The sequence below is a fragment of the Morchella sextelata genome, assembly GCF_020137385.1.
Source record: "Morchella sextelata strain SCLS chromosome Unknown scls_15, whole genome shotgun sequence".
Lineage (NCBI taxonomy): Eukaryota > Fungi > Ascomycota > Pezizomycetes > Pezizales > Morchellaceae > Morchella > Morchella sextelata.
In genome coordinates this window covers 1328154-1456360 of record NW_025408630.1, presented here as the reverse complement: position 1 = coordinate 1456360, position 128207 = coordinate 1328154, and the positions used below count along the sequence as shown (strand labels likewise).

Sequence of the window (128207 nt, the reverse complement as noted above, 5' to 3'; positions counted from 1 at the left end):
TGACCGCCTAGTCCCCAGAAACAAAAACTATTCAGTTCCTAATAGTTTCATTATTGACTATATCTCAACTCAACCCCTAAATGAATATTGCGCCCAAAAAAAGGCAAAAATGAGGTGTTGAGTTCGGTACTCAGGATTCCCGCATGGTTACCCACTGCAGTACTAATTGAGCGATACGACGGTTGAGTATGGCAGAGCGGACGGGATGCCCTATTTTCGTCGTTCTATGACCGAACACGTGGGGATAAGGCGGGCGGCGGTCGAAATTTTTGACATTGTCTTGGCGGTGAGCTACTAACCAACTTAGGACTCATTAAAGCCTATAATCCTGGATGACGAGCTGGGCGGGACGGGGATCTATTAGTACTGGGGATAGGTGTGGGGTTGGTGTTGATATTGGTTTGGGGGGTGGTTTGTCGGTGAGCGGATTGAGGAACGATGACCCTCGGTGACTTGGATGGTGCGGATGTGGGCTCTACTTCTTAATTAAGAGCGGGACGGAGGTGGTGTTCGCTAGACCCAGCTCGTTGCTTGAAACCAGTGTGGTTACGAGGTGGAAGCATCGAGTGATGGCTTATGACCTGTATTAAGGTCTTGATTTGTCCTAAACTTTTACAATTACAACACTATAAATAGCACATAGCGTGTAGTCCAACCACATCCCCATACTCCGCAGAGAATAAACCAAAACACCTCTTATAACCCCTACTAGGCAGCAGTTCCTTCGCCCCGCAGCCTTAGTAAACCCTACCGGCACAGTGCTAAAAAATATCAAGCGGGCCAACCGCTCAGAACTTGCTCCCCGCCGCATCCATTCCCAAGTTCGTAGAGGACCGAGTGATGAGTTATAATCTACGGACAAAACCGCCGCAACTCTCCTAGCTGGCTTTGGGTGCGAAAAGTGTCGGATTATAGATCGCTGCGTAGTACAACGTTACAGATGGAAAGTTAGCTATTCGCGCTCACTAGCCCACCGGATATCCCCTTATAATTAATCCTTGCGGTTCCGCACCCCTACGCCTGGAGATACATGTATTACTTCGGCGTATACCGTGCAGATACCCGGCGGTCTGTCTATATTTCGTCCTATCTATATAGAATCTTTATACCCTATGGAAAGAAGAAAACTAAATACCAATCGCGTAAGCCCAGGCCCATTCTATCTCATCGCGCCCTTCTCCTCATGCAAACCGCACCCCAGTTCATCCGCGAATATCAACGGACAGCCTGTATATACGGTGCATTAATGGGATGTAGTAAAATACGAGGCCCAGGCCCATGAGAGTTAGAGGAACATTCCAGGTGTTTACGGACACCAAGAAAATGGTAGGTAGTGTTGCGGATGTTGATTAGGTAGGTGTGCCAACCCGTTAGTGAACTCGTTAGCTTTGTGGATGACTGGATGCTCACTAGGGAGATGTATATAAGGAGGTCTTAGTAACCATGTCCGCAGCAACATATAGACTAGATTAACTTGACGTGTAATTTATATGACGTATAAGTAGATTAGTAGGCTCTTATCCTCTTTCGCCCAGCTTATTACAAGCTATTGAGCCTTGCTACACAGCTAGCAGAGCAAATCCCCACCTGCGAACGGGTCCGGGACTCATGCACATTTCTACGCCGGGTGCTTCGCAATTCTACTCCATCCCCTGTATACGTTACCGCATAGGTTCATCTCCCATCCGGATACCACGACGCAGGTAGATCGATCGAGCAAACTTCATTATCCAGTTCTTGTTCACTCAACGCACTCAAACTCCCTTTCTGTCTTCAACGGAATCTCTTCCAGTCTGTGGTTGTCGGCCAGTCTGGATGGGATAAGGAGGCGGGTGGACCAGAACACCCCGACCCCATGACCTATCCTGGTCACAAGCAATACAACACCCAGCTCGAGTGGGTGGTGATAGCACCGGAGTGGTAATATTGTGGATTATTGACTCTATTTCTTTCATCTTGTGACTCAGCGCGCGACTCTACTGGCCGGTGCGGTGCGGTCGAGCAGCTACCTCAGTATATATATATCGCAACACTACTTACCAACCCTATAGCTAGCCGACCCTAACGACTGTGAGTATCCTTCTCCATCATTATCACATAAAAGGAAATAAATGGTTGTGCTACTAAGCTATAGCTAACGTGAAATTCTCCGGACATCACCTACAGCCCCCGAAACAATACCGAGTGATGGCTCATGATCCAGCCATCACCCATATCCCACATCGATACCTAAGCAGTCCGTACAAGAGCAACCCTGCCTCCCCCTAACCCTCCGAAAGAGGGCGGGTTCCAGAACACGACTTTAGCCAACTTATGCCCGGACGTTGCGTGGGGATTTCATGTTGTGGTCCGTTGGCGAAAACGGACCAGTCGTCATTATCAGGCCATTCGTAAACTAGCTCTGACGGGGTTTGGGCCTGCATGTTGAAGATTTGACGGGCCGATGGTGTGGATGTGGAGATTTTGATATTTATGTACCTGCAGGACGTGGAAGAAGAACTGAGAGCGAGTGACTGGGACCCAGAGGCATGTGGTGGTCGAGGTGTCACTTGTGATTGGCGGGGATCGGGGGCTGCATTTGTGATGGATGATACCTATCTACAGATCAGTAACTGAGAGAGGATGAACTAGATGTGGATATACCGGTACGTACGATCTACTAGCCATATTCCATCATACGTCTTGATAATATGAAGTGGGTAGGTATCGACGGAAGCACCATCGAATCTACCCCTATCTGGGGAATCCCGGTACCGATTGCAAAATCAACCAGCAGCTTACACCACAACTTACCTTACAACACAACGACTGCAAGATATTGCATTTCAGTAATTCCTCCATGCTTTGATCATCTTAACCTCCGATATAGAACTAAACATTGCTAACTTCAAAATTCGGTTCGATGTGGCCAAGGCGTCTGGTTACTGGCAGTTACGAGTGATGGCCTATGAGCCCTACCAGATCCACTCCTCAAATTTACCAGCTAGTCGGGGCAAACGACTTGACATCGGAAAACACCGGAAAGCATCGGTCTCCCCATAGTGGCCCCTGGTAGAGTAGGCATTCCCCATGATCTAATAATTTCCCGCTTCCCCGAAGACAATTTTCTGTGTACCTATCCGGGATACCGCTGCTCCCGGTCCCGGGTCAAACCCTGTATATACCATAGCATCGGGCCGCCCGACACCGTACCATCGTCGTATTCATTTCCTCAACTCCATGAAACCCTACTAGCCTTTTACTTGCCTGCTTTCTTAACCCCAGATTCACACACGCCCCCATAGCCTAACCTAACCAACCTATCTAGCTACATTACCTGTCAGCTGTCACGCCCACGTTTACCCCCTTCCCTAGGCGTCTGCCACGTTTCCCCCGGATTACAATCACCCTATTTCCAAAAATAGCCCCCCCCCCCCCCCGACCGGCAGGATGAACCCGGGGTAATTCTCTGTCTGTTTTAGAACCGGCCCGACCGACCGACCGATCGCGGGGTAGGAGGTTCGGTGGTTTGAGTTGGAGGGTACGGATGTTGAATCCGTCCGAGACGTTGCTTTTGCGATGGGTGCGATCGCGGGCATCGGGATGGCGGCCTGGGCTCGGTTGGCCTGGGCTGGGCTGTGTTGAGTGGTTGTTGTGCGGTGGTGGATCGCTTTACGGGGTTAGTTAACACACCACGACCTCACTCGTGACAGGGACGTCCGGAGCTCCTCCATCGCGCGCGGGGTGTGTCTCTGTGTGTGTCTCTGAGTGTGTGTGTCTCTGGTAGGTGTGTGTCTATGGCAGGTGAGAGTGGGTATGGAAAGGCAGAGGCAGAGGCAGAAGCAGGAGGAGGGGTAAATCGGTGGTGGTGGTGGTGCGTGGGCGATCAGATGAAGCTTATTTGCAGGTTCCAGGCCGGTTTGGAATGGCGACACCGTGCTGTGCGCGAATGTGCACTAGAGGAGAGCAGATATGATAGATACTCACTTACCGGCAGGGAGGCTTTCTGTCCTGCGTTGCCGGTCGGAGAGTGACAGGTAGGTAGACAGGTAGAGGTGATTACACCGAGAGAAGTTGAGAGAGAATGGATAGAGGAGAGAGGAGGTGGATAGATAGAGCGATGTTTCTCCCCTTCACGCTCCCCTTGATCTTTCCCCTTCTTTACTCCCCTGTCCACCCGCTGACGTCACAGGCTCCTACCTAACTCACTACTGTATCTACCCCACACCACGATTCGAATCCCGACCAGCCCTAGTGCCACTAGGAATGTTCTATCGTGAGCTTAACTAGCTGGCTTGTTAGGGCCGGTACTTGTTTGCGCAGGTACAGCTTTTTTGGTTGTGCACAAACCACAAGCTGTCTGTCTCTGCAAGTTCGCGTATCGTGACCAACTCTTAATTCCACTCACGCCGGCCCTTTTTTTTATCTTTTTTTTTGCTGTTGCAGGCGAGCTATTAAATTAAATACCTCCTTTCTCAACGTCATGTCACTTGGAACTAGCAAGAATACTTGATTTTTGAATTTTTGATTTCTTTTGTATTTCCTAGGCTAGGTAGGGGAGGTGGGAGAACGCCAAAAAAGGCCCTCCCCGAGATATCCCTACATCCCGACTCCTCCTCCGCCTATGTATGTGTGCTATGACATGCTACCTTTTTCTCTGCTGGCTCCTGTGGTGGTAGTGGTGGGTAAATTCACCCCCCTCCCACACATGCTGCAACCCACAAACACCCGGTCTCACCCGAGATAAAAAAGCTCCCGGGAAAAAAGATAAATGATAAAAAAAGGAAGAAAGATAAAAAAAGGAAAAACCAACGCCCGCCAGATAGATTTGGAAAAAGTAAATGAAAAAATAAAAAATAAAAAACCCCGAACCGAGTAACCCGAAAAAAAATAGTAAAGAAAAGAAAAAACTCCCACATGATGTTTGGAAAATGTAGAAGTGAAGGTCGAAGGGGGGAAAGGGGGTAAAGGACATGAAAAGTAAAAATGGACATAAGAAAAAAATAAAAACCCAAACCCAAAAGCCAACCAGCCCAAGCATTACAAAAACAGGCAAAATGTTGAACAAAAAGAATGTGTGGTTTAAAGGAGCGACAGGAATATAATCAATATCAAGATAATATGAATAAAAAGATCTATGGCATCCCAAGTAAAAAAGAAACCTCAACGTGAAAAAGAAGTTTTAAAATAAAAGAAAACAGAAAAGAAAAAAGAAGCCCAGCTCCTTCTATATTTCCCAAAAAAGAAAAGAAAAGAACAGAAAAAAGCAGGAGAGGCCGGGCATCGAATCTAATCCGACACATGCCCACTGCTGCTGCTACTCCCACTACACCGTCTCCAATTGACGCTCACGACGGCGCCCCTCCTCGCTCTCTTCTTTCCTGCTGCCGTAGCCCCAATTCCTAGTCCCTTTAGTCCCTTCGCCTTCGTCGCGGACCCTCTCTTGACCGCAACCGGCTTCTTGATGCCACTGCCTCTTGACACGACCGACGGCAGCGAGTTACGTCTCCTCCGCGAGGCCGTCGGCGAGCTGCACGCACCATGATGTAGTGGTGGCGCCGCAGATACACTGCAGTTGTCGCGTGACGAGATCATTTCCTCGACGAGCGACGACAGACACCGCAGCTGTGAGTCGGTGGTTTGTAGGCGGGCGAGGATCTGGCGTTGGAAGCGGACGCAGGTGCGGGGAGCGAGGTAGGCGGGCTGGTGTTGTGGCTGTTGCGGCTGTTGCGGGGGCGATGGTGGGAGCGGGTTTGTGGGTGTTGTTACGGGTGTAGTTGTGGGGTCGGCGAGGGAGAGGGTGGAGAGGGAGGTTGATAGTGTGCGTTTGAAGGGGTCCTCTTCGGGGTCGAGGGGTGAGAGAGGAGGTGTGGAGAGAGAGTAGGAGGGGTTGAAGAAGAAGGTGGGGGGTTGGTCGAGGTCTGAGGAGTCTGGTGCGATCGGGGGCGACATGAGGGCCGGTCTCCGCATGGATGAGACGCTGGGGGCGTCGAAGGAGAAGTTCTCGAACATGGCTGTGGTTGGGTGTGGAGATAGGACTGTTATCTAGGTATGTTTCTTAATCTTGTATCTCTCTCTCTATCTCTTATCGTCTGTTATAGTCCGTTTTGTTTTTGATATATATGTTTTTGATAAGCTAAAAACGAGGCTGACGAGATTGTTATATGTCCGAATCGTTCGGTGTTATGTGTGTCTTGTGTGTTATGTGTTATGTATAACCTTGTTGATATTGCACCCAAAAATAAGTCCGAAGGGCAGTTGAGCTTTTTTGTAGATTCGCGAGGCGGCGGCAGCAGGGCGGGGGATGCGTAACCTTAAGTACCTGAAGATGCTGCGCTCCGACCCCGTTAAGCCTTCCCAGTTTTTTCTCACACACCCACACCCACCACAACCTTCCCTACCACCCACACCTCGAAATTCTCTTCTTCTTCGATTCTTCTCTCCGAACACACACCCTGCAAGTGCTACTGAGTCCACTCTCCACTTACCACCACTCCACTCCACTCTTCCTAGGTTCATAGGTACTCCCCCCAACCCTGCCCTACCTACCCACTCAATCCCCTCCAACCCTGTGCCTCTCCCGCTGGTTGTCACCGTCGTGTCCACATGCTGACATGTCTGCAGCCGTATGCCAGATGGACCCTTGCAGGGCTGCCACACACACACTCACTCACAACCACACACACCACACCTCCAATGGAAGCCTAACAACGCACTTTTAGCAGCCCTGGGGTGAGTGAGTAATTGCCACCACTCCCACCGTCGTGGCGCAGGCCGGTGTTACGCTCCCGATGGGGGAAATGGCCCATTCACCCTGCACGGACTACCAAGCCTGTTCCCAACGCGGTTGCAGAAGGGGGGAAAAAAGGAATTCTGGTTTCTCTCCTACTCAGAATCTCTCTGTAAAGCAGTTAGTATGTCCATAGTTTCTCTCAGGCAACAGCGGACAGAAGAAGCACTGGCACTGGCACGGACTGAGAATTGTGCTCGAACGGGTTTCTACCAACCTCACCTCACCTCACCTCACCTGAACTGAACTGAAGTGGATGGTGAGTGAGATAAGATAGGTACTACGCAGGCTGGGGTCAGCCAGTCAGTCAGTCATTCAGTCAGTGCTAGGCTTGATTTGCCGATTCCACCCCCTCTAATGCACCTTCCCTCAGCCAACGTAACGTAAGGCGAACAAACCCAACCCCGTCGGTAAAACATTCTGAGATGAACACGCCTCGAATCGAAATCGATTCAGGTTTCCAGTTCGTTGGCACCTCTCCCCTCCCTCATCTTATCCTTATCGCCTGTCGGACCAAATATGGTTAGTTCGTGCCCCCACCCTCTTCTTCCCCTATTTTCCACCCACCCCCAAGCCAGCGAGCGAACGTGTCAGCTTTTCTCGAAGCCTGCCTTTCTGGGTTGAACTATGTGTTTCGAACAGAACAGAGCCGTGCAGTCGGTGTCGCGCGCCAGCCAACAGAAAATATAAATTCACCTCCTTTTGCTGTGATGATGATGATGACGCTGGTGACGATAAGTTCCCGGTGGCATTTCATCCCAACGTGTGTATTAAAATAGCTTCATTGGGGTGTGTTGCCTCTGTTCCTGAGTGTTGATACCCACCCCCTCCCGACAGAGGCACTCTACCATGGATTTCAATACCCAATGACGGCATTTCCCTGGCTAGCAAATTACAGTCCCCAAAAGCGCACCTGGTATCGTTTCAAGAACCGTTGAAAGCTCCCACCCCCCAGTATTCCTCCCGGAAATTAAAAACAAAACATAGAGCACATACCCTACCCACTCTACCTATCTTATCATAGGACCCGACAAGAAGAATAAGTCCGGGGGTGGACAGATGGTATTTCTAGAACAAGAAGAAGGGGGGGCGTTCTTTTCGTTTGTTCACGGGCCTTTTGTCGCCCTGCCCCCCTACCTCCCCTTTAAAATTTCTTGGGGGAGTCATGGTTTTCTTTTTTGACGTTTCCGAACCAACGAAATTGTGATCCATCCCATACCTTCCCTCGACAGCAGGTACTCGGGCCGTAGAATTAGTACTTCAAGAAGCTAGCTAGATGCCGGTACTCTCCACGCTTGAACCTTACGGGGCTCCGTGGTGATGATAGTTAACGGCCGTTGACCAAGAGGACGGTGAGACCCGTCCCGTTCCCGAGCCAGTGTAGAGTAGGTAAGTATTTTACCCATTTATTTCTGCGAGTTTGATTGCTTATTTACGACGGTAAATACCTACATACACCCTGAGGGTGTGTTTTCAAGAGAAGCAGGAGTCAGGGTGAGTGTAGTACCTACCGGTAGTTATGCACGCCCTTCATACCCGAGATGAAGTCGTCATATACGGTAAAAATGTTCCTGGATATTACATATTGTGCATGGAAATTTGCATCATCTGCGGCGGGGGGGTTTGAGTAAAGTAGAGTACCAGGAGGTATGGGTATTTCTAGAGTGATAGATAGACTTTGCTAGAACTTGAATGTGAGTTCCCGGGGAAGCCTTCTAGTTCGGTCTAGGGTGGAAAAGAGACACCCGGTAGCTCATCCAGCGCACTGGGACATGGGCACTTTAGCTAGGCTAGGCACTCTACGGTACTTCAGGCCGTAAATTGTGTTTCCTCGCGTATGCAACAGCAACCAGTTAGATGCGTGACATCGGGGGGGGCCACGGTTTCGGAAAAAAAATAGAGAAGAGAACTTGCAGCGTCTATCAAACATCAGAAAACCAAGATTTTTTTTAGAGACGGCTTGGTTCATTTTCAACCCTTTCCGCTTAGGGTTTTGGTGGCATGGAGCATCTGGGGTTCAACATGCCACACCGGTTACCGCAACCCCCCCACGCATGGGAGGATCTGCGATGGGGGCATTGTGCAACGTTCCCATCTTTTTTGCTCTCGCTCGTGTGGTGTGTGAGGGTTTTTTTGAACCTTCGTCTGTCTTGAAGACAAAAAGCCGGTTTTCGCAGCTCGCGATTCGTCATTCGCAATTGTAGCTGCCTTACTGGGCTTGTTTATTTTATTCTTCATTCTCAGCTCGTGTGGCTTGGCTGTGCAGGTATGGAGGCTCAACGTCTGGAGCTGCACACCACCATTCTCTGTCTCGCCTCTCAAGGCTGCATCGCATTATCTGGTAGAAGGGTGGGTTGCAATCTGCCTATCACGTGACCTTGATTGCAAATTCAAGGAGGCGGTGATGGCGGCGGCGTGGTGGTGGCTGAGTTTTTCTATGTTTAAGGAAAAATTTTTCTGGAAGGCGTTCTTTTTTCGTTAGATGGCACTGCAGGGTCTTTCTTGTACAAGATGTTCAGGGTCCTGCCCGACCATCACTCTTAGAGCCATATGGGGTGATATGACGTCTTGATCGGACAGGTCATGGGGCGTCACTCGGTATCCTCATTGGGACAGTACAGGGTTTCAAAAGTTCCATGGAAGGCCTCAGTAGATAGAAGGCTATTTAGATTCAGCCGTTGCGTGAGATCGTTCGGTAAATGGACGGACACTGAGAAGACATACTGAAGTCGGCGGTAAACGATGAAGTAAATCTGGTGATGCTGGCCAGAACAGGGTCCAGGATGTAGTTCATCGCGACCGTGTTTCCGGGTCATCGCAAACAAGGTGCTGATATTAGTAAGACAAGGCTGAAGCTTATTGACAGGGGCATATCGTGGAAGATCGTACTTGATGCCATTATCTGCTATCATCCTATAAAGTAACCCACTTGGGATTAGGACTGTCGTCATCCTTTGCTTATTCTTTTCAGTTCATCTAGCCATAGATCTCTGCTGTGCGCAATGACTGCGTCATCTTAGAGAGCAGTAGCTTTTGCAGGCCTGGGTACGTGAGTGGCTGATAACTTAGCACCGTAGGAGAACTAAGCGCCGGGAATTATACTGCGGAAGTACAGTGAAACCTGCCTTTGGACGGAGACCGGGGGTACATGTATCAGCAGAAAAGGCGCGCAGGAGGCTTTGAGTGCGATATGGTAGCCGCCTTGGTATTTCTGTTAACTTCGATTAGTCTTCTTATTGTCAAAGCATGAGAGCGCTTCTGTGGTGAAATCTTCGGGGTGGTTTTACTGTGTAAGAAACCAGCTGATGGAAGCTTTGGTACGGTAAAGAAGACGTGAATGTTTGTTAGTACTTGGTGTAAGAGCTTGTAAGACTACATGTAGTGAAGGAAGGAATCGTCACCAGAATAGGATGTTCTTGGCTCCTTGGCCCAGGATCTGAATCTAGTGCTAGCTGTCCTTACTCAGGGCCGTTGTTCAAGTTGGTGGCCGGTTGTACGTTCGTCAATCCTCAAACCAGCCAATAGAAAGTTTTTCTTTTTTTTGTTTAATTCATTAATTGAGCCGATAGAAAGTGAGCATCGCTCAAGGTGTTTGGGAAGTGAACGTAGATGCCTAGATGAAGAGATAGACTGGCCTAGATATTCTTCAATAAGACTTCGCGTTTTTCCGCCCCGGCCCAAGAGAGGACGACTGAGTCGCGTCGTTTAAAAAAAAGAACAAACTCTTATTCCATACACATAGACCGGTGACACGCGGCCGTGCGACCAGATTTTGAAAACACGGCACCGGTTTGCGGTTTACGCTAATCACAGCCCATCACTCGAGCGGAGGTTCCCTCCACAGTGGCTAGGCTAGGCGTGTGGCTGATGACATCATCTTTCACCACCTCTTTCACCACCTCTCACAACGACAGCTACGACAATTACTGTACCTGATTGCGAAGGTAGGTAAGATTCCCACCGGCTCTATGATGATTGTGCTGGCAGTGCTAATACTATTCTATAACTGGCGGTTAACCCGCGGGTTGTAGTTCGAGATATCATATCATTATTATCCATTTGATTAAGTTAAGAGGGAATTCAACGGTCAACTGTGAGGCCTAGATAAGCCGGGAGCTTGGATATAAGATCTTTCAAGAGCTCAAGACTACCTCCAATACCTAGATTGGCTTGAGAGTAACCACCTAACAGCAAGCATATATGGGTTCGGACTTTGGCTACTAAGTCTATTCGAGGTGATCAGAGACGTCCACCTATTTTACGAAATCACACAACTCTCAATACATACACTAAGGCCTTGTAATCAAACCCATCTCAATGTCCCAACCCCCGGACACCACCTCAGCTCCCACCACGGCCGAACCCCCTCCCCCCCTCGCCCCGGCTCGCACCAGCACCTCACCCCACCTTCCCCACCGCCCCTGCCCCAAAGGCAACACGCACGCCAGCCGCGGGCAAGGCTACATCTCCAAACACTACGCGCTCCCCATGCGGCGGCTGACACCGGGCAACCACGTCCTTGTGCATTCGACGAAGCACCAGCGCTCCCAGCTGTGTGTGTTCTGCCGGTACATCCGTCTGCACAAGGAGCGGCATGCAGAGCTGTTTGAGAGGTGGAAGATCTCGCATCCGAGGGGGAGGGTGCAGAGGACGTCGTTTGAGTGTAAGTTTTGCGGGGAGAGTCTGTGTAAGGAGTTTTGTTTTCGGGAGTTTCATGTGGAGTATTGAGTGTAGCTTGGGGTGAGAATATTGGGTTCAGTATTACTTGAAAAGAGTACTCTATGTCTTATCGTTTGCGTATATATGTTTAACAAATATGGAATAATGTGTTTATTTGATAACCCAGCAAAAGAGATATTAAAACTCCCACGCCTTCTCATGCCCCTCCCACGCCCTCTTCCCCAACCAAGTCCTGATCCAATACCCCCCCTTCCCGTCCTTCAACGTAACCCCAAACGGCCTCATCTCAATCCCCCCCGGAAATCCACAATACGCATGCGTAAACTCGACCCTCCCCTCCTCCCCCTCCTCGCATGCCCCTGAGAAGTCCAACCTATTATACTCAAAGGTCGTCCAACTACTCAAAAACGGCAAGAAGTCCGGCCTGCCGCCGGGCACCCCCGGCGAAAGCACCTTATCCACAGTGTCCTCCATGAACTGTAGTGTTTTGCGCACGGCAGAGGGCTGCTTGTTGCGCAGCACGCAGAGACGGATTTCGAGGGCGAGGCGGGAAAGTGGCAGCTTTTGGAACGCGGAAAGAGAGGGGAAGTTGGCGCGGATGTTGTAGTAGCTGTTGTGCAGGTAGGTGGTTCCCGCTTCCGCGGGGCGGAGGTGCGGGCGGTAGTTGAGGTTGTACATGAGGTCTATCGGGCCGTTGTCGGGCTTGAAGGCGGCGTGGTTTGCCTGTTATGATGTATCGGTATCGAGTAAGTCACGGTTACATACTATACTTCTATCACACCGGGCGAAAACACCGAAAACGATATAGAAGGGAAAATAATATCTACCTTCAACCAATACGCCGAGAGCACATCATTCTTCGTCAGCTGGAGCCCTGATCCCTCCTCCAGCTCCCCCCTCTCCGCAGCCTTATCGAGCTCCGCCTGACACCTCTTCATCCAGTCCTCTATACACACCCCCGACACATGCACATACCTACCCTCCCCCTTCTCCCCCAACCCCACCGCGGGCCCCAGCACCTGCTTCACCAGCAAGCGTCCAATAAACATCAACAACGACCACAGCCCCAACGTGAAGTTCTCCCGCGGATCTACAAATCGCGCGCCCTCCTTCACTGTCTCTGGCAGATAATCCTTGCCCTCCACTAACCCGCTCAGCTTTACCCCGTCGCTGCCGTCCCCGCGGAGTACATGCACGTCGGGTGGCGGGACGAGCTGCGGGAGGCTTTGAACGCCCCGGGAAAGGGTAGTGGCATATGCATTCACGATTTCGAACATGCCTTTCCCGTCGACGAGGTGGTGTGGCGCACGGAAGCCGAGGAGGGTTGCATCTTGGAGGAGTGTTACGCGTAGGGCGAATAATGTGGTCGGGAGCTTGTTCATGGGTCGCATGCTGTCGAAGTGGAACACAGCGTCTTTAGGGTCGCCGCCGGCGTGGGTATGGAGGGTGGGCGATGGGGCGGAGGCGGTCAGCGGGGTGCGGAAGTCGAATGGTAGGGTGGCGGCGAGGGTAGTGGGGAGTGTGCGGGATTGGAAGTCAATGGTGGTGCCGGTGGTGAAGGAGTAGGGTTTGGTCTAGAGTTTTATTTGTGAGTCCGAGTCTACTTACTGTGAGAGAGGGATAATTGGGAGATGCATACTGAGGTGACCAATGTGCCCCCGAGAATGGGCCAGTGTTTGACTAGCTCCTCGTGTGCATTTTTGAGCTTTGAGATGTCGAGGACGCTGGGGATAACGAGGCCTATGAAGAGAGTAATATCCTTCGTAAGGGTATTATTCGTGAGGACTGTGTAGTGGTCTGGGTGCGTATTTTGTGCCATATTGAATTAATTAATTGATCGAGGTGCTAGTGTCGGAAGCTTGGGGGGGGGGGGGGGGGGGGTAGGGTTCCTTTTTAAAGATTTTACGTGATGTTGATCATTACCCGAGAGCTAGCTTGCATGGCTTGATACGAGCTCTGGAACATACATATCTGACAGGTCCCAGAAACAGGTAGGTGGTTTCGGCATATTGAGAGTGGGCTGTGACTAGGCTCAACCAGAAGCAGTAATCGAGTTGCAATTGTGTCTTAACGCTTGCCAAACACGTTGATATCGAAGATTCCCGAAGCTCTGCTTTAATTTAAGAGGCAATTTTTAAAGTTAATTGATATCATGAAAAGCTTCAAATCGTGGATTTAGACTTTTACCTGATTTGATGAAACTAGATCAATCCCCTCTATAGATCTAATAGAACCCTAGAAGCACTAACACCATTTCATCCGGCGAAGGCCACACTCCACTGCAACCCCGCCAATGTGAATAAGCTGGAGCCAAGCTGGATGAGTTGTCGCTCCTGATCCCGGCCATGCCGGCCCACCTCCCATATTAAATCTAGTTCGAAACTCCAATACATACATGTACCTTCACAGATATACACTAGTGGTTAATTGTGGTTGGAATGGAAGCTGTCCCCATTTAGGATAAGTGGGCTGGCAGGCTTACCGGAGACCCCGATGTCATGGCCATGGGCCCGGGTGGAGAACATGCAGCCCTATGATACGCTACGAGTTTGATAAAACGGTATGGTGGTGTGTGTTGTGCCGCATCCTTGCGTGTGTAGTCGGCTCGGCGAGCACGTGGCCTGTTGGGCGAGTGACTGGCTGTGACTAACGATCGGCACATCAAGAGAGCAAAAAAAAACAGCGAAACCAACAGTCGAGATGTATGTCGAGTCCAGGCCTAGAAGAGCGGAACTCAGTTTAGGTTTATCTCATAGAGTAATGTACATGTAGTATTTGAGGATGATGCAAACAAGGACGGAAATGGGCCGGCCTTCAACTACCTCTGACCTGGCCCGGCCCGAGTATGAAAAGCCGAGCCCGGGCCCAACAAGAAAGGCCCGGGACGGACCTGGGCCTCCTTGGATACGGGTATGGGAAGAAAATATCAATTAAATGAGTATACAATTTCGCTAACGATCCCTTTTTTCATTACCCGGTCCCATGATATTAAACACTGAGTTGCTGCTGTTCTATCTGCGCGCGCCCTTACTGCCCCTCAAGTCTTCTTTACCTAGCCGGCCCGGGCCTCAAACGTTCCGAGACCTGACCGGGCCCGGGTGCAAAAATAAGAGGTCCAAGGAGAGGGCCGGGCATACAGGCCCAATGCAAGGCCTATTTTAATCCTTAGATATCGATGCAAATACTCATAAGCCCTGGCCTCTATGTAAAACTACATCAACACTATGAAGGTTAACAGAAGAGCGCTAGAGCTAATACCTGGTTTACATTTCGAAGATTTGAAAAGTTGAATAGTTATAATATTTCTTTGAAACTCCACTCAGACCCGCAGCTTCCGGTGGGTGTTGAGATAGGCAATGATCATATGCTGTTGGAAGCGGGCTTTAGGCATCTGTCGCTGTACACCATTTGTTGCTGAATGCTATTTGTTGTAAGTCATTGATGTTAAGATTCTTAAGAAGTAAAGAAGGCGAGACACAAGAAATACATATAGTCGTAGGCAAATCTAATTACATGTAGCGAGGACACCGTGACCACTGTGACCTGTCCTTCGTCATAAGCACCATGGCCACCTGTCCGCATTCCCCACAACTACATGTATCCCCACCTGTCCTCGCATTCCCCACAACTATCCTAGTCTGTCCACCTGCACCACAACGCAACTTTCCCGGAGCCGTTTTAATTCTTTCTTCGATCCCAAGGCACGAATCTTCCAGCTCTTTCCTCCACGGGAGAAAAAAAAAAGGGTCAAGACTTTCTATATAATCGAAAGGCGCGCGGGACCACTCTCGGTTTGATATGTCACACCTAGCAAGCCGTCAATAAGAATTGGTTCCAAATAAGATTGTGTTATTGATAAGAACGCTACTCCTCCTCGCGGCACAACCAGGTTGAAATCACAGGCAATCACTCGATCACGTGCCGGTAATGTAAATATAAACTAATTAACTAAACCATCCACCGTCCCTTCATGGTTTCGTTACCAGGAGGCCGGTGTCCAGTTGAGAAGGGCGGCTTCTGTCCGGTTAGCTGCGGAGAGGTTTGCAATCGTGGGTTGGGGTAAAGGCGTTGGTTGGGAACAGCTTTATAATAGTCTTCGATCTAGCGGTATCCGGCATCGGGGGGATGTACACGGTGGGTTGCGTCCATCAAAGCTACGTACACATTATTATGTCTAGGGGAAGGGACGACCTAGTAGCCGACTCCCAAAAATCTTCAACTATACTTACTTGGACGTTATATCAGATGAAGGATATGACGATAGACATGAAAGTACGTCTATAAGTGTACAGTTCAGAGCTTCCTCTCTGTCGAGGACTTTATATCATGCATGAGAACGTGCCAAAGGAGAAAAATCAAAACACAAACGCAAACAAAGACGAAACAGGAAAGAGACATCCATTAATACCCACCAATTTATACCACAGCCAAAGCCAAAGCCAAAGTCAAAAAAAAAAAACGAGACAAGAAATCTACTCATCCCCCCTACTCGATCTCCTCCTCCTCGTCCTCCTGCATCTCCTCCGCACTCATCGCCTTCTCAATGATCCTCAGCGTGCCCCTCAGCGGCAGCCCCACCACATTATCAAACGTGCCCTCAATCCTCTTGACCAAGATGCTGCCCGTGCCCTGTATCGCATACCCGCCGGCCTTGTCCGCGCCCTCCCGCGTCTTCACATACGCCTCCAACAGGTCGTCCGTCACCATCTTGTCAAACTCCACCACCGTCTCCTCCACATGGCTCTCCTGGCAATACCCCGGGTGCACCACCGTCTCGAGCGGCACCATCGCCACGACCGCCGTATATCTGCCATTCTTATCAGCACAATCCTCCCCCCCCCCCCCCCTTTCCTCTTCAAAGATCACTTACACTTTATGCGGCATCCCGTCCCGCAGCGTCTTCAGCATCGCCAGGTGCCCCTCCTCGCTCCGCGGCTTCTCCATGATCTCGCCATCATACGTGACAATGACCGTATCCGCCGCAATGACGATCGCCGGCTCGCCCAGCACCTCGTTGTCGATCTCGGTCTTGTACACGTCGGCACACTTGTTCGTTGCCGTGGCGAGCACGTACTCGAAGGGCGTGTAGTGCGCCTTGTCCAGGTTCTCGGCGAACTTGGAGGGCACCACCTCGATGTCTGTTAGGCCGATCTGTGGTCTGTTAGTTTGTGCAGGTGGGTTGGATAGGGGGAGATTTTTGGGGGGGGGGGGGAGCGGTACTTGGGAGAGGAGCTGCTTGCGGCGCGGGCTGGCGGAGGCGAGGATGACGCGCTTGCCGCGGAGGGCGTCGAGAGCGGGGAGGGAGAGGGGCGCGCGCGGCCGCGGCGACTTGGTGCGTGTGTAGGGTGGGGGGGCGGTGCTGCTTGGGGCGGAGGCGCTGTCGGGGAGGCGGATGGCGCCCGGGGTCGGGTTGTCGCCGCCGAGGAGGGTGTTGTAGAGCCACGATGCCATTGTTGTTTGTGTGGTGGGTTTGGGTTTGGATTTTGGGTTTGGGGGTGCTGGCGAGGGTGATAGGGGTGAGTGATGTGTGTGAGGTGTGAGCTTGGGGTTGTGGGAGACGGAGCTGTTGTTGTTGCTGTGGTGATGGGGTGTGTTGGCTGGGCGCCGGCAGGGGTCGGAGGAGAGGCGTTTAGTAAACTACGGTTGGGAGGCTGATGGGGATTATTATTTAGTTGGAAAAAGGAATATAGGGGCCTGTAGGACCCGGATCGGGTGGTTGACGACGTTGCTGCTACTGCGACTGCTGGACGGGGTTGTGGTACCTGAGTACATGTAGGGGTGGTGGTGTCATTGCCGGTGGGAAATGCTTGGTAAGACGTCGATGCGAGTGGAATCGGTTTCGTCATTTCTCTACGGTAGAGAGACAGAGCACTGATTGTTGCTCGAGATCGCGCCATTGTAATGTCAATGGCGGGAGTCTATTTTGAGGCGCTGCCCCTGCGCCATGGAAAGTGCACGGCTGCGATCTTTGGCTATTTGGGGCCTTTAATAATGATGTATAGAGTACATGTATGGTTACATATCACAGCTGTCCTCAGCATACTGACGGAGTGTCCTCAGCATACTGACGGAGTGTCCTCTCAAAGATGTTTTGGAAGGGTCATCTGAGCTTATCATAACTTTAAAAGCCTCATCTTAGAGATGCGCATGCACCTATGGCTGGCCGATAAATATATTCTCCTGGAACCTTCTTTTTTACCCCACTGGATCATGTTTTAGAGGAAGGACCGCGGTTAATTTCGAGAGCGAGTGATAACAGGTGTCTCGCTAGTAATGCTGCCTCTGAGAGACTAGAATAGTAAACTTTTGCATCTTCACTCTCGATCAGAATTCATCCGCAGCGCCGCCCCCTGTTGCCTCGGATCTACACCCTATCAATCTGCTTACAAACGTGCAACACCAAGATGCCATCGTGTGTGCAATTCACAGGCCATTCATTCCCACTGCCTCAATGATTCCAAGTAGGCGTTCGTACGTAAGACCACGAGGAAGACTCAAGAGGTGAAGCAGGAGGCGGAGGCGGAGGAGGAGGAGGAGGAGATTGCTGCATTTCGGCCAACCCTTGCCAAAAGAACCCTTCAGGATCTCAGCTCCACTGCGGGTCTTCCGTCAATCGGACGCGTTCCGGCAACAACTAGCGTCACAAGCGCTCAGTATGCCGAGGCGCCAAGGTCTCCCCACCACTGCACTTCTCCCCTAACCCTTCCTTGGTTTAATTCGTTCCTGATTTCTAATGTTGGTGCCAGAACACCGCAGAACGAAATCCCTCCCAGCTGGGAAAGGTGTGACGTTACCAGGATTCTGCTCAATTCCAAGCTCCCAGGTGGGTTTCGTTGCAAATCCACAACCTTCGGGGATTGAGGGTAGCTGGCATCCCATCCCACCCCCGCCATGGAATTAGCTTGTCACTGCTGAAGGTGGACGGAGCATCTATCTTTCCGAGCCTTACAAATTGAAAGTACTTCGAATTCTTCATGGGCCGATAGATATATAAAGCATCCCCCTCCTCTGTCCTCATCGATATCCTACATACAATTCCATCCCACACACCAATTCATTCAATTACCTCCAATCAACAACCCCCCAAAACACCCAACCAACACTCACAATGGTCGAGAACAAAGCCATCGTCTTCAAGTCCTGCCCCCACGGGTACCCCAACTCCGACAACCTCCGCCTCGAGACCCTCTCTGTCGACCTCGACGCCGTCCCCGCCGGCGGCGTGATCCTCAAGAACGGAGTCGTCTCCTTCGACCCGTACCTGCGCGGCCGCATGCGCCCCGCCGAGATCAATTCCTACTCCCCGGCCTTCACCCTCAACTCCCCGATCGACAGCGCCGGCGTCTCAAAGGTCGTCAAGTCAGACTCCCCGGACTTCAAGGAGGGCGACATCGTCACTGGCCATGTCGGGATGGAGGAGTACACCGTTGTGCCGAAGGAGAGGCTCGGCGGTCTGAGGGTCCTCGATAATAAGGAGGGATTCCCGCTCAGCTACTTCTTGGGTATCTTGGGTATGCCCGGATTGACCGCCTAGTGAGTATTTCCCGCTCCCCCGCACGATGCATGCCGTATATCCCGAATTAAGTCAATGGTTAACTAACATCTATCTCTCACCCAGCTCCTCATTCTACGAGATCGGTAAGCCTAAGAAGGGCGAAACCATCTTCGTCACTGCCGCCTCCGGCGCCGTCGGCTCCATCGTCGGCCAGCTCGCCAAGCGCGAGGGCCTCCGCGTCGTCGGCTCCGCCGGCTCCGACGAGAAGGTAGCCTTCCTCAAGTCTGAGCTTGGCTTCGACGCCGCCTTCAACTACAAGACGGAGTCACCCTCTGCGGCGCTCAAGAAGTATGCCCCCGAGGGCATCGACATCTACTATGACAACGTTGGCGGCGAGACGCTCGACGCGGCGCTGAACGCCGCGAAGGACTTTGCGCGCTTCATCGAGTGCGGCATGATCTCGCAGTATAATGTGAAGAGCAGCGATGAGATTTATGGGTTGAAGAATACCATGAATATTGTGGCAAAGAGGCTGACGATTAGGGGTTTCATTGTGGGGGATCCGAATATGGGACCGAAGTATACGAAGGAGCATCAGGAGAATATTAGGAAGTGGTTGGTGAACAAGGAGTTTGTGTACCGGGAGACGGTGACGGAGGGGTTGGAGAACGCGGTTGATGGGTTTGTGGGTATGCTGAAGGGGGAGAACTTTGGAAAGGCTTGTTTGAAGGTATGCACCATCCCCCCGTATCAATTACTATAGATGAATCGAATAGTACACTGACTGCGTAATATAGATCGCCGATCTCGAGTAGGTTGCATCATTTCGTTAAATCCCGCCATTGTATAGTACAAGGAATTATTTATTGGGGGGGGGGGGGTGGTCTTGCTTTTTGGGGACTGTTGTTTCTAACCGTGGGTTGTTGTTGTTCTCTAGCCACACCGGCGAGAGTAAGCTGTAAGATGGAAGTTGTAGTTCTGTATTATTATGAAAAAAAAAGGGGGGCCTGCTGGATAGGGAGCGGCGGAGAGGAGAGGAGGGGGAGGAGGGGATTACGATACGGTCGATACCTGGGAATTGAAATAAATGACAAGCGAATTGAAACTTCTGATGATTATTTTGTGGGACCAATGATCACTGCGTTGGTAAACCGATAAAGCCATACCACCACCCCGATTAGTAACCCTTGGCAAACCTTCACGTCGTACCAGAGCTTACCTACCCCGCACACAGCCAATAAAGATGTACAAACAAAGAGGATGAGCAAGCGTACTTGGTCTAACGGTTATGATTTTCGCTTCCCAAGCGGGAGAACGGGGTTCGACTCCCCGAGTACGCATCCATCAGCCTCCCCACCCTCTACGGCGTGGGGAGGCGATGACTCTTGGAGTTTGGTTTTCGGTTGATTGCGGGCGAGGTACTTGGGATGATAATATGGAAGGGAGGAGAGAGAGGGCTCTTGGTGATTTATTGTTCGTCTTGGGTAGCGATTAGGCAAGGGGACGTATCTATAGGTGCCGCCTGGCTCGTTTGTTGTGGATGAAATGCATATAATTGTGATAAATGTTGGGGGCTGGTCTATCCTGTGGACAGATAAAAATATCCGTGCTGGTTTCCAGGGTATATACATATCTAGCTAGGCTGGGACATACAACGTGCATGGAAACAATCACTTATGGTCAGTTTGCGGCTTTATATAGGGGTACGAAAATGACTGACTTTTTTACGCTGGACTGGACTGGACGGGAGATAGATGCATGTAGCATCAATGGCTTGACTTTAGGTAGCGTGGTCCACGAGCGAGGACGACGAGCGTCCTGTGTCATTGCCTGTAGGGAGGACGGTTGTCTAGAAGAACAAGTACCTGTCCTTGCCTGTCCTTGTCTCGAGGAATGGTCACCATCATTGCTGTTGTGTGTGTTTCGGATCAATAGGCGCTACAGTTGCGTTTATTCTGTGCATGTGTTCTCGCTGGATATCTGCTGTAGGCAATCTAGTGAGTGCCTAGTGATTAATTGCTCGAACCTACTTGGTCTGACGCAGGTTACTACGCTCATCTAAAGTAGTTGACGAGACGAATGGGAAAGCACACAATCATCATATATGTTGCAACCGTAAATGCATTCCTTGCATGGTCGATACACATCACTACTGGGACTTAAAGAACTAAGCTAAGGTCCGCCGCGCATAGTATGCCGCCAATCTAAACATCAACCGCGTGGTCCTGCGCCGTTGGTGAATGGTTCATGGATGGCGGGCAAGCGGGCTAACGATAAACCATATTTTATTTTGGCCAATCGCAGAACGGGGTCTCATTCATGAAGGGTTGGTAATCTTGCGCGGAATTACATCATAGGCCTCTTTGAGTAGCTTTGTGCTTTTTCTCTTTTCACGGTATCACGATCATTGATAGAAACCGACGACTCATGTTACGACCACGTCCCTTAACTAGTGTCAATGATTAGAAGGTTGATAACGCCCATATGAGTGGGGCCAGCGGCCCTGTAAATACCACCCAGGCTCCGTATTAGAACTTGTGTAAGTAGATTATTGCGACTATAAGTCAACCCTTGCAGTATGTAAATACTACTTCCACAACCGGGTCAATTCGTTCTTTGCTTTTTTGCAACATCCGAAAAGGGATATTCGGTACAGGCCTGCCAATGATCGAACCACCACAGTCTTTACAATAGCAGAGGACCGGGAATATAAGTCCCCTTATTTATTAGGTATGATGATACAACCGGCTAGAGCGTACCATCGTACTCACCGCCCCCAAGACTCGACTTCTTCCGAGACTCTCTGCCTACTGTATGTTTAGCATATCTCCCTACATACGCACTGGGATAACGTTATCATCCAAGCGAATCCAAGTAGCCTGTTCCTGTCTGTTCGCTCCTCCACCTATCCCTTGGACGGATGAAACTCTCAAATTCGCAGCCTGGACCGTGCACGCACTTAGTCAGGTAACCTTCTTGCTTTTTGTGTGCGGTGATTATAATACAGCCAATCAAAAATCAGCACGAGTTACTGGATAGGGCTAGTATTAGCTGAAAGAGGGAAGCTGCGAATTTGAGAGTTTCATCCGTCCAAGGGATACTGTCTATTCACATCTTGGCACCTACTATTCCAATCAACCAGCAGATACGCACAATCCCAAAGGGGCCATCCCTACTAACCCACCAAACCTTGCCCCACATAGGGCTGTCTTCCCGACCGATCAGCCCATCCCTGTCCCACCACACCTTAGCACGGCACACCGCGGCCCCCTACCCTGGAGATCAAGTTGTCCATGCAGCGCATTGCATTGCAGCGACTCAGTACGAATGTGCAACATAACTACCTGCCTCAGGTACTTTTCCTCGGAGCCTACCGACCGCGCCCATGGCCCCGTAGGGAGGTACTGGGATGAGGCATAGGTAGAAATAGCCCCCTCCCCTCTAATCATTACCCCAACACACCCAACACCACCTCTCCCATCATTGACCGTGTAGAGTACCTACAATGGCACCACCACGCCCCACCGCCCGCCTCCTCACCCTCGCAGCACTCGCCGCCCTCACCGCGGCCACCAGCAGCACCCCCGACTGCCGCTGCTTCCCCACGGACCCCTGCTGGCCCTCCGCGGCCGACTGGGCCGCCCTCAACACCACCGTCTCGGGCCGCCTCATCGCCACCGTCCCCATCGGGTCCGTCTGCCACGCCCCGACCTACGACGCGGAGAAATGCAAGGCCCTGCAAGACACCTGGCACGACACGGCCGCCCACGACGAATCCTCGTCGTCCATCATGGCGCCCGTGTGGGCGGCGCAGAGCTGCGACCCCTTCACGGACCCGAGCACGCCGTGCGAGCTGGGCAACTATGTCAGGTACGCCATCAATGTGACGGAGCCCGCGGACATCGCGGCGGGAATTGCGTTCGCGAAGGAGCACAATGTCAGGCTGGTGGTGCGCAACACGGGGCACGACTATCTGGGCAAGTCGACGGGCGCGGGGGCCCTCGCGGTGTGGACACACCATCTGAAGGACATCACGTACATCCCGGCGTACAGTGGGGCGGCGAACTGGACGGGGGCGGCGATGAAGCTGGGCGCGGGCGTGCAGGGGTTTGAGGCGTATCGCGCGGCGGATCCGTATGGGGTGACCGTGGTGGGGGGCGAGTGCGATACGGTCGGCATTGCGGGGGGGTATACACAGGGGGGCGGGCACAGCGCGTTGATGTCGAGGTATGGGCTGGCGGCGGACCAGGTACTTGAGTGGGAGGTTGTGACGGCGGACGGGAAGCACCGCGTGGCGAATCGGAGGAAGAATAGTGATCTGTATTGGGCACTGAGCGGCGGTGGTGGAGGGACGTATGGGGTGGTGACGTCCATGACGGTGAAGGCGCATCCGGACGGGGTGACTTCGGCCGCGACACTGACGTTCACGCATGATGGGAGTGCGGAGATGGTGGAGAAGTGGTATGACGCCCTGGATTTCTTCCATCAGATGACGCTGTCGTATACAGACCGCGGGGCCTTCAGTGTCAATGCGTTTTTCACGGGGTCGTTCTCTCTGGGCCCGTGGTTTGGGCCCGGCCTCACAAAGACCGAGAGTGAGGAGCTTTTGGCACCGCTGGTCGCGAAGTTGGATGAGCTGGAGCTGCCATACACGTACAACATGACCGAGTTCTCGTCGTATCTGTCCGCGTTTAACGACATGTTTGACTATAACGTAGTTGGCATTGCGCAGTACGGTGGCCGCCTCATCCCCCGAAAGACTGTGCTGGAGAACCGCGAGGGACTGAACAAGGCGATTCGGGGGATCATTGATACCGGCTCATTGATCTTCGAGATCACCACCCATCCGACAATGGAGATTGCTGGGTATCCTGACAACGCGGTGCTCCCGGCGTGGAGAGACAATGAGCTGAGTATCGTTGTCACCATGTAAGCATTGATCCCATCCTGCAGAGCTAGATATACTAACAGCTGCGATAGTCCCTGGAACGACACGGCACCAATGTCGAAAGCCTATGCCGACCAAAAGATCATCACCAATGTGTGGGACGCCGCGCTCCGCGAGCTTGCCCCAGACTCGGGCGTGTACATGAACGAGGCCGACCCATACGAGCCAAACTTCCAGAAGGAGTTCTTTGGCGTGAACTATGACCGCCTGCTCAAGATCAAGGACAAGTATGATCCGGAGCACATCTTCTATGCGATCACTGCGGTGGGTAGCGACAGGTGGACGGTGGAGGATAGCGGTAGGCTGTGCAGAAGTGGGTGATTCTCTTTTCTTTCTTTCTCTGGGTTTGAACTGATAGATTAGGCGGGGTAGTGATGCATGATGAGTTGTAGGAGATAGGGGGTTCTCTTTGATAGTGGATTTTCTTGAAAGGTAGGAGGAGAAGTGGTGGGCGTTTAATGTCCGCGGTTAGTTGTAGTATAAGTAGATATATCATATTCAGACACTCACCCATAATAGAGAAAATATTCACCGAGGGGTTCGTTGCACATGCAGAGCTAGATGTAGCTAGCTCTGCCAATCACTCAGAAGCTTCTAAAGACTAAGTAGAGAATTATGCTCAAACGAGGTGGGCAATAACAGCCGCACATCAAAACATAGGGCGACTCGGTAGCAGGCTGGGTACAAGCCTTGGGCCGATTAGGCGTCTGTGTGGACAGGTAGCCGACCAGCGGTAAATGAGTACTTTAGCTGCACATAGATTATACCGCGTAGACGGAAAATAAGCATCGATCCATCTCAACAGTCAGCAATAAACAGCAGAAAACCGATCAATATTTAGGAATGCAAAGGTACATACCGTGAGTTGAGCTTAATATGCGGACGTGTCGTTGAGAAGTCTAGATGTTGTGCTAGTAAGGGGACATCTCCTCGCTTCTTATTCTCCACTCCAATGGGCACCTAAGCTATTGCTCGCAATGTGGCTCTCTGTCCTCTACCTAGCTGACTCTTCCCGCCGAGTTAGCCAAACATCCCGCTTGGAATGTTACACCTTGGTCGCCCCGTGCTGAGATATACACTCGAGTGACACCCCATGAACGTAACACAGCATACATGTCTCACCTCCCCACCCCACAGACAAACATGTGACGCAACCACTTGGTTGCCTTAAGAAGCGGGCAGCGCCCATTGGTTGCCTACGTGTGTGAGGGAGTCTTCTTTATCACCACCACCACCACCACCACCACCACCACCACCACCACCACCACCACCACCACCACCACCACCACCACCACCACGACCGCTCCACTACACGACGTACAACACAGATCCTAACGAGCTATACATATATCCCACGATCATACCAATAGACATATTCAAGATGGGGTAAGCTATCCCCGCCTGCGCCCGCACAGCACAAGAACCTATGTAACTAACACTAACGTACCTCACAGCAACGGCCAATTCAAGCTCCTCTTCCCCTCCCACGCCATGCCCTTCACCATCCCCGGCAACGAGATCCCCGTGTGTCCCCCCCCCCCCCCCCTCTCGCCACACCACCCCACTAACACCCCCACAGGACATCGTCTCAAAGATAAACGTCATTCTAGAGGACATGGAGCAAAAAGGCGTCACCAAAACCGGCGGCTTCACCATCCCCGCCTCCGACGGCTCCAGCGCCATAATCCAAATCGACATGCCCACCCCCAGCGACTGGATCCTCGTCGACGTCGACTCCTCAATCGTCATTCATAAGGCCTTTGTGAGGAATATGGTGAGGAGCAATGGCACGTACATGGTGCTGCCGATGAAGGCCGCGGGGCTCAACGCGGCTGATTTGAAGGCGGCGTGTGCGAGGGTGGCGGCTGGGCCAGCGGTGACTCCGGTGTCGTCGCCGCCGCCGGTCTATCAGGAGGCGGCAACGGGCGCGGCGAATTCGGCGACGACGCTGGGGGTGTGAGGTGAGTGGTGGGGTGTTGACGAGGTGGATGGATGGTGCTTGCCTTTTTGTTTTGGGTTTTGGGAATGGGGTTTGGGTTGGGTGATGTTTGATACTTTTGTTTCTTTATTGTTTCTTTGTTGACGGTTATCGTGTTATTCTTATTCTACCGTACACGACACATATATTTTTTCGCTCACAAACACTTCTCATATATCTACAAGTGCACTATTACCTGAAACCGCAATACGAAGTGTTACCAGGTGACGACCTGTCACAAAAGCACCCGATCCCCCCGCACCGCCATGTCAACGTCGTCGTCCACAGCCCCCATGCATGTGAAGTGCAGATAAGCCGTCGCTTAAGCCCAGCCCAACCAGTGATCTGCACTTCCGCTACACAGCCCCGGTTCCTGCCACTGTACTGTAGCACAACGTCGCGTTAGTGATCATTGACCTTGCTGGGTATCCGGCAGTACACTGCTGCCTTGCGCGTGCGCTGGGATCATGAATATCAGTTATGAGCAAATTGACGAGCGCAAGAAGAGCGATATAAACCCCCGACCCACTGTCCACACTATTCTCCCCAGAAGCAAGAAACAAGAACCAAGAACCAAGAACCAGCTCCGCGCCAGGAATCAATAATCACAGAAACATATAACCATGGGGTACACCCTTCCCTCCCCTCGCCATGACCCCCGTACATTCCAGCTAACACCTCCAGAAACGCACAAATTAAGCTCCTCTTCCCCGGGCACGACCTCCCCTTCGCCGTGCCCTATCAAAACTCCTCCGTACGCCTCCCCCCCCCCTCACCTCCCTGCACCTATACTAACAACCCTAGGATATCAAGAACAAGATCGACAAGATCCTCGCGGACCTCGGCCCCAGCACCAAGCTGAACAAGGGCGAATGGCTCCTGGTCGACGTGGCCGGCGCAGAGCTGCTGCACAATACGTGCTTGGCGAGGGTGAGGGCCGATAGGACGTACATGGTGGTTGATGTGAAGGAGGCGGGGAAGATGAAGGGGACGGGGGAGGCGCCGGCGGGGAAGGGGATAGGCCCGCCGCCGGGGTATGAGGGGTAGGGTGGGTGCGTGGGGGAAGGGAGGGGCCGGGGGGTTATGTGCATATATGATTCTGCTAGCTCTGCTGAAATTAATCGTTGTCCACGGCGTAACAGTTAGATGAGATAAAACTTGGCTTGTAATTGGGAGTAGATGGTTGAACTTAGATCGTGAGATATAACACGCTTTTCGGTGTCGTTGGCGAATATGGGTTGACAGGTCAGTAAGGCTCGACCTGGAGTGGCCGCTGGCGCGTTAGATTGATGTCTATAGAACATGGTTTCCGCCCGGAAGAGTACATGTGTAGAGCTGGTTCAATGTATAGACGTGGAACGGGCGGCTAGTACCCGAAAACATGCATGAGCTCAGGAGAGGTGGCTATGTTCTTCGAAGTGATGTTTCTCAAAGCTAATATATCGCTGGGAGCTCTAGAGGGTCCATTCGTTTGATAGGGTTGGTATATACTGCTAGGGTTAGGGCTCACTCTCGCTCATGCAAGAGCCAACTTGTCCTGTTAATGCTAAACACGGCCCTGGGCGAATAATTCCCCGGTTTAGGATAGCTAGATGGAGACGGCTGTGTCTCTCCCATCTCCATACCAACCATACCAGTAGCTGTCGGGGGTAGCACTGAGCGGGATTTTGATAACCTGGGTTAGCGTTCATTCAGTAGTTGGCCTACCCACTGGTCTCGACTCTTATACTAGTATGCTCTACCCCGCTAGTTGGAGGAGAGATAGAGTCTCTGGGTCGTTTACTTTCGCCGTATATAGGGTAAGGGACTGTGGGTTGTTGGTTTCGTTGATTCAGTCATGAGGTCTAACCGGTCTACAGTTATGTCCTAATATACGGCCCCAGATGCGTGAGCCCGGCAGCTTAGGAACATCGACGGGCCGCCGCTGCGCGGTTTTGGGCATCTGGCAGTTGTGTAGGCATCTCGTGAAGAGCCTATTGTGGGAATAAGCCATAGGGTGGTGGCCGAAGTATCGGGGGTCTGATGGTGTAGACTGTGTTCTGTAGTCTCAGTTACGGTGGTGCTGATATGACGGGCGTGTGCGTCCCTTGCATGGTCCGTTGGGGACCGGTGGTAAGTGTATATGGTGTAGGATACTGGGCGATGGGGCGATAAGAACTATCCCTCCATGGATTGGCCGGCCGTGGTGAGGTGGCCGCCGCAACGCGGGCCCACCGGCCCGGGGGGCGTTGGGCGAGTGCATCATTACCTATCACTCGGTCGATATCGCAGTTCGAAACGTCACTGCTTGTAGGTTTTACGACGATAGCGAGAGCTCTGACTTGATCTATGAGGGATGGGAGGTCGCTCCCGTCGTACTCAGCTGGCTGTGGGTGAGTCCATTGGGGGATCTTCTCTAGTGGGGTATTCGTGGGTGGGCTGGGTAAGCTGGCTGGCTAAGGCGCCGTTGATGGTTGGGCTGGGGCACACTGGTTGTTATGGCAACTGGTAAAGAAAACTCACGACGACTACACATGGCAAAGCTTTTGCTGGATTGGTTACTATTAAATCAACCATTGGAATACTAGTTAATGACTATAAGTTTAATTGAGACCTGTCGACTGCCAGACGGGACCGTTGACTATCTCATTAAAGAGAGCACGTTGGTTACCATGGCAATAAGGATAGTGAAACTCATATGGTAAGACCGTTGCTCGAATACTTGGAATCGGATCAACTATTCAGAAAACAATGCCTGACGTGCTATTTGAATATCCCACGTAAAGAGAACACGCGGATTACTATGGTATGGCGCACTGGTTGCTGGGGCGGTTACAGTTAGGGCAGCTATTCGATCGGCAACGACACAAGGCCTGCTGACTTGACAATAGATAGCCTCATCAGTAAACTAATCGCTAGATAGCAAGTAACTAATTTATAGACGAGGGATCACCGTTCTAGTAGTTCTACTACCGACTACAGCCAGACTACGGATGGACTATGGACTGCATTACCAAGCTTGAGATTCTTCTGGATGTCATGTCATTCGTTTTCTCATTAGGTTTAGATGACATTGTCTTAGCTCGTAGCCTAGAGTTTATAGATTATACTTATCCTAGGCGTTGCATAAAACTGGTGATTGCGGGTGACTGCAATTAAACAATCGACTACAATCGGACGGAGTGAGAGATTCAATAGCACATACAGTAAAGCTCAGAGAGGCTACAAATGGCGTAAGCACGTAGCTACAATGCCCTCAATTACGCCAGTTATTTAAATATCAACTTATGCTAAAGACTATGCTCGTCCCCAACCCCTCTACTTCCATGGTGAGCAGCTTGCTGCTAAGTAGACGATGGGTACCAGACTAGCTAAAGACTGCGGCCAAGCTAAGCCGATTTGGGGGTAGGTAACGTTACTTAAGCTATTTAATGATGCAATCGATGAACGGTGGAGCTTGGTCTTTCTCTTAAGACAGATATTTTTATAGAAACTAATTGTAATTTGCAGAGACGAAGGTACAAAAGTATGAATAAAGCTTTGAACGAACCGCGAATTAAGACCCTCCATATCCTCCAATCATTATAATAGAACTCATTTCTCTATTGGACTCTCCGCCCTACTGAAACCGCTGGCTTGCTGATAGAGCTCCCTACACCGTTGAATTCCTCCATTCCCTCTAACTAGACGTAATAATAAATGACTTTCCACTGGCGTACTCCGTCCTCCAAACTCGAGCACGCACTTTTCAAAAACTCTGTTGCTTTTCAAAAATATATGATTGTGACGCAGAGATCACAAAGACAGCTCGGAGGATGCGGTTCCTCGCGCGGAGTTCCGGTGATCGGTGTCTCGGTCGGCGAGGTTCGGGCATGGGTAGCTATTTTACATTGGTTGTTGGTACACATAGTGTAAATTCGATGTTTGAGACTGAGTAGTGAATCGTAGCAAATTTGGAGATCTAAACTGGCACAAAAACATTTATTTAAGCACTACTGCGAGCAGCTTATGGTATTAGGAATAGTATTAAGGCGCTTTCGATCGATGTGGTACAAAGTATTGGGCGAAGCATAGAATAGCGGTAAACAGAAAATGTTAATTATAGCGCTTTGGCGCACACTTATCGTCAGCTCATAGGTACATTTATGACGTAAATTCTATTCTTCAGCAATTGAATAGAGTAGTTAAAAACTCGGCGATATAAAGCTCTACCACGGCTGTTTATGCATCAATCGATACATTGCCTACGTGAGCACGGCAAGTAAATGCATCACAAGATACATAAACTGTCACGAGTTGTATGACCGATGTATTATCGATTCCTTTACTGATGATAATCCTTCTAGTAACCAATTATTGATTCCTTTGCTGATTGCTTTACTGATTCCTTTACTGATTGCTTTACTGATTCCTTTACTAATGGCATTTCCCTAGGAGTACATTTATCGATGCATTTGCTAATATATCCGCCCAATTATATGCTTTTCCCTATGACTTTCTGTTGACTTTGCTTGGGATAGTAACCGCCGATGAATCCCCGACAACTTTCTAGACAGGGTTCTGCACTTAATATTGGCTGTTCATAAAGCCTTCTGGTATCCGCTAATACAAATGGAATTCAATATACTAAAACAATTTGTGCAGAAAATTTGTATCGGGGTGAAACATGCCTAAACTATTTTTGTAAAAAATTTCCCAATGCGGGTTGGGACCTATCTTAGATATTATTTTTTGATTGTGCATATTATAATTATTTTAATTATTAAGTATTTTATAATTATATTGTATTATATATAACTAAGATAGGTGTGCAGTTACTGGTAGTATCAGAGAGCATACAGTGCTGCTGGACTACGAGTGGACGGGTAGACGAGCGGACGAGCGGGCGAGCGGACGAGTGTAAATTAGGCAGTTGACAGCGGACAGTGGACGTCAGATAGCACTGCTCGACTATGAGCAGTGTCACAAAATAAGTAATTAAAATAATTGAATAATTAAGTACATGTGTTTACTCAAGGTTCAATTGAAGTAACCCAATCACTATCCCCCCTGTATAACGAGGCTGCCCGAGTAATTACTGGCCTCCCGAGATGGACTAAACAAGAGAAACTTTTAAATGAAGCAGCACTCCCCCCACTTGAGCTCCTCCTCACTTACAGATAACGCAAATATAGAACGAGAATGCTTTGTTCCCCCGTGGACCACCCGAATAACGAAACTCTTACCTCCCTACTCCCCCCCAAAGAAGCCAACGTTAAAGGAACAGGCTTTAACAGAATAGCTTCACTCCTACTCCCCTTCCAGATACCAGGAGACAAGCGGGAGCAATGGATACAGAATGATATGCTTCGAAAACGATTATTAGACGAATGGAATACTCAACCTATTACCAATTACCACCATACAGAGGACTTTAAACCCCACAACAAACTCGCTAAACTTCCCCGCTCCAAAGCAAGACAGCTGTACCGCATCCGCTGCCAGACGCCCAGACTGGACAAACACGCTGCTTTTAATGTTTGAATGGTTATGGTTTTTCTTTTCTTTGGTTCATTGTTTTATTTGTTCTTTTATTTGTTTATTTGTTTGTGTTTTTCTTTGGCGGAATGTTTAGGCATGCGATAAGTCTTGTACTTCGAAGCAATATGAAAGTTCTTCTTCTTCTTCTTCGTTCCCTCTGTATTGTTAGCTTACAATACTATTTTCGCACTACATTACACCAGTTCGGATACCGTATTCAGATACGGATTCGCCTTTCGTGTATTTCTACAGTCAATAGTTCATAGCCATAGTCCCCTAGTATGACATACCAAGGGAGCTTACAGTATATCGCTTCGACCATCGTTCACATTCACGTCCTTTCTTAAGTTGTGTTCCTTGGCAACCATAGTCTATATCTTCATCCACGTCTGTAGCACCACATAACATTCGGTCTGCATTACTAATGTTATTCTCTCTTTAGGAAAATATTTCAATAAATTGTTGATACAGAACCTGTTCTTGGTCGTAGGCAGTGGTAGTCTAGTAAATACATGCTTGTTACTGAAGTCGGGGGAAAGAAATTGCAGTGATATCAATTTTGAACTAGTACAAACCGGCAAGGTTGTCAAATTGATTTGCAGTTCAATAGAATCTTCAACAAAGTGACAGAGTTTGTTGTTAAATTTTGATTGTTTATACTCCGTAACTTGACAATCGGGAAACATTATGTTAATTGGATCTAATTATACATATTAGTAAACAATGCAGTTATTGGGCATCATACTAGTTTCTACCGAGTTTCTTGTATTCTGAAGGCTTTTGTCCTTAATAACCAATAAATATATCTAAAATAATAAGTCTCTATGGTTTTACAGATGCCTCATAATCCCCGGCCTCAAATACTCCACTGTACTAATAGTTTACTGTACCAACATTATTCCCGTTCACTGCACGTTTCATAGTGGTAAAATTCACCGATCGGGCTTCTTTGATATATACTTCGTTCTCAAATAGAGACCGTTTGCTGGAACTAGGTTTTCTCGGGGTTTTCAAAGCTGCGTTGGAGACCTGTGATTGTATTGGGGATGATGGCTGATTTAAAGAGTCATCAGAATCAGAATCTAAAAGAGTCATTACCTGTAGTTTTTTTTCAGCTTTCAGTGATGCGTATGATAACTGAACTCCGCAGAAAGCAAAGCCTTTACTATTCAGTGTGTTGTGTTCTAACCTAGGCTTTTCAGCACAGAATCGGGTCGACATGATGAGTCTTTTTCTTGTAGTTCAAGTTGGAAACGTGGATTGAAAGGTTGTATGGTCTATGAGTCGGAAATCAATTCAAATAACGACATTATATTCATATTATATAGTAGCTGTTCACCGAAAAAAATTTCATTTTTGGCAAAAGATAGTGCAAAAACACACCTACTAGTGTTCCCAGCTAAAATTGAACTAATATCTTTATATTTACTAGCTTGCTCTACCCCTTGCCTAGTCACTATCGCTCCTGAAAATCAACATTTACGGAAAGCGTATTTGCCCTTTTGTAAGTATAGGCTGCCGTACGTTGCCAAATACCTTCTGACCGGCTTTTGTTGCTCAAAGGCCTCCCAGGACTCTGAACGGCTGGTCGAATACTGGCAACAGCCCCATTGATACCAAACGGAGCCTAACCGTCCGTCTGAGCACACTCAAATTCACTCTTGCTCTCATTGATCAATGGGTGAATGTCAAAGGAACAGGAGGCTGTACTCCTTGTCACCTGAACACACATCGTCGCAATAAGAATCATAAAAGTTTATCAATTGGCCGAACTGAGAAAGGCTGGTATTGGTCCCTACTACAGATATCGGCGTCTCGGAATGCAATTGTGAGTTTGGCCACGACTCATAGATGCGTCCATTTTCACGACACTCCATTGGAACTTGTTTGTTATTGCACATGACATCTTATCAATCCGCCAATAGTTTTCCTTATGGGCCGATAAGCAAACCCGTTATTACAAGGCGCGACCTGGTGACAGCTTTCCGTTGATAGATTAAGTAATAGACTCATGATGTCAATGCGCTGAAAGTCTGTTTGCTTCCTTCACTTGATATATAGGGTAGAGCTGGTGCTGATGTTCTCCTTATAGTCTGAATAAACATATTCCTCGGGAATATGCCCAAATTTCTTCATTCATTAATTCCACACGTGATTGCTTCTTCTCTGATTCCCTATTGAAGTCCACCGCTTCAACCCGCTGCAGGGTGATATCTTACGACTTTTCTATGGGCAAACCTTCTTGGGTTATTTTGGGCCTCAAAGTCCTGTCATTATCCGTGGGTTGAACCCGTGACATTCATTTAACCCTTTTTATAGGTCTAGATCGCAGCCATCAAGTACGATGTTGGTGAGCGACGAATGGTAGGAGTATCCATTTTGTTCCAGGCCTTCTGTAGGAGATATTTCTGGACAAAGGACCTCCTGCCCTGCTTTCTGTTGGGTACTACGAAGCTAAAAGCGTTTCAAATCTTGCGCGTTAGAATACTCGGATTCCACTGATTGGTCTCGTATTGAAGGGCGAAGCCAAAGCTCCGAATGGTAGATAAATTGTCTTAAACGGTTATATATCACTGCAACAAACGTTATATGAGAATCCTAGAACGTATCTGAGCAGCCGTGCTAGCTAGAGAAACTCTTTCCCTTCATTTAAGCATCTGGATTTTACCCCTCGGGGTAGTCCAGGTTTATCTTTCTCGCAGCGTACCACTCTGTTCCCACCATCTAAGCTCCTATAGTCAACTCCCTATCCTCCGGCATACAGTTCCCAAGCGCCTCTAGCCTACATGAGCAGCGAGAGTTACCCGGGACTCCTGTGAAGTCAATACCCTCCACCTCATCGAAGTACTAGTGCCATAAGTGTTACTGCTCCCTCATGAGTCGCCTTGCTTTGCAACTGATGGCAATGTGAGATACACACAGAGATAATGCAACAGCCCTCGACAGTCATTGATAGCCATTGACAGCCATTGACAGCCATTGACAGCCATTGAGATCCTTCCCGTCGGACCTCATCCAGACACATACTCTTCTATCCGGAGTATGTACGTTAGCTGCTATGAAGTGCCGATATTACTATTGCGCCGTTTTTCGCACACAGGGTGCTGGTTCTCCAACTGTTCGCCCCGTCCGCAGTGCACGGCCGAGTTATAACCATGATACACGCCTACGCATGGGGTAGCCTATTGATTTCCATATTCCTCACCACACACACACGCCCGCTAATGCTCGCGGTGGTCTTTATCGATGGTGGTGCCGGTGGTGATACTATTGATCCAGCGACGTTGCTTCATGACAGAGGTAGTGCTGAGGGGCGATAGCGGCGACGGTTTCGTTATCCGGGACGAGCCACCGTGCAAGCCACCAAGGGTGGTCGCCCGCTAGCGTGGAGTACTATCGTCCCGCCCCCGCTCCCGGCTTCTCAACACAGAGCCACCATCATGGGCGGGACAGATTATCGGACTATATGTTCAAACACGTTGCAAATATTACGTGGCTGTAAGTAGCTCAGCATATGTGTTAGCTTCGAGGCCCTATAAGTTGAGCTGTCACGACCGCTATTATAATCCCCATCATAAACCATCACTCCTTCCATCCTCCAATCAGCCGCCGAGCGATAGCGAAACAACATGAGCGATATTCTCGACACCAATCCGTCCTTCGGATATACAGATCCGGTCGTCATCATCCTGGAAACATCCTAGCTGTACGTTACCCCGGCCCCCGCCCACTCCGCCGATTTCAATAATGTGATGCCAAGCCCGTCACTGGGGGTCAATGATCATACGGGCATGTTTCCACGCGGGCGGCGAGTGATGGTTCATGATCCCGTTTCTAACTAATCAGACCAGCTAATTACATAGTAGACAGGATGTTTATTTTCCGCTTGCGCCATGTACACACTTTTACTGTTTTAGACACTTTTATAAACAAGACACCGGAAACCAAAGACCGAGGACCAAAAATAAAACCAACAAAATCGATAAAAGAAAACAATAAAAACACACGAAAGAAACAAAAACAGAGAAGATATCCCATCCCAGCCCAATAATAACAGCCCCAATTCCAACCCAGTCCAAGAAACAAGAGAAAAGGTCCCTCAAACCCCGAAAAAAAACACACCTCTTCTGAGAGCTCATCCGTCCAGCGCCTGTTCTATCCCAATGATACTCCCGGTATCCTTCGCTAACATTCTCTCTTGTTGCCTACACACCCACTATTAGCCAACCCCCTTTCCCACACCTCCACCTTTTCAGATATCCAGGACCCACTAACAGCAGACCCCCCAAAACGGTAAACCAGAAACACAAGAAAGGAAAGCCTACCTATCCGTCAACTCCTTCGCTCTCTCCATACTGCCCTTCAACCTGTCCACCCCCCTCCTAATCGTCTCCATCTGCACCTCCAACGGCAGCCCCTCCATCCCTGCCTCCGCCAGCACCCCCGGCCTCGCCATATGGTCTCTCAGATCCTCCAGGTCCAATTGCATCTTCTCCAGCCGCATTAACGACACGCGAACATGCGCCATTGCCTTTCCACGGTAGCCGGAGAGGTCGGTGAGGAGTGACAGCTGCGACTGGTAGCGGCCAATGACGCCGCGGTTACCGCCGAGGAGCGTCCAGAGGTGGGATAGCTGTTGTCTGTTAGTGCCCGGTACGGGGGTGAGGGGTGTGGGTGTTAAGGGAGACATACCACATCGTCATACGCTTCATTAACAGTATTCCCCTCCCTCGCCACAACCTCCTGTATGACTCTCAACTTTTCTTCCATCATCTCAAGATCATTCAACAACGCCTTGGCCCTCAACACCAACCCCCTGATGTTCTCCTCCATGATATTACCCGCCCTCACAAAGGTGTCCCTGACGGACGCCTCCGCGTCTGCCACTGCCGTGAAGCGCCGGAACGGTGCAAGCGCGTATGCGACCACGGGGTTGTGCGGGGCTGCGGAGAGCTCGATTGCGCGGGCGGCGGAGAGCGTGCGGAGAGCGTAGTTGTCGATGGAGATAATGGAGTCGACAACGCCGGAGACTTTGGAGCTGAACCGTGTAAGTTCTTTGGAGGTGCGTTTCGCGTCTGTGATAAAGGATTCGAGGCGGCTGGAGAGCTCATCTCTGTTTCTGTTAGCGGCGGGTTGCGAAGCGGGGGGAAGAGGGGCAAAACCGGCACTCGAGTGTTGAAGCGCGGACCAGCGAATTCAAGTCCGACACCGCGAACTCCGACTTCTTCAGGTCATTACCCAAGCCCGAGCCGCTGGCCGCTTTCTCAATGATGTCCTCGAAGGAAGTCTGTAGTTCGACCAGGGCTTTAAAGTCCGTTCTCGTGCGCGTCGGGGTCGCGGTATATACAGTGTTACACAGCGGTATATCCAGCAACGAGACCCCCGGGATGCTACATAGCGGGAGGAGCGCACGCGTAATAGGCGTCGACAGGGCGCGGTAGCAGTATGCGGCGGTGACGGCGACGAGGTACAGTCCGAGGAGGATGGACAGCGGCGTCCGCAGCAGACGCAGCGTGGTGGTTAGGGCGTCGCGAAGGAAGGTGATGAGGGAGAGGAAGAATTCACCAAAGGCGGCGAGGGCGCTGATTACGGCCTCTGTGAGGGGATCATAGCTACTATTGTTAGTACTAGTGGTGTGATGCTTGAGGGTGGGAGTGCTGGGCGCGGGGGTAGAGGCTGTTGAGGCGGTCGAGGCGGTCGAGCGGTTCCGAGGACGGCGCTTGCGCGACGGTTTAGGTGCCGTGGAAGCCCGACTGGCTGTTGAGCTCGTGTCCGTGGTGTCTGCTTTGATCTCTGGTGCGGGACCGCGCTGGGCGGGAGCACCGCTGGTGGTGGCGGCTCGGCGGGCCATTGTCTATGTTTCTGGGGGAATTGCGGGAGTGCGGGGAGGGGTCAAGGTGTGTGGCAGAGAAGAAGTGCTCGAATGGAGAGAGAGACAGCTTTTCTATGCATTGTTGGCTGCCTGATGTCTTGCTTGCTTGCTTGCTTGCTTGTCCTTTGGCCGCCGTACTTGCTGTGCTGGCGCATGTGGCGTTGCCAAGTTGGGTGGGGCTGCAGCGCCACATCCTGCATGCCTGTCATTGGCCAGGGGCGTTGCAGATCTTTAGAGATTGACGTTACTGACTTTAGTTGCTAGGAGCAGCGCTGTGAAGCTTGGTTTCTTGCTGATCGTGTTACAGCTCCTGCAGAAGGCTGGGTTCGAAATGCTTGGTTGATCTGTTGCGCTTATCCGCTTATCGATAGCCGAGAAACAAAGAAACTGATTCGACGAGGGGAACAGGAACACTATGGTTCGGTTAAGCACAACGAGGTACTTTACAGCTGGATGGATGCAGGCACTGGGTATCACTTCAATGTTATAATGCGTTCCGCGGGTGAAACGCGCAATCTATCGTTCATGGGATCTCACTCGATGTATGGTATCCTATATAAAGCTTCGACGTTACACTACCAAGGGCGCAGGTCCTCAGGGTAGTCAACGTTAACAAGAATCTCCCAAAACATCAGAATGATAACGCTCAACCCAATAATGAACCCTCTGCACTGTGTGGGCTCCAGGGGCGACGCCGAAAAAGACGCAGACGTATATCAGGGGGGTGCGGGAAAGTCTATACGCAGGTGGCGGTGCACTTTCCAAAGGATAGCAGGCGACCTGTATAAAGAGCTTCTCATGCCCCCGTGGAAATATATATGTCCCTACAGCTGTATTATGGCTTATATCTGTCTACAATGAAGCTCAGGCAACCTTGTTATCTGATATGTATACCTCACTACTAATATACTTATCTACCAAAGCACAAAAGATGCAACCCGAGAGGCCGCATTCTTCCCAAGAGTAGATCTTATACCGGTGATAATATATAAAGGCTTAATATGGCACCGTCAAGAGATGCCTAGCACCCCCGAAACGTCTTGGATTATGTGTCTAGTACTCTTCTCTGTCCACATTAGCCGTGACCTGGCTATTGAGTTTCTATTTATTGTGTTCCCTTTATTTTGTGAGCTCATGCATGAGGCCGACGAGAAACATGTCCCATTGTTTGGAATCGATACACAGTCGAAGAGGGCTTTTCTCGCCAGCTATCACTCGTTACTTACCCTACCGCAGGGCCCCACCCACCCCACAGCTGCGGCTCTGCCAGGCCCAGGTCCCACCCCAGCAAATATTAAAGATCCCCGACAAACCGAACCCATCTCCGGCGCTGCAACATCTACACACCCGCAATGCGCCCGCACCTCTCCTTCCTCCGGGCGGGTTCGCCCCTCCTCCGGTCCACCGCCAGAACCACCCTCCCCCTCCCCCTCCCCCTCCCCCTCCCCCTCCCCCGCCCTCACCTTCACCGATTCTGCGGCTCCTGCACCACACCCCCGGCGCCCACTGCAACCACCCCCTCTAGCACAACCACCACCACCACCGCCGCCGCCGCACGTCCCGACCACCGCGCCATCGCCACCTCCCAAGAGCTCCTCATTACCCATGGCGCATCCCCGGGCTCACCCCTCTTCCTGCCCAATGGCGCCCGCATCTTCAACCAGCTGCAATCCTTCCTGCGCGCGCAGTACGCCGTCTACGGCTACGAGGAGGTCATCACGCCCACCATCTACAAACGCTCACTGTGGGAGACCAGCGGCCACTGGGAGAACTACAAGGATGACATGTTTTCTGTTTCCGCGCGCGGGGAGAAGGACCCGGCGGAGGAGGTGGAGGAGGGAGAGGGGGAGTATGGGCTCAAGCCAATGAATTGCCCGGGGCATTGCTTGCTATTTAAACATGCGGGTGCTACGAGGAGCTTTAGGGATCTGCCGGTACGGTATGCGGACTTTGCGCCGCTACACAGGTATACCCTACCCACCACTACACATGCCGCGGGAGTAGAGACAGCGGTGGACTAACTCACCCACGCAGAAACGAGCTCTCCGGCGCCCTCAGCGGCCTCACCCGCGTGCGCAAATTCCACCAAGACGACGCCCACATCTTCTGCCGCCCCTCGCAAATCTCCACCGAGATCCTGGCCACCCTGCGCCTCATCAACACCGTCTACACCGTGCTGCACCTGCCCCAATACAAGCTCGTCCTCTCCACCCGCCCCGACCACCATATCGGCACCCCCGCCGAATGGAACCGCGCCGAAGACGCACTAACACAAGCCCTCAACGCCTCCGGCACCCCCTGGACCCTCTCCCCGGGCGACGGCGCCTTCTACGGCCCCAAGATCGACGTGCTCGTCACCGACTCGGACGGAAAGCAGCACCAGACGGCCACCATCCAGCTGGACTTCCAGCTGCCGCAGCGCTTCGGACTATCCTATCTCGCGCCCGCGCCGGAGGCCGAGGCGCGCGGCGAGGCCCCCACGGACCCCAAGGAGCTCGAGACGAGCGGGCTGGTGACGCCCGTCATTATTCACCGCGCGGTGCTGGGCAGCTTTGAGCGCTTCATGGCGCTGCTGATGGAGCACTATGGCGGGCGGTGGCCGTTCTGGCTGGCGCCGCGGCAGGCGGTGGTGCTGCCTGTGGCGGACAGTGAGGCGTTGCTGCGCTATGCGCGGGAGGTGCGGGGGGTTGTTGCTGGTGTTGGTGAGGGGGCCGGGGTGGGGGCGGCGCCGATGGGGAGGCGGACGTTTGCGGTGGATGTGGACGAGAGTGGGAATTCGCTGGCGAAGAAGGTGAAGGCGGCGAGGGTGAAGGGGTATAATTATATCATTGTTGTGGGGGAGAAGGATCGGGAGAGGGGAACGGCGGCGGTGGAGTGTGTGGTGGGTGAGAAGGGGAGGTGGGTGTTGAGCCCGGGGGAGGTGTATCAGAGGTTTGTGGGGCTGGAGGAGAGGTATGAATAGGTGGTGCGGGAGGTGTGTATATAGATTAAAATAGATGGAAATAAATAGTTGCTGGTGCGGGTGTCTTTGGTTTGTGGATTGTGGTTTGTGGGCATCATGATGTGATCAGGTAAGTATATATACGCCACTGTTCTAGCTGTGAAAATGGTGTTGATATACTAACCCACACTATTCTTCAATCCTGCCTCTGTATACAGACCAGAAAAGCGCCATCCCCAAGCTCCATGGAGCTCTTAACCCCCGAAAGCTAGAGGGGGAGACAGAAACCCGTAAAGCTAGAGCCATAAAGGCTGCGCTGAATTAACAAAATCCACGATACTATGATACATTCACTGAACTTATACGTCCTAAACTAACACCTATCCTACATGTAGTCTCGTTGAATTACGGTATTTTCCTAGTTGTGGGTAATCGTGGCTAGGTGCGCATGTGAGTTCTGTGGTCAACACCAGTAAGTAGGGTCTGGTGCAATAACCTTTTTTTGTAGTAGGGAGTGGTTGGTGGTGTGGCATAGCAACCAGGTAAGCACACCAGACCCTCTATGTGTAAAATAGAATGGCAGTCAATCACCACTACCGGGAGAGCTGCTGGGTGGATCTGAGGGCGGGACTACGCCTAGCCATTGAACAGCTGCAATTAGCGTAGACTAGTGATGGTTTTTTCTACGATGCTTCGAGATTGCTGGTACAGTAGACTCGCTATGGATACGGTCGATCGGGACCAAGTAGTGATGCACACAACACAAAACAAGACGAGACCTCCCTGAATATCGTCTTGTCTTGCATCAGAGAAGAGAAGGTCTTGTGGCTAAAGAGACTTGGGGTAGGTCTCGCACAAAATCTCGAGACCACAGCTCCACTTCATGAGAGCACGAGTTTCATGTTTCAACTACCCTCTAGGCCTTTACAATATACAGAATTAAAATTGCAATTAGGGCTAGGGTTTGTATGACGTCTCCGCCTGGAAAATGCTGCATTTTTCGAGATTTTTAAATGTTTCGAGACGTCTCGAGACTGCCTAAATTGGTCTCGAGATTAATTGTCTTGCCCATATACAGGTCTTTTGTTGTCTCCTATCGGCTAAGAAAACAAAGTCTCGAGACTTTTTGTATCTTGTGCATCACTAGGACCAAGAATATGTATCCTTACCGCCTGGTGGGCCGAAACATGCTCAGAATCTGATGCTCTGCAGCCTTGTCAGGTTTGGGCCAAAAGTCACTGTTTGTGGGAGTTTCTTGTTGAAATCTCAACCCTATATGGCAAAGAAAGCACCGGGTTTTGTAGGTACAATATGCAGAGCACCACATTCTGAGCATGCTTCGGTCCACCAGGCGATAGCTAATTATCCTTATAGAAAGTGGGGAATGCTAGCTAGTAAAACGGCGGTTGCGGACCGGCCGGCCAATGGTATCCTTATAGCGAGACGTATATCCTTATATCAAATATCCTTATATCAAATATTCTTATAGCGAGAGTCTACTATACATATATTTAAATGCTTTTTCTTCCTATTATGCCATAGTCTATGACTGCATGCAAAGTTTTGTACCTACCTCGAATTAATAAACTACTTGATATAAAAAAAAAAAAGAAAGAAAAAAAAAAAAAGAAAAAAAACCTATCGATCACACTCGCAACGTTTCGATACTGCATCTTCTATCAAGCATTGCTTTGCTTTTTTTCTTTTTCTTTGATCCTATTAATTACATAAGTAGACGATAGCGACGGAATCTTATCTTTCAAACCGAAACGAAGACGTCGACACTGGTAAACGTCGCGGAGATTACATGTACGGAACATAAAACCTGTCATGATTACTGTTTTGCGGGGTCCGATGAGAATGCGCATATTGTTCTTGTGCTATGCTGTCTTCTTTTTCTGGCCTGTAGGTACATCTCATGTAGTTGTACGGCATACTATTCTGTAGGTACCTTTTGCTGCATCCTCTGTAGCTGTAACGTATGTGCGACGGTTAGGCCCGATCAGACAGCCCACTACTACATGTACTTAAACTTGCTATGAGGCCGGTATATATAATATTTATATTTTGAACGGTAATATGAAATACATGTATATTCGCATACTACAACGGCTACTAAATTGGAGCAAGCAGCACCGAATACATTCATCCTCAGTGACCATGAAAGGATTTATACTTGGCGCACTACAACACAGGCCCCACGAGTGTTCGACCCCAGACCCAAATATCCTATGTAGTTAGACAATATGTATTCTTTCGTTACCTGGATACAACTGTGCAATTACGCGTTCATCACACAAAAGCAATTGCACACCGAAACACCATCTCCAAAAACCTTAATACCCGTCGCAACCTTAATTAACCCCACCATACTACGCCCCCCATCCCCATCCCCATCCCGCATCCCTCTCGTTTCGCAAGCCATCTACCACCAATTCCCCCAGACTTCCGTGTTCTAGAACATCCCAAACCCCCAAATATGTACCCCGCCCATAGTCACCGACACCAAGAAGTGTTCCAAAACACCTTCCCTCCCGTACCCGTACCCGTATCTATGGCCATCTACATACACATCCATCCCAAGCAGGCGCTCCCAACCCAAATCCAAATCCAAACCGCAGGGATCCCCTCACCCCGCCTCTCCAACCCCCAAAACAGGCTCTCGGAAGTAGAAGGTGAGCTTGTACATAAACACCCGTGCCCGGATGTATGTACCAGTGTACCACCACAGATAGCCCCAGGGTTAGGGTGCGGGAAGGGAATAGGAAGGGGGAAGGGTAAATCAAAAAAGCCCCCACCTGCCGCCGCCCAGAGCGGTAAGGACCAACCTAGTGAAACCGAGAAATTGTCATTTGCATGTGATACTCGATGAGCGCGGTGGAAAGGATTGATGTACATGTTTTTTTTCTCTCTCCCAATTCTATGGTGGACAAGGCGGTTGATCAGGTCACATTTTAAGCATTACGGGTAAGAAAGAAATCGAATAAAGCGGCATGGTCAAGCAGTTGTAGTTATTGTATGTAGTAGGTATGTAGTTACAGAACTGGAGCCACAACCACGCACGTAGGAATAATAATAATAAAAAGGTACACATACAACAACTGGTGATATTCAAAGCAAGAAGAAGAAAAAGGAAAAGCTTAAACAAAAAACACCTTCCCCCCAATACAAGTCCAATATCCAATCCGATCCAGTATTTTTTTAGAAAAATAGAAATAAAAAAAACTCCGTTTGCTCGCGAGCCAGTTAAAGCATAGATCTAAGGCAGAGAGCCCCCCCCATGTGTGTTTGGCCAATATACCAACAAGCACTCAGTTCACTGGAACTCTGGTGGGACTTCCCTGCCCAGCGCTTGGATTTGCTTTATCAGCTGCTGGCGCTCGTTCAACACATCGCGCATATGATCGACGGCTATTACTTATACATCAGCACAACAGTACACCTTCACACATCTCGACACAATAGACAAGACACTTACACTTCTTCAACACGATATTCTCGCTCCTCCCCTGTCCCTCCAACCCAGGCACGATCTCCGTCAAGCGATCAAACCCCTCCCTAATCGCCATACGCCTCTTCTGCTCCGACGCGATATGGTTGTTCTTCTTCTCTTGCTCACTCAGCCTTGGCCGCTCCGCGCTCGGCTCCATCTCTTCTGCTGATGCTGATGCTGCCGGCGCTTTCCTCCGCTGTCGCTTTGTGTTGTTTGCAGTGGTGTTTGTCGTGGTGGACGACGATGGTGATGACGATGACGAGCTGCGACGCTTCGACGGCGATGCTACTGTCGTGGTTGACGGCGGCGGTGGTGGTGGCGGTGGGGTCGTTGGTATTACGAGTTTTGGGGGTGCTTCTGCTGCTGGAAGAGGTATAGATGAGGGGCTGGCCATGGTCGTTATGTAGAGTATCTTTGGGCCTGGTACGTGCTACCCATGGGGTGGGTGGTGGACAGGTCCGCGGTGGTGAGGGTGGGCTGTTCGGGAGTGAGTGAGGAGGGCAAAGATGAGAACAGGAAGGCGAGAGTCGAGTGGAATCAATGCATTGACCTCCGCGGTATGCAATAAGCAGGAAGGAAGGCGGGTGGTAGATGTGGTTGGTTGCTTGAAACAGTATTGTAGGTATTAGGTGAGGTATGTACGGAAAGCTATCCCTCGGGACGAGACGATGAGACGATGAGAAATCCAGAACAAAACACAAAACACAAAACACAAAACACACGACAAAACACGATAAATTAATCTGTAATTTTAAAAAAATGAAGGAAAGGAAAAGAAAAAAGAAAAACCAGCCCTAACCTAACCTAACTAGCCAACTAGCTAACTGACCACCCCCACAAACTAACTAAACCCCGTTGACGAGAGATTCTCAGGTTTCCACGCCTTCGGATATCGGCGGCGGGCCGGGGGTAGTGGTTGGCTTCTGTAGCAACCCCAGGGGCAGCAGTAGGGAGGTGACTAGCTGTTTGCGCAACAAACACCAACGTGAGGAAGGTGAGATGAGATAAAGAAAAAAGAATATCAGGTAGAGTGAGAGGATGGATGAGATCAGGAGGATGAGGTTGAAGAGGCGGGGAAGGGAAGCTGACGGTGTCAAAAGACTCACAGAATGACAGATTGACGTGCGTGACTGACCACATATGATAGATCCGATGAACATAAACAAAAATAAACCATGCATGCACGCGACTCTTCACAGAGCGGGGTCCCGTGCATGCTGTGGAGTTGGAGGAGGGGTGAAAAAGGGTTAGGGGAGACACGGTAACTACATGCTACTACTACATACACAGATCCAACGATCGTGTCACAACGCTCGGCTTCTTGCCTCGATCCCGGGGAAATGTAGGTGAAATGGTCTCGGTACTGCGCGAAATTATCGATTGCAATCTGGATGGACTTTCACATGTCAGACAGAACCGTAGAGTCCCATGTATTTGATTTTCCCGGGGAAAATTAAGGAGGGGTGGTACATGTTTGTTCTACATCCTACTCGACTCTGTTTTCACTACACCCGTCGGCGGCCTCTCGTTTCAAAGGTACACAGCGCGCAGAGGACTGGAGTAATTCTTCCGATCCTTGTATGTGCATCACCGAGGAAACCTCCCATGTGACCTACTATACATACTCCGAATTCTGATGTGTAGATGGCAAGCCATCTCATGGTAGCTATTGAATAACCTATTCCCGTCCAGCACAAATTAAATATTCCCAGGTCACATATGCTATAATGGATTCATCCAAGTCTCCTTCCTTGTCAGCGGTTCCTTGCATATGAACAGGGGGGTATAACTACATGTACCTACTCGACCACCACGGTTGTGTACTGCATCCAAAGTACGTACATACCTACTCTCAGGCAATTGCTAAATATTGGTAGAAATCCGTGGGCCCTATAGCCTATAGATGTGGTCAGTAATGATGCATCATCGACGGTTAACTGATAGAGAAAAATAAACTTTGAGCACCAGATGAGTTTGACGGGTATTTAGAGTTTTTCCTCTCTACGACATTGTATATGCGCTATATCGTGCATACATACGCGATGTGTAATGCGACGTTCCATCCGTTATAAGGTACAAGGCCTCTTCAACACAGGCTTCCAAATCCATTCCCGACTATAGCTAAACGCACCGTAACAGGTCGTTGGGCTTAGTTGTGCCTGGAGATCGAAATCAAATTACTTCACATATTGGAAATCAATTAAGACTTCCATCGTGCATAAGTAGCCGCCTCAGCTAGATGCATCTGATACCGGCCGCAACATCTACCTACTCCACTTGCGCGGCCAGATTAAAGCCGCCCAGTCAACCAATAAAATTGATCCAAAGAATATAAAACGGTAAGCTAGACCTTACTTGCTAGCTACCAGATGCAGATCGCTCGCCATAGCTCTTTAGGTAGTTTGGTTCAAACGAGCCGCGTGAGTGCGAGTAGCTCCTGCAGTTATACGTTAGGTATACGTACATACTACTTATCAAGAAGGAAAGACTATGGCTGTTAGGATTCGCGTTTATTTGCGCCCAAGTAAAACACATATATCTAGCGCCGGCCGCGGTTATAGGGGACGTTACGCGACCACTAATTTAGGTTCAACCTTACGTGGTTGCTCTACGGCCATCGGTAAATTGGGCTAAGATCATGTATGTACATTTATTAACCTATAAGCCTAGCTAGGTGGTAGAGTAGATACATCCAATACCAATCGCAACTAAAGAAGACAGGTCATATCTGTAATGAAAATTTCTCGGCCAGTTAAACCACCGCAAGCTGCGCATTCTGTGGTGTACCCTAAGAACGGCACATAGCAGCGAAGTATTGTACACGTCGACATCGAGCTAGCATTACTAAAGATGAACAGACCTTCTGATATCGCAGATATATACCAACAGAACTTTACCAAAATCAAATCTTCTTTCTCCCAAACAATCACCAATGTTCTATTACTGGAACTGTCTGCTTCTACTCGTTTCTGGCTTGGTTTTACCTTTCGCGGGAAACCCGCAGCCTCGATTTCTAGCTACCGTACTATTGCTTACAGCGATATTGGGGCTGGCTCTGCTTCAGTACCATCTATGGACGGTGCCAGAAGCATGGTATATGCTTTCTGCAGTATATTTTTTGATGAACCTGGCAGTCATTGCAATGTCACCAGCACAAATTCTCCTGTTGTTCTTTATGGAACCTACGGAGAAGCCCGTGCCAGGTATTTCTGAGCTTTATAGGTGCTCTAAAGAGGATGAAATTGTCGCAGAGTAAGTGAGATTTCAACCCTTTATCATGTCAAACTTGCACTGCATACTAAGAGCACTGATCGATATTAGCATTGTGGCTGTACATGGCCTGGGCTCGAACCCCAAATGGGCCTGGAACTACGACTTAGGAGAAGGCAAAACGTGCATGTGGTTAAAGGATTTGCTACCAGAGGACCTACCGAATACGCGCATCATGGCCTTCAATCACAACTCAAAGTGGGACATTGATGCATCTGTCAAATCAATCGAGGCGCGCGGTCAAGAACTTTTGGACAACTTAAAGAGGTGCCGGCAAGTAAGTGCTTGATTGAAAATCCCAGCTGTAGTACTTGATTCTTATTAACCAACCATACGTACAGTCGCCAAAGGAAGAAGAGCGCAAAATAATTTTTGTTGGGCATAGTTTTGGGGGAATTATTATAAAACAGGTACGCATAATTATAAACTTCTCTAGACCCTGAATTTTCAATAATGACCTGTAATTGGTGATATTTAGGCGTTAGTTCTTGCTAGTAGATCAACTCTTGACGACGACAGATATAAACCTCTGAAAGATTCTACAGCTAGTATTATCTTCTTAGGGGTGCCTCATGATGGCTCAAGACTTACTCCGGCCGGGAAGTTGATGGCTTACGCTACTTATTGGCTGGGTTCCAGTACGGCACTTCTCGAACTTTTAGAGCCTAGGTCAGATGTTCTTCACAAGTTAAACGACTCGTTTCTCTCGGTGTTTGAAATGAAAAAACTAGTAAACTTTTACGAACGCCACAAAACAAAAAAATGGGGCATCCCTTTATTACTGGTAAGGATACCCAGAGCTTTAATTACATTACTAAAATTCATTTATTAATTAAATCTATAAATCCTCAGGCTGTAGACGAGAAGTCCGGTTCTTTGTCAGGAGCAACGAACATTGTGCTCGAGGCTGATCATGTGGGAATGAATAAGTTTAAATCTTCGGAAGATAATAATTATAAATATGTACTGTGTGAAATGGCGACTGCCGTGAAAGGATTGCGAGGTTAGCTAGCTACTTATGTTGAGTTAAATTGATTTTGCCAATTATTCAACATAGCTGACTGACGGATTGATTTCATTTATATTAGGATACTCCGAAGCAGATTCCCAAGGTGAACCATCAATTTACTGAATCCCTGAGTTTTATTGGTTATTTGTTTCTGACCATGGGTGGCCTGCAAATAGCACTTCTAAGATCATTGGCCTTCAAAGGAATGAATAATCGTATACACGTGATTGCCGAAAATCACAAGGAAACATTGAATTGGATTTGGTCCGAAGACAGCTTTCTTAGATGGAAGGAGAAGAACTCTGGTGTGTTCTGGGTGACTGGAAAACCTGGAAGCGGCAAATCGACCCTCTTGAAACATGTTTTTAATGAACAGAAAAAAGACTCCTCTGCTGTCTTTGCGGGGTTCTTCTTCAATGATCGTGGAGGAGGAGGGCTTGTAAACTCCTTCAAAGGTTTTCTCCAGGCCATTTTACACCAGATTCTTTCACAGATGCCGGTACCCAGTATATATCGATGTTTGATCCCCTTATACAAGAAGCAGCTGGAGGAAGAAAAATCTCAAGAAGGATTCGAATGGCCTATACCAACTCTCCGCAAATGCCTTCTTGAGATATTGGGTGGCACCACCGAATCACCAATTTATATCTTCATCGATGCCCTTGATGAATGTGAGGTAAATCCACGAGAAAGGCTTAGCGACGAATACTCGATGCTTGCATTTCTGGAGGATATTTGCCGTTTCAGGCACAGCAATGATCATGAACTCAGAATTTTTGTTACGAGTCGTTACGACGGACGCATAAATACGATGATGGAAAGGATAAATGGGGCCGGCAAGGGATATCTTGGCTCGATAAGGCTTGAAAAATTAAGTGGCAAAGACATGGAGACATACGTATCCGATCAAGTCTTAACACTTAAGCTTCCGGAGCGTTTCCAGGAGGTGGTTCGGGAGGAACTACTTTCTCGCGCACAAGGAGTCTTTCTTTGGGTTAGACTTGTTATCTATGATCTTCGGGGGTGCGCACAATACTTGGACAGTGCTGATGAGATTAAAAAGGTACTAGATTCGATACCTGATGAACTGGACGATCTTTATAGTCGTTTGTTGATGAAGGTCGGGAGTAATCTGCTCCATAAAACAGAAACCATGCTACGTTGGGTGCTTTTTGCAAAAAGACCATTAACTCTTGAAGAGTTTGGATATGCCATCGCAATCCGCAGCTTTGAGCGCCAGTTTTCATCAATTGAAGACATAGAAGCTTGGATACCACCCTCTCAATCGCAAGAGACAATTAAATCCACTATCCAAACCCTCTCAGGGGGACTGTTGGAAATAGTGTCCAGACATGAAAACCAGGGTGGCGGCTCTCTTGTTCAACTCATCCACCAGTCCGCAAGAGAATTTCTCATTAGCAGACCCAGGATGGTAAGCGGTGTTGAAATGCGGTTGGCCAAGTCCATAAGTAATGCACACATTACCGATGTTTGCATCTCATATCTCAAACTCTCTCGACCGTGCCAACAATCGAATGATAAGCACAGGGGGATCGATTCATTCATTTCATATGCGGGACAACACTGGCCGGCACATTTACATGATGCCTCTTCCAGCGGATATCTATCAACTTATAGCGACGCAGAGTCTAAAGAGGAGATGGAAATGGAGCCTAAGCGAACATTCCTAAACGCGCAGAATTTTATCTTCTCAAGGTCTGCAAGTTTCTGGATTAGCGCGTTTCAATACGGCCGCAATCCTGTAGAGATAGCCTACGAAGAAAAGTTTCATCGAATTATCAAAAATGGAATGGAGAGAAAGTTCAAGTTTGACCTGCCCGATTATGATGTGGAAGTTCTCGAGGGAGCTGTCGCCTTGGGCTACGAGGAAATAGTACGGGAAGTTTTGTTGAAGAGCGAGAAAGACCCTAATGTCCTCAAGCCGCATAGTGACAGATACTGGGCAGCTTTGTATACTGCGACTATCAAAGGCTACGAGGGGATAGTTCAACTGCTCATGCAACATAAAGCCAACGTCAAAGCCCATTGCGGAGAATGCGGAAATGCCCTGTACGATGCAAAGATTAAAGGCCTCGAGAGAATGACCCGCATACTTATCAAAAACGGTGCAAACTTCCATCCTCAGCCTAAAGGCACCGAATACCGTAGGGCTCTATATTCTACCAAGTATCTCCGCGATCTTTCCATGTTAAGGTTTCTAGTTGAGAACGGAGCCGATGTCAATCCCCAGTACCGCATATACCGTAATAGGACGTCAATTTCAAAATCACACAATATTCCGCCCCAGGAGCATCTGAGCTCACCTCAAATGGAATTAAGCGTATTGCAAAATGCAATATGGGAGAATTCGACAGTAGACGCCGTGAAAATCCTTATCGATGGCGGAGCTGATATCAATGCCCCAGATGGCATCTTGGGAAATGCTTTAACCATTGCAGTGAAAAAGTTAAATTTGGAAATAGTACAGCTTTTGGTAGAAAACGGTGTCAACATCGATGCACAAGGGGGAGAGTACGGTAATGCATTACAAGCCGCATCAACAAAGGGTATGGAGATTGTGAAATATCTTGTTGAGAATGGGGCCAACATCAAAGTCAAGGGTGGCAAATACGGAGGCGCCCTACAAGCCGCGGCATATCACCAAAACTGGGACGTAGTGAGGTTTTTAGTCCAAAATGGTGCCGATATCAACGCGAGCGGTCCTTATGGGAGCATTTTACAGATCGCTGCATACCGAAACGACAAGAAAACGTTCGAATTCTTAATGAAAAACGGTGTCGATATCAATGCTCAGGGCAGCGGTTATGGAAATGCCTTGCAAGCTGCAGCAACCGGAAGTCTAAATATTGTCGAGGTACTATACAAAGCAGGTCTCGATGTGAACACCCAAGGCGGATATTATGGAAATGCCTTGCAGGCTGCAGCACACCGGGGCGATGAGTCGATATTTCTGTTTCTAATTGATAAGAAAGCCAATGTACATGCCCAAGGAGGTAGATACGGCACCGCTCTGCAAGCTGCAGCGCAACGGGGTCGCAGTAGAATTGTAGACCTTCTTATCCACAAACTCAACGTCGATGTCAATGTTCAGGGCGGTTTTTATCATACTGCTTTGCAGGCCGCGTGCGCAGCGGTTCGAGATCGTGGGGTTGTGGATCTTCTTGTTCATAAGGGTGCTGAGGTCAATGCCCGGGGAGGGAAATACAACACTGCCTTACAAGCCGCCGCCCTTCGAAACCTCGCCAACGTTGAGCTTTTGATCGAGAACGGGGCAGACGTGAATGCCCAGGGTGGCTACTTTGGCAACGCCCTTCAGGCAGCCGCAACTCGAAACCTGGGTACCGTGGAATTTTTAATTCTCAATGGGGCAGACGTAAATGCCCAGGGCGGTCATCATGGCAATGCTTTACAAGCCGCCAAGGCCAATGGGAAGAGCTCCATCGTAAGGCTGCTTCTTCAACATGGCGCCAAGTGGGGGACTGAAAATAGCGATGCCAGCATAGCCACCTACATCCCTGCCACTCCAATTCAAGCTGAGGATAGAGGTAAGCACAAACGGGTTACTTCTCCCTACAACCCTTATATACGCTGACTGTGAATTCCTACGGCTCTAGCCCGCAGTTGCAGCAGCGAACCTTTGGATCATGTTTCGTCAATAAACTCATGAGTGCTAGCATAGAACATTGCGACCTTCTTTTTTTGATCAGAGTTATTTATGTATGCATATTTTTGGTGTCAATGATATTTTTTGTGGATCGAATTTTTTGTGGATCGAATTTTCCATCGATTTTCACATATCACTCGCTATCATTCAGAACCTTCTAGCCTTGATAAGTTTCCTATATTACTGTACTTCTCAGATAAAGGTGTTCCTCCCTTCCTTTCTTCTATCCTTCAACTTCTCTTTGATGTCTGTTTGTTCTCCCTGCAGATTCAACCAAACAGGCCTCGTATACTTTTTGCATTAGGTGCGCAAAGACCCCAGGGTGTCTTCAGATGGACAACAGTACTTCAGTAAATGAGGCGTCATCCTACCGCCCCCAGGCCCCCCACTCATCATCAAACTGGTTTTACCAACGGGTCAGAAACGTTCCTAGAGTCAATGATTATTTTACAGGTATATGTGATCATAATATATCACTCGTTAGACTTTATTTATTAGGACAGATATATTTAATTATAGTTAATTTGGTCAGCTACACTAGACTCTCCGCGAACATTGGAACATAATACTCGGACACTATCAATAGTACAGTTGTGATCTTGCTCTCAAAGCCTACATGTACTTATGTATATATCCCAATACCTTTTACATATTGCTCCGATCTGATCCTCGGTAATGTGTTACAAGTCCTCCCAGGGTCCATTCATAATCACAAGCAATTTAAAGAACTACGCAGGCCTCGATATATATATGGCGGTGGATTACGCTGGACAAGCTTTAACCTGTGCACGTGAAGCTACTATCTATCAAAAAAAAGCAATTCTTTGTGTGGCCTTACTAACAGATCCTGTTATCTCCTTTATCAAATAATAGATCTCCCATACAAAATCTAATTTATGTATTATAGGGTTGGCAGCATCGCCAGACCAAGGGATACTGTTTCTTTCTATATTCATCACCAGTGACACATGGGCACGAAATAAGATCCAGTATTTAAGATAATATATCACGCAGCTATATTCAGCAGAAACAGTAGGAACAAGCACAGAATTTGAAAATCCGGGAATTGCGAGTCAACCGCATTTAATATCTAGATAATCGTATCCCCGTTATCACTTATGGCAAGAATTCTCGTGAATCTGAAGATATGGCAAATTTTCAAGGTGTTATCATGTTATATTCATATCACGGTGCGGCAAGGGGCAAGACCTGGTGGCAATGAACGTACCTGGGCATTGAGCCCAAATTCCAACTTTTCGTAATCCCAACCCTACGTAGTGAAACCCAGCTGCGGTGTGTCTGAGCTCACTTATTCAGCGGACTGATGTGCTAATAGGGCCATTCTCTCTACTTGCAGTAGAGAAAAAAAGCAGGTAATTCGGAGAGGGATTTGATACATACTACTGATCAATCTACATATTTGAACGAGCAGTAGTAGTGATGGGCACGAGACAAGTCGAGACCAAATTTAGGCTGGTTTCGTCTCGTCTTGTGTTTAGGAGTGTCTTGTCTCGGCACTTTCCCCTAGTTTTTTTTTTTTTTTTGTTTAATTCATTAATTGTATGCAGACCGTAGTCTATGACAATATCACACTGCCCCAGAACTTCCCAATCACTTCCTCCGCCTCTCACGAAATAACATAAAACAAAACAAAACGCACACAAACAACACAAAAACAACATTTTCCCCTAGTGTGAGGCATGATTGCAATCGATTAGGTTTTCCGCCTCTAATCAAGTCAACTCACGCTTTCGGACCCATCAACTGATAGTTATGATTAACTAATGGCATAAACTCATATCTATTCGATTATTCTGATTGTTTACAGGATGATATTTCAGGCCTTAGAAACCGAATTTCTTCCCAAAATTGGTCTTTCTTTAAGATCATTGGAGGACAGATGATTATTTCCGCTGTTATTTTTCCTGGTTTTACTGTCTCTTTATACTCATGATTTAATCGATTTATTGCGAAAGACCAATCATGATTATGATTCGAAATGTCACCCCTAACCGAGTCTAATCAAATTATATACTTGATTTTTGTACTCGACTATAGTCGACTCATGCCGCACACTACTTTCCCAAAATCTCTCGAGACTTTGGGGAAAATCCCAAATATAGGAAAGAGTTGAAAATAATCGAACCTCTAAGCCATGTTTTTTTGGCTAATTATCATCTTGTAGAAGAACCTCTTTTTTCAAAGAGTATAATGCCTCAAAAATCTTTCCAAATGGCCCAAAATAGTCCCGCGGGACGTCTCGAGACCAACCCATAATAGTCTCGAGACAATCGCGAGACTATTTTTATTGATCTTGTCATGTCTCGTTCGAAAAGCTCGGGACCTAGTCTCGAGACCTCAAGTCTCGTGCCCATCACTAAGCAGTAGGCTCATGGCGCCTCATACAAAACAAGATTAAAATCACCAAAGCTGACGTTTCTAATAAACTGCTTCTTGAGATTCCGACGTCATAGGATTCAAAATCCAGAAAGCAACTTGATAAATTGAGCACTGAGTCGCTATCGAAACAATCTATGACTAAGACATAACTTCAAAAAGAGATCTATTAATGCATTGAGCTAATTATAAGCTGCCCTTCAAGGGTATATTGCAACCTGCTCAAGCTCCAGACTTACCTACAGAACGTTCTATGTTAACAAATAAGCTTTTCCGACGATAACTTTTTAAAACCGAAAGATCATGTATGTTACATCCCAAAGACTCCGTGTAATTAACGAGCATAATTTGCTCACTTCCCAAGCTTCAAGAGCTCCAGCTCTTTCTGCACCAACCGTTTCAACCGTTTTCTCTCGCTTCGCTCCTCTTTACTCTCCTCCTTCACCGTGCCAGTCTTCCGCTTTTTATCCCGCTTACTCTTTTTTTCCTTCTTTGCCCTCTTCTCTTTCTTTCTCTGAAGCTTCCTCTCTGCTTCACTGGCTGTTGAGATATCTTCCGGGATTTCCTCAACTTCCTTCACCATTTTCTCAACTTCTCCCTCCAGTATTCCACCCTTCACAAAGCGGATATAGTACTTCGCCATTTTCTCCATTCCAATTGCGGTTGAGATCGGCGCAGTCTGCTTTACCGTAACTTCGCCGGATGCGCCGCCGCCAGACACATCGAGGTTCTTGAGCTGGTTATCGAAGGCCTTCTCCCACCATTGATCCGACGAGTGTTCTTTCTTGCCTAACATTATCCGCCAACACAAATCAGCACCACACAATCTGACCGAAATTGCCCAACTAGCGACCAGAGGTGATCGAGGAGGTACAAGTACATACCCAATCCATATGTATTCTTTTTTTGTGAATACAGAATCGGTCGCTGTGAGAGACCGCGACCATTTGTCCATTTGAAATGTTCTTTTGTGAATTTGATCGGCATCTTTGGGTCAATTCGATGCGCTGGTCGGCGGACCTCAAGAGTTTCGGTTGTGGAGCGAAAAGCTTTACGCTCCGGGTAATCTTTAGCTCAAGATCACGTGCACGCCAATAATATTAGTGACTACGGCGCTACTACTGGGAATACATGGTTGTAAGCTACATGTAAGTCTATAATGCCCGTTGGCAAACTAATAGTGACGCGTTTGTATGTTAAGCCCACGTTGATTAATCTATACATCATGTACTTATGATGAACCAATTATCGAGCCAGATGTTGGGAACGGCTCTTGGAACCCATGACCAATATTGGGTGGCCCTAATTTCGAGGTCTATGAAAGTAATCAACCGATAACCTTGAGGAACAGTTAGACGTCACTAGAGCGTAACTAATTTTGAATTGTCGATATAAGAAACTTTCAGCTGATCAGCCCCCCCATTCTCGATAAATTGCACAGAGTTAAAGTACAGATTCGCTCCCAAAATCCCAACGCAACATTCGTAAGCCATGCCTCATCAAAAAAACAAATATACGATAAACCTCTGCTGTTTTTTTTTGTTTAAACGTACAAAAAAATACCTTGTCCCAAGTCTCAAAGCAAAAATAGAAAAAAAAGGAAAAGAGAAATATTATCTCTACCTTTAGCTTTTCTTGATATATCCCCCACGCGCGCCGCACACAAAGCCGCTTCATAATAATAGTAGAAGGCATAAAGTAATAAAAAAAAATGCTCTATCTCAATCTCGATTGCAGTAAGGGTGGTAAATTGCGTAGCGTAAATAAAATCCACTCGCCTTTGCCCCCAAAGCTCAGACTCATATAGTGAAGAAAAAAAAGGTTTCCCTTAACAAAAAGGCTCTCAAAGAAGAGAAAAACAAAACAAGAAAGAACCCGTTTACCCCGTTGATTTTTGCAATTTTAAACGACAAGAACAGAACACAAAACCACTACCACATTGAAGAAAAATGAAAATACAACTAAGAACACATGACCACTACGAAAAATTTATTCATTTTTTGGTGGGTCTCTGGGTGATCGGGGAGAGTATGATGGTCCAGGAGAAGTTCTGATAATTTTGATTAGCTTTGACTCCACAATGATAAAGGGGTGATAGTACTTACGGGGACCATCTCGGACTGCCCTGAGCTGGAGACTGGAACGACGGACTAGTAGGTGAATAATTATTTGGGCCATAATTGTTAGGACTTCCCGGGTTGTACATCGGACTAGTAGGGCTGTAGTTGGGGCTCGTCGGACTGGTGGGAGAATGGCTATTTCCCATGGGTCCACCAAACGCAGGACTAGCAGGACTATAATCTGGAGATGTAGGGGAATATGCCGGCGAAGTTGGGGAATTCGGAGAGAACGACGGCGAAGTTGGACTGTAATTAGGTGAAGTAGGACTGAAACTTGGGGAGGTTGGGGAGTATGTGGGAGAGGTAGGAGTACCACTCATACCACCAGGATAGCCTGGAGAAGTGGGGGAATATTGTGGTGAGGTTGGGGTATACGCAGGGCTGGCAGCCATCGGTGAAAACCTTGGAGATGCTGCGAAAAACCCAGGGCTGGTAACAGCCATGTTGGGGGACGTGGGTGAGTAGGCTGGCGATGCAGGAGAATATTGGTGAGATGTAGGGCTTGTCCCGAAGGGACTTGTAGGTGAATATGCCATAGGACTACGAGCTCCATACGGAGATAACCCTCCAAACCCAGGCGCTTGGTATTCTGTGAACCCGCCAGGTGTTTCTGCCCCGGTATGTTGCATTGGGGAGAACGCAGCACCAATATCTGGAGATCCAACGAAACCATCTGCATATGTAGGGGAAGCAGCGTATGGTGTAGCAGCACCGTCAGCCAAACCGCCTCTGTTCATTCCAGGAATGTCCCCGCCACCGTGGATAGTTGAATTATCCACAATGACCTCCATAAGCATCTTCTCATCGAGGAAGACGTCAAATTCTCCGGTGCCTAGAGGAGCCAATTGACCTAACATGACGTTCTCCGAGATACCCCTACAATCGTCCAACTCCCCTGAAGCCGCGGCTTCAAGCAAAATCTCCACCGTCTCCTCAAAAGAACACCTCATCAATGCACCAGTATCAGCCCTGTTAATACCATGACGAGTAATGGCCATCAGGTGACCACGTGCAGTCATGACATCGCAAAGGAGTGCAAGATGACGCTCGTTGACGTAGGAACCGTCGAAAGCCAACACCTGTCTAAGCTCCCTCAACAACGCAGCTCTGGTAGCCTCGATGCCGAAAACTTGCAAAATCTCCTCAAAGGTATTGGAGTATGTTCTGCTTGTATCGATTCCATCAACCTCGAGCACGGCCTTCAGCGCAGTACCAGTCGTATCAAGAACCCATTCCTTGCATTCCTCGTCTTCATTGTGCATGATCATGGATCCATCCTTACAGAATTTAATCCTCTCCTTGTCGTTCAAGAAAGCTCTTTGGATACCCTTAACACCATTCAGTGTAAGTTCATCCAAAATGTGGTTTTCAAGACGTTTCAGCATAGTATCCTCCTCCAGGTCAGTCTCCTCATCACCCTTTTGCCCTTCAGAATTCTTCATACGGCATCGAATATTAGGGATTTCTGCGTTATCATCACTCATGATGATAGACATATCGTTCCCATACTCCTGCATCAACTTCATACCGACCTTTTCGACCGTCAAGTCCTTGTCCAGCAACTTCTTACGATCAAAGACAATTCTGAGCAGCCACTTGGATTGCCTCTCTAAGTCTTCCTCGCCAGTATCGATCAGGAAATGCGACTGCACCGTCTCCTTATCTTCTTCAATGACTGTATCTCTCGGATCCGGATCATACCAAATTTCGGTGGTGTCAGTAACCGACCTCAAAGTAGTATGCTCGACCGCAGATCTGAGCTTCTTGGCTGTTTCTTTGACAAAGATATTCTCCGGCTGCTGATACACCATCATGGAGGGAGTCTTAATATTCTTGGCAACGTTGAGAATCTCTTTCAAACGCGGAACACCAAGAGTGACATTCTTGGAAGACACACCAGCGAAATGGAAAGTGTTCAACGTCATCTGAGTAGCGGGCTCTCCAATTGACTGCGCAGCCAACACGCCAACCATCTCACCGGGATTAACAGCAGCACGGGCGAACCGTGCCTCAATCTCACCAAGTACCCATTCGAAAGCGACCTTGTTCAAATTGGACTCAAGAACCAGTCTCTTAAATGCAAGACGAGATCGGAGGTGGCACATGAATAGTCTAGTAGCGTTTTCCTGTGCCTCGAGGGAAAGTGGGTCGTTACCGCGAACCACAATAAGTTTCGATTGTAGTTCTTTGACCTTCTGGCAGGTTTCGATTGGATGAAGGTTACTTCGCGCGCGCTGTTTGATCCGGAAGATAGTTCGCGCATTGTCCAAGATCCGAATGATATTGATGGGCAGTTGCAGCTTATCCTCGACAGACCCCTTCTGAAGTGATCGCAAGAATATACGGTCGGCTGTAAGTTGCTCGTACTCTTCATCTAAAACTCGCTGAACCTCTACATCTCCCTGGATCTCATGTGCGACCTCCAAGAACTCCAGTGGTATCGATTTAGACTTGTCCATAACATCGACCTTCACCTTTGCGTCGAAAGCAGCATCAGAGCATGCGATGACGTCGACGTGCTGGGGTTCTATGTGTCCTCCATCCAGACCATCCTCTCCGTAAACGAATTGGATGATATCTCCAAGAGAATTTCTAACAGTACCATCGTATTTTGCCATGACATCTTCCAACGCCTTGACCAATCTTCTCTGAATGTAACCAGTTTCGGCAGTCTTGACTGCAGTATCGATAAGACCCTCTCTACCAGCCATCGCATGGAAGAAAAACTCCTGAGGAGTGAGACCACGGAGATAAGAATTCTCAACGAACCCACGAGACTCGGGACTGTAATCATCCTTTGTGAAATGGGGCAAGGTACGGTATTTGAAACCAAAAGGAATACGTTTACCCTCGACAGACTGCTGACCTACAACAGCCGTCATCTGGGAGATGTTAATGTTAGAACCTTTGGAGCCAGAACGAGCCATCTGAATGGCGTTATTGAGATCTTTCAAGCTCTTCTCGGTATCTGAACCAGCAACGTCACGGGCCGAATTGAGAGATTTCAACACCAAACTCTCGAATGTATCACGGATATTCATTCCAGGAAGAGGTTCAAGCTGATTTGATTGCGCTTTCGCCGTGACATCTGCGACCTCTGCCTTTTTCGAAGCAACCGTTTCCGCAATCTTTCGAATCGTGGCTTTATCTGGAATGGTGTCGCCGATACCGATACTGAATCCGTTTTGAAGGAGCCAGTAATTGACAACAGTTTGACAGCCGTTAAAGAACTCGAGGCAACGGTAAGGACCCTTTTCGTTGAAAATGATGTGAATCAAGGAACTATGGGATTGACCGACAGCCTTTTTGTTAAGGAGCCCAAACATGAGCTCACCGCCGTGGACTAACAGACCCTCATCATTCAATGGGCAATATCCCTTTCCGCTGTCGTCCTTGTTGATACCCGGAGGAATCACAAGTGAGATAATCTGCTTTCCGGTCCAACGAGGGCGAGGCTTGAGAATGGAAGGTGTAGGGACGGTGCCATCCCAATTAGGAACCCACATGAGAATGTTCATGACCTGCTCACGGTTCAAGAAAACATCTCTTCGGCAAATCTTGTAGATACCACACAGTGTATCCTGGACGATACCCATGAGGGGACCGTTCTTTTGTGGAGATACAACTTGCAAGGGGACCATGCACAGTTGACTAACTTCTGCTCGGGTTTCTTCAGATTGCGGAACATGCAAGTTCATTTCATCACCGTCGAAATCTGCGTTATAAGGCGATGTGACAGACAAGTTCAATCGGAAGGTAGAATAAGGCATAACGCGGATACGATGACCTGTTTATCGTTAGATAAAGACGTGCGGTGAACCAATAAACGATTATATGCATACCCATCATAGACTCCTTGTGCAGAGAAGGCTGTCGATTGAAGATAATGTAATCACCATCGATGATATGCCTTTCAACTCTCCACCCGTATTGCAACGAGATCTCACCCGCTTTCTTGTGATGCCGGAGATCGATACGCTCACCAGTGTCACGGATGATGTACTTGGCACCTGGATGTTCATTCGGCCCATTTTCAACGAGCTTGTGCAGCTTGTGAATATTGTAGGGAGTAACAATTTCGGGATATGTCAGGGTCCTGGCTATACTTCTAGGAACACCAACTTCGTCGAGTGAAAGATTAGGGTCACCAGTAATGACCGTACGAGCTGAAAAATCAACACGCTTTCCCATCAAGTTTCCACGTAGACGACCCTCCTTTCCCTTGAGACGAGCACGGATTGACTTCACCGGTCTTCCTGATTTCTGCAGAGCCTGTGGTTGACCAGCAATATCGTTGTCCATGTAGGTAGCGACATGAAATTGTAAGAGGGCCTCAAATTCGTTGACAACGTGCGCTGGAGATCCGTTTTGTTCGGCATCGCGTACACTGGCATTTGCTCGGATAATCTCGGCCAGCTTGTATGTCAAATCGTCTTCTCCACGCATTCCTCCACCCATACCATCCACACAGATACTGGGCCTAACGGGTGGTGGTGGCACGGGCAGAACCGTAATCACCATCCACTCTGGTCGAGCATAATCTTCGCTCAGCCCCATCTTCCTTATCTCATCACTAGTGATGTGTTTGAAAATACTGAGAACTTCTGAAGGAAGAATTGGCTTCTTCTCTCCCTGACTAGCTTCCTCCTGTGCATCCTTGTCCGGTTTCCAAGTCCCGATCAGGCGGAGACCTTCACGCCGAATAGTAGGTTGCTTATTACCACAACCACCGTGGGACTTCTTCTTCTCCGGGTTGGTGCCTGCGTCATCGCCGAAATTGTTCTCTTCGTCGCCAGCGGTGTTGTCAGAGTCACAAGTGGATTTTGCTTTGCATAGACGCCATACAGCGTTGAAACGAGCTTTTGGCTCTCGAATCTTGCAAGCATCGGCAAATTGGGGGTTTGACTGAAAGGTAGGTCTCTGTTAGCCAAACGAAAGTCAAGACGTCACGCCACTTATTCAGTGTGTCTCACTTCATCTAACTTGATCTTTGAACAGTTGTAGCAAACTGTCTCAAGAACCTTTTTGATTTTATTGAGAAAGCCTAGGGAAGAAATGTTAGCGAAACTTAGAGCTTCTTTTAATGGAGCAGAGTGGATACATACCGACGTGATATACCGGTTTTGCAAGTTCAATATGACCAAAATGACCCGGACAAACCGACATGCCCTCATCACACTAGAGGTATACGATTAGCTAGTGGCGACTAGACTGTATATCAGGGAAAAACTTACAGTGGCACACTTGAATGAACGATCAATCGAACCTAGGTGAGGATCGTTTAAACCTTTTTCTCTAGGACGCAACTTCGCTTCGTCCTGCAAGAAAAAGAAACCATATTAGAGCCGCTCAACACTTCAAAAAATAATTCTGAGAAAGGATACGATTTAAACACACCATAGTTTCGGGGTATTCGATATGACACACGCTCATGCCTTTGATTTGCTCTGGCGACAGGAGACCAAATTGGATCTCCTTGATAGTGCGCAGAGGCGCGCTCGAGTGTTCGAAAATCAACGTCATGATTGCTGCTGTTGTTTTGATCTTCTACCTAGATGTAGCAGAAAACAGCGCGAATTTCCAGAAATAAAATTATTTGTCGAGTTTGTTTTTTCTCGAATCTATCAAGCCTTCTACTTTCTGCCCGTTTTCTGGATCTCACTTGTATAATTCGGAATACCCAGGTGAGAAAAAGCTACCTCCCCCTAACCTCTGCCCGTACTGTTCCAACCTTCAAATCCGATGCGATCGCGCGTCTATTTTTTTTTTTTATTAATTATGTCGTGGCCGGCTGCGCGTTTTTCGGGTAAAAGCCGGAGGTAACGAGAGAAAGGAGAGTTAGGTGATGTCGAAGGATGGGTGACGAGGCTCTATCTCCCCAGCGATGCTGCCAGCAAGCGACCCAAGGCCACAGGAGACCCAGAACAAAAGAAAGACTGCTTCTTCTTCTTCTCCTGTTCTTTAAGAATGAAAGTAATGGGCGTTAATCGTAAACACTTTGTTGGGGGTTAGTATGTCTTCCAGGGCGAGGAAGTAGATGGACCACGGGAGTGGTTGTAGATGAAGGGGGGAGAGAAGGGCGATGAAAGATGGGAGAGCGAACTTCAACCACCAGCAGAGCAGGCGCGCCAGACAACTTACAGGGTGAGTGTGGCGAATGCTGATGTGAGCCGCTCTTGGCAGTGACTGATTCGTGCAGCTATGAGTCTTGGCCACTCAACCTCACCTCGTGAAACAATACACAGGTAGCACATTGCAACGCGTTTCCATGATACGAATGAGTCTGGTCTGTTGGCTTTTTTTTCTGCTCAGATAGAGTCATTTCAAAATTCTGCAGCTCTACACAATATACAAAAACCACTATGAATCTTTCACTTCTCGACCCGTTTACTCTCGCGCAAGATTATCCCGAATCTCTCTCCTCCGAGCTCCGATCCGGCCACTCTACCTGCGTATCTCGCCCTTCCCTTCGCCCACAAACAAACCCATCCCCACTAACATCACTCCTCTAGGTCCGTTTTAACCGCAAGGGAGATCTGATCGCATCCGGCAGGGCACGGCACAATTCCCTCTTTCCCTCCCACGGAATAAAATAAAAACACTTACAACTCTCTGACACTTAATTACCACCACAGCTCGACGGCACCGTCGTCCTCTTCGATGTCGAAACAAACGGTTTAGCGCGCTATCTTCGTGGCCATGTACGGCAGATTCAATCACTCAGTTGGTCCCAAGATGGGCGGTATCTAGCCAGTGCTTCACAAGACTTCAAGGTCATCGTATGGGACCTCTCAAAAAACGGCGAAGCTTCTGCAAGGACTGTGCGGTTCAATGCGCCAGTATACTGCGCAGAACTACATCCCTTAAACCCGTAAGATAATTATCCCTATGCGCTTGTAGTCGTAAACTAAATAGCTCAGTAACCTGTTTGTCTGCGCCCTTTTCGAAGACACTCCATACCTTGTCGACATTACCGACCCGATTCCTAAAAAGTACCCATTCTCAAGCGCACCTAAACGGCCTACCATACCTGGCGCCGAAGAAGGTGAAATTGACGAAAAGCGAGCAGCTGCAGATGCGAAACACCTCACCACAGTAGCTGTATTCACCGTGTCCGGGGAACACATTATCACTGGTACGAACAAAGGATGGGCCAACATTGTCTCCACAAGAACCAGGGAAACGATCCACTCTACAAGAATCACGAGCGGCTGTATAACCTACATTCGACTCACGACTTCGGGAAGAAACATGGTCGTCAATTCCAACGACCGAGTTCTACGATCAATCCACATCCCAGACACTCTCAGAGAGGGGGTTAATGGGAACGAAATAAAGCTAGAGGTGGAGCATAAATTCCAAGATGTAGTAAATAGGCTACTATGGAATCATTGTACCTTCTCTGGAAACGGCGACTATCTTACCGCTAGCACATTCAAAAATCACGATATTTACATATGGGAACGGTCGATGGGTTCTCTAGTCAAGATCCTCGAGGGCCCCAAGGAGGAGCTCGGTACAGTAGAGGTTACTACGTCCCATGCCCTTCTCCCCCCCACTGCTTTACTAACACAATACACAGTGGCACCCTACGCGTCCTCTCGTCGCTGCTGCTGGTCTCGAGTCTGGCAAGATCTTCATCTGGGCCACTTCCAACCCTCAACGGTGGTCAGCACTCGCGCCTGATTTCCGCGAACTCGAAGAAAACATCGAGTATCAAGAGCGGGAAGATGAATTCGACATACATCCGAAGGAAGACGTGACGAAGCGGAGGTTACACCTAGAGAATGAGGAGGTGGATGTAAGAACTATCGAGCCAGTTAGGGGAGAACTGGAGGATAGTTGGACAATGCCTGTTGTGTTGGATTTGGAGGATACGGAGAGTGAGGAAGAAGTGACGGCAGCTGGAAGAAGAAAGAGCCCAGCAGTGGAGAAGGAGAAGAGAGGAGGGAGGGCAAGGAAACGGAAGGTTGACGGATAGGATAGAGGTGCGTAAGTTTGGGGAAGTGTACTAGTACTCTGCCTAGTCAAATTGTTTAAAAAAGTTCGCTTTAGTTAATTTATTATTCCATTTGTTTTTTCCTGTCATTGCTGGATACCCGCTCCCCTTACATTTAGGTAGACGCAAAAACATTTTTATGGGTCATAAATTGTCACTCGTCATGAAAATCCCAAAGCATTGGCCCACACAAATGTTAACGTTACAGTCCCTTGAGGTGACATCTTGAAGGCCGATGGCCCGTAAGAACTCTATTTTTCACACCGCAGTGTAGCTCCGGTGAAATTTCTTGATAGTTATTATAACCCTTTCTTCATGCCATCTTGCTTAAGAGTCTTCCCTAACTTCTCACCCTAGGTCCCACAAACCACCACTACGAGCCATGCCCTAAGCCACTAGACCCTTGAGTTACTAAACTTAATGCACTAAGAAGCTCTAGCCTACTTACTAGTGGAAAGGTCCCGTTCCGTGACTCATAGAAGATGACTGATAAAGAATTAATATCTCATTGAATTGGTTGATATGCACACCCCGCAGCTTCAATGGCTTTCCCAAGGGACCCAATACCCGAGAGGGTATGCTTGGTACCTTCTAGAACCTTTCCGGGAGCGGCTCCTCTGCACGTGCAAACGCTCTTAGGCCCACTGGAGCCTCTGGAGGTTACTATCACCCGGGGCCAGTGAGTAGCGAACGTCGAATACAACTGCAGAATGAGCACCAGCCAATTAATAGTATGTGCTTAACCCGTCCACCGGGGCTAATGTACGTATATTCCATACTATGGTGCGCCCAGTCTTGAAGGTATCCGAAAAATGACGGAAAAGTCGATGGGCTAATAACTTTTTGACGAAAAAAATGGTTAAAAGAAATCCGTACCAATGGAAATGTAGTACTATGTAGTTCTGAAGTTTAGTTCCATTGATTGTACAAATTTTTTTTGATATCTATTCTAGTTGTGAAGTTATTAGGGCTTGAAATCCGGCATTTTTTTTTTTTTGTATGTAAAAAAGCGCAAAGACTGAGCAAAGTGGAACAGTATTAATATACCCATTTATACCCCCTCAAAAAGTGAATTGCGGCAGGAATGCAGCAAAGTGGCCAGGAATAAGCCCTCTCATATTTTGCTTTGGAGTTCACCTTGCAGCCACGATTGTTCCACTTCCAGATACCGCCGTGTCACCTTCAAGAGTGTATTTATTTGAGCCATATATGCACTTCGCATACCAACACATACGAGCACCCAGGCCTGATATCTGAATTGGGTCCAAACCCCAAAGGATTAATTCGATATAGACCTAGATCAACAGGCAGGATCTACCACGGCGTCCCCCTGCTCAAGACTGCCCTAATCGGATAGCTTTTGTTGATAGAGTATGCCTTGCTGGTAGGGTGGGTGGCTTTCTAGGAATGTACATGTAGTGACCTTTTTTTTTAGTCTGTTGAGGGCTTATTACACGGAAGGGAAGCTAGCTTACTTGTCATGCTCGAGAAGAGCTGTAGACGGGCCAAGAAACACCGAGTGATAATCCATGACCACGCCACCCACCAGTTCCTGAATTTATAAATCCAACACCCATATATACAACCACACCATAAAACACAACTCCCCCGAAATAACTAAAGAACCCCTCATCACAGCACGTCATCCCAGTGCCCCACCCTTTCACCGTCGCCTGCTCCTTGTTGTCGGCGGCTAGATGGAAAGATAACGGCTTGCGCTGAGCAAAAACCCCTAACAACACTGTATTCGTAGCTATATAGAAAAGACACTAATCGCTGTACAAGTAGAACAGATACACCAGACCAGCTGGTATATCTTCGCAGTTGGGCGACTCTTCCCCTATCATCCATCAAATCATCTACTTTCCATTAAGCGTGGTTTTCATCGATCCCAACTATTTCCAACCGCGTTCAGAGTGCGCACTACATACCGCAGCCAGCCTAACAATGCGGCGTAGCCTTGGAGGCCCGGTTACCAGCCGGCCAGGCCTTACGAGAATGTAGTTCGTGAGACCGGATATTAGTAGTAGTAGTAGTAGTATATATTGCGAGTTATCAAAAAATGATCCGGGCGCTTAATTTGTTGTAATAAAACAACTAGCTTCAACATCATCACCTTTCTCCACAACCACGCGCGAGGCGAGAAAAGACAAGAGATTTTTTTTTTTCATTTTGTGATTCTTTTTATATATGCCTCTATTATCAGATCAGGCTTCAATATGAGCCCCCGCCCCCCGCCCCCCCCCCCCCCAATTGAAGTGGTTTTCAAAATTTGATTTTTATTGTAGCCAATTTACTTGGTTGTGACGCGATCGAGCGTCCGGATAATTTTGATAACCCATAATACTTTTTACCTATATGGGGATAGCTATCCAGCAGTCTCTCGCTATAAGGATATGTAGTGTCTATAAACATATATGCTCTATATAGAGTAGACAGCATTTCCCAGTCCCATTAACCGTCTTAACGCTTAATCCTTCATCTTTTATAACGATAATTCTCTATAAGGGTACAAAATCCCGGTCCGGATCGTATCTTTATAGCGAGAGATTTCCGCGCATCAATAGGGTAATTAAAGCTACATGTATTAGCTACCTGAAGATAGACTATGTGGTCACTTGCAGCTAGCTGTTTCTGGCTTGGTGCTCAAAGATAAGGAATTTTGAGTATGGTGATATTTGCTCATCTAGTGCAGTGTACTGGCAGGGTGGGGTAGGATCGCGGGGGGGGGGGGGGAATCACTATAAAATATATATACGGACGAATGCCACATTGTCAAGAGATAAGCCTACATATGCTCCCACGTCTAACTAGACTTTGTGACGTCCGGAGATTATGATCAGGAAAACCTCAAGTTTTTGAGCAATGTGAGACTACTACACATAGCACATCTAATTCACACCGGGCACATTAATCCGCTGGCGATACGGGATATCGGAGTTACGGCCCAATCACGAGCCATCACTCGCCCCAATGATCTCTGACCGGAGATGTATTGTCTACCTACCCCATCTCCAACTACAACCATTCACTACACGGTGTACCGGTATTGGCCTCACCCCTCATTAGTATTCCTGCCCACAATCTCCCTCGCAAACGCCGCAAAATCATCCTCACCAACCATCTCCCACAGATTCGGCTCTACAAACACCCAATATTAGCCCCCCCGCCACACACACACACACACACACCCCCCCAAGAAAAGGACCCCTACACAGGAAGACTCACGCGTAAACACCGCCAGCGTCCCCCTCGCCACCCCGCCCACCTCACACCCCCTCACGAAATGCGGCACAGCCCTAAACCTCCCCTGCGTAATGACCTCCAGCGCCTCGCCCGTCTGGAACGCCAAGCAGTCCCTCGGAATCGCCACCTGCACGGTGCTTCCGCCCCGGTCCTGTATGTACAGCCCCGCGCGCGGGTCCGGGCAGGGGATCTCCGTGCTGGGCGCGGCGGACGAGGTGTACATGGCGGAGGTGAGGCCGGTGAGGCAGCTGTGGTCGAGGTGGGTGCCGCACCAGGAGTCGGGTGCGGCGGGGGTGCTGGACGGCGGGAGCGGGAAGTAGTGGAGGAGGCGGGCTTTGGTCGTGGTGGAGGTGGCGACGACGTGTTCGAGGTAGCCGGGGGTGTAGTTGGGGATTTTGGCGACGGCTAGGAGAGAGAGGGGGGGGGGGGTTAGTGAATGCTGGATGTATAGACTTAGCTACATGTAATGATGGAGCAGAGGGATACCATAGCGGTCGCAAGCCTGTGGAGATCATTAGCATATCCAACTACACCAAGCTTATGCAATACAGAGAGAGACCACCCACCCTCGCGACCAAGCCCGCCGTATCAATAATCAGCGTACACTACATCCCGACACCAATCAGCCACCAACCCCAATCCCATCCCCACCACCCACGCCCACGCCCACAACTCACCAACTCCACAAACGTCTCCCTAAACCCCTCCAGCAGCTCCTCCCTCGGCCATATATTCCCCTCCGTATACTCCCTCAAACCCTCATACCTCTCGCCGCCCTCCGCGCCCTCCAGGCTCCTGTCCTTATAGAACGCACAGTTCACATAGTAGCTCCCCTTCGCCGTGTCCGGCCGATCGTTCGCCAGCTTCTCCTTCCCGCACGACCACCCCACCAGGTACTTTGCCTCGGGACACTCCAGCGCCGCGAGCTCCTGCGCCGGCAGGTTCCCCAGCAGCGACGCGAACGTGAGCAGGCGCAGGCGCAGCGCCGGGAACGTGGGGGGCAGGTGGGACACGAGGATGATCCCGAGCGAGGCGGGCCCGAAGGCGGTCTCGAGGGTGGTGAAGTCGACGGTGCCTGTGTGGGGCGGGGCGGGTTAGACAGGGGTAATGATTGCGGGGGTAGGTTATGTGGGGGCACGGTTGACTATACCGGACTGGAGGGAGTCGAGGGTGACGGTTACGGGGTCGGCCATTTTGAGAGCTGGCTGGGTGAGGAGCAGGAGCGGTGTAGGTGGGTATGGCTAGCTGGCTGGCTGGCTGGCTGGCTGGCTGGCTCTTGAGGCTGTTGGAGAGAGATTCGAGGAGGAGCTGTGCTGCGGGCGTTATATAGACATGTAATTTACAGCTCCAGCATGAATCCCATGCATCCATCCCACCTTCCCCCGGAGCAGCTGACCTTCCCGATAAGGCCTTATCGAGCACGCTCTTACCCGGCCATCGCGTCCATCCGTCGGCGAGCGCCGACAGCTCCACACGCGCCCAGTTACATGCAGACAGCTGCCGTCCGTCCGTCCATCCAGCCATCCGTCCATCTATCTATCTATCTATCTATCCATCCGTCCATCCATCTATCTATCCATCATCCATCCATCCATCCACGACCCGTCTGACGACTCACCCACACCCACACCCACACCCACACCCACAGCCACACCCACAACCCCCAACAATGGTCAAAGCCTTCCGCTTCAAAGGCGACAAAAAGGTCAAAAAGCGCAAGCGCACCACCACCGACGACGACGCCGCCGAAGACGCCTCGGGGCCCTCCGCCAAGAAACCCGCCCCGGCCCGCGAAGGCAACGACACCACCGCCAAAGACGACGACGACGACGACGAGGAAGGCTGGGTTGACGCCGACTGCCTAGGTCCGCTCCCCCCGCTCCCCCCGCTCCCTCTACCTCCACACAATTACTAACCCCCCCAAAAAACCCACAGAGGACATCAGCGGGCCACTAATGTTCACCATCACCGCGCCCACCCCCCTAGCCCTCAGCAGCGACCCCACCACCGGCCAAACCTTCACCTCGCCGCTCTCCGCCGCCTCCTCCTCCTCCTCCACCACACTATCCACCGCGGAGCCCACGGGCGTGCACCAGGTCTGGGTCGCCACCAAGATCCACGGCACCGCGAAGCACGCGTTCAAGTCCGCGCACGGAAAGTACCTCTCGTGCGACGCGGTCGGCGTGGTGAGCGCCACGCGCGAGGCCATCGGCGCCGAGGAGGAGTTCGAGGTGTTGCTGCTGGCCGGCGGGCGCTGGGCGCTGGGCACGGTGCGCGGCGGCTTTGTCGGCGTGCAGGAGACGGGCGGCGGGAAGGCGGTTGTGCGGGGCGATGGCGGGACGGTGGGCTTTGGCGAGGAGTGGGTGGTGAGGGTGCAGAGGAGGAATAAGAAGAGGGGGAGGAGGAGCGGCGACCAGGGGAGGGTTAAGGATCGGGTGTCGAGGAAGGAGCTGGAGGAGATGTGAGTTTTGATTTTTTGCGCCTGCGAATGCTTGGGGAGATTTGGGGGGGGGGGCTAATTGTGGCATTGCTAGGGCGGGAATCAAGCTTGACGACGACCAGGTCAAGGTGCTGAGGAAGGCGCGGAAAGGTATATCCAGAACCACCCCCCCCCCTTTCTCCGGTTTTTCAGATCAGCGCTAATGATGTGCGTGCAGAGGGCGGCTTCCACGAAGCCCTACTAGACATCAGGGTCAAGCATGGAAAGCACGATAAATTTGCATACTAACCGGCGTTCTCCCCTTCCTTTCTTTCTTTCTTTCTTTCTTTGTGCTTTTTTCTCGCGTTTTCAGCTCTTTTTTTTTTTTTTTTTTATGGGGCACAAATTGTATACTAGCATTGACTTTATAAATACTACAAGCCGATCGATTCCGTGGGGATCGTGTGCTATTATTGTCGTTAAGTGAGGCTTTGTGATGTGGGACTTGGTAGGCTAGGGTCTTCTTGGTGGTTGGTGGGTGTGTGTAGGTACATGTAGACCGTGTGGACCGTGTGGACCAGTTGGGAGGGAGGGTCTAGCAGGAATCAACTGTCGAGAGTACACCGCAGCTCTAGATAGTCTATTTAAGAGATCCCCCCCCAAAGAACGCCCATCTCTAGTTCAAAAAGGCCGGTAAACCACTTCCAGTACTCCAAGCTGGAAAACCGCTACGAAATCCCCCCGCTGGCGGTCCAGGTCTTTATCCAACAGCCCACTACGCTCAAACCCAAACCCTCACTCATACCACCCCCACTCCTTACCGCACACATGCCCAGTCTAAAACAAATATTGAAACACCGAGTGATAACGCATGCACCCCTTCGAAGGCTTCACTACCACTACTGCAGCCAACATCAAGGCTATGTAAGCTGGATATGAGATACCATAACGGTCTATTCTATCTGTACAAAACCTTTATCCAACCCAACCCTCTCCCATCCTCCGACCCCAACCCCAAACCACGACCATGGCCACTTTTATCTTTCTACACAACTCTAGCTAGCCATGCACGCAGCAGAACCCCCACCCCCTCCCCTCCCCAAAAATAGATAAAACAAAAGACAAGGAAAAAGCACAGGGAGATTTAAAAACGGAGAGGGGGAGGAGATAAAATACTACTAAAAATACCATGCCGATCGATCATCATTTTTACCACGAAAAGGAAACGGAAGGAAAAAAAAAATACAGGAAAAAAAGAGCATATAAAAAGACAGAGACCCCCGAGTATATATATGTATATCGTGAATCTAAACATGCACCCCCCCCCCCCCCCCCAACAGCCAGCAGCGCAACTACAGCTCCACTACCCTGCTCTCATCCCATCTCTCCATCTGCTTCAGCAAATACTGATACATGACCAGCATGGTGCCGCTCTGCACACTCGTCCATACGGCCCTTGGCCCCACGCCACGGAACCAGCCCTGTATGCCCTCCGTCTTGTACAGCAGCTTGAGGCCCTCGAGGATGCTGCTCGTGTTGAACTTCAGCGGGCCGGACTTGGGGGGCGATGTCGTTGATGGGGAGGAGGTTGATATGGGGCGTGATGACGCGGGGGGGTGAGGGGGCACGAGGGTTGTGAAGGGCCGGCGCTGTAGGGGCGCGGGATTGGTGGTAGCGGCGGAGGATTTGGGTGTGGTGGGGGTGCGGACTTGGGTTTGGATGCGGGTTTTGACAACGTCTGGCGTAAAGAGGTTAGCTTATCGTATCGAGGTTTATGAGTTTAGGGAGGAGGAAGGGTACTGACCTAGTGGGCAAGTGATAGTCCCCGCCAATCCACCTGCCATCGCACCTGTCGCAATCTCAAGCGGTAGGCCAATATCTCGACTATCGCACCACTGCTTCGCCCATTTCTGGAACTGTTCATAGAACGCAAACTGCAGCGCCGAGAACGGCAGGTCCCTCATGATTGTCGCCTTGTAGCCATAAAACAGCGCCGCCGGACCCTCGGTCTTGACGATCGTCCTCGTCGCATCTATGGTCCCGCGGTAATTGTACCCGCTCTTGAAGAACGGATTGTTGTACCTGCCCTGCAGTTGCAGTCTCGTCTTCAGCACCTCGCTCGGGACGTAGATTATCGACGCAAACAGGTCACCGACGAGCCCGCCTGTGAGATACGCAATGTGCGAGGGACAACCCATGTCGAGCAGGTGTCGCTTGGAATACTCGTAGGTGCCGAAGAATATTATCGTCCCGGGAAGGGAGCCCAAGAACGCTGGCGTGATTCCGCTGTAAAGACCCCGACGGAAGCCTTCCTCGCGGAAGATGGTCAGGTAGGCGTCGGTCATGGTGGCATATTTGAGGGTATTGGGTGCTCCCTGTTGTCGAGTTTTCACGGTATCTAGGGAGTGCATTAAAACATCGCCAGTACTACCACCTATACCGCCGGCGAGCATGCACTGGATTTGTTGATAAAAAATTCATTAGTGTGTTTTCTCTCACTCCCCGCTCTTTTTACGAAAAAAAAAATAGGGAGGTAACGAGTCACTGGTGGGGGGAAAGCTCACATGTAGATACGGCGGTCGTCTTGACTCATGGTCGTGGTGGTGGTCGTCAATCATGGGTTTTGCAACTGTTTCTATTATCGGGTTTGTCTTGAGCGTCGCAGGAGCATCGCTGATTGTACCAATCAGCGATCCGGCGGGGTTGTTGTTCTCCAATGGTGGGGTCTCGGGGGTGGTGCTGTTGGAGGCTGATCCGGAGAAGAAACTTGATATTCGTGAGCCCAGTGACATGGCAATCCCGCCGCTGCGGGCGTGGGGGTGGTTAAAGTGCGGTGATAGCGATGAAGCGAGCGATGAGGCGGCGGAGGGCGGATGAGGGGCGCAATTGGTTCGTGCGTGGTGGGGTTTTTTTGTGTTTGTGGGATGCGGCGAAAAAAGGTGCAGGTCGGGGTTTTGTGTGGTGTTGAGGCAACACGGAGGTCCGAACCGGATTTTTTGATCTTTTTTTTTTTCAGGACAAATGTGACTCTGATAACGCCGAAGATTTTCCCTAGGGGATGGAGGGGGTTGTGCAAATCACTCTAGATATATTAGATCCGAAAAGCCTTGATAATTCCAGAGGTTGCGGTGTTTTTGAAGTCTCATCAAAGTTTTTGGTTGTTCGCAGACTTCCTCTTTGAAATTGCTTGTACTTTCTTTTTCTACAGATTTTTTCCTTCAATTTCACGTGATCGCGGTCCTTCATAAACGATCACTCGAGTAGCAACCACTCACCAGCCATCTTTTGGGATGCAGCCATCTTTTGGGATGCAGCACATCTAGCCGGGTCCCTCTTTACTCAGGGGAAACATTCCCAAGCGTTTATGCCCGGGCCCTGGGCCCATGAGGTTTCGTTTTTAAGTACCTACACAGTCAATCGTCACAGAACAGTGCCAATTTGGCTATGTCGTGCATTGAGGAATGGTTCCCGGTGCCTACAACCCTTTTGTTGAAAGCTTCTGGTATTGGAAGCCTCCAAAAGCCGGTCTCATAGACACATCCACGCAAAATCTCTCAGCTGGCTTAGTTCTGTAAAGATGGGTAAGTTAGGGGGTGGCTGCCGTATTGTATCCGCCTCAAACTTGGTAAAGATACGTCTCTTTGTATGTTTCCGGCAGAGGACGTACCCAGTCGACTTTCGGCCGGACACATGTTTTCCCAGCACGAATCAAAGCATGTACGCGAAATATCCCCATTTCCCGCACGGTCGTCCTATCATACTGGCTGTATCAAGATAAAACTGAGACACGGACACCTGAGATTGTGCTGGTAGAACTAAGGGTGGAGTAGAAGAGAAGCCGAAGGAATGCTTGATACGCTAGAAGAGTTTGTGAACGACGGCACTCATTTATAGTCCCAACTCGTAATACCATCTGTTGTTCACTCTGGCCCGGGCCACCCCCCTCTACACAGTCAGGACTACCGTAGCATCTCTAAAGCCTTTTTACCGGCTAGCCTCACCACCCACCCACGGCATCCCGTGCTGCACTCGTACGGCAAAGCTCCACACATGTTGAAAATATGTGACTTCGGCAACGAACACCCCGCGGCGACGGGATACCATAGCTCTCGAGATCACCCAGCCTTAGAAACCACAGAACCCGATAGAACACGTTACTGTAGATAGAACCCTACCTACTTTCACAAACAGCACATGCAAGGGGTCCCGTCCGGCCATCCGTCGCGTCACGATTCAATTAACTCTGAAAGCATCTACATACGTACCTACTCTACCATGCGCACAACCAGTACCGGTCGATCTGCCTTGGTTTTCGCAAGGAACTGGAGTTGGAGTTGGTCGTGCAGCGTAGAGGTTGTAGTGACGTCTGTTGCGACAGGGATGTTGTGGGAGGCAGGATCGTGGAAGCTGGGTTGGGGTTCAAGAACAATGTATGGGCTGGTTTGGGATTCGATTGATGATGGGTTTTGTGATGGGGTAGGAGGTGAGAGGAGTGCTGTAAATGCGTTTTTTGATTGCAATTGGGCTGTTTGGTTTATAAAGACGCCTATTCTGGATAGCTAGAGAGGAGCTACAGTCTACTATTCTACTATTCTACTATCAGTAGCTATCACAGCATCTCACCAGCACCACCAAAACAGAAACAAAGCAAACCAATAAAACCAATACCTAATTGCAGAACCTCCTGCATCCCTTCGTCTGTTCCCGGTAATCACAACATGTTAGGCCCACAACGGCGTCGTGATAGACAAAATTTTAACGAGAGTATACTCCACTACCTTTTAGAGAAATTTTGTGTCCATCTTGCACCGCCAGCCGACATTTGCAGTTAGCTTCTACAATTTGTATGTCGTGAAAACGTACGAAGGGATACCACCCAGTATGTACAAGGAAACCCAGAACCAAGGCACGTGCCGGCAACATTTCAAGATTCCCTCCACTCCGCACATCGTCTTGGCCTCGCCGATGACATCATACCTACCAATCCACTCACCTACCCGACCACCACCGACCGCCTTGTCCGCACAGCTCAAATACCGCTCCATCTGCCCCTTTGAAGTCGAATTCCTCATTCACAACTTCACCATAACTCCCCAATCAAATCCACAAACCTAACCTCACCACCACAAACCAACCTCATCCACAACTTCCCAAACCAAACCACCACATAAACAATAACCAAACATGCCTCGTGGAAACGCCCAACAGACAAAGGTCGTCTACAAGGGCAAGAGCGACGACTTCGTCGTCTACGTTGACTCGATCGAGGACCTCCAGAAGTGGAAGAAGGACTCGTCTATTCCGCTTGCGCAGGTGGTCAATGGGTGGAAGGTGTTTTGTACACACAAGTACGCATTCCCTCCCTCTCTCCCCTTGCTATTCGTGCAGAAAGAAAAAGATAGAAAAAGAAGCGGAAAGCTAACGGATGGTATTGGGTATGATATAGACAAGGCGCGCAAGGCATCATGGACGAAGCGTCCAAGGCCAACCTATCTGACGAGTTTGGCACCGCCGATGAGGAGGAGGTCATGAAGAAGATATTGCAAAGCGGGTCACCGCAGGTCGGAGTAGTAAGTTCCCCTCCTATTACTAGTGTTAGTAGAGTGATGTTTGCTGACATGATGGGGTATTGTAGGCGAGCGAGCGCCAGGGAGACACCAACATCAGCAAGGGTGCTCAGGTCGCCCATTAAGGAAGGGGACCGATCCTAATAACTTCTTTTTCCTCGGGGTTTTTTCATTATAGGTTTTTAGTTTTTTTTTTCATTGGTATTTCATTTTTTTCTCTATTTCTTGCATGCATTGTGGTGGATGATGCAATTGATGCAATGGGCTATAACTAGGTGCTGCAATCGAGAGGTTGGCGGTGCTGTGGTTACATGTAGTGCCAGCTAGGAGGCTTGATATCGGATCGTGATCTTGCAGCTAGGTCTGGGGATTGGAAAGAAATTCAGAATAAGTCTCGAATCATATGCATTGTGTTCTGAAATCGGTTCTTGTGATGTCTAATAACTATCTATCTACAGCCTTGTGGGAGAACTAACTGGCGGTGCCAAGAATTAGTAACTCTAACCTTGCTTGCGGTTGTAGTAATATACGGAAGATACATAGGCAGGATATTTGGGCCATGAATAAGAGAAGAAATAAATACTTGGAAAATAACTAAATTGTATACGTATGAAAAGCAAAGGAAAAGAGGAAATGATAATGTTGACAAGAACAGATAAAAACAAGAAAAAGAGGAAAGGATAAGATTGAAAAGGACAGAAATTAAAAATAACAACAACGCCTTAGCAATGGGGGAACGGAAACCGGATATTCCAACCCAAACTTTCAACTCCGGCCAAGAAAAAACTCACTTGGCAGCCCGAAACTTGCAAAAAGCCCCCATCACTTAGGCAATATAGGTGGCTCTTTTTTCTGCGCCGTCAGAGGATCCATGATCCGCCGCCATCTCTCTCTCAACAAATTCGAAATCGGTACCCAAGATCTTTCCTCCCTCCCAAACATGTACCAAATCACCACAATCACTACCGTCAGCGGAATAGTGAGAGCCCAATAGATCCAGAAGGGATGGCTCGAGTTACAGTCGAAGAATGGTGTGCTGAATATGGACTATATAGGACGTAATATGAGTATATTGATATTTATTTTCAACTCAATTTGTCACAAGTCTGTGGAACCGACCACGGGATACCTACAGCTATTGCAGTTCCAGGGAGAAAAATTAACGTAACGACGGCTATCGATCTCATGGAGTTGCTGTCTGATTGTGTTGCTTTGGCAATCTGGACGGATAGTTTGGACTCCCTTTGGGCAACCACGTTGAAAGCCTATACTCGACCACTCATATATTAGCTGCTATAACTCTAGGATGAGGGAAGATCAATGGGCAGAACGAACAAAATTAATTAAATTCGTAAGCCGTTTCCCCAAAGCCTCATAACTCGCCAGCGTCCCCTTAAACAGCGTCAGCCTCTCATTTAACGTAGCTTCCACCCGACTGTAAACATCCTCGCTCTCCCCAAACAAATGGAAAAAACGTTCATGCTCGTGCACCAGCCGCTCCATCACAAAGATTGCGCTTTGCGAGACCTCTGCCATCTGTATGATATCCCTCGCAAGTTTATGCAATGTTGGGAAGCTCGGCTCAAACTCCGGCTCGAAGGACTCTAGGCGTGTACTAGTTGCCCTTCTTTCAATCCCCACCAATTGGCTCCGAAGCCTGAAATAAGCATCCAGATTCCAATCGTACCATTGGCTGCTGGTTAGACAATAGAGAGAGTAGGGGTCCTTTAGGATTAGTTGTGAATTTGTGTGCATTATTGCTTCTCCGAGACGCTCCTGGATGTGTGGGGAGGAATCGAGGCAAAACATAACAAGTTTGTACTTGTTCCTGGAGCCCAGCCCGCAGTATTGCCACTTGAAGGAAAAACATGGTCGGTACCAATAGATGCCATCGTTTTCAGGCACTGGCGTATCCTCGTGGGGAACTACTGGTTTGGTGAGGATTTCAAGCCATGTGACTTGAAGTTATGGTTAGAAGAATATACAATACTTACACCAAGGCGGGGCCGATTCAATTGCTTACTATATGTAATTTCGTCCAAACCAGACTTCAAGGTCCTATGGCCGAAGTCACCATTGCTATTGGAACCCCAGAATCTTGCCGGTATAGAGTAGTGATGGCCCAGTTCCCGGAGACCTTCAACGGTGATGGTATCGATTTCAACGAATCTAATTTTCCAGTACTGTTTAGTAAGTAGAGGGGGGTTAATTAATATGCACAGAATCCTTTTTTTACTCACATCATACGTATCAAAATATCCGTGTCCTATATTACGTCTCCAGATACGTTATATTTACTCTGCTGTAAAACAAAGAAGATAGTAACTACTAACATCGGATTTAATAAGATTTTCAATCTCCCAATTATCACAACTCGTACGCAGTCTACGTGGCTTGTTGGCAGTACTTTCTGATACTAGAATACAGTTAGAAACCATCTATATATAAGCTGCGCTGCATATCAACCGTCTAGTCAGAGCTCACCCGAGAGATCGTACACCAAAACTTTGTCTTTATGTTCGGGTCCGGGCACCTTCTTCAATGCGCAGACGTTTAGAAACATGTCGACCGTGGCCTTAACCTCGACGAAAATATCGAGCGCACTACTAGGGTATTTTTGAGCAAGTGATGTTGAGAGATTCCCCGAGTATTCGTAATTTATTGTTGCCGTGGATGTTCCATATTGTTCGTTTTCTTCTATAAGGTCCAGAGGGATAGTAGAGCAAACCATTTCTTTGAGGGGAATATCATCATGGCTTTCCATAGCTCCAGGTACGTACCCTTTTAAACCTTAGTAAAATGGCTGTGTATAATGTCTTTGTATATTAATATAACGAATGGTATATGTATAGTAATGCACGTATGTATGTACGTACTGAAAAAAGAAAGAAAACTTATGAGTAGGTGCTTAATTAAACTAATAAATGTTGATATTATCTTTAGAGATTCTAGTGTAAATGGAGAGGATATTAGTTAGAGCTTTATAGAAATTGAATTGGCTGGGCACGACCCTCCCATATGAAGCTTCTGTCAGATACCCTTGCGTCAACAGGGCGCCCAATAAGAACCAGCCTATGTCGCTTCTGCTTGGATGGACTTTTATTATATGCATATAGCTTTGCATACTTATGCATATGGGCCACTCCAAAATATTTCCTGGGGAGTTGTGCGCATTGAAGTCCAGTACGTAGGTTTTGTTAATTAAGCAGGTTAGCTCAGTTATTATATGGGGAACCTTTAAGCCTTATTAGCCTTGAAGTAATAATGGTATACGAACCGGGAATCATTACCGTCGGTGGGTGTGGGAGATATATCAACAGTTAAATCATCTAGATCTATCTCTGCCTCATGCAAGATGTATATAAAAGTAGGTGGTAATAGATGCTACTCTAAAGTGATCCTCAGAGTCTCGTGCGCCTTGATATATACATAGCTCAAATTCGACCAAGCGGTTTTTTCGACCATAGAGTTGCTCGGTGCATGCATGTGAGGCTGCGACGTTTGGCCAATTGGATTAGGAAGCTGATATCCTATTGGCCGACCAGCAGTCAGGGCATGGCCTTGCATGGGATCCGGGAACCTCTTAGAAAACGTACCTCCTAGAGAACGTCTTCGGATCGATCTCTTATTGTGAATATGTTATGTTTTAAACCTGATGGAGACGTGGTATCAGATGCTATGCATACATGTATACTTATAGAGACAATGTGCTTCCTCCAGTACACACTGCCACATGCTCAGCTGATCAGGGCGGTAGTTGCTCTTAGAAAGCCCATTCCGGCCGGTGGAGTTAATGAGTATTCAAAGCCTAGCGTTGTCAGAGATTCCTCATGAACGATATTCTGGCCCCAGGCTCCGGCTCTTTCAACATAAATAGCCCGAAGAACACAGTATACATCTTGGCCAATACGCAACGTAACGTAATTATCAATCTGAAAAAATCAGCTAACTCAGCCAGTGCCGAAAAAAGGACTACATGGTTATGCACCCCTGGGGGTTTGCCCGTCCAGATCACTTGTATTCAGGCGAGCCTATCGCCATTTTTGCTACATCACCATATCACCCCAAATACCCTAATCAAACAAAAAAAAAAGTTCAATGTGCAAGGCGGCTTCAGGCAATCAGTTGCAGTGCAAAGTCTCATCGATGAATGCGGAATGCCAAGTAAGTGAGTGACTCTAAGTGTTTTCATTTTCTGTGTTACACCCCTAGCACTACATGTAGCTAGTAATAACATTTGAAACACTGCGCACAACGATCAATAAGCGGCCGCATTTTATCCTTTTGCCACAATCGACAGAGCTGATTTCATGCCGACGAAAGCTCTGGCTTTTGAGTTGAACTCAGATTCCAGCCACTCTGATAATTACACCATACATATGTGTTATATGCACCAGTGTAAACGAGATATCTTGCGCGCTTCCTTGTATCAAACGCCTCGATAGATAGAGGCGGAGTTGCACTTTGAGTCTTGTGAGGTTGTGGGAGCAACATATCAGGTTGAAGCTGCTTGGTATCTTCCGGTGCCCAAATATTGTTAAATAAACCAGCTTACTATGTAGTACCAAGCAGGAGTGACCGACCAAACCCATACGACTCATATAGGTACCGTGTGCTTGTTTCCAGCCAGATAATCCCGTATCTATTTCCTTTCGGCCAATTATTGTTGATGCCGGTGCGCGACTGACTAGTATGCGCGAGTGAATGTTCTGTCGCGATACTATAAAGCTCTAAGGCTACCAATATTTATGATATCATCAGGTATTTAATACGCACATTGATTTGACGAGTAACACAATACCAATAGGTACCTAACTACGTCGTAATAGTGTGTTATACCTCACGTAGTGGTTGATGGGCTGGATAGATACTCGATACCTGCTTTCTATATATCGGCACCAAATAGATGGGCGTTACTGCTACACTAGGCTGCCATACTTTGCACCGTATGCTAAATTAATGCGCCAATCGGCTAGCACCAATATCATCCTTTCGTATCTACGCTTCTGGTATTACGTAGAGTACATACTGCACGTGTTGCACGTTGTACTTGCGTGATAGTCGAAACCACGATCCTCTATGCATTCAGGATCTCAGAATGAGTACTGCCTATAATAAGATCCCATAATAAGAGAGCGAGCTAGGCATAGGGGGAATAGGACAAGTATCTCTACTCACTGGCCCACCCAAAAAACCAGAAGATATAAGTACTCAATGTTCATGACAAGGATAATTTGTACGGAAGAGCGGCGCCCTCCATGAAGTGAATCCCTTCTCAATCCTGAGTACTGCATGTATTCCTAATTAATTCTTTTTATCGGCGAGCACAATCAACTATGCTAAATTATAAAACCATGGTGCTGTCAAAGGGGATGTCAATAGCCAACAAATCAAGTACAGTATGTAGCTGTACTATCAACTAAACCTAACCCAGTTTCTTTAACAAGATTTCGCGGTAACGTTAATCGAAATTATCGCAGCGCCTATGGCGATTGTAGGTCCCCAAAGGGACTCTTGAGCTTGAGACCTACAGTGTTGCGTGCATCACGAGAGTTAGTCATCAACCACATATTATGAAATTGATAAAAGCCTATGCACATCATTGGCCGATTATTTACGAATCGGATCATAACCAATAGATACAGCAGATGTTTAATCATAATTACATTTTTTTACAGTTGTGAGCAGATGTTCCGACCTCGAACCACATGTACCTCTACACATAAATACATAGCACCAACTACACTAAACCACCAGTCCATGATATCACTCTCTGTTCGAAGCTCAAAGTTGGTTGGTTTAAACACCCCCGGTTCCTGATCTCTTCACGTTCTAGTTTTGATTTCAACGGTTTTTCGATTTCTAGACACAACCCTGCGTTAATACTCCATCTTCACTCGCCAAAGCCACAAACCATTATCATACCATAATCTCTAGGTCTTTCAAAAGTCTCGACCCAATCGAACCTCATATCCCCGCAGCCGCCAAGTCTTTTCCCCATATCGTGCGGGAGTGTCATCCCAATTACGATTCGTGTGTCGACAACCGAGACACTACATGCAGCACCAGCACCAACCAGCAAGCTTGTCAGATGCCTCACAAAATCCTCGTCATGCATTCTTAGCGCTGGTGGAATCTGATCCGTGTAAAGTTGCAGAACACCCTTTGAATCTAGATTCTGGAGAATCCGAAGCTGCTCTTGAAGGTATTCTAAAGCGTCGGATGCAGCCGAGCTGAACCAGAAGAGGGCTTCTTGGGGTAGGGACGGTTGGAAGCGCGTGCAGAATAAAGTTATCGCTTCTTTAAATGGTTGGACGGGAGGTGGGGCAGCATTCCCAGGCTGGGTGGGGTGTGTTACTGAGGCAGAATATTGGATGAACATGCTGGATGGTAAGATTCTTGTCAAGTTGTGGGCAGGATGAGCTTAAGAGAGCTCCCTAAGAGCTCTGAGGGGATACTGCTTTATATATCTTTGATAATGAGCCATCATGCCTAGGTTCTAGTGTGGACTTGCAAGTCAACTATAATCCAACTGATACCACTCGACTCGGACTCTACGAGCTGGGTTGACATGATGATGTAAAGGTGGATTAGACCGTTTTCAAATCCCCATGGCCACTAGAGTGAGCACGTTACCGATTTATGTGTTCCTTTTTTTTTACTTTTTACTTTTTATACCCAATCCAATGTACCAATACCACTATCCCGCCTCCTAGATAACAACCCACGCCATCCTTATCCAGGTTTCCGGAGTTCCACAGGGCGGGTGGAGTGAGTGACCAAAGTGCGCTTCGCTCGCGTGTGCGGCAGAGAAGCAGAGCGGGAGTCTATTACCACATCTGGGTCAGATCACCCTTCTTCGCGGAAGGTCTGTAAATGTCTAGACCGTGGCTTTTTGTATCAGTGTGCTTCACCTCAGCGTTTATCTTTCACTGGGCCACACTCCTCTCACGTAGAGTGAGGATTCGATTCGTGGAAGATGTCGTCTGTTTCATGCGGTTTCGGATCTTTGGGAGGGCGAAACGAATGGTGCATCATGCTCGATCACTCGTATCCCGACAAGTCTGGGGTTTGTAGGGAATGCCCTTACACGTGATCGCCAAACAAACTAAAATAGATAGCCTGTGCTATTCCATGATTTTATCGCGAGGAATCTATTACGAGATTTTAGTGACTAGATTTTTACTTAACTAGGATAGACACTGACCGCCTTTTCACTGGAGAATTGAGGGTCATCGAGATTCGATATTAGCTTTCCCAGGCCTTCTTCAGCAGAGCAACAGTTTTAAATATCGTTCGAGTCGAGTATCTCTCATGATTCACAACGTAAGGAACCCCGGAGCACATCTTTATACCGTTAAGAAATGATGCCTGTCAGGGAGGGAAATATCGCCAAGACCGCTTCTCTTCACACCCAACACCAGCATTTATTCATATCCAATCAATAGACCTGCCCTTTTCACTTGAGCCACAGCGACGTCTAACAGAAAATCTAACCTTAAAAATATGAAAGGGGAAAACGGGCAAACCAAGAATATAAGATTCGGACGATGACGCCAATCCATCAAGAATTGAAAGGACGAGAGAAGCGTGATAAAGTACAAGCAAGTACATATACTTAAGGTCCCAATCCCAGCAGAAAGATTCGTGAGAGGGGATGATCAGCAAAAGGAGCTTTTTTCAGAAGGATATAAGGAAAAAAGAATAGAAGTAGAGAGATGAAACCCGAAGAATTATCATAGAGTACAGTAATAAACCAGTCCATAAGTAGTCCACTTGTAGAAGTACCGAAAGAAATATGAAGAAGAAAGCAATATGAACCCCTGCCCAAAACTAAAACCCGAACCCAACAAAAGGAAAAAGGAACGGAAATGAAAATGAATCAAGATGAACAGAATTGAAAACAAACAACTCCCTAAAATTTCTTTCCCTTCTTGTTTTTCTTCTTTTTACTCTTGTCTGGAAGCACAACCGGCACATCGATTAATTCCCATTCTAGGTACCGGATCATGTATTCGTCAACTTCTTCCGGTTCTCGGTCTACCCTACCCCAGTCTTCACCATAGATATCGTGTCCAAGACCCTTATTCAAATCCTCGCCGACGACTACTTCAGACTCAACTGGGGTCATAGCAGGAACCGACAGTTCATCCGTTGGCGGTTCCTCGGCGAGTATATCCTTCTCTCCTGCATTTTCCTTTGTCCTCTCCTTGATTTTAGGCACCATAACTGTCGTCGCCGGGGAATTTGTATCCTTGGGTGTCTGAGACGGCGTTTGCCTCTCCGCGAAGTCAGCCCCATCAGCATCAACAACCTCCCTCTGCGCAACCTTTGCAGCAGCTGCATCTTCAACATCCTCAGCCGCTTCAAGGGCTTTCTCCATATTGACTCCTGCTGCAGCCACAGGTGCATCGGCGGTTTCATCATTGAGCTCTTTAATGACATCATCACCAAGCATGTCGCGGATTGAGAGTTTGTTGAAGTAATCGGTCGTGAAGTCACCCTCTTGGATGACGACGTCGTCTAACATTCGCTTCTGATTGGACTTACGAAGAATGTTAGATTCGATTGTGTATTCGGACACAAATCTGTAGATATGGACATCGCGGGTTTGACCGATACGATGACAACGATCTTGGCACTGCTTGTCCATGGCAGGATTCCAGTCAAGATCGTAAAAGATTACAGTATCCGCGCCAGTCAAGTTGATCCCCAATCCACCGGAACGAGTAGACAGAATGAATACAAGAATTCTTGGGTCATTATTGAAGCGGTCTGTCAAGATCTGCCGCTGTTCTACCTTTGTTGCGCCATCAAGACGTAGATAGCGGTGACCATGAATATTCAAAAACTGTTCCAAGATATCCAGTACCTTCGTCATTTGTGTAAAGATTAAGGCACGATGGCCCCCAGCCTGCAGCTCCCGTAGTAGCCCGTCCAGCCTCTGTAGCTTACCACAATCGTACTGCAGCAGCCGCTTATCGGGGAACGCGATTGACTGTCGAATACGCGAATTATGAAACGGATCTGAAGGAAACAGATCCTCAGCCTGAGCCCTCAGAACAACCTCAACACCCTTAGGCGTCAACGCTATCGGCGCCATATCCACCGAAACGACATGTGGGGTAACACAGCCGAATTTATCGATAATTGTGCTCAGCGACTCTGTACGTTCTTCGATTGTAGGAATCATGGAACGAACAGTCTCGGAATGATTCAAAAACCACTCTGTGGTCTGTTCTCGTCTCTTAGGTTGACGTCGAATAGGACCTATTGATATGTCTTCTGAGCACGCTTCGACAAGGTTGCGTGCATAGAGAGGCCGGTATTGCGTTCGAATGCGATTGAGTCTTAAGCAAGATTTGAGTCTCTCAAGATGCGACATCTCTTTTTGATACTCCATATATGCATTGTTTCCCTTCACGGTCGACAGATCCTGTTCAACCGGCGTAATCAAGGTAGCTTTATCCGCATAATACTTCTCCAAGAGGTTCGTCGCTGAGAGCGCTTGAATCCTGCTAGTATTCTGGGTTGTAAGACCGTTGTTCCTTGCAGGAACTAGTCCACAAAACTCCAAGAAATCAGTACTAAAGAAAGGCTCAAAAGGATTTTCATTCAGTAATCTTCTCCGTACGAGTAACTCCTTGGTTTCGTAGTCCGCGACCACACTCCTCTTCATCGCAAACGAGGTGACAATCTGTCGAGTCTCGAACAAATCCGGATGATTACAAACCTTGCGAAGCTGCATCAAACAATTGATGATGGAAAGGTAATTCCCAGACACCAAAGTTTCCCGGGTCTGTGCCATTGACATGAATTCCTCGTAGAGAAATCTTTGTCGTTTAGATAACCGGCAATATACAATATGCTCGTACTTCGCCGGCATCTGCTTCTCTACATCTGCCTTCAACCTTCGCAGTAGATACGGCCGAAGAACCCTGTGCAATTTCGTAACCGTGCGTTTCGCCTCATCATCCATTCCCTCCCTCCCACCTTCAATAAGCTGATCAACTGGATGTGCGAACCACTCCTGAAATTCCTTTAAGTTTGCAAACCCGGCAGGCATAGCACTCGAGGCCCCAGAAGGCATCAAGAAGTATAGAAGCGACCACAGCTCAATAAGATTGTTTTGCAACGGTGTTCCAGTGATAAGTAGCCTGGCCTCGGCCTTGAAATTCAACAGTGTCTGCCACCGCTGGGACCTGAAATTCTTAATATTATGAGCTTCATCCAGGATCAAATAGTGCCAATTCCGACGTTTGAATGTGACCTGATCCTGAAGAACGAGCTGGTAAGACGTGATGCAAACATGCCATAGGTTATCATCGTACCACCCCTTGCGTTTTTCTAATCTCTGCTCACGACTTCCATAATATGTAAGGATTTTGAAGCCGGGGGCCCATTTCTTGAACTCCATCTCCCAGTTGAGCATGACAGATGTCGGGACAACAATGAGATGGGGACCCCAAACTTCTTTTTCGCATGCGAGATGGGCTAGGAGTGCGATTGTTTGAATAGTTTTACTATATTGGCAACCGTTAGCTACTGTTTTATTACTAAAAGTACATCTAAAGGGTAAGAACATACCCAAGACCCATTTCATCTGCCAATATACCATTCGTTTTATTTGAATACAACCCTGCAAGCCAATCCAATCCATAATGTTGATATTCACGTAGAGTTCCACGGAGGAGAAATGGAATAGGTGTTCTGATATCCAGATTTGGCTGGGGCGATGCCTCGGGCGATGTGAGCGATGATGGGCGAGCAATTTCTTTTGGGTCTGCCTGGGAGATAGAAGTCGCAGTCTCTGCGTCCATGGTATCTAGGTGACCATTGGACAGATCCTCACGCGTGATCTCTTCAATTTCATTATCATCAATCATAGCGTCGTCCATTGGTACTTTCTCAATAAATGTAGCTTTTACCTCAGGGTGGGCGTTAGAACTGGAAAGACCTTGGGATATTGACGGCTGCGTAACAATGTCCTCTGTAATCTCATCTTCCATCATCACATCTTCAGATTCTCCTTGCGGCTTGGCCACTAGATCACCATAAAGGCCCATCAAGCCACCAAACCCTGTTCCAAATTCTTCATCAGAATCATCATCGTCAGTTTCATCATCGTCATCTTCTTCGTCGAATTCTTCTTCTGAATCCATAGTAGTTGACTCATCGCTGCCGTCCATTAGGATTTGGTCAACCTCTTCTAATTCAGGCAAAGTAACTGAGCTTTCATCCCGATTCTTTTCAAGAGTATGACCCGCCGATATATCTTGCATTTCCTCGTCGGAAGGATCATCATTATCCGGACCTTCAAGGTTAGCTCCTGGTGTATCAGTTGTCAATGCTTCGTCTTCATCATCTGCAGGCGACTCTCCACTGAGTTCCGGGAAGAGACTAATGAGCCCTTTCCCGCCAGTAGTAGGCCTAGATGTGGATTTCTCAGTTACGCCAGCGTATTTAGCTTTCAGTTCTTCAACAGTGAGATTCTCGTCATCATCTCCACCGTCGTCCTCTTCAGAATCACTGGTAGACATGTTATCCTCATCCGCCAATTCCATCTCTTGGTTCTCAGACACATTATCACCCTCTCCTTCGTCATCATCTTCATCATCCTCTCCGAATTCTTCTTTATCTTCCTCGCCTAGCTCCGACTCGCCTCCTGATTGGGTGGCTATAGAAGTTTGTCTGTCTCCTCGGCGGGCTTCAAGTAGTTGTGTTGAGTGCTCAAGCATTTGGTTGAGATGCTCCTTTCCGGCTAGCCGTTGTTCCTCTTCCGCCCGGACACGTCTTCGGCGTTCGACTTCCTATTTAGATAGTTAGTGCACGTGACATTGGAGGGAAAATAAAAAAATGGAAATTGAAATACCTTCAGCACTTCTTCCCACTTCCTTCGTAACTGCCCAATTTGTTCCTTGTACCCTTTCCGATTCTCAATCCACTGCTCCTGCTCGATTTCCTCTCTTGTCAAGGGCCTCTTCCTCTTTATTTCTGCCATAACCATTGCATTCCGCTTCTTCATAATTTCCACATGATCTTTCCGTTCCCTGATCAGTAATCTCTGAAAGTGCAACGCATGTGCGACTAGGTGGTCGTAATGAGCATACTGTTGCGGTAGCTCCGGTTGTTTTTCGGGCAGATTCAATGAACAATTTTCAACCGTCAATAATCCACTCTTCACACTTTCTTCAATCTTATTTCGGATCATAGCCTCCTCTCTGGCTTCTTCTTCAGCAGCAGCCAAAGCTTCAGGGTTGTTTGAAATGTCATCTTGGTTGATAAAGTCGTCGAAGGTAGGGAATTCTTTCGTAGCCGGAATGTGCAACGGATGGGTAATTACTGGTTTTGGCTTTCCAAATTTTAATTTGATTTTTGGAGGTTTGAAATCTGGTTGAACTTCAAACTCAACATCAGATTCAAAATTGAACTCGGAGAAGCCATTGAGTTTTGCGGCAGAGAGATTTTCGGATTTTGAAGGTTCATCAATTGTTCTAGAAGCTGTTCGTGCACTTTTGCGGGTGCCCTGAACTGGACTCGGTTTTGGTTTTGGAGTAGTAATTGGTTTTTGAGCAAGACCTCTTTTCGAGGAGGTCTTTTTGGTTGATACTTCTCTTGGGGCTGGAGGTTTTTTTGTTGGTGTTGATTTCGATGCCCGGCTTGAAGACTTTGAAGGAGTCGGTGTTGTTGGGTGATGTTTGCCATTAGTACCCGGTTGTTTACCTGTTGATGTAGGACGCGCGCGTGAAGTCCCTGAACGGGAAGAAGAGGCACCTGGAGCTGGAGTAAATGTTACATCTTTCTTGGGCTGCTGCGATTGTCTTCTCGAGGACCTAGTCGAACGCGTAACATCACCGATTTTGTTTACTAGTCCAGGCAAAAATTCCAGCGGGATTGGGTTTGTCCGACCAGATTTCCTTCTACCAGTCTCGTCCAAAAACGAAGTGGGGGTCTGAGTCGTTGCGCTCCTCCACGGCGGAGAATCATCGAGCTTCCGTTTCTTGTAAGAAGGTTTCTTTATATCCGCGTTTGAGCTGCTACCTCCCTCCTCGTCCTCTCCATCCTCACCCTCCTCCTCCAGCTCCCGGTCCGGTGTCGTTGTATGGCCGTTCTCCGAAGAAGGAGGAGCACTAAGGTCAGAAGAATTCGTAGACGGGTCCCGGGGAGGATGTAGGTCTGGCAAGCCAGACTCCCCCGGGGGATTTGGCGAGTTGCTGCGCATCCACAGACGGGGAGGGGGGGGTGGGGAGGAGCTAGTTAATCGAGCTGGACGATTGAGATGGGGAAAAACATGGGATATTTTGGTGTCCAAGGAAAGCAGCTGGTATGTAAACGCCGCGTAGGAAGTTTGAAGGTGCAGAGAGTATTGTATGCTGAGATATTGGATGGAATGTGGTGAGGAGGCGATGGGGGAGCGATGTGACTGATGGCACTATTAGGTTGGTAACGAAGCGACAACTTTTTTTTGCTTGGGTGGTGAAATTTCCTTTTTTTTTTTTTTTTTTTTTACTTGCTCGTTTTTACGTTAGATATTTTCTTTTCTTTTTCTCAATTGGTTTAATCAGCGGGTATTTTTATGCTGATTTTCTGCTGCTGTATGGTGAATATGGATTTGCGGGTAGAGATTGTCTTGATGAGGGAATTGTGAGGGACGAAATTTCCTATTTTAGGAGGGTAATGGGGTAATGGGATGGATGGGCTTATTTACTTTACACCTGGACCCTCCCACACGTCACTTTCGCAGACGGTTGTATTGGCAAGGTGGAACAACCCACACAGCTTCTGTAGGTATCAGATCAAGCCGTGGTAGGTGCTGCCCGCATATAGAGAGAACAAAGGTATGTAGAATGTGCATACATCATACTCAACCACATCCTTACTTAATACATACAGATTCGTACTATCATAATCTCCACTCCATCAAAGCAATCTTCAAAAGAGGTGAGTGAACTATAATATCGCCCCCGCGCGACAAAGGATCTGAGGAAGGCTCACATATACCCCCGTTAAACCCCACCACAGATGCTTGCCCAAAGGCTTTCTCTTTCCCGGGCACTTGCCCACCGTCCAATTCTCCCCCGCCCCATCCCTACTACATACATCGGAGTACGGTCATTCCGCGCTGGTTTCCCGAGGCTTCCCGAGGAACCCGATAATTCCCCAGTTTACACCGAAGCCAATGATCCCGAGATGGTGTGACCCCTCCTCTCACCATCACTCGCAGCAACTAACGTCCACAGAACGGCGGATACGTCAACCCAATTCCGCAAAAGCGCCAATTCAGAGACCCTTACGGTGACTGGTGGGACAAGCAAGGTCGCCGCAACTACGGGGAACCAGTAAGTCTGCCCCGAACCACCATAATGCTGCACAATGTTGAATCAATCTTCTCTACTACATAGCTTCATGAAGACGACGACATCCTTGGCCGTTTCACTCCCGAGGAGTACACTTGGACTACGCCTCAGAAAGGCATGGTCATGATCGGAACCTTTGTACTCGCTGTGTTTGGCCTCTGTGGTGCTGTCTACAGTGTCTATCCAGATAAACCTGCCGTTCCCAGGAGGTTCCCACATGGAGGTTTGGTGGATGCTCTTGGTGGCCCTGGGGCGCTACCAGCTTTGTCGGATAGCGATGAGTAGGCATCAATGTGGACCCTCAACATCGTCCAGAATGTGTAGATATATAAATTCTCAGCAATTATTGTGATTGTTGTAGTGGAAAGAGCCAAATTCCCCATTTCTGTATAAATATATCCGCCCGCGTATCTCTAGCGCCTTCAATTGTATAGAATTCCAGATTTATCGATAAATCCCATTGATACATGTGGTGGGAAGTACATCTATCTAGTATGTCCGATACCGATCAGTCGTGCTCAGAAATACGCGCTTGGCGCATGTATAGATGGGGCTGATTAGATTAGATTGGTCAGTGCCGGGAGCTCAGACCAAACCGTCCATCCCAAGCTCTCCACGACAACCCTCATCATCCATAACCTCGCCATCTCAAATTTATCAGTTAACGGCCTCTTCATCAGCTACCTTATACCCATAACCCAAACTACCTCGATACTCGCACACATACACAACTACGATGCCCAGCGCCACGGGCCAGAACTGGGAGAAGTACCAGAAGAAGTTCGCGGATGATGAGGAGGAAGAGAAGAAGATCATTCCACTGTCAGAAGAGTATGTTTTATCACTTTTCAGATAGGTTTTAGATTTAGATGCGCAGGAGATGGGATGAGATGGAATAAATATAATGTGATGGCCGTGAATGTGTTTCTGACGGGGTTATAGAGACATTCAAGTTCTAAAAACCTATGGGGCAGCACCTTATGCGGCGCCTTTGAAGAAGCTCGAAAAGGATATCAAAGATTTACAAACTAAGGTTAACGAGAAGATTGGTATGGATCTCTTTACAAGTATCTGTTGGGCCTAACACTGACGGCAGTGGGGGATAAATAGGTGTAAAGGAATCCGATACGGGGCTAGCGCCGCCCCATCTATGGGATGTCATGGCCGATAAGCAGCGTATGTCTGAGGAACAACCTCTACAGGTCGCTCGGTGCACAAAAATTATTCAGTCTGCGGATGACCCGGAGAAGGCGAAATATGTCATCAATGTTAAACAAATTGCAAAGTTTGTGGTTAACTTGGGGGAGAGAGTGAGTCCAACTGATATTGAAGAAGGTATGAGGGTGGGGTAAGTGATCGTCTATTCATCTAGAGTTAACTATGGTGGTGGTAATAAAGTGCTAACTATACGGCGATATGTAGTGTGGATCGCCAAAAGTATCAGATTTTGTTGCCACTTCCTCCAAGAATCGATCCTTCGGTTACGATGATGACCGTTGAGGAGAAGCCGGATGTCACCTATGGTGATGTCGGTGGTTGTAAGGAGCAGATTGAGAAGCTCCGTGAGGTTGTCGAGCTCCCACTTCTTTCTCCAGAGAGGTTCGTAAATCTCGGTATCGATCCTCCGAAGGGTATTTTGCTCTACGGACCCCCGGGAACTGGAAAGACTCTTTGTGCTCGTGCAGTTGCGAATCGTACAGACGCTACCTTTATCCGTGTCATCGGTTCTGAGCTTGTACAGAAATATGTCGGTGAAGGCGCCCGTATGGTCCGTGAGTTATTCGAGATGGCACGTACAAAGAAAGCGTGCATCATCTTCTTTGACGAAGTCGACGCTATCGGTGGTGCCCGTTTTGATGATGGTGCTGGAGGCGACAATGAAGTGCAGAGAACTATGTTGGAGTTGATTACTCAACTAGATGGTTTCGACCCTAGGGGAAACATTAAAGTTATGTTTGCTACCAATAGGCCCAGTACTCTTGATCCGGCGTTGCTTAGGCCGGGACGTATCGATAGGAAAGTTGAGTTTAGCTTGCCTGATTTGGAGGGCAGAGCGAACGTGTTGAGAATTCACGCGAAAAGTATGAGTGTCGAGAGGGACATCAGATGGGAGTTGATTTCCAGATTGTGTCCGAACAGTACCGGTGCTGAGTTGAGAAGTGTTTGCACAGAAGCTGGTTAGTCGCCATCTCATAACTTTCGTATTTTCATGAAGCTAATCTATTACAAAGGAATGTTTGCTATTCGTGCGAGACGAAAGGTCGCAACCGAGAAGGACTTTTTGTCTGCCGTTGAGAAGGTCATCAAGGGCAATCTCAAATTCAACTCTACAGCTACCTACATGCAATACAATTAGATGGATTTTATAGATGGGTGGGGTGGAATTAGATTGAGCGCTGATGAAGGCGAATTGATTGTACCATATCTGTTAATTGACCATCCATGTCCAATTGTCTCTCTCTTTTGTTTTAACTCTTGATCTCTCATATGCGGGGTGTGATTATCACTGGGAAACCCGCGAGCATGTGAGTATTTGTGTACCCTACCGGCGGTGAGAGCAGATCACACAAGACGATGTGGGGTATGCAGACGACTTTTGTAAACAGCGATTGCTGATTGGTGTACCAGGACGCTTAGTCATTAGTAGGCAAGTCCCGGGACATGGAATATCATCGAGAATCAGATTGCCGAGGAAGCGGAATGGCCAAGACCATTTCTCCGATAGCCGCCTGCCCGCCGTGGTTTGAACTGAACAGGAATCTAACATCTTTCTCTCTCCATCATCATCTCTCATTCACTTCACCTGTCTTCCCTCTTTGCCAATCTCTCCCCTCTTCTTCGTGTGCTATAGCACAATCCGTAATATCTAGATACCTTCAATATGAGCTCCCTCGCCCTAAGGAGATTTGTCTCCTCGCGCGTGAGTTCTCCCCCGCCCATGTACATCCAATTTCCTCGGTGGCGGAGCTGACCAGTATGAGTAGATTTCGCCGCGTGTTAAACTACAAACAAGAAGTTTCCACGCTTCTAAACCTGTTGGTAAGCTTAACTGAAACTGATACCCCGCCGCGGGGTGTTTGTGCATGTGAGTATTCTGACGGAAATGTTTGCGTCCATTAGCGAAGATATTCGCATCACAGCACCTTCGCGCAAAGGAAGCAAGTCCACATGTTTCCTCCAAGTACCCAGTAGTTGTATGTGCTCTTTTTCGTCCTACATCATCTACTCCAAGCGAGACCGGCTGATTGGTTCCCAGGATCATGAGTACGATGCGATTGTGGTTGGTGCGGGAGGCGCTGGTCTTCGTGCGGCGTTTGGACTCGCAGAGGCTGGATTTAACACGGCTTGTATATCAAAGCTGTTCCCCACCCGTTCTCACACTGTGGCAGCGCAGGGTGGTATCAATGCCGCGCTAGGAAACATGCACGAGGATGATTGGAGATGGCACATGTATGATACCGTGAAGGGAAGTGACTGGCTAGGAGATCAAGATGCTATTCATTACATGACGAGAGAGGCACCGGCAAGTGTTATTGAGTTGGAGAACTATGGATGTCCTTTCGTGAGTACACTGGGCCCTGATCCTTATACGGGAATGCGGGGATGGTTAGCGGGCCAGCGGTGAATTCTGAACCCCGGGGCTAATACTTGAACAGTCAAGAACGGAAGATGGTAAGATCTACCAGAGAGCCTTTGGTGGTCAGTCGAAGAAGTATGGAAAGGGCGGTCAAGCTTATAGATGCTGCGCTGCTGCTGACAGGTATGTATTTTGGATTTGGAGACAAAGTTTCGACCATAGGTTCTAATTATGTGACAGAACTGGGCACGCATTACTCCACACTTTGTACGGACAATCCCTTCGCCACAACACAAACTACTTCATCGAGTTCTTCGCCCTCGATCTTTTGATGGAGGATGGTGAGTGTGTTGGTGTTCTCGCCTACAACCAAGAAGATGGTACTCTTCACCGCTTCCGCGCTCACAAGACTGTTTTGGCCACTGGTGGTTATGGGCGTGCCTACTTCTCTTGTACCTCCGCGCACACCTGTACCGGTGATGGTATGGCCATGGTTGCTCGTGCCGGTCTCCCCAACCAGGACTTGGAGTTTGTCCAGTTCCATCCTACTGGTATCTACGGTGCCGGATGTTTGATCACTGAGGGTTCTCGTGGGGAGGGTGGATACTTGCTCAACTCTGAGGGAGAGAGATTTATGGAGCGTTATGCTCCCACTGCCAAGGACCTTGCATCAAGAGATGTCGTGAGTAGATCAATGACTCTCGAGATTAGAGAAGGTCGTGGTGTCGGTCCAGACAAGGATCACTTGTACCTCCAGCTCTCCCACCTTCCCGCAGAAATTCTTCACGAGCGTCTCCCCGGTATCTCGGAGACTGCTTCCATCTTCTCTGGTGTTGATGTCACCAAATCACCTATTCCCGTTCTCCCGACTGTCCACTACAACATGGGTGGTATCCCCACCCGGTACACTGGAGAAGTCCTCACAATCGACGAACAGGGCAAGGACAAGGTTGTTCCAGGTCTTTTCGCCTGCGGTGAAGCTGCCTGTGTCTCCGTTCACGGTGCCAACCGTCTTGGTGCCAACTCCCTTCTCGATCTTATCGTCTTCGGCCGTGCTGTCGCTCACACCATCCGTGACACTCTCACCCCCGGAACTCCCCTCAAACCTGTTCGCGCGGACATCGGTGCTGAATCCATTGCCAACCTTGACCGCGTACGAAACAGTGACGGCCCCAAATCCACAGCCCAGATCAGACTCGATATGCAGAAGACTATGCAAGCAGATGTATCGGTCTTCCGTACCCAGGAGTCCCTTGACGAGGGTGTCAAGAAGATCGCAAAGGTCGATGAGAGCTACAGGGAGCTTGGTATTAAGGACCGTAGCATGATTTGGAACTCAGATCTTGTTGAGGCTCTTGAATTGGATAACTTACTTACCTGCGCCCAGCAGACTGCTAACTCAGCTGCGGCAAGGAAGGAGTCTAGAGGCGCGCACGCCCGTGAGGACTACCCAGAGAGAGATGATGAGCAATGGATGAAGCACACGCTTTCATGGCAGAAGGAGCCCAGAGGCCCTGTGGAGTTGAAGTACAGAGCAGTTGTTGGCAAGACTTTAGACGAGAGTAAGCTCCTATTTCCCCCGTCGCCTTGATTCAGATGATAGACAATCACTAACTTATACACCTCCACAGTGGAATGCAAGGCTGTACCGCCGTTTAAGCGTGTTTACTAAATGGGAGTGGTGTTTGGGATAAAAAGCTGAAAATTTTCTTGTTTCTTTTTTTTTTCCTCTTGTAAACTTCTCTGTAAAGAGGTTTGGTGAGGTGTGTGACCGGGTTTTTTTGTTTTTGCCTATTACCCTCCTGTGCCCTTGTCCTTCCTCGATATCGATGGGTGTTATGCGAAAGGGGTTTTATTGTATAGTTTGACTTTGGGATGAAATTGAAAGAGAAAAAACACTCGGAATTTGGATCCTTGTAGGGCAATGAAGCAGGATAGGCTATGGACTGCATGTGAGCTCTACAGCCGTGGCTATGAGTTAGAAATTTGATTATCACTTCAGAGATCAATCACATTTAGATCATCTATAATGTACTGTCGCTAATTTTTCTAACATTGGAACGGTCTGATTGGCTGCTGGGTGCAGGGTAGGATTAGTCAGCACGGCACATCAAAGTACTGAGCACTCACGAGAGGAGGAGGATGGGGCTGAAGGCCCCTCATGATTGTAGAGGGAGAATTAAATTTTATTTGATACCCATAATTCAACGTACAACTCGCGGTCGCGAGTTGGCACACCCCTAGTAATTATGTATCAGTCCACATTATTACATGCAGTCACATGTTCATACCATTAAGTGATCAGGATCATGGAAAATCACTCGCAATGTATGTACCTTTTTATTGTTATCTCATGACCATAGCTATGATCACAAGAGCTGGACTTCTAGGAATTTTGATTGAAGATTATTGGAAATCAACACCATTTTCAAGCCGTGAATATTAATATTTAAAAGAAACAACTCCAGTTTGCAAATCTTGAGGTTTCAGAACAGGAGGAGCGGACTGGTTAGGACCCACTTTAAACATATAAACACACCTACTGATTTGATGTAGCGTCAAAAGGCGCCGGATAGAGATATAGTGATATTAGTAAGGGGATGTATAAGGATCGGAACCATCGACTATTGAGGGTTTAGAATCCACACGTAATTCTTCTCATTGCTTCCCAGGAGCCTATTAATATATTAAGAACATCTTAGGGATATTAAGAAATTTAGAAATAAATCCAATGAAGAGTGATCGAGGAGAATCCCTTGAAGTCTACATACGATCAAGCAGCAGATTTTCTTTTGGCCCAAGCTAAAAACTACGTTAAGGCTAAACGGGTCCTCACAGTCCACGAGTTTCAGCGCGTGGAATCTGTAAACCATGACTTTACTCTTTCTTCGAAGAGATGGACATGCCAGGGAGAAGACATCTCTATGCCAAGAAACTTATGCCATCAGGCTTGCCCATTACACAGTCTAGGATATCTCTTCTCAAACTCAACTCCCACACGATGCAGTGGATTACACAATTAGTGAGTCAACACGATGTGTATTTTCAGCTCGCGGAAATACACACTAACTTTCACCCGTATGACATCTTCTATAAATCCTATTAACAAAAAGATTGCGAGTACCATTTCTTGAACTATTTAGTTATATTTTTATAGGTTCATTATGTCAAATGTCACAAGGAGACGTTGACAGTGGGTTTACTTAGTCCTCGGGTTTCTTGAAATGAAAACCTGCTACAGTTCTTCATCTACCTCGGAGCAAGTTAACTCCAATCGTCCGAACTTATAAGGTTGTATGAAAGGTTTCTGCTGTCCATAAGAAGTGACATATAGCTTGTATCTACTTTAATATATATGGTATTATGTTATTTGATTACTCTCAAGTCCTATGCAGGTTGCCCGCTCAACCTATCCATGTGTATATTCAATGCGTTTGAAAAATTACCCCGAGTCATGATATTATTCATTATCATCTAATTAATTACATATTTACTTAAATATTAAGAGTCATATACTCTGTATTCTTGAAACAATAAATGAATTATCAATCAATTGCAATCAATGCTAGTGTTCTTAATTTCTAATCACAAATTATCACTCGATGCCATGCGCCATAATGACGCTAAGATATCCTAGTACTGGTTCTGGATCAGAAACAGCAAATGCTATCCCGCGCCCATCCCACCTACATGTACTTTGGTAGGGGTTATACTGTAGATGCATCTAGCTGTAGCACTACTCTACACCTGATCATGATGGATCCAGGAAGACTAGCTGCTTTAGTTAAAAATTACTACTCGCCCAACACCACCTGTAACCGTGGTGTTGTGTAACACTAGTGCGTTATTAATCAAGGCCAATACATCATACTTCTGTAACTTCATAAACTAAAATCGGGCGGATGCCTGTCGTGGTACAAAGAACGCTCGTCTGATTGGATAATTGGATGCTCTAGTTTGCTCCGGCACTCAAACTACATACACTAGTGATTACTAGACTCCTTCACGCTTTAAACAGTGGATCATGTACGAGACCCCAGACTAGAGCATATGGCTCTAGAGTACGTACATATCCAACGCAGCCAATATATTTCACTCTATATTTCGTCGATATTTCGTAGGTGAATAGACTAGGTCAGGGGTACGGCAGTTTGTGTTCAATTGACTTATGATCAGGCGTCCGGAAAGAACCCAAGTGCTTATCGGCATATTCTCACGGCCTCGAAGAATATGAAGACCCAATTCCCGCATTCCTCCGCACCATTATCCTTCCGTGGCAAACGTATTCAAAAACAGTGGAAATTTACGACATTGACAGAGCACAGCAGAGTCGTTTCTGGCAATCGTAACAGGAACGGGAACGGACCCGGTTTTCAAAATATGGGGCACAGTGGGGCAATAATGAGATCCATATATACCCACGTACTCTACCTAGTACTCTACTCGTGAGCCATATTGATGTCACCGAGCTAGACTCGGCCTGCATACATCTGAGTGCGGTGCCTCATGCAAGATTTCTCGAAAAATTGGCTATCTCCGGCCAGGGATTATTGTTCGAGTGATTGGTTGAATAGCATCGATCTGCATCAGAAGCTCCCCACACAAGTAATTTTGATCTCTGGAAGCTATCCAATTTATCGAGTTATGGCGGTATTTGCACTGAGTAAAGGATCTAAAATAGATTCTGTGACCTGTATACGATACATAGGATACACTACGTTTCGGAATAGAGTGCGTTCTCGTCCTGGACGGATGTATCATACCTTGATGGTTTGGCATAGCGTGACGTGTAACTACGCATGGGTAGAGGGCCAGCTTATAGGTCAGGCCAAAGACAAGACATCTCGCTGGCTGTGAATCGGTACCTTAAGTGCCCTCTGTTTTATGAAGACCCAGGTTCTTCCTTGTCTCTAATAGCTCACCGGTCAATAGAGTCTTTTGGCTGCAATAGTTGGACAGAAAGTCGAGCACTTCGACAAAAAGTCCTGCACATCTTGTTGGTTGAACGACTGCAAGTCTCTTCCGAAAACAGCTAGACTTTCTGTCCAACCTGCTCGACTTTCGGTTCAACTCGCGCAGCTAAAAGACTCTAATACTCGTATTTCTCTGACGTTTGTGGACGCGACTGATATTGCATGCCATACAAAAATACGCCAAGCTCATGATTTTGGGTGTATGCAATAATGGCCCAGTTCAAAAACGTCAGCGAAATACTAGTAGAGTCTTTTTTGCCAACGACCGTGAGAGGTGTTAACACTAAACCCAAGACCGCCCTGCATGCATTAGGCCATATAGAGGGACCTTGGCCTGCATGGTATGAGGAATACTCGTAGAGAATAATTCTAAGGACTGGTATTCTAAGTATTTAACGGCGTATTCCTAAGTACGGCATTCAAAAAGTGATATACGATACGCATCCTACATGCACCAGAGTCTTAGGTATTTTTAGTGTTAACGACTCTCTAATCTGTTCTCCTCCGAAAGTCTCTTACATACTAGTATACTCTGATGAGACCTGTTTCAGTGATCAGGGCACGCTGTGACCCACAGGCACATCAGTTTTGAAGGCCGACCTGGAAGTTCTATTTCGCTTAGCCAGGCCCAGAACCCATGTCAGAAGGAGGCTGCAGAGCAGATCGACCAGATTTGGCGGATATAACATCCGGCGGTATGGTACTCTACTCTATGGGTGCATGGTATCCAGATCCCTTTGACGACCTGCCTGATGAACGGTCCGACCCAGTTTCAGTCTCAAAGGCAATTCACTCCCAATGCGAGCTGGTGTGGGGTGCTATGGTGCAAGAGGGAGTAGAGGGCGAACTTGTCAACCCTGTACACACCAGCCCAGTCAATTCTTTCATTGGCTCCGGGAAGCAAACATTGAAGAGCCTCACCTTTAACTCGACTTTATGGCTGTAAGGGCTACAATACTGAACTGGTGTGAACAGGGATTACAAGGTCGCCCCCCAAGGCCTCTCGCACCATACCTGCACTCCTGACACGCGCGGAATATACGGTATGTAGGAGGGCTATCAGGAAATAACCGTTGACTGATTGAACAAAGGGTTTCTTAAATGGCCGGTACGTCATTGCATTGGTTTATATTGAAGATCTGGATATTAACCCTGCAAACACTCTTCCCCGCGCTATAGATAGATAAGGTTTAGGCAGATTGTTCTTCCCTGCCAAGTATCATGCCTGTCTGCCTCCTAGGGATTTCTTTACTGCCCTATTTCTAACGCATCAACTGGCCGACAGCTCTCTACCTATCCTGTTGTGCTCTACCTACACGTCCAAACCTGAGGAAGTTTGAGCTGCAAGCACCTCTATGTAAGTCTGTCTGTCTGACGTGTGGTGCGTTTCTAGACGAAAGCTACATACAGCTACAGCTGCTCCACCGCCTCGCTTAGGAATCCCACGTGTCTGGTAGCACAGACCAAACAGGCAGGGGAGGGTTCGGAATTAAATTCCGTGCCTTCTATTCCCCGCAAAATTTCAAAAGAAAACGTTGTGGTTGGGGTTGACTTTGAAGGGCCCAAGGCACCTCACCTCTTACGGGTTGATGCATCGGCTAAGAAGCGGGCGGTAAAATTTTGATCTTCATTAACGCGTCAATGGAGACCTGATTTCGAGTGAGCGTTTGTGATCACAGCCGGTTGTAACTCTTTTTCCTTCCGAAAAAGGGAATCCACGGAAATAAGATCTTCAACTCGATGATCTTCTGCATGACGCAAACCTGTATCAAAACTTGGATACCCCTGAGAATTCATCGGCCGATGGTGTATATACTATAGGTACCCCATAAAAACCCAGGCAGGACTGCCATATAAAAAAGGCCGCGACTCTACATCCAACGTTCAGGTACCCCTATGGGATGATTATGGACTTATTAGGAAGCATAAAAGACAAGCCTTTCACGCATACCGGAAACGGGGAAAAATGCCTAGAAACACGTATACTGCAGTACTATCCGACAACGGGTTTGATTTAAACCTGCAGCATAATTTATGTTTAATTTCCAGGTTCACCGCCCTGCCTTGATCAATTGAGCTTCGCTTTACATAACGCCAAAAAATTAACTCCCTCATCGCTTCCATAACACCCATGGTAGAAGGAAATTTTGTGTTTCAGCTCAAACATTACATCGTTGGATTCCCGTCTTCTAGCGCTTCTTTTCCTAGTACAAGGGGGGCTAGCAAGTTCATTCCCCAGCTTTATCCTGACCCAGCTTAGACCAACCTCCCTAGACAGGTGAGCAAAGGACCTCCACCCCCTCGATCGAGCCTTTAGCCTAGCAGGAGTAAAAGAGTCAAACAGTCAGCTTGGGCTGGTTAGCAACATGGCCAGCATTTCCATCATTTTTTTCCTAAAGGTATTTGCACCTAGACCTAGGTGATTTTATATATGTGTAATTCGCCTGGTAGTTTATAATGATTTAATGCCAGAATTTGCTGCAGATACACCTCAAAATTAAGCTTTAGCAATGATATCTGAACTCGATTCCACTCCATAGGTTATTATAAAGGCGACCATAGCGAGGTAGGTCCTAGTTTAACACTGTAGCTAATGAGGTTGATTAACCAAACCTAAAAATAGTATACATGGAAGGGAATATCTTAACCTGATCTCAGAGGTGGCAGCTGCGCCAGGGGAATGATATTCATGGGATCCTAGTAGAATAGGGAGGTGCTTAGGCTGTAATGAAATAAGACACCGAAGATCTCCAGTGGGGGTTAATTGTGATTGGTACGGTAATTGGATCAATTTACTCTACAGCGTCTAAGAGCCTCAACCGTTTTATAGGACCTTCACCTATAGTAGGATCCGTTCATAGAAGGTCCCACGTTAGTATAGGCCTTCCACTGTGATCGGTTGATCAATTGATTCGCCGGTTTGCAAATATATCGTGGAGGGATTAGCTCTGATATGCACTTCTATGATGCATGTTATGTTTGACCCCCATTTTTCATATTGGAAGATGGTGCACATACATACACATGATACATACATGTATGTACCCCTCAAAAAGATGACCGCACTTACAGGATATCTCGAGATCTCTGCAGGGGTACTTAGTTTTCACTGTTTCCTGTAGCCGTAGATGAGAATAGAGGCTTTCAGTTGACCCGAATTTTTATTTTCAAAGTGAAAGGAAAACTCATGCAGCTAAAGTTGCGTCAGCTTCTGCAGCTGACATGTCACTTTCTGATGAATACTTAATGCTAAATATTCCGTTCTCGAGTATTTCTCAGTCTACACCTGCAGGATGCTCTGTTTGTCGATAGTTCAATGCACTTCGGACAGACTCTTGGCTGCAGGAGTTTCCTTTTCACTTTGAAAATGGAAAACAGGGATCAACTGAAAGCCTCTAATGAAGTAATAATCAATCAACCAGCCATAGATGAGACTAGGCCTTTTAGGGAGCCTTGGCGATAGCGAGTGATGATGCATGACTGCAGAGTTTTGATTACACTCCAAATATTAATGGCTTCCGAGTTAAGTATACCGCAGCCTCCGTAACACGACCCAAGCGATTTGTCCTTCGAGGGATCCATGCTCTAAAGGTCCAGGGGGCTTATATCCCGAAATGGCTCTGCAGGTCCGGATCCTTTATGAGCTGAGATTCTATCGTATGTGTAGGTAGATATTGTGTTGAAGGATATCGTCGGGCTTGGCGCCCTCAACTGCTCACCAAGTCTAGAAGCTCCCACCATAATTCCTGTCAAAATTTTCATCGATGTGGCTGCATATGCATCACGCATCACGCACCCAGTACCCGGGACAGACCCGGTGTGACTTATTATCCTATCACATATGATTCTACACCACATACGCAATTTTCCGGTTGATTTGATAAAGAGCCGGGGGAGCCCTCACTTGTTTCCAATTCCTGGGGTCCTTCCTTATGTTTCGCCGCCCACCGGTTGTATCGTGAATATCTCTTTTTTCGATCGACACCTCATCACACACCCAAAGTGACAGAGGCAACATTGATTTGATTATATCTATGCGGATGCGATACGGTGAGAATTGCAATTGCGGCTTTTCTGCGTGTTAAAATCTTGGAACCCGAAAGGTCTTCTTGGCGTGAGTTTGCCTGTGTAGTAAGATTCTGATCCTATCGTGAAAAGAAAAGAACAGAAGTGCTATGGCCGTCCAAAACCTTTTCGAAAAGTACACGATCGAGATCGATTCGGGCTCCCGGTCGGAATTTACAAGCAGAAAATGTCTCCACCTCCACGGCCGGGTACTACCAATGCATAACCCTGTGAGCGCGGGGCGGTACCCTACATACCTCCACATGTAGTAGGCGGGACATAACCCCCACAACCCGCTCCCATCGAACCTCGTCATTCCGTCTGAAGTTTCACCTTCGACGTCCAAGATTTGAGGTGTGCGGTAGCGAGTCGAGGTGTTGCATGCATACAACCGTGAGAGAACCCGGTGATAGTGATTTACTCGATCCATGCGCGCAATGTCCAATGCACTCGACCAGTCGCATGCGGGAGAGTGTAAGTAGAGTAGAGTGCTCAATAACCTACTCCACATGTAGGTACCCTGCATTCTTGCATGTATGTCAGAATGAAAATGGGTCATGGGGCCAGTTATTGGGATGTTAACCACTTAAGCTTTTTTTTCCTACGGGCGTTATCGTCGTCATCCCGTAATCTGTCACTTCCGCCAACAACCACTCCCATTATCCAGTATGAAAAACTTATGAGACTCCCGAGACTCTGCAAGCAGCAGGATAGAGGCGTGCATAAACGTGCGTAAATTCAACTTCAATACTCACCTATCTCTCCCCTAAGAAGCGGAATCCTGTTTGGTCCCTTCGGCAATTATCCCGCGCGAGTTTTTCCGTGAGGTATAACTAGAGCCCGGGGATTTTGCTGGGCTGTTCTAGATCTGTTTTCATATCTCCCAATGTTCAGGATCAATTCCGGCTGATTCCAAATCTAGAGGAGCCCTTAGTTGATCCCATAATCACGATTTTGTCTTGTAATTGGCCTGGCTGTATTGGAAATTCTTATTAGTCGTTGTACATGTTGGACACCTCAGTACATACGCGAATACGGGGAGCTTTCTTGCCATCCTGTGACCTGCATGGACTAGCTTAATTCGTAAAATACTTGCGTTTGTGGAGATATACTTCTATGTAATTCGTATATGATATTCCGTATTAATCTTGTATCAAATAATCGCTCTTGACTATGTAGCTGTTGACAAATAAATCCGTAAGTAAGACTACAGATCTCTTAATGGTGTAGACCCCAATATAGAGCTGCAAAGGGTTCGATATATGTATCTGCTTAATCGCAGGGGAACTCAATCCAAGGTAAGGGCCCTGCATCAAGGATACATCCATTCATAATCCTCCTGGGTACAATAATAAAGTCAGTAAACGTTATTACCTGTAGTACTCGCGCGCTAATTAAGTAAGTCCTGAGAAATTTCGTGAGGTCGTTGCCACCACGAATTGTCAGGACTCAATTCACGCATGAGTAATTCTATGTAGAATACATAAGTCTTAGTATATTGAGGAATAGTTATGAAATAATGAACTTAAAAGGTCTTACCTCCTAGATTACTGATAAATCTCTATTGTATTTATATTACTATAGGGAGTGGAATTGGCTGCAATTCTCACGTGGATATTGGGTTGGATGACGCCGGCCTCCGGACCTTTCTAAACAGTGTGGAGGAAAGTGTGACACCGCTCCGAGATAAATCAGAATGGGAGCCTATCGTTTAGCTCAAGGCCACGTAATCCCTTATTTATGCAGACGTAAGGCTAGTTAGGGACAGCTTGCGCAATTGGTTCGGACGCGATTGTTTGGATGAGTACCTAGTCGTTAGTTCTCAAGAAGGAGAGAAGATTAGATGATACCGTAAAGAATTATTAAGCAGTTCCTGGACACTTAGATGGTCCTATGGCGATGAACGCGAATCTAGCTTGTGAGAATCCGAGAAGTCGTCCCGTCATTGACACTGTACCCACATACATATGGCTAAACACCGTCACGTGATTAAAGTCTTGAACAGCGTCAGCGAGAGAGATGCTCCCTATTCTACTGATGTTGACGTTGCAATGGCACAAATTCTTTCTGAAGGTAGCTGTTTCCTCATCGTTTTCGTAATATATCATTCTCAATCGACTGCCAAGGCTCTCAAGCGCTATGCTAGGATACCGACGTTTATTGACCAGCATTATCACTGGCTATGCTCCCTAAACTACCAGCCAATAAAAGTTCGGGCATGCTTGTATGTAGTTTTAGTTGGATTAAACCCTTGTTTCCGATACTCTCCTACTAGAGGTTGTTGTAGCGGCAGGAAGGAAAATCTTCTGTACAGGTGCACATCATACCCCTATAGACACCCGGCGAGCCTGAATCGGTCTAGAAAATTGTATCGCGTGTTGATCTTTGTCTGTGGAGGGAAATGATCGCAATAACGATGCAGCGACAAGATTCCTTGTATACTCAGGGATTCGTATTCTAGCTTTGTCAGTCATCTTGGTCCTGAGATCAGTAATCGATAGATACTGGGAAACATCTCTGTATAATGGCCATCAAGGTAGATTGATTGTTCATCAGAAAAGTTTTTTAGAAGGAGATGGCAGTTTAAGGGTCCATATTATCTATGTGGATGCACGCGGTTTTAACTTTTAAGCCGAGACGCCCCGCGCGTGCGAAGCCAATATTGGGCTTGCACTTAAGGCGCCAAAGTGCGAAAACACTCGTGATAAGGCGTTGTAAAGCTAACATTTCCCCATAAAAAGAAATGTCTCGTCCCTTTTAATCTGCGAAGAGGTCCGAATCCTGATATTGCCAAGGCTTACCTGAAAATGCCCATCATGACGTCATTCGGTTACACGCAAAACATTCCTTTCCAACGACTCATCCATCTCAACTCAACTCTCAGCTCTCGCCGCCGCCACCGCACCGACATTGCGCCTCGAAAGAATTTACGGTTACGAAGAGCGTAAGTCCATGTTTGTTTATCTGAAATTCTCATCTCAGACTGGATAGGAGAGAACTATGACGCAGTCTACCACGAGAACATTGCCGCTTTCTGGCACCTGGCGCCTGGCGCATCTTAAGATGTTCCGGGACAGCCCTTGAGACGAATGCAAGGTACAAAATATCAAATGTCTCTCTCTTATCACCTTACCCAGAAACAAAGTGTCAGCTTCATAAGCAGCTGCAACCATCGAAAAGCAAATCACTAATCTGGTGGTGCAATTAGGACTTAAAAGAGGCTTAAGCAATCGATCAATCAATCATGATGCGCCTATCGACGTCATTTGTTTGCGAAAAACTGGCTGGAGCAATCAAATTACTCGAGGCATACTCGGGTCATGCGGTGATCGATCTGGATCTTGGACGCCGCCTCTCTACCAACAAGTGCCGACGGACGCAGCTCGTTTACCACCGTAATCCTTCCTACCGTAAAAGCTTCAATTTTTCAAAGGCGCCTAGATACATACTGTCTTTTTTTCTTCGGCGAAAGGTAAGGCTCCTAAGACTTGTAAAATAAAAAGCAATACCGCGACGTTGTGTTCTCATCCGTCATTGAACAGGACAACACATTAATCTTCTTTTCGTTTTTCCTTCCCCTTTCTTTTGCTTTTGCTGTTGCTTTCCTTTTCTCATATTTGGTCATTCATTTTCGAATGCTAAATCTTAAATTTAGAGGACACTTCATCAGACGAATATCTTAGGACTGGTAGGGCACAACATCATAGGTCGGTACATGGTGTAACAGTTGGAGCCCAACGTGAGCTTCTAAAGCGTGATCTCCTAGTACTCCGCACCAATCCCCTAGGAAGCATCGTGAGATTTGCTACCCCGCATTAAATAATACAGAACCATTGCGGGAGAAGAGGCTCGAGTCAAACGCGATCCTAACCCTCTACTTCGATCCTCGCCTGAGCGACCAGGACTACTTTATCTCGTGATTATTTGCGGGTGGTCAAAGGAGAACTTTCCTAGCCTACCCGAAAGGGGCGGCCGGAGATCCCCATCAATCCATCTTATCTGATCACTTTCGTGTTTTCCTTCCCTTCTCGTGCTATCCTGCCCTTGTTTCCCTGCCCCTAGTCCCCCCCGCGACCAATTCGCAATTCAATTTCGTCTCCGTTCTCGGCTCACGCCGGGAATTGATCCCGATCGTGAGAAGGCAATCTAGTTGACGAGCAAAGCTGCAAGAGAAGCCGAGTAGCTACGGCAGCATGTAGGCCGCCGCTGTTGCTAGGGTTCACCCTCGCCCCTCACGAGGCTCGACGAGTGGGCCCTTGATATTGTACCTGCCTACCAGCTGTCTGTGCCCTCCTGGCTATTGTAAACTATACATGCTGGGATTCTGGGGGTACGGAAGAGTGGTATGATGTATACTAAAGTACAGGTACCAGGTAGTCGGGGAAGTGGGGGGGGGGGGGGAGGTCAGCACAAGAAGACTCAAGAAGAAGGAATAATATTCCGCACGTATAGATACATGTAGATAGATAGATAGTTATCCGCTTCCTTAAAATGGGAAGAGAGAGAAAGAGGGAGGGAGGGGGTACAGGAAAAGTCACCCCTAGGAGAACAGCCAAACACGTATGGGTTTGGATCTCTCACCCCCCGCTTGGTGAGTCGCAACACTGCCCAACAGACCCGGGACTAATCGAAATATATACACCTAGCCATTCTTCCCCTCCCTACACTAACCACTGCGGTGTTTTTTTCCTTCCCCTTCCCCTCCCTCAACAGGGCTTAACAGGGGAGGCGGAGTGCAAGGTGTAGTATGTATCAAATACGTATTTGAAGGAGCTCATGGGACAACATGCATGAACACAGTAATTTAAACTTTTTGTTTGGATTGTTTACCTCCAGGCTCCCACCACACCCCCTCCCTATTTATCTACATGCATCCAGTGCAACTCCTCTCCCTCCCTCGCTAGGCATTGGGTCGGTGATGACGATGATAAGGGACGTACAATGATAAGCAGTTAGAGTAAAGGCAAAGGCAGAAGAAATGAGAAGTCCGACCGAAGTACTTATGTAGCTAAATAGATAGTACGCCCCACCCACACCTATTGTCCGTTCCATCCGTTCCCATGCCCCCCAGCTAAAAAATAATAATGAGAACGGAAAAACCCAAACCAAGTAAAAAAAAAAAAAAAGGGGAGGTGGAGAGGTTCGGAATAAATACAACAAAAAATCAACAGAATAGAATAGAAAAGCGCCGACCCACTGCCACTCCCACTCCGCCCTGCCCTGCTGCGTCCGGCAGCCCTGGGAACCCACGAGGATAAAAGTCTAAAAAGGATCCACACTATATACTGCTACGATGAAATAGAACAAGAAAAATGTAGCCTTTAAGAAAGAAAAGGTTTGTATAATGAGTGTCAAGAAAGTAATAAAAGAGGCATATGGGTTTTGAGAAGAGAAAAGAAGCCATGCGCAAAAAAAAAAAAAAAAAAAAAAAAAAAAAAAAAAAACACGAGAACACCAAAGGAAATGAGAGAAACAAGTACAATTAAAGCAGATAAACTCCAGCAGATAGTATAATAAAAGACTTAACGATAAAACCCCGCCAAAAATAAGGGATGAAATTGATTTTTCCCGTTCCTCCCAATTCCGTTTCGCATGTAGATATGGTGAGTTTCGGTTCGTGTAGTGAATAGAATATAAAAAAAAAACCGTTGGTATCATCGTAACAGGTCGTTAAGAGAGCAGACCATTCCACGAACCAGCCATCTGGATGGGCCGATGGTCGTCCGAGAGGATCCATCACTCCATCGCCCTGTTTCCCTTTATCTCCAATGGTGGAATCGAAGTTGAGCAGCCCATATGCTCGCTCAATATGCTTGGCTCAAAAAATTCAAAAAAGATGACGACTTTTCCCAAACCAAAGCCAAAAATAAACCAAAATAAAACAAAACAATCCTCCAAAAGACGCGCTGTGTATAGGAAATTTGGCCAGTAGGTTGAGTGATTGCTTTACTTTAACCGGCTGCTGGAGTTACGATTTCTACCCGAGTCTCCGGTGATTTTCGAAGTAGCCATTAATGAGCCGATATACCTAGCAATGATTATGTTAGTAAAAAGGTTGTTCGTAATATGTTTTCGCCAAAGAAGAGAGTAGGGGCTCGGTGATGATCATACTCTTGCAGGAAACGGTTTTCGCCCTCTAGTTTATCGTGCTCTTCCCTAACTTTATCCACACGATCAAGCAGTGCTAATAAACCAGACTGTAATGTTTTTGCTTGTCTAAAGAGTGTTAGCCGACACAGTTCCAACTATTGCCACAAGTTCATTGTGCAGATGAAAAGATAGCAAAAAGGACTGCTCACTGTTCAAGCATAGCTTTTGCTTCCCGTCCAATTCGTTCTAACTCCTCGCTGTTTCTCCGTGGGCTCATGCTCCTTGCATCATCTTCAGCATAAACTTCTCTTTCCACAACAGGCGATCTCCCTCTTTCTACCACATCTGGTTCCTCCCTTGACGCTACACGATCCTGACTTGATCTCATCGCTTCGCGGTCTATAGGGTCTTGGTCGCCGTGGATAGAACCAGGTGTTGAGGAAGTTGAGGAGGTGGCTGATAGAGGCGGCGACTCCAACACTTCAACATGAGAACGCGAAGTAATTGAACGGTTGTTTTGGGGTCTCGTAGAAGACATACTAGTTTGTTATTGGTAAATATACCGGCAGCTGAAAATAATCAGAAGACTGTGGAGGGTAGTCGGTTTATGTCGAATGTACAGTTAGTTGTGGTGGTGATTGATGGTAGTAGATGGTGGTGTGGTGGTGACACTGAACTGTAGTGAGTGGTTGTGGTAGGGTTGCGGAGGTGTAGAGGTAAAGGTGGGTAGAAGAGGTGTTGCGTTGCTGCTGGCTGAGCTGTATGGTAGTGTAGAGGGGAAGGAGACAGGGCAAAGGGCAGAGAGGCAGGTAGGTATAGGTAGGCCGTTGGTGATAGCCGAACCACTTATTTCTCACTCTCAAAGGGTTTGAGCAAGGGAAGAATGCAAGGGAAAGAGGGAAAAAAAGAACAAGAAAAAATAAACAGAAGGTTCGGCGGATAAATTAAAAAGAGATAATGTGACAACTGGTACTGGGTCCCTCAGTTTTATTATGTCTTTCTTTCTTTCTTCCTCTCTTTCCTTTAATAAGGAGGGAGATTAAGAAGCAGCAAAGATTTTTATCTCTCTCTTTTTTTTTTTTTAATTCGCTTTAATCTTTTTGCGGCTGTCTGGCACCGGGGGGGGAGAGGTTATGCGTGGAAAGAAGGGTAGGGGAGAGGAGGGGTGGTGGGTGACAGCGAAAGACGGCAAGTTTCGACAAGTAGGCTCTCAGTAGACCCAGTATGGTATGTACTTTACCGGTATCGGCACTGCGGGACTGTGCAGTGGTTGGTACTGCAAATTATGAAAAGTCTCCCGGGGTGAGGCGTTCGTGTGTGTGTTGTGTGCGTGCGTGGGATGGGATGGATGGATGTATGTACCCTCGTGGAGGAAAGAGAAAGGGAGGAGTGTGGAGTCAAGAAGGAAGTAGAATAGTAGTGTCTTTCCTCTCTAGAGCCCTTTGCCTCAACTTACCCAAAAACCCCTCCCCTCCCTCTCCCCCACTGTTATTCAGGCTTCTTCCCTCCCAACATCTGATCGCTCCACAAATTCCCTACTCTAGAGCATTCGCACTCCAGCCTTTTCCCCGTGACTGCTAGGGTCGTGAGATCACCCAACAACCCGCGAAGAGCAAAGACGCACTGCTTGTCCTTCTAGGCTACCAGATACTTCGTGATGGGGCCCTTGCTCGTTCAATTGTTCGTTCGACGCAAACTCACAGCATTCTTCGGGCTTAACTTCTTCCCACATTTTCCCACTCATAAGTCACCCTACAACACAGCCTCCCTGTCACTGCTATGATGATGATGACGATGATGATGGACTAGAGTACAAAAATACAGGTTGTAGCTACAGTCCATCTATCTCATCTCTATATAGAGTTTAAGCAATGGGGCTGGTGGTTTATTCTCGTGTGATCCTCATTCTACTGCTGACATGAGTGAAAAAGGAGAGAGCAGCTCAGCTGGCTCGTGGGGTGTGTGTGTAGGTAAAAGCAGCGCCTAGGTGCGCGTGTTATGTCAATCATAACGCTCTGCAAATTGATTTCACCATATCTACCTGTTAACCTAGCCCTTAATCGGGTCGTCCTTGCCAAAACGGCCATCCCTTTACTCTTAAAAGAATTACGGGGAAGAATCCGAACACTTTTAGAGAGTAAAATCCAGTACGCATTGAAATTTGTTACGATCTCACGCTCGCTTCTCGGCTATATATATACACATGACATGTGTCACGGATGATATATACAATGACGATTTTGTCGGAGTTTTCATAGGAGAAGGGGAAGGAGCGACGGGCGGCCGGTCATCGCGGTGAGTGGGGTGCAACGGAGGACCGCTCTTCTAGAGTGGACAAGGAACGATTGATATTTGCGGTAATGATGGGTGGTGATATGCAGAGGATTTGGTGATCGGCACAGAGACGGGGTTTTGGGACCCGATGGATGCAGGCTCGCAGGGCCAACGGACAGAGAAGCCCGAAAGAAAAAAGAACAGGCAAAAAAGAAGTCGTGAATCGGCGTATTTAGAATCCTGACTGTAAGGCTACTGCAGTCGGGTTTTGCACGTATGTTAGGTGTAGGAGTAGTCTAGAGATGTATGTACCAATACGTACACATCTCACGAAGTCAACAGCTGGGGGAGGTTAGGTGCTCTACAAAGCGAGCTTCTGGGACCCAGCCGAGTTGCAAGGGACCAGGATGTGAAACTTGGGATCAGCGAACGAAGTGGACTCTCCAGTGACGTTAGGGTGAGACTGTTTCCCGAAATGCAGCTGCAGTCACACCGTGAAACGCTGCATTTTCCCTGCCGAATGCCGACGTTCGCTCCAAAGATGCCAAGATACCTATGATACAAGCCAAAAACATCGAATAGGGAATGCCTAGGCGCAGGGTCAACCGCCGCCCCCCCCAAAAAAAAACCCGTTGGTGGAGTGGATTAGAAAGGCTCGTACACGCACCGTTGGTAGAATAAAGTCCACGACTTTGGGCTCTAGAAATACCTCCGAGCTATCTACATTTATATACCTACCTGAAGCAGCCACAGATGCAGGTTTACGATTAGGGGCTGGAATATCTAATGGCATTCCTAGAGAAATAAGCACTGGATGCATTCCTTGTGTTAAGTTCCAAGGGCCCTGAGATAGATAAGGTTCGGGAAACGGATCATTTCTTTCTACGGCTGCTAATTATTGATTATTACCAGGCGGCTCTGCTCTACTTCCTTCTCGACTACATTGTGTAACTTACATGTACACACATGAGCCCTTCCTGTGCCCTCTATCTTTAATTCTGTTGCAGCAGCGCGGACCTGGGATCATGACACATCATTGACCATGTACGCACCAGCCCAGAGTACAGGTTATTGACTTCTTTTAACATGTTATTAATATAAATCAGCTACCAAACCAGACAAGGATAACACGTTGACACAAAGTCCAACAACTCTGGTGTACAGCTGGGAGGGGTCGATGAATGTTCCAACGTCATATCGTGATTGATTCTGAACCACGACAACACCATACCCTGAGACTGCCAGATAGTAGGTACTTGGATCTGGGCAACTCGACACGCCAGTTCTACTGTATCTCCACTTCAAGCCTGCCCAAGTAATTTTCCCTGCATATCTCCAAATCAGTATCTCTGTCTGTTCCTGATCTCCTCATCCTGCCTTCGCGTAGCATCTCAGCTCCATCTCCCGACGTGTTGCTTGTTTTGTCCAGTTTTCCCTCTTCATTCCTCGACCCTAGACAGCTATCTGAGTGCAACCCCTCCTACCCCCCTTAGTTAGGGCCCTTGCTGCCCCTTGCGCAACGTCATTGTCGGGCTCAACGTCAACTCCAAAAACAAAAGCCGGGTGACGAATCCCTCCCACAGTCAGTCTAGCTACCCCACACACATACACAGACACATCCCTTCTCTCGCCAACGAATTCACCTGCATTGTTCTCGAATCCTTCAATCGAGATGTCCAATGCACAGCGTCGTCGGAGTAATCTCGGCTCCGTCCATTCTCGACAGTCCGTTCGCCATTCCGTTTTAGTGACGACTGACGATGCTTACTCTTATGCTCTACGCTGTGCTTACCTGCACTATCTCCTTCAACCTCGACCCCGGAGACAGATACCCGCCCCTGCCGCTCCAGCCATTCACCGAACCTCTACTAGCTTCCATGAGGTGATGCGTGACTTTACGCACTCGATGCGTGATGCAAAAAGCACTCGTTTTCCCAAAGATTTTATGCCCAATCTGCAAAAGAGGCTGGAGAGTGTATGGATGGGAAGGGACAACAATGTCGAATATAAAGATGCAGCAGTCAAACGTACCTTTGCCGCATTTTACACCGCATTCAAAGAGCCCAGATTTTACGATCAGGTATCCAAGTCACGGCGAGCGGAAGATCTAGTCTTGATCTTCTACTCATCGGCCACCAAGGAGCTGCAGAAATTGAAAGCGGATGATTCGTGGAAATGGCTAGCGGACCGCCATGTTGCCCTGTTTGTCAGGCTTATGCATGCAGTTATCAAAGAATTGGGCGGTCACCAAGAATTGAGTAGTAAGTTGGGAACTATGGAATCGAAATTGTTACAACATGACTCAAATCTATCGGATGAGACTAATAGACGTTCGTCAACGTCTACTATCCTGGGTCCCCCGGCGCCATTATCTTATAACGTTAACGATATGCCAATGGTAAAGGTGGTAGCTAAAGTTTTCAACATACCGTTGGCAACGTGCCAGCAAGATATCAATATGAATAAGGCAGCCTGGACTGAAAAAGCAGCTTTGCAAGATTTGAAAACGTACAATAATTTTCTAAGTCTTGGCAATACCAGGCGTACATTACGCAGTGACGACTTTGATACGGATGAGGCGTGGGATACCTGGCGGAAATCGGAGGGCCCGGCATTATCGCAACTCATGTTAGCCATTGTCCAGTCTAACCCTACCGAGCTTTCAAAGACCACATCGGGACAGCCATCCGGCGGAATGCGGAATTCTATCCCTTCTTCTGTTTCGTATTCCATACCAGGCGATTTGACCCGTCCCTCTTCCATCTCCAGCTTTGACCAACCGGTCGACATGGAAGCCCTTGGTTTATCCCCAAGTTCTCCGACGGATTCCACTATAGACACGCCATATACATACATTCCATCAGATCCCCGAAGTTATTATCGCGCAGTAGCGGAAAGATGTTTTACCTACGATATAAATGATCCTGAGCTTCAACCGGTTGAACTCCCAGGATCAGAAGATCCTGTGAGCCTAATATCAAAATCATCGTTGGAACTTTTGGCCGAATGTGGTTTACGTTGGCGTGTTCCATTATCTTCCAGAATGATACTGTTTATGGATGTTATCCGCTCAAAGTACCAGGACAGCGAAATCGACCTTTCTATTCTTGATACTGCTTTCATGTATGCCAAGAATGCCACCTCATTCGAGTGGCAAACTTGGACCTTGTCGGACCAGAATATGTTTCGTCAGATATTATCCGCTGTGCATGACACGTTACTTAGAGAGCTTTATGACATCCTTCAGCATGCATTTGATGCAAAGGCGAGACCTGTGGCGAGTGTGATGTGGATTTTGGATAAGCATATTTATGATGATCCATTATTTACCCCGGGCGACATGGAAAGCTATGTTAACCAATTGAAGGAAGGATTGAGAATTAGAGCTGGAGAGGTGATGGAAGAATTACTGCGAGACCTACCCCAGGATAGGTCCGAATTGGATCCGTTCCATGTTGTGGAACTGACACAAAAGGTCGTGAAATTGGCGGAAAAGATTAGTAAACGGTTTAAACAGCCAGTTTTAGGGTGAGTTTATTGCCTATATCGCGAGACTTAGTTGGACTTCAGTCCATGTCTGACATGACTTACTCTAGATCTGTCAATCCTGTCATGATCTTTATTGAGATTGTATTTCCCAAGTTTGCCGTCGAGGCAAAAAGCATAATCCTTGATATCATGAACATATACAAGGAGAAGAATCAGGACGTGGAGATTGAGGACGGTTTCGATCTCTATAAAGAACTTGCAGAAATCCGTCGGATATATAGCGAGGCCCATCCGGAAAAGCGTTTCCCGGTTCATTTTGAAGATTTTCTGGCAGATTTTGTTTGGCGCTGGCTCAAAAACACAGATAACAAAGTCATTGGTTGGGTCGACGAGGCGATTAAGCATGACGATTTCACAATCAAGATCCGCGAGGAAGAAGGGCGTGAGCCAACAGATGACGAGCGGCATACCCTATCAGTGCTAGATATATTCCGGTCCTTTAACCAAACTGTGGATTACATCAAGAAATTAGAATGGGGTGATGACATTCAGCATGCCCGCTTCATGACGGCTCTATCAAAGACCATTGGTAGTGGTATTGCAAGGTATTGCGAAGTACTTGAGAAGCTTTTCACCTTTGAAATGGACAGACAAACCCCAGAACAGGAGGCCGCAGCAAACCAGACCAGGCAGCAGAAATGGATGGCACTGGCCAGGGATGCATGGAGTAACACGGAAAAAATCGAGCCATTCCAGTTTGCTCCAGAGGTGTGCTTTGTCTTTATTCAAGAGTTATGATAGGGTGAAAACTAATGATTTCATCCACTTAGTCATGCGTGAAACTTAACGATATCGAGTTTGCGATCCTACAACTCGACAAATTAGAGCACTCTGTAGATGTCGATGGTGTTGCAGAGGCCCTGGTACGAGCTGCACCTCCTCCTGGGAGAAAGCCGCTCAAAAATTATGTTTTTACCATCAAAATTGTCGAAGCCGAAGACTTGAAAGCTATGGACATCAACGGTTTTAGTGATCCGTATGTTGTTCTCGGGGATGAATACCAAAAGCGGTTAGCAAAGACTAGGGTTGTCTACAGAAACCTAAATCCAAGATGGGAGGAAACTGTGGATATCACCACTCAAGGGTCGATCTGGTTGACGGCGACAGTGTGGGATTGGGATACCGTCGGTGATCACGACTGTGTCGGTAGAACAAGCATCAAGTTAGACCCAGCACACTTTGGTGACTTCATGCCACAGGAACATTGGCTTGAATTGGATACGCAAGGGAGGCTGTTGCTCAGAGTTAGCATGGAAGGAGAACGTGACGATATTCAGTTTTACTTTGGAAAGGCTTTTAGAACGTTAAAGAGAACAGAGAGGGATATGACCAGGCAGATTACGGATAAGGTATGCGGTCTCACTATTTTTCCCGAGTTCGAGTCAAGACGCTTGCTTAATGGTGCTATTTTAGCTGTCTGCCTATATTCATCACTGTCTCTCACGCGCAGCTCTCAAAAACGTCCTATCCAAAGGTTATGGCATATCTGCAGTATCTAGTCTCTTTAGCCGGACTGGGCTAGGTGCTCGACCACAATCAACAGTAGGACCTGCAGTTTCAGAAGCGGATATCGCGGCAGCAGTTGTTCCCCTAACGGACTATTTCAATGAAAATTTTGCGATCTTGAACACCACCCTTACCAGTTCAGCAATGATGCTTGTCATGTCAAGGCTCTGGAAGGAGATTCTAGTGACACTTGAAGCATTGCTTGTCCCCACATTGTCGGACCAGCCATCGCAGCAAAAGCCGTTGACCCCACAGGAATCCGAAGTCTGCTTTAGGTGGCTACAGGTAATTAAGCCAAACACTTTTATAATTTCTACCAACTAACATGGATGACTATAGCTTATGTTTGATTTCTTCCATGTTATCGACGAGAATACTGGGGAAGCCAGTGGTGTCCCACTCGAGATTCTTAAATCTCCCAAGTACCACGAACTTCAATCGCTCAACTTTTTCTATTTTGAATCGACCGACAATCTCATCCGTACATCTGAGAGGATGGCAAACGCGGCGGCAGCACGGCAGCAGCAGGCTCGCGCCCGCATGTCCAATTCTCACTCGAGTAACCAAGTTGGCGGCATGCTGGGCGTCCCAGGTGCCAAGAGGACAAAGAGTGTGCTGATGAGTAGAAACCTGGGGACAATGAGGAAAGCAAAGGAAGAGAAGAGGCGGGAGGCTCAAGCAGAGCCGAGTGATGATATGATCTTGAGAATCTTGAGAATGAGGCCCGAGGCAGCTGGATACCTGAAGGACAGGAGTAGACAAAAGGAAAGACTCGCAGCCACAGCTGCCGCAGAGGCAATTGTGAGACAGAGTATGAATGCGGGGCCTGGAAGGATGGGCGCCATGGTTCCAGGTATGAGAAGATGAGAGATGGTTTTACTGTGATGGTTAGCTTCCTGAGATTCTGTTTGGCGTTTTTGTTGCGGACTCAATTCGCTTTTTGCAACTCGAGCGTACGGTTGAATTATTTTTTTTATATCCTGCCCCTCCCATCTTTCATCTTGTTCCCCGACTGATTTTTGTTGTTGGCTTGCTGTTTTTCCTAATGCAAGATTCCCCCTTGCTTTTTCTGTTTGCTCCACACGGTACGAATAATACAATGTTACGATGATTCGTGGTCTTTTCTTTTCTTTTTTAACTCACATTTGGAATTTGGTATTGAAAGCGGTTTATGTGGGAGGTTCCCTGCTTTTTTTTTTTAACGTCATGATATCTCATTATACCTTTTTCTGGGTTATGATATAACTTTGGTTTCAAATTGTTGGTTTTGTAATACTAGGGGTGTTTTGTGTGTTCGAAAGGCCGCCGTAATTTTATCAAACAGTAAACAGAACAGAAACAGAGGAGATTTCAAATCTCAATCCCTCGAATCAAAACAGGTGTCTTTTCCATGAGCCCGATCTGGGGCTATACACGTAGCACATCTCTCCCGTGGCCTTGCCTCCCCCCATGTACCCTAGGCATTAGTTCTACACCACGGTCACTCAGTCACTCAGTCACTCAGTCCAAACCCACGCACGCGTCGGCTCGCCCCCACCACCGCTTGATCTACTCCATATCCACACGCGACCGCGTGTCTCACAAGGCCGTGGGGGCAGGGCGGGGCGGCGGATTAGTAAAGAGACGTCGGACCCCCCTCATGAGCGATCACTCGGCGCACAGACACCGACCGCTGCACAGGGAACCCGGCGATCCACGGGCATAGACCACACCCTATCGGACACGGCGCGGGCCAATGCCCAAACTCGGCGTTCGGCGAGCCAGTGTCTCTAGCTCTTGCCTTCCGTTCGGCCTCGGAGAAAATGAGGGGGGGATTGTGCGACCCGAGGATGCTAATGTGTGCTGGTGGTTAGTCAAGGTGTGTTAGTCTCGTGTGGTGTGCTGTGTGGTTAGGTGGTTAAGGGGGTGGTTTAATTATAGATCTGCTTAGTTGTGGATCTGGTTAGTTGGTGGTGGTTAGTGGTACCTGGGGAGGTGCCGGGGGAGGTGTCTTGCGTCGGGGAGTGGAGACGGGAGTCGGTTATCTACTTCTTTTCTGCTTCTTCCATTCGTCTCTTCGATCTTTGTCTACTTTGCTTTCATTACGCGTGTCTTTCGGTGATATAGTGGTAGTGCAGGAAGTGATCATGAAGCTTACGTCTGTGGTGTTCGCCGTTCTGGCAGTGGGCTTGGGGGGTGTGGACGCCGATGATACTGGTGAGCCCTTTTCTTTTGTTTTCTTGAATTCATTCGCCGTTTGCGTGGATTATATTCGCCGTTTTCTATTTCCTTTTCATTCGCCGTTTGCTTTTGCTTTTGGGTTCTTGGTTGTGGGTTCTGGGTTTTGGGTTTTGGGTTCCTCGTGACGTGACCCTTTCTCTTCGGTGTCTTATTTTCTCCTTGGCTTCTCCTTTTTTTCCTCCCCGGCTTTTCAGCTTCTTGTTTCCCCGTGTCTATTCGTTTCCCCATATCCACCTCCCCCCATATCCACCTCTCCCCCCATACCCCATACCCCATATCCACCTCCCTCTCCCTCCCTCCCCCGTTTCCCCAGACCCACTTCTTCCCCCGGACTTATAGTTATTAACTGGTAAACAGCCCCATGGAACGCAGCGGCCTCCCTCTCCCCCCTCGCCTCCTCGGCCCTGGACCTCATCATGCACCTGCACTACGAGTACTGGTGCACCGAGTTCTTGCCTTACATGCCGACGCCGAGTCAGTATATTGAGACTACTGTTACTGCTACTGTCACTGCTCCTCCTACTACTACCGTCACCACCACCACTACCACCACGACAACAACAACAACTACCCCGGGGGGGGTTGGAGCGAGGTATGCCCCCCCAGCAGAGCAGAGTGGAGACAGGGTATTATGGGGAGCTGTGGCTAATTGAAGGTGATAGGAGTGCGGAAGAGCTACCGGCGCTCCTGATCCCGTTCGGGAAGAAGGTGGTGGCCGAGGCTTGTAGTGCAGTTTTTAGGCCTGGGCCGAGGGCGACAACGACGATGGTGACGGTGGGTGGGGCGGCGACGGAGACTGTTACGCAGACGGTTACGGAGACGATGTAGGGGGTGTAGGGAGGTGCGGAGACGGAGGCGGGTATGTGGGGACGGGGGTGGTCAGTTGAGGGTGTAGTGGGGCCGGGGGTCGGAACGGGGGTGGTAAGTTGAGGGGTTGGGTAGGGGATCTACGGATGTGGGCTGGGATGGGTACTGGGATGGGTACTGGGGTAAGCATGAGGGAATACCCGGTGACGGAGGAGGGGGGGTGTTGACGTTACGGTAAATTAGAGTATGTAGACGTCAATTTGTAGAGTGGATTTGTAGAGAGTGCATGATGTAAATATCATGTAGGTACTCAGATCTAGCAAGCATACATGTATGTATTTACATGTAGTTAATAATTAACTGTAGAGTACCACTGTATCCTTCACCATTCCGATCGGCCATGGCCATCTAGACAGCCAGACAGACAGTGCATTTGTAAACCTCATACGTACTCTACAAAAATAGCCCGCCCGCCCTACATGCCGAACAAACACTAACGCACCAATTCTTCTGCCCTGGCGCGGCACCCTTGCCTTGGCTGTGCTCTAGTAACAATTAACAATACAACATCCCTCCCGGCCCTTGTCATGGCCAATCACTCGCCTACCCACCCACCCGCTGTACCTCCCTCTATGTAGCACACTCCTCTTCAAACGACGTTACGTAGCTGCCTGCGCGCGCAGATCATTCAGGCAGCGGCGCTGCATGTGTGTATGTATGCACAACACTTCATCGATACCGCCCGCCCGCGCGGCCGGTAGGCGGCAGTGGCAGCGTGGGGGGTTCACTGCGTGCTAGTACTGGGGGTAAAACACCTCCTACACTAAGTGGTATTACTATTGTCGCGAGTTGTGATTCTAGTTCCTTCTACGTACCTACATGTACTATGGAGTAGAGAAACTAGAGCGGCCGGCTAGAGTAGGTAGAGTGGGCTAAAGCAGGCACTCTACTCTACAGGCGGTACTTTAACAGGTCTACCTATGTAGATACCGGGGTTCGATTCGTGAATACTAACAGTAACTGCGCGATATAGACCATTGCAACGGCAGTCCTCGAACACCAATATGCAGTTAAGTTTCTCCGTAGAGTATCCCTGCTGTGCCGCAACGATTTTTTCTCAGATACTGTGGCTACCCTCCTCTGCCATACACACCACACACCACACACAGTACCCTCCAGATCAGATCAGATCTGATCTGATCTGATCCGCCGACGACACGATGAATCATGACTGACTGCTGCCTTACCCCCCCCCCCTCTTTTCCCCCGGTCTACGTCTACCCAGCTAGCCAGCAAGGTGTACCTACTCCATAGAGTACCTGTATGCACCCACACGGGCTGGCCAAGGAGAAAAAAGAGACAGAAAAAAGAAAAAGGAAAACGAGAAATGTGCATGTGTCGGTGTGCAGATGTGCCAAGAGTGATTGACACCCACCTGCATGACCGGACATCGGGCCGGGCGGGTGGCTGTGGCGGGGGTTGGGGGTTGGGGGTGTGAAGGGGCGAGTGATGGGTTGTGATTGAGGTGTATGTAGATTGGCAGTAGTGATCCTCTGCAGTTGTATCACCGGGCGGTAGTGTATGTTTCTAGCAGGATGGTATTCTATAATGGCAATATCTACATCTACATCTACATCTACATCTACAACCACATCTGTAACTACGCATCGGGATCCAAGTTCTCCACGTCCCGCTCCATCTGCCACTTCCGCACCTGCTCCATCAGCGTCCCCAGCGTCAGGCCCTCCATGCAGCTGGGCAGATCGTGCAGACTGAACCCGCAACGATGGTCCGTAATCCTGTTCTACACACAGTCAGTCCCAACACACCATTAAACCCATCCAAAAGAAAGAGAAAGCATACCTGGATGTAATTATACGTCCGCAGCTTATCCGCCCTCCCGGCATTAACCTTCGCCACGCCCCTCCTCAGCGCCAGCTCCTCCGCCTCCCTCTCCGCCCTCCTCACCGCCGCCACCCGACTCTTCAGCACCAGCAGACACTTCTCCCTATTCTTGTGCTGGCTGCGCGAGTCCTGAATCGCCGCCACCAGCCCCGTTGGCAGATGCGTCATGCGCACCGCCGAGTCCGTCGTATTGACGTGCTGCCCGCCCGCGCCCCTCGCGCGCATGATATCGATCCTGACATCCTTCATGTCGATTATACTGTCGGGGTCCTCCTCGCCCTCGCCGGGCTCCATGCTCTCAAACGACGGCAGCACCATCACCGTCGCCGTCGACGTGTGCGTGCGCCCCTGCTTCTCGGTCGCCGGCACGCGCTGGACACGGTGGACACCGGCCTCGCCGCGCAGGGCGTCGTAGGCGCCGGGCACGTCGACGGAGAAGATGGCCTCGGTGATGCCGTCGCCGCCCTCGGTGGTGGGCGTGTGCGAGACCATGGAGACGGGCCAGCCGCGGAGCGTGCAGTGGGTGGTGTACATCTTGAGGAGGTCGTTGGCGAACAGGCTTGCCTCGGAGCCGCCGGTGCCGGGGCGCACCTCGAGGAGCGCGGGGAGGTGGGCGAACGGGTGCGGGGGCACGAGGGTGCGGGTTAGCGCTGCGGAGAGGGTTGAGAGGGAGTCTTCGGTGGTGGTGATGTCGGCTGCGGCTTCGGCGCGGAGGTCGGCGTCTAGCGTGCGGTCTGTGACGAGCTCGTGGAGCTCTTTCAGGTTCTGGAGCTGTTAGTGGGGCGGCGGGGAGAGGCCAAGGGGGAGAGGTACGTTGAGGGCGTCTTCGTAGTCTTTCAGGGCCCGGCTGACGCCCGTCAGTTGCCCGACTCGTGTGGCCGTCTTCTTGTTGTAGTCGTCGCTCAGCTTCCTTTCGAGCTCTGCGTGCTCCTTACTCAGCTGCTGTGCGCGCCGCAGCAGCCCGCCGGGCAGCCGTGTGATTGCGGGTGAGGAAGCTCCGCCGGCATCTTTGCGGTTTGCAGTGGTGACGTTAGTTTCCGTTTTTTTTTTTTTTTTTTTTTTTTTTATTTCTGCTTCAGTCTGTGTGCAATTGCAATTGCGGACGGGGCGTAAACATACATACCAGTCGATTGGAAGCGCAACTGCGGGCGGCGGCGGTGTCGGGCCAGTTGCCGTGTGATGCAGCGGTGGCAGATGTACGACGCTGCTGCTGCTGCTGCTGCTGCTGCTGCTGTGGGCGGCCGCAGTGTCGTGGATAATATCATGGTTAATGCGGTATAACTGCGGTGGAGGGTTTTGCGGTGTTTTTGGCTGGGCATGTTTTTTTCGGTGTGCAAGGTAGGGTAATGATCGATTGTCACTAATCTCAACGGGGCTGGTCATGTGACTGCCCGGTGTGCCGAGTGATGGCCTGTGCAGCAGTTTGTCTCGGGTGCGCGAGTATCCGGGCCGGCCCCCTTTTATTGGCGGTGGGTGTTGGGCGGCCGCGGGCGGGTGCGATGTTGTGATGCGCGTGTTTGGGGTGACGCTATGCGCTGAGTGAGACTTGTTAGGGACATAAGGATAATCAATTGTCTGCTTGTGAGGATATTTACCAACTATTATATACCGCGCGAATTGGATGCACAGAGAGGCTGTCATGTTGGAAAACCGTAAAAACATACCAGCCTTTCCACAACCACCCCAAGACATCCTGGGTTGAGTAGACAGCTAGGACATCAAGACTTCAGAGAAGCCAAACAAGGATCAAATTAATTCAAGGTCCCCGGAGATACTGATCAACAGTGCATGATCAGACATTACTCTACAACTTCCCAGCTGCAGTCGATCCTCAAGCTAACCAGCAACCGCAGTGATGATCGAACGCATGGAAATTAAAGAGAAGAGTCAAAGGGCCTCCTGTCTCTTTATATAACACCCCATGCGGCCAGCAGACACGGGTCCTCTTGCACAACAGCCAGATGGCTTCTACGACAAAGCTGTACGTGTACCTACATGTACCTACTTGTTAAGGGTTAGGGTTCCGTCACAGCAGCTAAATCGAAAGGATGGGGGGCTGCATGCATGCATACATTATATATGGATCATAAAGAATCACTCACGACACTTAACGTCAGACGTCACTTGAGACCTCGACTGATATAACGGTCACTATATCAGTTCTTTGGCCTAAAGCTAATTTATAGGTTTTGTTTCTTATATGCTCGACTCATGAGCTCGAGTAGTACTGGATCGACTGGATTAAGCGCATCCGAGCTATGTACAAGTGCTTATATAGCCTATTATCGTTATATTACGAGCTAATCGGGCTGTGAATTGTTTGTTCCACAGGCTGGAGGTTAAGGTCAACACGACAGATATCTTCTCAACCCTATAATAAGGCCCTAATATACAAGTATATATGTTAGCTTCCAAACAAACAACCAGGCACCACTCTCAAAGACCCATACGACAAACAAACAGCGACCATATATCTAATATAACTCTAGCTATTAGCACTTGTCCAAGCCAACTACCAACCCCGGCACAGTCTATAGTTAGCAAACCCGCTTTGACCCCCTCCGATCCTCCTCAGGCCTCCCTCACTTGGCGCCAACCCTCACCCTGAACCTCCTATCAAGCCTCACCTCACTCATCCAAATCACCACCAAAACTAAATCACCAAACAACCAACCAAACACTCCCAACTCCCCACACCCTCTACCCCCCCCCCCCCCACACACACACCGCCCCCCCACAAAGAGCAGCCACTCACCTACCCACCAAAACACCACTACCATAGCAGAAATGGGCAGTCTCTGCGGCAAACCGTCCCCCACCGGCACCCCCGCGCGCAACTCGTTGCTCCCCACGTTCGCCAGCGGCTATGGAGAGCTAGACAACGGGGAGCAGCCGGCGCCGCCAAATGCGAGGGTTGCGGCCGCGGCGGCGGCGGAGGTATGATCTTTTCTCCGTGAGGTGATGGATGGGTAGTGGCTGATGTGCTGGGGGGAGTGTAGAAGCGAAGTACGAGTACGGCGCAGAAGGGCAAGCGGGGGCAGCAGAAGAGGAAGACGGTGGTGAAGGAGGGTGGGGAGGTGAAGGTGGAGGGGGAGGTGAAGGTGGAGGCGGAGGGGAAAGAGGGGAAGGAGGTGTGGGATTAGGGGTTTAGCGGATTATGGGGAAGGGGGTGTCAGATATTGGTATTTGGGAACCGGGGGAGGGGGGTATTTATATTTTTTATTTTTATTGTTCTCTGGGAATTATCGGTCTCTCTTTCGTAATGTTTAGACTTATTATCTTTTTTGGAGTTAGCGTTATATATTATTTAGAGCCGGGCACGCACGCATGCTGGGTGTAATCGTTCGGTTTGGATGGTTAGGTCTCAATACGTACTTTAAGTATCGATCGAGTAATATTACTAGGTGTTATGATCACTGGCAGTAGTATATATGGTAATGGATAGTCTCGTGCCCAGCCTGTGGTGTGATTTCTGTAGTCTGCAGAACGAGGAACGAGTTGACAAAAGTCTGGGCACGAGACTAGGTAATGGCCCATGACTAGTCCATTGGTAGGACCCGGCTGGTCGAGGACGTACTCATGGGTCGTGAAATTTAAGGTAATATTCGTATAGGTTGTATCAATGTTCTGTGGTCGTATCATGACCAGCAATTAAGTTGAGAAAACATTCAGTATAAAGTAATACGACCCTTCTTGGTACTGATACGACCTACAAGCATTTTCCGGCCTTTGGCCGGAGTAGGAACTGTTATGGCTTAAACAATATCAGTTTACCAACGCTTAAGATCACTGAAACCCCAAGATGCCCTGTGCACATATCTGATATACTATTTGGTTGACTCAAGGTATGTTGGAACCAATATCTACTGGCTGACTCAAACATATTTGATAGGATATCTACTAACTCCAACATATTTGATAGAATATCTACTTACTGACAAACATATTTGATAGAGAAAAAGAAAACCCCTCAAACCTGGCCAATCAAAACCTTTAAATAACACATTGCATATCGGTATATCTATATACTTATTAGATAATATGATCGACCCCAGTCTTATCAAAATCGACACTACCAACACTGGCTATGAGAATGTCTGAATTGGAGCTAAGCTATGCATGTAGCTATATAGCTATAGGAAACTTGCTTAATTTGTAGGGTATCTAACGATTTGATCTTCGTAGGCCTAGCTAGTTATAGCTAGCATTGACTGCTCTTGTCACTACTTCGAAACCTTTAATTCCTATAAGATGCAATATTGGCCTATAGTCCTAGAGTAGAGGTAATTATGAAAGCAGCCACTTTGAGGACTATAAGATCGATTAGTATTGGCCCTACAATCAATGAATTGGAGAGCTTACCTATCCTGTTAATTAACCAACTTTCGGATTTCGAGTTCTTTGATATAATGAGTGATTATTTATGATTCGCCTTGCTCCCCGGGGACCCAGTAAGCTAAGGTAGTATGTATAAACGTGAGAAAGAATGTCTTTATAATGGAACGGCGGGTACAATCTTCACCTGATTGAGAACAGCTATTGTATTATCTTGAAGTGCTACAACGTAACACGTCGCATCGTAGCACGTCGCACGTCGCATCGTAGATAGAGGCCAACCAATATATTGACCAACTAACATTTGTCGGTTAATTTGAGGCTTTGGGGTTGTAAGAATGCCTACTTGTTCTTTGGGGAAAAGGACCCGTGTCTTTAAGTGTGCTAATAGAAAAGCTGAAGGAACTCCTCTCCATGATATCGATACGTACTCTGCCAGTTGCAGACATGACCAGCTCTGGTTTCTTGAATTTCTTACCTTATGGTTCGCTGCGTTTGCAATTGTTCTTATACTTATTCATGTGTTGCCGAGAATTCGTGGAACCTCAACGTCGCGGACCAACCACAGCATTGCATATATGCATACGTACTTAAGAGAGTACTCGTAACTTCCTGACGTTTTTGAACGCGACTGATATTGCATACCATACAAAAATACGCCAAGATCCTGATTTTGGGTGTATGCAATAGTGGCCCAGTCCAAAAACGCCAGGAGACTACGAGTACACACATGCATGTACCTACAGAAGTATCAACTCTGCTTACCCCACTTTACATACATGTATGTACCTCTATAAACAGTCTCGCATCAACTACTATCTTGACTGAAGTTTCGCTACGCCATACTGATAACGCGCACATGACGACCGAGGCGTCAGATCCCAATCAATACCGACTGGATGCCGAATTTCAAGGAGAATATGTAATCCATACACGCCCCGGCTTGCCTGACGTTGAGGAGCCGCGTGACCAGGAGGCTATAGATATGGTTCAAGGGAGATGGACATCCGGAGACGTTATTGGCACCGGAGGATTCGGAGTCGTTTTGAAACAAAAAATGACAGTGGAAGACTCAGAGCTGTTAAGAGGATAAGCCGGGGTGCTTTGAGTGTCAAAGAGGCTGGCCTCTCCTGGGAGCTTAGGGTATTGGCAAAGTTGAAGGACGCAAGTGTCCCCATAATATCGGGGTGAAATTTAATTCACAAAAAGGAAGAAGAAGAAAAAACTGATACCTTAGAAGTATCCAATGTTATTTGTGCGGTTTTTCGGCTGGTATGAGAACAAAATCGATATATTCCTTGTGATGGAATACATCGAGAACGGAGACTTAAGCCAGTACCTCAAGGAATCCCCAAAAAGAGTAAAAGCCGAGGCAAGAAACATCGTTAGGCAAATTCTAGAGGGACTTGTGGTCATGCATGATCAAAACATATGCCACCGTGATTTAAAACCCCAGGTGAGGCCTCCACCGGCCAGTATATATAGATTTACCTATGCGACTGATGTTAACTAATGTCCCAGAACATTTTGATCATCAGCACCGCCTCATTAATAGAGATCAAGATAACCGACTTCGGAATCTCAAAACAAGAACAAGGTACCCAACTAAAAACCACTTGTGGTACAGAAAATTATAAGGCACCGGAATTGCGACGGCTTCTACCTACGGCTCCTCGGCGTCGAAGACGAAAAGGCGAGAGCCCAGAAACTTACACAAATGCTGTAGATATATGGTCCTTGTGGACGTTGGTACATGTGATACTGACATCCGAATTGCCATTTCTCTTAACATTTTTAGATGAGGATGGAGATTGTACTGATATTACGATTAAATCGGATACCAACCACTCAAAATGGGAAGATGAACAAGATTTGGATCTTTTGCGGGATTATTGTGAGAAAAAAGAAGTATTTCCAGTCGGTAGTTTGGAAAGGTCCCTGGTAGGTAGAAGCAGTATAGATTTTGTGACAAAACTCCTTACCCGAACCTCAGTGTCGACCGTCCGCGGCAGACGCTTTGAAGAGCCCGTGGATAACCTGCTATCAACGCTTGGCAGATTTTATTAGCAGTAGATGGCTATACCCATTTCTCGGGGTCGGGATCCAGCCTCAAGAGCTTAATCAAGGAATTCTACCTTACTCGAAAAAGCCGAACCCATGGTGGAGACATTGTGTGGCCTTGGCTGTCCAGATAACATCGCAAAAGATTTGTCTATATTGACACTTTATGATATTCATTTCTTCGTTGGTATGTATAAACCTTTGTTATATATAACCTACATGTACTTTTTCTCACCCAGGGCGTAGATCCATCAAACTCAATCGATGCGAACCTTAACTCGCCGACGAGTGCTACCGACGAGTGCTACCGACAGACTCGTAGATGCACTTGAAGAAATATGCAATCTCAGCCAAATTAATAGAAGTAAACAAGATATTGCGTCTGATGATTTGCAATGGGATTATTTGCCTTGTTATATCAGTGACGTGGTTCGCGAGGGTGTAGGTTCCACGTTCCCTATAGGCAAATAGCCAGGGCGATGAAAAGACGAAAATTGGCTATGGGCAAGTTATTTATTACCATAATAAGGATTCAAACCCTAAATGTATTCACACATACACTCTAAATGCTGTCGTATCCAAACTAACCTTGCTCTAAATTCTCCTAGACCCACCCCACTAACGAGGAAACTTACAAACCCTCTTGGGTTCGAGTTGATCCTAATTATGATACTTATAGACCGCCGGACCGTTAGTGTTTTTAATATACTATCTTGCGTTCTTTAAGTTTTTCCAAAGCTTGGGTGCACGTGACTGATATCAATTGATTTTTGTGGTGAAGATTTCGGCCTCCAGTGCTCCATATTAGGGACTAGTAACCTGGGCTCAATCGCATATTTGAACATGTACGAATTACAAAAAAAATTTCGCGGACATCCGTGGGTCTATGGACTATCATATAGGTTTTTGGGCCCTTTCTTGAGAATCTTCACTGTAAACTTCTTCGATATATATGCATATAAACGGAATTACCTTCCCTACGTGCCATGGTATACTAACATCAATGATTTTTCTATCCTAGTTTCACCCCAATTTTCAACCGACAAGGCATCTGAGGATTATTGGTCTCTGGTATGTCCATGGAAATCTATCATAGTAGCC

The 128207-nt window shown here is 48.2% G+C and overlaps 36 protein-coding genes across 36 annotated transcripts; 21 read left to right on the top strand and 15 right to left on the bottom strand.

The window, feature by feature from the left end:
* Positions 1 to 5268: 5268 nt before the first annotated feature.
* H6S33_003674 (uncharacterized protein) lies at positions 5269 to 5991 on the bottom strand (the record flags this gene model as incomplete). Its single annotated transcript, XM_044835042.1, has 1 exon — positions 5269 to 5991. One exon carries the CDS (start codon positions 5989 to 5991, stop codon positions 5269 to 5271), a length of 723 nt encoding a protein of 240 aa, XP_044692035.1.
* A 5095-nt stretch (positions 5992 to 11086) lies between these two features.
* Positions 11087 to 11497, top strand: H6S33_003673 (uncharacterized protein; the record flags this gene model as incomplete). The annotated part of the gene is made up of 1 exon (XM_044835041.1): positions 11087 to 11497. One exon carries the CDS (start codon positions 11087 to 11089, stop codon positions 11495 to 11497), a length of 411 nt encoding a protein of 136 aa, XP_044692034.1.
* A 129-nt stretch (positions 11498 to 11626) lies between these two features.
* On the bottom strand, positions 11627 to 13268 carry H6S33_003672 (uncharacterized protein; the record flags this gene model as incomplete). Its single annotated transcript, XM_044835039.1, has 3 exons — positions 11627 to 12172; positions 12277 to 13023; positions 13089 to 13268. The coding sequence occupies 3 exons, from the start codon at positions 13266 to 13268 to the stop codon at positions 11627 to 11629; spliced, it is 1473 nt and encodes a 490-aa protein (XP_044692033.1).
* A 2666-nt stretch (positions 13269 to 15934) lies between these two features.
* On the bottom strand, positions 15935 to 16900 carry H6S33_003671 (uncharacterized protein; the record flags this gene model as incomplete). Its single annotated transcript, XM_044835038.1, has 3 exons — positions 15935 to 16256; positions 16320 to 16600; positions 16670 to 16900. 3 exons carry the CDS (start codon positions 16898 to 16900, stop codon positions 15935 to 15937), a joined length of 834 nt encoding a protein of 277 aa, XP_044692032.1.
* Positions 16901 to 17853: 953 nt separating this feature from the next.
* Positions 17854 to 18310, top strand: H6S33_003670 (uncharacterized protein; the record flags this gene model as incomplete). The annotated part of the gene is made up of 3 exons (XM_044835037.1): positions 17854 to 17861; positions 17938 to 18120; positions 18196 to 18310. The coding sequence occupies 3 exons, from the start codon at positions 17854 to 17856 to the stop codon at positions 18308 to 18310; spliced, it is 306 nt and encodes a 101-aa protein (XP_044692031.1).
* Positions 18311 to 18557: 247 nt separating this feature from the next.
* Positions 18558 to 18983, top strand: H6S33_003669 (uncharacterized protein; the record flags this gene model as incomplete). The annotated part of the gene is made up of 1 exon (XM_044835036.1): positions 18558 to 18983. The coding sequence occupies one exon, from the start codon at positions 18558 to 18560 to the stop codon at positions 18981 to 18983; it is 426 nt and encodes a 141-aa protein (XP_044692030.1).
* A 25-nt stretch (positions 18984 to 19008) lies between these two features.
* H6S33_003668 (uncharacterized protein) lies at positions 19009 to 19759 on the top strand (the record flags this gene model as incomplete). Its single annotated transcript, XM_044835035.1, has 2 exons — positions 19009 to 19674; positions 19742 to 19759. The coding sequence occupies 2 exons, from the start codon at positions 19009 to 19011 to the stop codon at positions 19757 to 19759; spliced, it is 684 nt and encodes a 227-aa protein (XP_044692029.1).
* Positions 19760 to 22449: 2690 nt separating this feature from the next.
* Positions 22450 to 24284, top strand: H6S33_003667 (uncharacterized protein; the record flags this gene model as incomplete). Its single annotated transcript, XM_044835034.1, has 3 exons — positions 22450 to 23873; positions 23925 to 24205; positions 24256 to 24284. The coding sequence occupies 3 exons, from the start codon at positions 22450 to 22452 to the stop codon at positions 24282 to 24284; spliced, it is 1734 nt and encodes a 577-aa protein (XP_044692028.1).
* Positions 24285 to 25273: 989 nt separating this feature from the next.
* H6S33_003666 (uncharacterized protein) lies at positions 25274 to 25852 on the top strand (the record flags this gene model as incomplete). Its single annotated transcript, XM_044835033.1, has 3 exons — positions 25274 to 25278; positions 25347 to 25416; positions 25472 to 25852. 3 exons carry the CDS (start codon positions 25274 to 25276, stop codon positions 25850 to 25852), a joined length of 456 nt encoding a protein of 151 aa, XP_044692027.1.
* Positions 25853 to 26493: 641 nt separating this feature from the next.
* H6S33_003665 (uncharacterized protein) lies at positions 26494 to 26917 on the top strand (the record flags this gene model as incomplete). Its single annotated transcript, XM_044835032.1, has 3 exons — positions 26494 to 26498; positions 26555 to 26624; positions 26675 to 26917. 3 exons carry the CDS (start codon positions 26494 to 26496, stop codon positions 26915 to 26917), a joined length of 318 nt encoding a protein of 105 aa, XP_044692026.1.
* Positions 26918 to 31030: 4113 nt separating this feature from the next.
* H6S33_003664 (uncharacterized protein) lies at positions 31031 to 31372 on the top strand (the record flags this gene model as incomplete). Its single annotated transcript, XM_044835031.1, has 1 exon — positions 31031 to 31372. One exon carries the CDS (start codon positions 31031 to 31033, stop codon positions 31370 to 31372), a length of 342 nt encoding a protein of 113 aa, XP_044692025.1.
* A 4132-nt stretch (positions 31373 to 35504) lies between these two features.
* H6S33_003663 (uncharacterized protein) lies at positions 35505 to 37220 on the bottom strand (the record flags this gene model as incomplete). Its single annotated transcript, XM_044835030.1, has 4 exons — positions 35505 to 35574; positions 35695 to 36002; positions 36062 to 36482; positions 36532 to 37220. 4 exons carry the CDS (start codon positions 37218 to 37220, stop codon positions 35505 to 35507), a joined length of 1488 nt encoding a protein of 495 aa, XP_044692024.1.
* Positions 37221 to 38593: 1373 nt separating this feature from the next.
* H6S33_003662 (uncharacterized protein) lies at positions 38594 to 40203 on the top strand (the record flags this gene model as incomplete). The annotated part of the gene is made up of 2 exons (XM_044835028.1): positions 38594 to 39207; positions 39276 to 40203. 2 exons carry the CDS (start codon positions 38594 to 38596, stop codon positions 40201 to 40203), a joined length of 1542 nt encoding a protein of 513 aa, XP_044692023.1.
* Positions 40204 to 43498: 3295 nt separating this feature from the next.
* H6S33_003661 (uncharacterized protein) lies at positions 43499 to 44069 on the bottom strand (the record flags this gene model as incomplete). Its single annotated transcript, XM_044835027.1, has 2 exons — positions 43499 to 43593; positions 43661 to 44069. 2 exons carry the CDS (start codon positions 44067 to 44069, stop codon positions 43499 to 43501), a joined length of 504 nt encoding a protein of 167 aa, XP_044692022.1.
* A 2538-nt stretch (positions 44070 to 46607) lies between these two features.
* H6S33_003660 (uncharacterized protein) lies at positions 46608 to 51642 on the top strand (the record flags this gene model as incomplete). Its single annotated transcript, XM_044835026.1, has 8 exons — positions 46608 to 46927; positions 46997 to 47222; positions 47287 to 47355; positions 47424 to 47729; positions 47798 to 47948; positions 48034 to 48057; positions 48131 to 51520; positions 51590 to 51642. 8 exons carry the CDS (start codon positions 46608 to 46610, stop codon positions 51640 to 51642), a joined length of 4539 nt encoding a protein of 1512 aa, XP_044692021.1.
* A 2746-nt stretch (positions 51643 to 54388) lies between these two features.
* Positions 54389 to 54832, bottom strand: H6S33_003659 (uncharacterized protein; the record flags this gene model as incomplete). Its single annotated transcript, XM_044835025.1, has 1 exon — positions 54389 to 54832. One exon carries the CDS (start codon positions 54830 to 54832, stop codon positions 54389 to 54391), a length of 444 nt encoding a protein of 147 aa, XP_044692020.1.
* Positions 54833 to 56025: 1193 nt separating this feature from the next.
* H6S33_003658 (DNA-directed RNA polymerase II subunit RPB1) lies at positions 56026 to 61679 on the bottom strand (the record flags this gene model as incomplete). Its single annotated transcript, XM_044835024.1, has 7 exons — positions 56026 to 56086; positions 56142 to 59943; positions 59999 to 61061; positions 61130 to 61200; positions 61262 to 61334; positions 61391 to 61474; positions 61554 to 61679. 7 exons carry the CDS (start codon positions 61677 to 61679, stop codon positions 56026 to 56028), a joined length of 5280 nt encoding a protein of 1759 aa, XP_044692019.1.
* Positions 61680 to 62518: 839 nt separating this feature from the next.
* H6S33_003657 (uncharacterized protein) lies at positions 62519 to 64137 on the top strand (the record flags this gene model as incomplete). Its single annotated transcript, XM_044835023.1, has 5 exons — positions 62519 to 62608; positions 62669 to 62710; positions 62792 to 63027; positions 63077 to 63683; positions 63739 to 64137. 5 exons carry the CDS (start codon positions 62519 to 62521, stop codon positions 64135 to 64137), a joined length of 1374 nt encoding a protein of 457 aa, XP_044692018.1.
* Positions 64138 to 67210: 3073 nt separating this feature from the next.
* On the bottom strand, positions 67211 to 68594 carry H6S33_003656 (uncharacterized protein; the record flags this gene model as incomplete). Its single annotated transcript, XM_044835022.1, has 6 exons — positions 67211 to 67296; positions 67384 to 67806; positions 67888 to 67903; positions 67968 to 68006; positions 68079 to 68476; positions 68540 to 68594. The coding sequence occupies 6 exons, from the start codon at positions 68592 to 68594 to the stop codon at positions 67211 to 67213; spliced, it is 1017 nt and encodes a 338-aa protein (XP_044692017.1).
* A 476-nt stretch (positions 68595 to 69070) lies between these two features.
* Positions 69071 to 70129, top strand: H6S33_003655 (uncharacterized protein; the record flags this gene model as incomplete). The annotated part of the gene is made up of 4 exons (XM_044835021.1): positions 69071 to 69266; positions 69337 to 69862; positions 69936 to 69991; positions 70059 to 70129. The coding sequence occupies 4 exons, from the start codon at positions 69071 to 69073 to the stop codon at positions 70127 to 70129; spliced, it is 849 nt and encodes a 282-aa protein (XP_044692016.1).
* A 1043-nt stretch (positions 70130 to 71172) lies between these two features.
* On the bottom strand, positions 71173 to 72612 carry H6S33_003654 (uncharacterized protein; the record flags this gene model as incomplete). The annotated part of the gene is made up of 3 exons (XM_044835020.1): positions 71173 to 71558; positions 71625 to 72276; positions 72385 to 72612. 3 exons carry the CDS (start codon positions 72610 to 72612, stop codon positions 71173 to 71175), a joined length of 1266 nt encoding a protein of 421 aa, XP_044692015.1.
* A 1473-nt stretch (positions 72613 to 74085) lies between these two features.
* H6S33_003653 (uncharacterized protein) lies at positions 74086 to 74865 on the bottom strand (the record flags this gene model as incomplete). Its single annotated transcript, XM_044835019.1, has 5 exons — positions 74086 to 74345; positions 74395 to 74405; positions 74489 to 74518; positions 74599 to 74622; positions 74684 to 74865. The coding sequence occupies 5 exons, from the start codon at positions 74863 to 74865 to the stop codon at positions 74086 to 74088; spliced, it is 507 nt and encodes a 168-aa protein (XP_044692014.1).
* Positions 74866 to 75004: 139 nt separating this feature from the next.
* Positions 75005 to 75512, top strand: H6S33_003652 (uncharacterized protein; the record flags this gene model as incomplete). Its single annotated transcript, XM_044835017.1, has 3 exons — positions 75005 to 75168; positions 75267 to 75390; positions 75456 to 75512. 3 exons carry the CDS (start codon positions 75005 to 75007, stop codon positions 75510 to 75512), a joined length of 345 nt encoding a protein of 114 aa, XP_044692013.1.
* Positions 75513 to 76209: 697 nt separating this feature from the next.
* On the bottom strand, positions 76210 to 78151 carry H6S33_003651 (uncharacterized protein; the record flags this gene model as incomplete). Its single annotated transcript, XM_044835016.1, has 7 exons — positions 76210 to 76434; positions 76521 to 76652; positions 76723 to 77345; positions 77411 to 77556; positions 77628 to 77653; positions 77721 to 77803; positions 77872 to 78151. The coding sequence occupies 7 exons, from the start codon at positions 78149 to 78151 to the stop codon at positions 76210 to 76212; spliced, it is 1515 nt and encodes a 504-aa protein (XP_044692012.1).
* A 2976-nt stretch (positions 78152 to 81127) lies between these two features.
* Positions 81128 to 81769, bottom strand: H6S33_003650 (uncharacterized protein; the record flags this gene model as incomplete). The annotated part of the gene is made up of 2 exons (XM_044835015.1): positions 81128 to 81249; positions 81313 to 81769. The coding sequence occupies 2 exons, from the start codon at positions 81767 to 81769 to the stop codon at positions 81128 to 81130; spliced, it is 579 nt and encodes a 192-aa protein (XP_044692011.1).
* Positions 81770 to 83302: 1533 nt separating this feature from the next.
* On the bottom strand, positions 83303 to 88609 carry H6S33_003649 (uncharacterized protein; the record flags this gene model as incomplete). Its single annotated transcript, XM_044835014.1, has 4 exons — positions 83303 to 84958; positions 85022 to 85910; positions 85975 to 87197; positions 87260 to 88609. 4 exons carry the CDS (start codon positions 88607 to 88609, stop codon positions 83303 to 83305), a joined length of 5118 nt encoding a protein of 1705 aa, XP_044692010.1.
* Positions 88610 to 89064: 455 nt separating this feature from the next.
* H6S33_003648 (uncharacterized protein) lies at positions 89065 to 90029 on the top strand (the record flags this gene model as incomplete). The annotated part of the gene is made up of 6 exons (XM_044835013.1): positions 89065 to 89069; positions 89132 to 89225; positions 89281 to 89328; positions 89410 to 89580; positions 89628 to 89726; positions 89790 to 90029. 6 exons carry the CDS (start codon positions 89065 to 89067, stop codon positions 90027 to 90029), a joined length of 657 nt encoding a protein of 218 aa, XP_044692009.1.
* Positions 90030 to 90480: 451 nt separating this feature from the next.
* H6S33_003647 (uncharacterized protein) lies at positions 90481 to 92100 on the top strand (the record flags this gene model as incomplete). The annotated part of the gene is made up of 5 exons (XM_044835012.1): positions 90481 to 90575; positions 90687 to 90793; positions 90855 to 91092; positions 91167 to 91921; positions 91976 to 92100. The coding sequence occupies 5 exons, from the start codon at positions 90481 to 90483 to the stop codon at positions 92098 to 92100; spliced, it is 1320 nt and encodes a 439-aa protein (XP_044692008.1).
* A 525-nt stretch (positions 92101 to 92625) lies between these two features.
* On the top strand, positions 92626 to 94993 carry H6S33_003646 (uncharacterized protein; the record flags this gene model as incomplete). Its single annotated transcript, XM_044835011.1, has 7 exons — positions 92626 to 92664; positions 92729 to 92783; positions 92865 to 92938; positions 93001 to 93306; positions 93401 to 93504; positions 93562 to 94883; positions 94953 to 94993. 7 exons carry the CDS (start codon positions 92626 to 92628, stop codon positions 94991 to 94993), a joined length of 1941 nt encoding a protein of 646 aa, XP_044692007.1.
* Positions 94994 to 98931: 3938 nt separating this feature from the next.
* Positions 98932 to 99488, top strand: H6S33_003645 (uncharacterized protein; the record flags this gene model as incomplete). Its single annotated transcript, XM_044835010.1, has 5 exons — positions 98932 to 98994; positions 99065 to 99102; positions 99270 to 99337; positions 99386 to 99402; positions 99474 to 99488. 5 exons carry the CDS (start codon positions 98932 to 98934, stop codon positions 99486 to 99488), a joined length of 201 nt encoding a protein of 66 aa, XP_044692006.1.
* Positions 99489 to 100260: 772 nt separating this feature from the next.
* On the top strand, positions 100261 to 100978 carry H6S33_003644 (uncharacterized protein; the record flags this gene model as incomplete). Its single annotated transcript, XM_044835009.1, has 5 exons — positions 100261 to 100301; positions 100453 to 100572; positions 100639 to 100693; positions 100835 to 100860; positions 100918 to 100978. The coding sequence occupies 5 exons, from the start codon at positions 100261 to 100263 to the stop codon at positions 100976 to 100978; spliced, it is 303 nt and encodes a 100-aa protein (XP_044692005.1).
* Positions 100979 to 108305: 7327 nt separating this feature from the next.
* H6S33_003643 (uncharacterized protein) lies at positions 108306 to 108987 on the bottom strand (the record flags this gene model as incomplete). The annotated part of the gene is made up of 3 exons (XM_044835008.1): positions 108306 to 108387; positions 108471 to 108575; positions 108659 to 108987. The coding sequence occupies 3 exons, from the start codon at positions 108985 to 108987 to the stop codon at positions 108306 to 108308; spliced, it is 516 nt and encodes a 171-aa protein (XP_044692004.1).
* A 3408-nt stretch (positions 108988 to 112395) lies between these two features.
* Positions 112396 to 118826, top strand: H6S33_003642 (uncharacterized protein; the record flags this gene model as incomplete). Its single annotated transcript, XM_044835006.1, has 7 exons — positions 112396 to 114251; positions 114320 to 114980; positions 115043 to 115621; positions 115686 to 116063; positions 116118 to 116631; positions 118356 to 118590; positions 118661 to 118826. The coding sequence occupies 7 exons, from the start codon at positions 112396 to 112398 to the stop codon at positions 118824 to 118826; spliced, it is 4389 nt and encodes a 1462-aa protein (XP_044692003.1).
* A 1639-nt stretch (positions 118827 to 120465) lies between these two features.
* H6S33_003641 (uncharacterized protein) lies at positions 120466 to 122029 on the bottom strand (the record flags this gene model as incomplete). The annotated part of the gene is made up of 4 exons (XM_044835005.1): positions 120466 to 120609; positions 120669 to 121475; positions 121524 to 121717; positions 121834 to 122029. 4 exons carry the CDS (start codon positions 122027 to 122029, stop codon positions 120466 to 120468), a joined length of 1341 nt encoding a protein of 446 aa, XP_044692002.1.
* Positions 122030 to 123497: 1468 nt separating this feature from the next.
* On the top strand, positions 123498 to 123853 carry H6S33_003640 (uncharacterized protein; the record flags this gene model as incomplete). Its single annotated transcript, XM_044835004.1, has 2 exons — positions 123498 to 123647; positions 123710 to 123853. The coding sequence occupies 2 exons, from the start codon at positions 123498 to 123500 to the stop codon at positions 123851 to 123853; spliced, it is 294 nt and encodes a 97-aa protein (XP_044692001.1).
* A 2191-nt stretch (positions 123854 to 126044) lies between these two features.
* Positions 126045 to 127112, top strand: H6S33_003639 (uncharacterized protein; the record flags this gene model as incomplete). Its single annotated transcript, XM_044835003.1, has 4 exons — positions 126045 to 126215; positions 126286 to 126501; positions 126567 to 126642; positions 126844 to 127112. 4 exons carry the CDS (start codon positions 126045 to 126047, stop codon positions 127110 to 127112), a joined length of 732 nt encoding a protein of 243 aa, XP_044692000.1.
* Between the last annotated feature and the right edge of the window lie 1095 nt (positions 127113 to 128207).